Source organism: Loxodonta africana, chromosome 10 (genome assembly GCF_030014295.1).
Source record: "Loxodonta africana isolate mLoxAfr1 chromosome 10, mLoxAfr1.hap2, whole genome shotgun sequence".
In the NCBI taxonomy this organism is placed as follows: Eukaryota; Metazoa; Chordata; class Mammalia; order Proboscidea; family Elephantidae; genus Loxodonta; species Loxodonta africana.
Genome location: NC_087351.1, coordinates 57,943,190 through 58,087,368, shown reverse-complemented (window position 1 = coordinate 58,087,368; position 144,179 = coordinate 57,943,190).

Here is a 144,179-nt window from a genome sequence, read left to right as displayed (position 1 = left end):
TCTATAGTTTGGTATGATCCACATAGTCGAGGGTCTTTACATAGTCAATAAAACGCAGGTAATCATCCTTCTGGTATTCTCTGCTTTCAGCCAGGATCCATCTGACATCAGCAATGATATCCCTGGTTCCAAGTCCTCTTCTGAAGCCAGCCTGAATTTCTGGCACTTCCCTGTCGGCATACTGTTGCAGCCGTTTTTGAATGATCTTCAGCAAAATTTTGCTTGCGTGTGGTATTAATGATATTGTTCTATAATTTCCACATTCAGTTGGATCACTGTTCTTGGGAATAGGCATAAATACAGATTTCTTCCAGTCAATTGACCAGGAAGCTGTCTTCCATATTTCTTGGCATAGACGAGTGAGCACCTCCAGTGCTGCATCTGTTTGTTGAAACATCTCAATTGATATTCCGTTAATTCTTGGAGCCTTGTTTTTCACCAATGCCTTCAGAGCAGCTCAGACTTCTTCCTTCAGTACCATCAGTTCCTGATCATGTGCCACCTCTTGAAATGGTTGAACATCATCTAATTCTTTTTGGTATAATGACTCTGTGTATTCCTTCCATCTTCTTTTGATGCTTCTTGCATCGTTTAATATTTTCCCCATGGAAGATTTACTTTAGCACATAGTAATATGAATACATTTTAGCAAAATTTCTTTTAAAAAAAAGACCTGGAAAAATAAGCATCACATGCAAGGAAACCCATATTAAAAGTCAGATAAGTGATATATTTGAAAATTCATTTAGAAACAGTATTACATTGGAAGATCATGTAATCAAACTCTCCATCATTTTACCTTAGCAAGTAACACATAATATTTTAAAGACTGTTATCTACTTGTCAAAAAATTATTAAATTTTCAGTGAATGAGATATTATAAATGAATGTTTTCTCAATTTATTGTCACCTCTGAGTTGAGCAATGAAGTTGTTTCTCAAGGATAATTTATTCATTGATTTTATTTTGTATTCTTTCTAGTTCAGAATATAAAATTGTAACCTATCACAACTAGATTATAGATGCCATTTCTTTAGCATAATGCACATTCAGGCAGTGAAAGAAAAAGAAAACATTTGCTTCGTCTATGTGATTTCTTTCTTCTGATCATGACACCTTGTATTTTTCTGTACTATCATTGGGGCAGAATTTTATCTTTAAATTTAAATGATTTTTTTCTTCTGTTTCCTAAATCCTTTTCTTTCCTATTTATATCTTATCTTCAAAACTGGTATTTTTCCCATCATCTTATAATTTAATTTACCTTCCTTTGTGTGTGTGTGTGTGTGTGTTGGGGATGGTACATATACATGTGTATGCTTGGAAACACAATTGAAGGCAATTTCCTAGACTTGTTTTCTTCTACTGCATCATTTTTACATCACTTTTTACTGTATTCTTGTACTTAAATTCACATATTAAATAGTATATTTAAATAACAAATAAACCCCACAACAACAACCCATTGCTGTGGAGTCAATTCTGACTCATCATGACCTTAAGGGACAGAGTAGAACTGCCCCATATAGTTTCGAAGGAGCGCCTGGTGGATTCAAACTGCTGGCCTTTTGGTTAGCAGCCATAGCCCTTAACCACTATGCTATTAGGGTATAGAGAAAACTCCAAGTTGGTAATACAGGACAATGATAACTAGTACATATAAAAATAACTTAATAACTTAAATAGCACTGTATAGAATAAAAATAAATTTAAAGCTTAAATATAAAATATATAAAGAATAGGAGCTAATCTTTCAAGTTTTCCAATGTTAACTTTTTTGAGAATTTTCAAATTACATGAGAACCTGCTTTTCCTACTTTCAACTCCATACCTAGAGAATTAAGAAAAAAAATGTTTATAGTATGTGCAAACCTGTACCAGTTGTGTAATTAAATAGGCTATGTCATTTATTCTTTCCAAAATTATAAAATTGTTAATATATTGTCAATATTTTTAAAGGATACAATGGAAAAAGAAAACACAGGACATTTTAAACTAAAATTAATTTTGCATGAATAGATATATATTCAAAGAAGAAATAAAATAATTTAAATAGAAATATTGATGTCGCAGTTTTCTTTTTCAAGGCCCCTTGTTCACTAAGAGCATGTATATTGTTAGTAAGTGTACACAGACCAGTGAGCATGTTGTGTGTATTTTTTAAAACTGTAACATAATCTATCTCTCTTATGGAAACCCTGGTGGTACAGTGGTTAAGAGATATGGCTGCCAACGAAAAGTTCGGCAGGCGCTCCTTAGAAACTCAATGGGGAACTTCTACTGTGTTCTATAGGGTCCCTATGAGTCGGAATCAACTCCAAAGCAGTAGGTTCAGTTTTTTTTTTTTTTTTAATCTATTTTAGGATGCTTAACAATTTTGTCACTTTGAGTCTCTAATTTAGTCTTTAAATATTTAAGCAATATGTTTAGATATATTCTCTATTTTCTACCTATAGATTTATTTAGTATTTAATAACATTTACATTAAACTAAGCAGCCCCAGTGGCTCAGTGGTTAAGCATTCTGCAGCTAACCAAAAGGTCAGCAGTTGAAATCCACCAGTGGCTCCTTGGAAACCCTATGGGACAGTTTTCCTTATTTATACAATATAATATTTAGTTTAATATAGGACAATATAATATTTAGTTTAATATAGGACAGTTTAATCTGTGCCATATTAAACTAAATATTATATTGTATAAATAAGGAAAATTTAAAACTTATTATATAACTATTATAACTATTAACTATTAATACCATATATTAAATAAATACTCAATTTGAGCTCATATAATTTGAGATACAATACTTGCATATTTAATTTATGGCATTAAAATGTAACAACACTATTGCAGGAATCAATTAAAGAAACAGATCATTTATGAATAGATTAGATTGTAAGACCATTAAAACCAGATAAAATAAAGTGAATAAATGAGAAGCACAACTTTTCTTCTTTTGGTTTAGGCTAAGCACGCTTCGAACATTTGGAGATGTTGGTCTGGATTTCCCTGAATGCAGTGTACTCGTTATTTCATCAGTGTGTTCTCTCCATTGCATACTTTATAGCTTTGCATATAGAGCCTGGATACATTTACATAATTATTGTATCAACAAAATTACTTTTAGGTAAATATATACAAACTTCTTTTATTCCAAAATAATGGTGTTTTTATAAACTTTTTTTTTTTTTTTTAATTCTAATGTCTGAGGCTCTCTGAATTCTCCATACTCTTAATCAGGTAAATGAAATTCACCCTTACCTTCTGAATTCAACTATCTACAAACAATAGGATAAAATTTCACCTGTGATGCATATGAATAATTACCATTTGCAGTAGTTGTTTTGGGGAACTCCAATGTTCAGCTGATATTATTAAATGCCATATTCATTTCACCTGCAGTGTTCATGGCACATCACATTATATAATGTTAGTATGACATAAATTCCATAAAAGCAATCCAGCTTTTTCCAATTTAATGAGTAGTTTCAAGGCTAAAATACTGGGTTAAGTCAAGTTTACCTCTCAGAGAATGTGTTAATATATACTAAGACTTTGCAAGAGGAAGATTTCTAGCACTTCCCAAATAGTTTTTGATCATGGAACCTATGGTTTTGTAGAATATCTCTCAAGACTACTGTGCTGGGCAGCAAAAAATTTTTAAGAGAGGGTTGACATAGAACATTGTGCAAAACACAATTCAAATTTCTAAATGGTCACTTGCCTTAACAAGTACTTATTTAATCACAGATATACCCATTTTTTATACCCATTAGAGCCCTGGTGGTGGCAGTGGTTAAGAGCTTGGCTGCTGGCCAAAAGGTAGGCAGCTCGAATCCAGCAGCTGCTCCTTGGAAACCAGTTTTACTCTGTCCTATAGGGTCACTATGAGTCAGAATGAACTCGACAGCAACAGATTTGTTTTTGTTTTTGTTTATGTTTTTTTAAAGACCCATTTAATGGACAATATAGAATTTTTTAAAGCATATAAGAAATGTGAATAAATGAAATAAAAATTATTTCCATAAAATCTGAGATCATGAAGTATCCACAAAACTATAATTTATTGGAAAAAAAAATTAGAAAATGCTGTGCGATGGAGCCAAGTTACTGCAGGTCTGATAGTTCTGAGGGTATCTGGCTCTAGCCTGTAGGGTTTAGATTACTCCTAGAGTATTGTATACAATTCTGGGAAACACAGTTAAGAGGTAGAGAAATGGTTATCTGCTGAGAGAAGAGGATTTAAGATGCTAAACAGACTTGAAACCAGGTGATACAAGGAATAGTTAGAAAAACTTGGGATATTTAACCTGGAGAAATGAAAACCAAAGAGACAAGTAATAATTATCACTCAACATTAGAAAGGCTATCATTTGAGATATGGTTCAATTAAAAAAAATCAATAGTATAAATGAGATAAATTTGATTTAAATATGAATATATTAAACATTAAAATGAACATGTGAAATTAACTGTTCAAAAGTATAAAGGACTTCTTTGGGAAATGCAGATTTCCCCAGGACCAGAGGTGCTAAAATATAGACAAATACCTTATTTCTTTCTGGGACTCCTAAAGGTCATGTGAAATGTAAAAATGACATGAAAGATCCTTCCCAACTTAAGATTCTATATTTCTATGTTCCTGAATGAAAAAGCAAGCTTTCTATTTTGTAATGTGTGGAATCGTTCACAGATTCTGAGCAGAAAGAAATAAAATCACTTTATAAACATTACAAATATGTTCCATATTTATCTAATTTAATCAATGTGTAGTTACTGAAGAAACAACAAACACCAAAACCTTAAAAAAAAAGAAAAAAGACCCAGTGGCTTTGGACTCTTGTCCAAAAAAAATCCATTGCCTCCTATGATTCTACTTGACCTTTTGTGGAAGAAAAACTCATTTCCAGATTATGAGATTTGAAATTGCTATTGAAATTAGTATATTTCTGGACAATGGAGGGTGTAATGGGTAATTTTATATGTCAGTTTGGCTAGGCTATGGTTGCCAATGGTTTTGCCAAACACTGTGGATTAATTGCTGTTTCATAATGTAATGTAATGTAATCAATCAATCAGTTGAAAAAGGAGTACCTTAGCAAGTGTTCTGCCTTCAGAGTACAAACAGATATTTTGGCAAAACTGATTCTCTCTCTCTTCTCTCTTGACTGCATTCTTCTTACCAGGTGACCTACAGATCATGAGAGACAAGCCTGCAGAAGTCTCCAGCCTGCCACCTGGCCTACAGTCTTTATACTTACCTCTGCAATAGACTTCTTTAAAGTGTTTAAAAGCAAAGATGTCATTTGGAGGACTAAGGTACACCTGACCAAAGTCATGGTATTCTCAATCACCTCAAATGCATGTGAAGCCTAGGCAATGAATAAGGAAGACTGCAGAAACTGATACCTTTAAATTATGATGTTGGCAAAGAATATTGAATATACCATGAACTTCCAGAAGAACAAATACATCTTGGAAGAAGTACAGCCAGAATGCTCCTTAAAAGAAAGGATGGCGAGATTTTGTCTCACATACTTTGGCCATGCTATCAGGAGGGACGAGTCCCCAGAGAAGGACATCATGCTCAGTAAAGTAGAGGGTCAGTGAAGAAGAGGAAGACTCTCAAAGAGATGGATTGACACAATGGCTGCAACAATGGGCTCAAACATAGCAAAAATTGTGAGGATGGCACAGGACCAGGCAGTGTTTCATTCTGTTGCATGTAGGGTCTCTACAAGTCGGAGCCAACTCTATAGCACCTAACAATGACTAATCCCATGAGCCAACAGAAGTGTCCATACTGTTGCCTGACCTGCAGATTTTGGACTTTCCAGCCCCTACAATTAGGTAAGCCAACCCCTTGAAGAAAATCAATCAATATCTCTCTGTCTATATATATTAAATATATATACAGGTACAGATTACCCAATAAGCAAGATATGCATGGGCTTAATTATGCTTACTTACATCTGTAGTGCACAATTTCACCTGTTTTTCACATCGTTGAGGTGGTGAAACCCATGTGAAATTATTTACTACAGATTAGTAAGTAAACACAACTAAGCTTGTCTGTACCTTACTTACTGTAAGCAGGTGCATACCGTGCTTACTGGGTTAACCCACCAATAGATAGACAGATGATAGATAGATATATTGATAGAGAGACAGGTAGATGATAGATAGATGATAGACAGATAGATACACACACACATATGTCTCGCTGGTTCTATTTCTCTAGAACTTTGACTAAGACACAGGAATAGGGGAATGTTATAATATATATCAGGATTAATGATGAATGATCACAATGAAACGTGATCATCATTTTGCTCCTCTGCACAGTCCATTGCAGAAGTAAATTAAAATTAATTCAAATTTAACTCTGTTTTTTTGAGGAAATCACTAACGTAGTATGAGGTGGTTGTAGGTCAAGTGTATCCTTAATTTTTTTAATATTTGAAAACCATTTTCTTTATATTTGCCAACATTACCATCTTCTGCATGCTGTTGTTAGGTGCTGTCGAGTCGGTTCCAACTCATAGAGACCCTATACATGACAGAATGAAACACTGCCCGGTCCTGTGCCATCCTTAGAACCGTGACAACTCCCTGAAAAACTTCCTCCTATTTGTGCTCTCAATTTCATGCACAAAACTCTTCTACGTCTATTATTATTTATTTTTATGACTAAATGTTCCTTTTCAATCAAATTATTTCATCCTTTCCAGCTTCTTCTTCCCTCCCATCACTGATTTTCCTATTTGCATAATGAGGACAGAGTTGGGACTTATCTATCATCTTTTGAAATTTTAAAATTTTGTTGAGGCTGCTTTGAGTGTTTCTGACTCCTTTACACCATTTTTGTCATTTTTAGAGGAATCTAGAGAGAGAGAGATGTTCAATGTTCAATAGGCAGCATGACTAGAATTTAATTTGCTTTTTTTAATCTCTCTCCATAGATATGTAAATTCCCATGTAATTCTTAATTTAAGGAGTAATAAATGTAAATATTGCAGAGGTTCCTTGAAAAACTGTTCCTTTGTGGCAGCCACATCCAAACCAAAAATGATTTATCCATGAAGTTCGATAGATACCCTGAAGGAGCATCTATAATGGCAAGAACAATATTACCTCATAGTTAACTGGGAGGCAGTTTGTTTGATGTGTGAATTTCCAATATTTTTTTTCTGTAATTACTGTTAGAAAAATTTATTTTCTTATTTGTACAAGGTACAGTATTGGACAACTTTAGTCTAATGATGTTGAATAGTTGCAATTATGAAGAAAAAAAGATCAAGGTATTAAAAGGGAAATTTGAGAAAATTTCGTAAAAATATCTTGTGCTGCAAATTCTAATTTATCCTTTAGCCTCTATTAGAATTGTACTCATGTTAAAATTATTATAATATTGTATTCTAATATGCACATGGAATTTTTTGTTTCTAAGCCTGTAATATAAGCTCTTCCTTGATCTATAATTTGTCCCTTTAAAAAGACGTGTCTTGTCCGTCTTTATATAAGGTGTTTCATAAAGGTTTTAACTAAGAAAAAAAAATTATATAATACAATGGAAATTCTCAGATGTATAAAGGAAAACAATAATTTGGCCCAAGAGTCTTATAACTGCTGGAATTATTGTAGAATAACAAGTAAATCCCATATATTTGCAGAATGTTAGTACCTGAAGAAACAGAAGCTCTAACAAAAGGTATGAAACCAAGACAAATTATATCACATAATAACCACAGCCATAGATCACTTAGGTTTGTCCCAAAACTTCTGTCTCAGTAACTAGTCTTTATCACATGTTTTAAGAGAAAATAACAGAATAGTAACAAAAAAGAAGGTAACTAGTATGGAAACCCCAGGCTATGTTCCCAGTAGTAAAATGATAAATTTCTTTAATTGCCCTACAGATACACAAGAAAACAAATACTAACTCAAATCAGAAAGTCAGTTCCCATTAAAAATAATATTAAAAATGCTTTCAGATCTAAAGGATAATCATGGCTGCCTGAATCTATCAAAGAACCATAAGATAAAAAAGGAAAACCAACAAAACTACATATTCCTTATGTTCTACACAGTACCGTATTAAAACCACAAACTTAAAACTATAGGTAAGTGCTTAAATAAACACCAAATTTTAATTGTGCTACTGCAATACTTTTAAGCCTTTGTTTATACAGGAAAAAGAGGCCTGAAAGAATCAATTAAAAAAGAGAAAATGTGTGCAGAGAAGCATCACTTTTTGGAAGAATGAAATAGAGCAAGAACATGCCCCTAGTGACTAGGTAATGAGGATAAAAGGAAGTTAGTGGGAAAAATTCAAAGTCCTTCACTAATGAAAATATATCAGACACTCCAACCCTTCCCCCACAACTGTCAATAATATTTTTATCATTCAATAAAATTTCACTTGACTTTACTGGTATAAACTAAAATATATATATATCTCCAAAATATCTAGGAATAGAAAATAAACAAATTCCACACAAAACTACTGTAAGTAAACAAAATGAAAATTGAAACATCTTAGCTGATTAAAAAGTCTTCCCTAAAGGAAATCATAATGCAGAAGAAAACTTTAACAAACACTTTAAACTGAATTAAAATCTTCAAAAATCACCAAATCAGAAATTTAAAACTATGACTGTAAAGGAACAAGATCGTGGAAAAATGCAATGAGTGTTAAACACCTCAGGAAAGAAACTGAAAAAAATAAAAAGAAAAAATCATCTCTGATCTAAACCAAAAAATTAAAAGATATCTAAGGAAAAAAAAAAGACTCAATTGAATATGCATTATGGGTCATTGCAGAAAAACAGTAAAATTCCAAAAAAAATAAGTAAAATAAAGTGGTGAATTGGAAGACAAGCAAAGGCAGCCTAACATATGTATAATTATAATCCCTGTACAGGAAAAAAAATTAAACAATGGAAGAGAAATAATTTTTAAAACTGTAATCTAAGGAAGATATTCAGAAATAGGCAAAAAAAAAAGACTTTACACATTTAAAGAGTTCATGTTATAGCTGATAAAACTGACCCGGACCATTCAACTCTGAGATATAACCTAGTCAAACTATTAGACATTAAACATCAAATATTTACACAATGACACTAAACTAAACTAACTCAGAATACCCGGCAAAAAACTGTATTACTTAATGGTAGGAAAATTAGACATAGATTAGAATTCTCAAAACCAACAGACAAAGGTAGGGAACCATGAAATACTATTTAAAAAACAAACACACAATAAAAAACAGCAAGCCAAGGATTACATATCCAACCAAGAAGTTTGGAAATTACAAAAACTCAGAAAATACTGTATTCTTAATCCATTCCTGAGAAATGTAGTAGAAGAAGAACTTCATCCAACCATGACATAATGAGGAAATATTAGGAAATAGGCTGATTATAAATATTTAATTGCATAATCAATACTAAAACAAGGGAACAGTGATGAGTGAAAGAGTAAAACATGTAACTAAGAATAGGAAGAGAAGAGAGTCAGAAAAGTAAAAGTAAAATAAAACCACCAAATGATACATCTAAAATTGAAACACTAGATAGTAAAAAAATTAAGTAAAAGAAAATACACTAAGGCCACTATAAAAGAAATATATATATATATGTATATAACCCATTGTCATTGAGTCAATTATGACTCATAGTGACCCTACAGGTCACTGCCCCATAGAGTTTCCACAGAGTGGCTGGTGGATTCAAACTGCTGACCTTTTGGCTAGTGGCCAAGCTCTTAACCACTGTTCCACCAGGGCTCCATATAGGGTCACTTTGATTTAGAATCTACTGGACAGCAACAGAGTTGGTGTACATATACACATATATTATATATAATATATATATAAACAATAAATCCCTTTCTTAAAATATACTCACTAGAGGTAGATCAAGATGGCAAAGTGAGTTGACTCTCCCATTTACTCCCTCAGCAACTAACTCACTGAACAATGGATAGAAATAAGCACAGACTGAGATCTCAAAACTTCAGACAGTAGGTGGGTTGTTGGAAGTTGGGGTGAGCTCAGAAAGGGGGGAGAGAAGGAATGAGCCAGCAAGAAGTCAGAAGACCCTACCTGCTATCATCGGGAGGGCTCACTCATTGAAGCCATTTTGGGATGGGGCTGGGTAACGCCTTAAACAGGAAACACAGAAAACGAGCTAATCTGGGGAAGCTCTAGCTGTTTTTTTTTTTTTTTTAAGACGGTGAAAATTGGCCACAGAAGTATGTGGGCCACATGACTGGGAAAGGGAGAAGGGAGACTGTGGCACCGTGTGAGAGTGTTGTTGAATTCTGATGAGATCTGAGACAGACTGACACTCAAACTAGGAGGAATTGCAAGGGCAGCAAGGCGAGGGGGATACTTTAAACAGACAGGGCAGCACATAGAGAAAACAGCCCACAGCAGAACAATGCACGGGAGCTTGTGCAGGGATGCCTGTGTGAGAAAGACATAGACAGTCCCCTACCTTTGCCAAAGCAAAGTCAAGCCCCATCACTTACTTCCGCATCTGTGCCCAGCTAATCCCTCCTCCCACACATGTGTACTGAATTCCAGAGACCAAGTACCCAGAACACCTGAAACAGCACTGAAATAAAGACTAAAGATAAGAGTGCCATCTAGTGGTTCTCAGGAAGTGACACCAAACCCACTGGCACTGGGTTATCCTGACTCATAGTGAACCTGCAGTGCTGAGGGGAGCGGCCCTGGGAGTTCCCAGAGGTGTGAATCTTTGTGAAGGCAGTGGCCACATCTTTCTCCCACAGAGCAGCTGGTGGGTACTGGTCCTAGCTGAGCCTTTGGCCGCTGCACCACCAGGATGGCCAATTAGAAAATTTTCCCACAATAAAAAGGATACAAAATTTAAAGCAAAAAGGAAAAAAAAAAAAGTCCTGAGTTGAACAAAAGATAGTAAAACATATAAAATCCCAAGAGAAAGAGGAAAAATCAAAAACAAAACATGAAGAAGTGGAAATCTCTCCAGCCAGAATAATGCAAACAATTGGTAATTTCCAGACTATGGTGCTAAATATGTTTAAAGAAAGCAAAAATTACGCAGAAAACAAACTAGAGGAGATCAGGAAACAAATGGAAGAACAAAATGAGAGGCTTAACAAAGAAATTGAAAACAACAAAACAGAGAACTACTGGAACTGAATAGACTATCTGAATTAGAAAAAGCAAGAGAAACATTCAACAACATGCTCGAGCAGACAGAAGATAGAATAAGTGAACTAGAAGACAAAATAACTGAACTTATCAAGTCTCAAGAGAAAAGAAGAGAAAATTGAACAAACCCAAAATGCAATGTGGGATTCAATTAAGAAATCTAACTTTAGAATTACTGGAATCTCAGAGCACCATGACAACAATAAAACCACAGAAACAATTTTCCAAGGGAGAATTTCCCAGACCTCAACAGAGAACCAAACCTGCAAATACAGAAAGCTACACCAACCCCAGTCAGAAGAGAAACAAAAAGATAACTCCGTACTATATCCTAATAAAATTCTTGAAAACCAAAGACATGGAGAAAATTCTGAAAGCATCAAGAGAAAAATGCATTGTAACACACCAAGCTTCTTTGATAAGAATCAGTGTGGATTTCTCTCCAGAAACTCTAGAGGCCAGAAGACAATAGAGTGACATATATAAAATACTGAACCAAAACAATTGCCAACAAGAATTCCTTACCCAGCAAAGCTGTCATACAAAAATGAGGGGGAAAGCAAGATATTTTTAAACAAACAGAAGTTCTGGGAATTTGCCACCAAGAGACCAGCTTTGCAAGTGTTACTCAAGTGAGCACCCCAAAAGGAAAGGCAAGAGCATTATGAAATAAGTACAAAGTAAATTTATCATTTTATATTGATGTTAATGTAGACACACCAAGAGTAATGGGGGGGGAGGAGTATATCAGGAATAGAGTTATTATGTTAAGGTTGTATGTTAACTGTTGTTTATATGTTCAAAGGTGTTGTAATTGTAAGTTGTGTAATCTAATATATATGGTAATATATATGGTAACCACTAAGAAATCAGCAAGAAGAAACATTCAAAAAGCAAGAAGGGAGATAACAAATAGGCTTATCACAAGAAAGCATTGAAATACAAATGAAAAGACAAATCAGAATAAACAAAACTAAGAAGATGCAAAACACTCAAAAAACAAATAAAAAAATGAGAGAGGTAGACACTTCATTTTCAGTAATAGCCTTAAATGTAAATGGTCTAAACAACATGCAAAAGACAGAAAGTGGCAGAATGGATTAAGAAAACATGATCCATCCTTTTGCTGTTTACTAGAAACACATCTTAGACATAAGGACATAAACAGACTGAAAATAAAAAGATGGAGAATAATCTTCCATGCGGCCAGTAAGCAAGAGCAGGGGTGGCTATACTGATATCAGATAAAATAGATTTTAAATAAAAAATCTATTACCAGGGACAAAGAAGGCCATTATATAACAATAAAAGGGCCAATTCAGCAAGAAGACGTAACAATTATAAGTATATATGCACCAAAATAGGGGAAACAAATACTGACTAATATGAAAGGAGAAATAGACAAATCCACAATAATAGTTACTTGTAAAAAGAACACGTAAAAAGAAAATCACTAAGGATGTTAAGAACTTAAATAAAACCATAAGCTAATTGGACCTAACAGACATATATAGAACACTCCATCCAATGTCAGAACAATACATATTCTTCTCCAGCACACATGGAATATTTTCAGAATAGATCATATGCTAGGATACAAAACAAGTCTCAACATATTTAAAAAGATTGAAATCATACAAAACACTTTCTCTGACCATAATGGCATGACGCTAGAAATAAACAACAGGATAAATAAGGAAAAGAGAATACACAGAAACTAAATAATACACTACTAAAAAACTGTTGGGTCATTTCACTTTGAATCTTGCTTTTAATATCTTCTATTTGGTCATAACCCACCCAGTGCCGTCGAGTCGACTCCAACTCATAGCGACCCTATAGAAGGGTGTAGATTGGCCCCACAGTTTCCAAGGAGCGCCTGGTGGATTAGAACTGCCGACCCTGTAGTTAGCAGCCGTAGCACTTAACCACTCCGCCACCAGGGTTTCCCTAACACAGACAGAGGTAAAAAATTTAAACAGACCCATTACAAATGAAGAGATTGAAGATGTCATCAAAAAACTACCAACAACAAAAAAAGTGCAGGATCAGATGGCTAAATTGGGGAATTCTACCAAACATTCAGAGAAGAGTTGACACCAATCCTACTCAATCTCTTCAAAAACGTAGAAGAGGAAGGAACACTACTGAACACTTTCTGTGAAGGCAGCATACCTGATACCTAAACCAGGCAAATAAATCACAAAAAGAAAATTACAGACCAATATCCCTTATAGACATAGATGCAAAAATTTTCAACAAAATTGTAGTCAACAGACTTTAACAACATATCAAAAAGATCCTACATGATCAAGTGGGATTCATACCAGGATTGCAAACAAGGGTGGTTACACATTAGAAAATCAATCAAGGTAATCTGCCACCTAAATAAAACAAAGGAAAAGAACCATGTGATTATATCAATTGATGCAGAAAAGGCATCAGATAAAATTCAACACCTTGATTGGAGTTCCAGAACAGGAGGAGAAAAATATGGAGCAGAGCTCAAATTCTTATAAAAAGAAAGAAAACAGACAAACTGGAAAAGTAGAGAACAGAGGACTCCCTGAGACAATTGCCCCGAAACACTCTTTAAACCTAGAATTCAGCACGTCCTCTGAGATCACCTTGTAGCGAAGCAGCAGAGTGGCACACAAAGAGTATTATCGGCAAGATCAGTGCCCTACTTAAAAACCGTCGGTATGAGACCAAGTGTCAACAATTACACAAGAGCAAAGATGAGAAGATAAGGGGACAGAGAAACTAGAGTCCTGGAAAGGGAACAAACTGAATATAGTTAAAGAGAATGTTGACAAGTTGTGATAAATGTAACTAATGTCACTGAACAATATATGTGGAAATTGTCAAATGAGAACATAACTTGCTGTGTAAACTTTCACCAAAAACACAATAAAATATTATTTAAAAAAAAAAAAGGATGTGCACTAAATGTGATTCTGTGAACCTTTATGTATATTTAAAAAAATCACTTTCCTGAATATGTTTTGTAAATGTGCATATGCATATACTGGTGAGCAGAAGTATCTTCTATTCCATAACGGAATTTTATAACTTTCAGATAACATTTAATAAATGTTAAAAATATAATTTATATGGTGGCATTAAGGACTTACTAAAGCTCAACAATTATTTTACCTATTCTCCAAAAGAAACTTGTGAACTAAATATTACTTACTATGCACCTTTTTATACTTTATCTAGTTATTTAGGCATCTTTGGAATATGTTTTAGGTAACCTGATGTTTTAGCCTTACTATCACAGTTTTTTTTTATCACAGTTACAGCTGATAGCTCCTAGCTGCAACTCAGGATAGAATGTTTACTAATCTGGAAAATACTCATTTGTTCACCCTACATGGTACTCTTTCCTCTGGTAATTTGATAAGATTAAGTCAGCACAGTAAGATATAGCAACTTTTAAGCGACTAAATGAATCAATAATTTTAGTAGTTCAAGAATTTCTTATTATTAAATAAATAAATTGGTATAAAATGTCTATAAGACGTGTCCTATCAAGTCTAATGAGACTTGATAGAACTAGTTTTTCTTTATTTGTGCTGATAAAATACTGTATTATTACATGTCTTCGTTTATAGCAAACTGTGTTGACAACAGTTTTGTCCTCTGGACCATTCTTTTTTCTGAAGCTCGTAAACTCCAACAATCAGCTCAGTCACTCCTGTGTAGTTGTGCTTTCTGAGTGTCTGGAAACTTTATGCTTACTCTGACCATTCATTTCCAGGGACCATACTCCAACTTTATATTTATCCTCAGCCTAACACTCATTATCTGTTCAGGTCCTTTCACTCTCTGCAAGTATAATAAAACAAAATTTTCTTAAACTTATCATAAATTAATGAATTTCAAAAGTAACAAAGTGAACATTATGGCATTACTGTCATGAGTAATGTGGGTCTCTGCTCATTTCTAGATTATAAGTAAGACTAAAAATGTGTTACTCATAATATTCTCACACGAACAAAAGCAGTATAATGGCAGTGGGAGTCTGACTGGGGAATCAGAAAAACCAATATTGAAATCTCACCCCTGGCTATATAACTCTATACAAGTTACAAAGTCCTTTCAGTTTCAGTCTCTCCAAAGGGAATATAATCGGGCTATTATAAAAGTAAAAATACTTAACACTGAATTTTACCTAGCAGTTAGTAGGTGCTCAGAAATTCCACAGTTTATTCTCTGATATGAACCTTTAAATCTAGGCTTTTTTCTTTCTTTCTTTTTTGCAATGGAAAAGATGTCTAGAAAGGTAAGTAACATCTACTCAAAGGTAGCTGAATCTCTACTGATAAAAAAAAAAAAATGATGATTAAAAACTAAGCAAGATGGTAGCTCTCACAGAAATTGCCACAGTGTTTTTGAATACAGGTTACCCTTCCCTGTTTTCTGCACATTTTATATGCATTCTATCTGTAAGTCATAGATGGAAATTCTGACTTATAGTAAGGTTTAAAAAACACTTATAGTAGCAAAATAGTCCATGGATTTAGTAAAGTTCTACTTAAGTTTCATTTTTAAAGTTTGTTTTTCTGTAGGAACACTTCATGAAATAGTAAAATATTGCTTTTCCCTATTTATAAACACTTAAAACTTGTAAACATGACTAAAAGTGGGCAACAATAAATAAAGTGCCTATTAAAAGACTCAAGAAATGCTAGAGGTGGCATTTTACAACAAGTAGAAAAATTGAGGTGAAAATTATGAAGCAATTTAGAGTTAAAGTGAACATATTCATACATTTAAGCATTAAAGCCAAGTTAGATTTTCACAAAGAAATTTAAGAAAACCAAAAGGGCGACTTGTGGGTATCATTTAATTAGAAGTCTGTCTTCTGAAGTCATACGGCTTTATCATTCCTTAGCCCTGACACATGTAATGAAAAAGACAAATAGCTTAGCCCTGGAGCCCCTCGCTGGTGCTGACATATTCTTACACATAAGAAAAAATGAATGATTCTTTAAATCTGGGGCTCGTTTTCTAACATATGAGCAAAAAAAACAAACAAAAGTTATTTAAATATGTCACTTATTAAACATTAAAATATGTTGTATATTTATTAAAATATATTTTTAAATAAATATATAACATTATAATATGCTCTTATTATTAAGAAATAATTTTTTGTTTCCCAATAGGTATAAAATATGATAATATACTGTCTTGATTATGTTCAGAGAAAAATCTATTTTTTGATTATTTAAGGTATTTGATTTAATTCAAAATTAGCAGAATAAACACTAAGGAAGGCAAGAAAGGGAGGCAGGGAGGAAGGGGAGGAGGAAGGAAGGGAAATCCCACTTATTTTCTCCAAATACAACAAAAATTAATTGGATTATTTTTTTTCATTTTGAGTCACATTTATTCAAAGGAAAAACAACAGTGAAGAAACGTGTAACTTCACATGATGACTTCAAAATGTTTGTTGACAACACATTTTTTATTATGAGAATGTGTGTGTATACAAGTACATGTACAGAAGAGAGAAATGTTTGTTAATGAGATGGAGTTGACTTTTCTTTGGTTCCCTATCATCAATTGTGGCACAGTGATTAAGAGCTACCGCTGCTAACTGTAAAGGTCAGCAGTTTGAATCCACCAGCTGTTCCTCAAAAGCCCTATGTGGCAGTTCTACTCTGTTCTATAGGGTCACTATGAGTGCAATCGACTCAATGGCAATGGGTTTTATCTATCTATCTATCTATCTATCTATCTATCTATCTATCTATCTATCTATCTATCTATCTATCTATCTATCTATCTATCTATCTATCTATCTATATCATCACTGGGGCCCTGGTGGTATAGTGGTTAAGAGCTCAGGCTGCTACCCAAAAGGTCAGCAATTCTAATCCACCAGCTGCTCCTTGGAAACCCTATGGGGCAGTTCTACTGTGTTCTTTACAATTGCTTTAAGTTGGAATTGACTGACGGCAACAGGTTTTTGGTTATCATCACTAGCCTTATTTTACTTCATTGTGACTACTGTTAAGAATCCATAGAGCTCCCACCAGGTGGTCCTAGAGTTGTATGGACCACTAACCATTGATGAATATTTTACAGATAAAGGAGATAAATTAATTCACTGGGTTACAGATAAATATATTTAACGTTTTTAGGGTGTTCCTTTGTGTTGTAAAGATTACAAAGAAATACAAGAAAATAATCCTTTTTATAATGGACTAAAAATTGGTTAAAAAACTAAAATATACTTACATTAAACATCAAATAGCCTGAAAAGACAGCACATACTCAAATGCCTTAAAAGTACCATGTTTATAAAGTGATCAAGACTTCAGTGAGGGGAGACTAAGGTAGAATAGATTGGTAAGACAAGTTTTCTTGAAGACATGGGACTTGAATTACTCAGCTCTCTTACCTCACATGATTGTTTCTGTCAGATCAATTACCCTACATTCCTCTTTCTGGAGTGGCATCAAAAATGGAACCACTGGAGAGAAGTATCTCTTGTACCTTCCCGAATGGGCCTCTACTTGTCTGAAAAATCTAAATCAGTATACCAGAACATTCAGAGCCAAGAAAAAGATTCACGGCATAGCGCACACAATTTATCAACAGGTAGGAGGAAGGGACGGACGGAGAAAAGTAGGGAAGGAGGGAAGGAGACACATAGATAGATAGATATATACATCTAGATATATATACATACATACACACATAGAAACAGACTATGAGCACAATTAAACTATCAGAAATTTTTAAGAGTATAACTCTTTGGCAATAATAAAACATTATTTTTCCCAATACAGTTACATCTTTAAGATCCAACAAATCGTTTACAGTGAATCTAATCAAGATAATAAAATATAAATAGAAATTAGAAGAGTATGCCCTATTTTTGAGAACATAAACTTTTTATTAAACTACCAAAAGAAATGAGTTAAACAATAATCATCTTTTAAAATATTGATACAAGATAGATTTTGAGCAAAATTTAAATAAACAAAATGCCCCGGTAAGAACATAGCCTAAGTGAATTTACCGATTTATGAGTTGTAACACAATTATAATACATGGCACTTATGCTTCTAGGCGTCTTCCCACAGAATCTTTATCTTAAACTGTGCATTTCTTTCTCTGATAACCACTGGCTGGTTTTTTGTCTTTAGGAATTCCTGCTTTAAACAGGGCTCCAAGCCAGTCTGGTCCCGCTCAAACCCCTGCTGAGAATTTGCATTTCCACCCCAAATATACTGAATCAGAATTTACATTTTAACAAAATCCTCAGGTGATTCTTACGTATAATAAATTTTGTGAACCACTGCTTTACTAGTTGTTCTCAGAGTTGATCCCTAACCAGCTACATTAGCTTCCCCTGGGAACTTGTCAGAAATGCAAATTCTCAGCAGGGGTTTGAACCAGAACTAAAGTTTGAAGTTCTGGCTTTAAAGCCTTGGCCTGCATTTTCTTCACATCATCTAAAAATTTTTTTACCAAATACTTTTACGCGGAACAGGAAAGTAATTATCTTATTGAAAAATTATTCTTCCTTTCACAACAGGACTCAAAAGAGGATCATTTTAAATAGAAAACACTCCTGTATATATCATTATCAAAGTATGCAACTTATAAACATAGTTTTAGAAATATTTCAATTACACAAGACTAAATACTCAAATAGATTACGTTTTCTTCTTCAAATTGTATCAATAAATTATCGTGTTTTTACATAGCATGTAACATTTTCTTAGGGTTTCGTGATATCAAAAGAATGCTTCTCGAGGAAACCTTTTTGAGGTGAAGGTTAAAAGGAAGATGGTTTACAGGAACTCTGCTTTTTAAGAATTTTAGTTATTATTCCTTACCAAGTACAACAACAGTATGTTAACTCTAACAAGTAGAAATAACTAGTTCTCTATTCATAAAAATGCTTCTCAAACTCTTTTGTTGATTCTGCCTTCTTAGAAAAGGGGAGAATAACCTACTGACCTTAGAATGTTCCATTCCCTTCTAAAAAAATTCCCTTCTACATGCCCACAATTATGTCAAGGAAGCAAAAGTTGGAGAGATCAGCCAGTGGAGTCGAAGAGAAATAAACTGAAAGTATAAAGTCAGAACATGAGTGATTTTAACAGCTACCTCACACCCAGAGGCTCCCTAAATTTATCTAATGGTTTGTCACACTGAATGCTTGGATTGGTGTGTGAAAAGCACAGAAATTGTACTGTTATGCCTCCTTCTGTCAGGTATAGATGTATCTGTTTATCTAGGAATGTGAAGCCGAAATTAAGTAAAGGAAACAAGATGTCCAGAAAGTAGTCTAAAATGGTTAAAAGAAGCAAAAGACTGTAATTAAGAAAATATCATCAGTGCTGAAATGCTAAACGTAGGAATTATTCCAATATTATGCCAAAGTATTGAGGGTATCTTGAAAATACAATACACAAAAATATACAAATAAAACAAATACAAAGAAGTAAGAGCACATTTAAGTATGGTCAAAATTGAAGGAGATCACAGCAAAGTAATATAACATTAGTTTTCCAAAAAGTGAAGAATTTCGGTGGAGTATAAGTGGAAGGAATTACTAAAAGAAGGAGAAGGAGGAGAAGGAAGAAGGGGAGAAAAAAGAACAGAAAACAAATACATATAGGAGACCTTCACTCCCTTTATCCACTTAGAAAAATAGAGTCCTGTGGTTAGTAGCATTGCTATTTTAGAGTGCAGTTTAACTATCAAGTATTCTAACTGGGAGACTACAGAGAAAATGGAAGTTTTCCTATGTGGAGCCTTTTCCAGTACAGATTAAAAGCACTCTAGGGGTCCCAAGCATAGGGCTGAACCTGTCTTAACTTATTTATCCATTCACTCATTTATTCATTATTCATTTTGATGCAGTGACTGAATAGTAGTAGTAGTTGTTGTTAGGTGCCATTGAGTTGGTTCCAACACATAATGACCCTATGTACAAGAGAACAAAACACTGCCTGGTCCTGTGCCATCCTCACAATTGTTAGCTTTAGCCTATTGTTACAGCCACTGTGCCAATCCATCTCATTGACGGTCTTCCTCTTTTTTGCTGATCCTCCACTTTACCGAGCATGATGTCCCTCTCCAGGGTCTGATCCCTCCCGATAACATGTTCAAAGTATGTGAGACGTTGTCTCACCATCCTTGCTTCTAAGGCACATTCTGGTTGTATTTCTTCCAAGACAGATTTGTTTGTTCTTTTGGCAGTCCATAATATAGTCAATATTCTTCTCCAACACTGCAATTCAAAGGCGTCAATTCTTCGGTCTTCTTTATTCATCATCTAGCTTTCACATGCACGGGAGGTGATTGAAAACACCATGGCTTGGGTCAGGCGCACTTTAGTCTTCAATGGGACGTCTTTCCTTTTCAACACTTTAAAGGGTTCTTTTGCAATGCAATGCGTCTTTTGATTTCTTGACTGCTGCTTCCATGGGTGTTGATCATGGATCCAAGTAGAATCAAATCCTTGATAATTTCAATCTTTTCCCCATTTATCATGATGTTACACATTGGTACAGTTGTGAGGATTTTTTGTTTTCTTTACATTGCGGTATAATCCATAGTAAAGGCTGTGGTCTTTGATATTCATCAGTAAGTGCTTCAAGTCCTCTTCACTTTCAGCAAGCAAGGTTGTGTCATCTGTATAACGCAGATTGTTAATGAGTCTTCCTCCAATCCTGATGCCACGTTCTTCTTCATATAGTCCAGCTTCTTGTATGATTTGATCAGCATATAGATTGAATAAATAATAAGTATTAGTAGTACTGCTATGATAATTAGCAGGAATATCCCTAAAATATTAGCACATTATCAGAAGAGAAATATAAGAACAAGGAGGGAGATTGGAAAAGACAAAATTAGCCCTGGATTTTCATGCTTTCAACCATAATATAAAGAAACGGTACAGAGACAAAGATGTTGCCTGGAACTTTCCACAGCCCCACTTTCTTATCTAAACCATTCTTCAAGTTACTGCATTTCAATATAAGCTCTAACTAGGGGATTCAAAGCATATCCCAGTAAACAGGAAGGTAGCCAACAAAAATTCACCCGGAATATTTTGTTTGGCAAATATCAGGGTTGGATAAAAATTATGCCACTGGAAGCTACACAAGGATTATGCAAATACTCCGTAACTAAAGAAAGTTATACACATAGCATGCAAAGTGCAAATAAACAATAAAATTGGGAGATGATGAAACCCTGAGATCTGGAAGACAAAGTGAGGGAGTAATCAAATGAGTGACATCAGAAGCAATACAGAATAGGTAGAAAACCAAGCTAGCAATGATAAGACAGATGAGAAAATCACTTATAATGCAAAGAAATGGGAGCAACAGATGAAAATGAAGCTGTGGATCTCTGGAGTTATTAGAAAGATGTGAAAGACTGGCACAGAGATCGAACATTAAAATTATTTGGATGACTGGGGAAAAGCATAAATGAAAAGGAAGCAATAAAAATATATTATTTTATTAAAAAGGCAAAGTAACAAAATATTTTAACATTTTAACATACTTTTGTTAAAAGAAAAATTTCTGAAACATTGAATATGCACATCAAAGAGGCCCCCAACCAATAACAAAAAAGTAGTGAATTTAATTAGATTATAATCTTAAAAAACACCAAAGTAGAACCTAATGACATTACTGAATTCCTAGGATAATAATAAAAATCTCATATCAAACCAGGCAGAAAAAAAAAAAGACCAGTTGCAAATGATTTAAATAAAAAACTGAACCTGATCTTATGCATATCTCTTACATTGTTGTTGTTGTTAGGTGCTGTTGAGTCGGTTCCGACTCCTAGCAAAGCTATGTACAATAGAATGAAACACTGCTTGGTCCTAAGCCATCCTCACAATTGTTGCTATGCTTGAGCCCATTGTTGCAGCCACTGTGTCAATTCATTTCTTTGATGATCTTCTTCTTTTTCACTGACCCTTTACTTTACCAAGCATGATGTCCTTCTCCAGGGGCTGATTCCTTCTGATAATACATTCAAAGTATGTGAGATGTAGTCTTGCCCTCCTTACTTCTATGCAGCATTCTGGTTGTACTTCTTCCAAGACACATTTGTTTATTCTTATGGCAGTGCATGGTATATTCAATACTCTTCACCAACACCACAATTCAAAGGTGTCAATTCTTCTTGTGTCTTCCTTATTCATTGTCCAGCTTTCACATGCATATGATGTGATTGAAAACACCAGAGCTTGGGTCAGGCACACCTTAGTCCTCAAAGTGATATCTTTGCTTTTCAACACTTTAAAGAGGTCTTTGCAGCAGATTTGCCCAATGCAATGTGTCTTTTGATTTCTTGACTGCTACTTCCATGGCTGTTGCTTGTGGATCTAAATAAAATGAAATCCTTGACAACCTCAATCTTTTCTCCATTTATCATGATGTTGTTTATTGGTCCAGTTGTGAGGATTTTTGTTTTCTTTTTGTTGAGGTATAATCTATACTGAGGGCTGTGGTCTTTGATCTTCATCAATAAGTGCTTCAAGTCCTTTTCACTACCAGCAAGCAAGGTTGTTTCATCTGCATAACGCAGGTTGTTAATGAGTCTTACTCCAATCCTGATGCCCCATTCTTTGTCATACAGTCCAGCTTCACAGATTATTTGCTCAGTATACAGATTGACATACATGATTAGATATCATATGTTTTTGTACATGTTTGGAAGCAAGTGAAAGGGGTTCTTAAGCTCATAAACAAAAAATATATCAGTTCTTTCTAAAGAGATTATTCAACTGAACTCACTCTGATTAATCAAAGTAAAGAAAACTTGCTATAGAAGTCCTTGTAGTGAGCACTGACCCAAGTAAAACATAATTAAATACAAATGACTGTCACTTTCTCTTTTTATGTGTAGGTTGACTTAGCTTTCCTGACATCTAGAGTTCTTTATTACCTATGATTTATAATCATCACAAAGGATCACTGCATGGAACTGGCCCTGTGACTGTCCTCCCTCAGTGAACATTGAGGTGTGTATGTATGTGGTATAAGAAGGGTAGATTTCTGTTATTTAACATTAATAATTTTGTCCCTATTATCTTTATAATCCTTTCGTTAACCTGTTAGAGTGGAACATTTTCATTTTGACAGGAGATTGATTACTTCTTATGGCTATTTCTATTTGAGAATTACCCAAATGGTGGGAACTTTGTTCTAAGTGACCTACACATGGAAATTACTCTCTTTCTAGATGTAAACATAAAGGTGATTCTAGAGAAATGTAGATTTCATTTGAAGAATGCTTGCCAAATTGCGAGTCACTCATTACTGCCTATCATTGTGGGTTGCATGTGTCTCTATATGTGTATTTTCTGAAAAGCAAAATCTAAGAACTCTTGGATGTTTTCCCTTCATCAGCACAGTAATTATATTTCTGCTAAATTTTGAGCTTGCTACATATAATATTTTGCCAAATATGATCATTTAGAGTCATTTCAGCATAGGTTTAGCATCATAAATATTGACTGTGCAAGAACATCGACCATATTAGCCTAAACTATGAGAATTTTGGTCCAAGTACATGAAAATTTGAAATTGAAAATATGCAAAAATCTCATTTAGTACAGGATCTTCAGAGGAAATTGACAGATGTGATTTCTCATCATTGCCGACGTACTCAGTTTAGGCTTTGATTTCAAGAATTAATCTCTATGAATGTATCACAGGTTAGTCACTACTGTGGACAATTAAATTATAACAATTCACCATCACTGGAATGATGACCCTACACTGTCTAATCTTTCTTCTACCTCTTTGGTATTTGTTTTTTGGAAACAAACAAGAAAAACAAAAATAAAGCAACCACAAAGCTAGTTTCTGATAATACAGAATTCTCTACAACCTTTCTTCAATCTCCTGCACCCATCTATTTCTCCTCCAAGAATCTTGTAACTATACAGACCAAAGTAAGCTCAGAGATCATAGAGGAGGTTAATATCCCTCTACTCTATGTACTTTGTATTTTATTACAAAATTGCCTCCTATTTGGCACAATTACTATTTTCAACAACCTCTGATTAAATTTTGTTGTTGAAGAGCCAAAATAATGAGCACCCTCAATTGTGTGTGGGAATATGGCCACCCTCACAGAAAGATGGGAAACAGGGAAATAGGTATTCTCTGAACTTTCAAATAATAGTACAGCTTCCTTCCTGCCTTGCTGTCTGTCTTCCTTACTTCCTGTATTTCTTTTTTTCTCCCTGCCTGGCTTCCTTCAACACTCAGTGTAAACATTAGGTGGCCTGAGCAGGGGTTTTTGGGTGTCTAGGGCAGTGGCACATGTCTGAGTGTTGAAAACCAAATCTGGTGAAGGGCAACTTGGGGAGGGGAGGGTGTGTGGCACAGACTCTGCATGTGATATCAAGGCCCGAGTGAAGTGAGAAGGCCATGTGCCCTGGAGGCGGAGCAGCAGTGCATTAGTAGCAGCCCTTTGTGGGGTCTTAGAGCCTGAGCAGAGCCAGGAAGAGGCAGACAGAGGAGCAGGCAGTGACAAGAGGGCATCCTGGTGAAGCGGGGGTCAAAGCCCAAGTAATGTGAGGCAGGTAACTGCAGAGGGGATGGCAGCAGTGACAATGGGAAACTGGTTATACAAAGACGGTGTTGACTCAATAGTAAATATACTGTGGATAACTGGAGCTAGTTTTCTTACCATTTTAGGAAGGAATTACAGATATAGAAAGGGAGAAAATGAATCTGTGATGTTGGATTGAAAAAGGAATGGATGGTATTGGTGTATATATGAGGTATGAGTATGAATTCATGCTGTTAATATATAAAGAGACTTACTTGAATTGGAGGTACTAGTGTAAAATCATGGTTTTCAGTCTAAAGTGATATAGTAATAAATATAGATGTAAAAGGGAGAGAGAGTGTGTGTGCATGTGTGTGTGCAGGATGTGTATACACACACACACAACTTTTAGCTCTGTGAATCGGCATGGGCTGTGAAGAGCAGCTCACCAAATGGCAATGACCACACCAAGATCATAGATCTTGGTTTCTAAAGGACATTCTCCACTAAAAGGAATGAGAGCTCCTTACAGAAATGACTGATTCTAGGCCTGAGGCAGGCAAAGAACAAGATTAGCCTGGGACATCTTGTTATGCCTAAAAGTAAAGGGGTACTTAAAGAATGATGGGGTAATATCAAAACAAGGCCAGAAATATTACAAAACAACAACAAAAATTCAGAAGCTAGCTTGAAGGGGCTCACACTGCGCAAACCTGGACATATCAGCAACAAGATGAATAATAATAACAAAATAGTAATCCATCAGTCTATAATGATATAAATAAATAAATGAATAAGTAAAAGAAAAACAAAAAAAAAGTTTTCTTCTAGAACAATGCTAACTGATAAATATAGAAATAAAAATAGAATTAGAAAATCACCATATGAGAATTATCATAGTAAAAAGTCATTCAGCAAGAAATATGCTAAAACTAATAAGTAAAAGTTAGAGGGAAATAGAATATTTATATTCCCTCAAACTACCTCCCTATAAAACACTTATAAAATATAAGGGGAAAAAGAGTAATTTTACAGTAGAAAACCTGTAGTCACCACTTTCATCAAGTGATCAAAATTATCATCATCAGTAATGGGACAAACCAAAATCCTGCACCACGTGACAGGGTACAATGGGCAGAATATAGCATCATTTTCGTGACATGTCTGCCAAAGATGCATAACCTGAATCTAATTATGAGGAAGCATCGGACAACCCAAACTGAGGGAGGTACTACAACATAATTCAAGTTGCAATCTCCAAATGTGCCAAAGTCATGGAAGTCAAGAAAAGACTGAAAAATTGTTCCAGATTACAGGAGACTAAAAAGCATGACAACTAAATGCAATGCATGATCCTGAATTGAATTTTTTAGCTGTAAAGAACATTATTGGGTGAAATTTGACTGGGTCTGTGATTTAGACAATAGTAATGTATCAATATTAATTTCCTGTCTTTGATGGTTGTATTATAGTTACATAAGCAATCACACCCACTTAAAAAAAAAAAAGATTATAGTGGTGAAATGCCTAAAACAAGACATTTCTCATTCCAACTCTTTTTGTGTGTATAATTTAGTGACGTTACATTTACCATGTTGTGCAACCATCAGGAAATTCCCTTTTTTGTGCAAAATATTCATCAAAATATTTAACCATGATGGAGTATCATGCTGTCAATTTACTCACAAATTGTTGAGGAAAAAAGTTCTTTGTGACATTATTGTGATTTTTTGTGTTTGAAATTACTTTAAACTTAAAAAAAAAAAAAAAAAGTATAACCTACATGCCCCTACATATGTTTTTCTCTTTCTTTTTGCAGGCTACAGAGTAGATACCGTTAATCTTGAACATCACAGTCAGGAGATTATCTGTGGTGATTTTGCCAACAAAATGTCAAGGTGAAAAGCCATGCCCCAGTGGACATGTTTTCTATATACTTTTTAGAACAATTGAATTGTTTCATAATAATTCATAGCCAATTACCAGCTCTGAAGTATCTGAACTATAGTTGCTCATTTGTGAAACCACTGATAGGTAGAGAGAATCCCTAAAGTCAACCCAGTGGGCTCTCATTATCACATGCCAGAGGAAGGCTCAAAATATACTTCTTCTAAAACCAATAAGAGACAATGAAGAAGGGATATCACATTAACTGAGAATAGATTTACTGTTTCCACAGTCCCAAACATAATTTAATGAAAGGTTTTTAATTTAACTGATGGTAATTCAGAGATGATGATAATCATAGAATAATACAATTAGAGATAAAATTTTCAACATATTGCCACCCAGAGAGGACATCGTTTATCTCATTGCATTTGGGTATTCTTACTAAGTTGGATGTGAAAGCCCCTTACAAAAAAATAATTCAGAAGCAAATGATATATGTTTTAAAATTCTTTAAGCAGAGATGGATTCCCCCCGCCTTCCCACCCCAGGGAGGACTGCCATAGAAGATTTCATATTGAAAACCTCGAAATCCTAGAAGAGGTTCTAAGAATTCTCTTTGAATATTTAACTCTTTAACTTCCCCCTTTCATCAGGTATTGTCAAAATTGCAAAAAAAGGAGCATTTAGACTCTTGCATTTCTCTTTTCAGTGCTCTGCTGATGTAGTCCCTACATCCTAAAATCCTGGAAGTCAGGTCAAGTCCAAAGTTCCTTCTGTCACTAAAGAAGGATTCTAGTTAAACCCTTAATGAAAAAAGAATTATAGATTAAAATATATTATCTTTTCAAAAATATTTATATTTAAAGAAAATTAGTCAGCCAGACGCACAAAAACTTCCTAGAGAGGGAGTGGATCTTCAACAAGTCAAATGTCACGAGTGGTCTTTCTCCATCCCCACCAAATATTTTGTGTGAACGCTTAACCAAAAGTTACCAGGAGTATGAAGACAATTCTAACACAATACAATGTACATGGTATACATTTGACAGATATTCACTATAAACATTGAAAGAAGTCTAAATTTTTATCCCAATCTGGAAAAATTATTAATTTGTCTTAATTATTCTATTCTTAATAACCACGTAGTTGTTCCAGTAACTTTTACCAGTATCTTTGTGTCCCAATAACTTATCACTCTTTTGTTGCTGTTAGGTTCCGTGGAGTCATTTCCAACTCATTTGTTGTTGTTAGGTGCCATAGAGTTGGTTCTGACTTGTAGCAACCCTACATAAACAGAACAAAACACTTCCCGGTCCAGCATCATCCTCACAATCATTGCTATTTTTGAGCCCTTTGTTGCGGCCACTGTGTCAATCCATCTCTTGAGGGTCTTCCTCTTTTTTGCTGACCCTCTACTTTATCAAGCATGTTGTCCTTCTCTAGGGCTGGTCCCTCCTGATAGCATGCCCAAACTATGTGAGATAAAGTCGCACTATCCTCACTTCTAAGGAGCATTCTGGCTGTGCTTCTTCCAAGACAGATTCGTTCATTCTTCTAGCAGTCCAAGGTACATTGAACATTCTTTGCCAACACCATAATTCAAATGCATCAACTCTTCTTCTATCTTCCTTTTTCCCTGTCCAGTTTTCACGTGCATATGAGGCAATTGAAAATATTATGGCTTGGGTCAGGCACACCTTATCCTCAAAGTGGTATCTTTGCTTTTGAACACTTGAAAGAGGTGTTTTGCAGTAGATTTGCCTGATGCATTGTTTTATTTCTTGACTAAAAAGAAATTCTAGTCATTTATCCTTTAACACTAATCCCAAAGATGAAGAAATTGAATATTTTTACCAACTTCTGCAGTCTCAAATTGATCAAATAGGCGATCAGGTTGCACTGATAATTACTGGTGATTGAAATGCAAAAGCTGGAAACAAAGAAAGATCGGTAGTTGGAAAATATGACCTTGGTGATAGAAATGACATTAGATATCATATGATAGAATTTTGCAAGACCAATATTGCAAATACCTTTTTCACCAACATAAATGGCAATTATATGCATGGACTTCACCAGGTGGAAAATACAGGAATCAAATTAACTATGTATGTGGAAAGAGACAATGGAGAAGCTCAGTATTCTCAGTAAAAACAAGGCCAGGGGCTGACTGGGGAACATTCCATTAATTGCTCACATCAAAAAAGTTGAAGCTGAAGAAAATTAAAACAAGTCCATGAGAGCCAGAGTACCAACTTGGGTGTATCCCACCTGAATTTAGAGACAATTTCAAGAATAGATTTGATGCACTGAACACTTATGACCGAAGACCAGGTGAAGTGTGGGATGACATCAAGGACATCATATATGAAGAAAGCAAAAGGCCATTTAAAAGACAGGAAAGAAAGAAAAGACCAAAAAGGGTGACAGAAGAGACTCTGAAATTTGCTCTTGAACGTAGAGTGGCTAAAGCGAATGGAAGAAACGATCACATTAAAGAGCTGAACGAAAGATTTCAAAGAGCAGTTCAAGGAGACAAAGTAAAGTATTATAATGAAATGTGCAAAGACCTGGAGTTAGAAAACTAAAAATGAAAAACACACTCAGCATTTCTCAAGCTGAAAGAAATGAAGAAATAATTCAAGTCTCGAGTTGAAATGTTTAAGGATTTTGTGAGCATAATATTGAACAACACAGGAAGCATCAAAAGAAGATGGAGGGAATACACAGAGTCACTCCACAAAAAATAATTGATCAGCATTCTACCAGTTCAGGAGGTAGCATGTGATCAAGAACCAATGGTACTGAAAGAAGATGTCCAAGCTGCACTGAAGGCACTGGTGAAAAAAAAGGCTCCACGAATTGACAAAACTACCAACTGAGATGTTTCAACAAACAGATGCAATGCTGGAAGTGCTCACTTGTCTATGCAAAGAAATATGGAAGACAGCTACCTGACCAACTAACTGAAAGAGATCCATATTTTTGCCCATTCCAAAGAAAGTTGACCCAACAGAATGTGGAAATTATCAAACAGTATCATTATGATCATACACAAGTAAAATTTTGCTGAAGATAATTCAAAAACAGTTGTAGCACTACATCAACGGGGAACTGTCAGAAATTCAAGCTGGATTCAGAAGAGCACATGGAAAGAGGGATATCATTGCTGATGTCAGATGAATCTTGGCTAAGAGCAGAGCATACAAGAAAGGTATTTATTTGTGTTTTATTGACTACGCAAAGACATCCTACTGTGCGGATGGTAACAAACTATGGATAACATTGCAGAGAATGGGAATTTCCGAACACTTAATTGTGCTCATGAGGAACCTATACATAGACAAAGAGGCAGTTTTTTGAACGGAACAAGGAGCACTGAGTGCTTTAAAATCAGGAAAAGCATGTGTCAATGTTGTATCCTTTCACCATACTTATTCAAACTGTATGTTGAGCAAATAATCTAAGAAGCTGGACTATATGATGAAGAATATGGTATCAGGATTGGAGGAAGATTCATTAACAACCTGCAATATGCAGGTGACATAATCTTGCTTGCTGAAAGTGAAGAGGACTTGAAGCACATACTGATAAAGATCAAAGACCACAGCCTGCAGTATGGATTGCACCTCAACATAAAGAAAACAAAAATCCTCACAACTGGACCAATAAGCAACAGCATGATAAATGCAGAAAATGTTGAAATTTATCAAGGATTTCATTTTACTTGGATCCACAATTAAAACCCATGGAAGTCACAGCCAAGAAACCAAAGGACTTATTTTATTGGGCAAATCTGCTGCAAAACACCTTTCTAAAGTTTTGAAAAAACAAGATGTCACTTCGAGGACTAAGGTGTGCCTGACCTAAGCCATGGTATTTTCAATTGCCTTATATGCATGTGAAAGCTGGACAATGAATAAGGAAGACTGAAGAAGAATTGATGCCTTTGAATTATGGTGTTCAAGAAGAATATTGACTATAGTATAGACTGCCAGAAGAATGAACAAATCTATCTTGGAAAAAGTACATCCAAAATGCTCCTTAGAAGCGGGGATGGTAAGACTTCTTTTCATATACTTTGGTCATGTTATCACTAGAGAGCAGTCCCTGGAGAAGGACATCATGTTTAGAAATATAGAGGGCCAGCAAAAAAGAAGAAGACCCTCAAGGCGGATTGGCACAGCAGCTGCAACAATGGGCTCAAAAGTAGCAACAATTGTGAGGATGGCGGAGGACTGGGCACTGTTTCATCTCATTGTACGTAGAGTCTCTATGAGTTGGAACCGGCTCCAGAGCACATAACAACAATAATACAACAATTTGGCTGAGCCCAATGTAATCACGAGTGTTTTTATAGAAGGGAGGAAAGAATGTCAGAGGCAGAGAGGAAATGTTACAGTGGAGCAGAGGTTGGAGTGATACATTTTGAAGATGGAGAAAGGAGACCTGTGCCAAGAAATACAGGTGGCCCCTAGAAGCTGGAAAAGACAAGGGATCAGATTATTCTCTAGAGTCCAGAAGGGACACAGGTTTGAGATACCTTGAATTTAGGTTTTGTTGTAGGGAAAAGACATCATAAAGTTTAGTAAAGCAAAAAGAAAGTTTTATTTGGCTTATATTCAAAAGGGCAAAAGTGGGAAGCGGATAGGCATGCTGCCAGAGTCATGTCTGCCCGAGTGCAAGGAGATATTATAGAACAGAAGGAAGTGGGAAAATGAACAAGCATGCTGCTCGAGCCGTGTCTGCCTGAGTCCAAGAAAATATTACAGAATACGCAAGAATGGGAAAATCAACAAGCATGCTGCCACGGCCATATCTGCCCGAGTCCAAAGAATGTTACAGAATCATCAGTGTATGTTAACATTACAAATGAACAAAACCATTGAAAGCTTCACTTTTCTAATGATGGGCTAGAAACTGTGATCCTACGTTTTGAATTGTCTTTCTCAACAATCATTGGTACAGGTTTCAGTAATGACAGTCAGGAGGGTCTTCACTGGCCCAACAAATTTTCTGTTCACCAAACGCTAACAGTGAAAGATAAGAGTGGAAAGTCTTTTTTTTTTTTTTTTTCATTCTGTTTGAATGGTTTATATGAAAGGTTCCCTAAAATGTACTTTCCAAGATTATCCTAGCTATTGTCTTTATATCTCAAGGCCCAGTTGATGTGTCCTTGTGAGTTCTTGTGAGTCCAGCTCCAAGTAAGTTACATTCTCTATGCTCAAGGACAGGGAATAATGACTCCAATATTATTTCCTAAATCAGTTGTAAGGCCATTTCAGGCTTCTGACCTCCAAAATTGGAAATATTTTGCATTGTTTTAAGCCACCAGTTTTGTGATAATTCATTAGAGCAGCAATTGGAAACTAACACACTAGCAGTGTATTAAAAGAAATCATGACATGAAATGACCATTATTTTGCAAAGAAAGAAAAAAAAATCATTGTTTTTAGATTATTAGCAACTACAATAGGATTTATTTCTGGATTGCATAAACTATTATAAGCAACTCTTCCTTTTATTCAACTAATTTTAACTGTCTTTGAAACATTTATTTGTATTTAATACACTGTTTATCTTAATTTTCACATTATGACCACATACAGAATTTCTCTCAATAATGCATCTAGCTAACCTGTAAAACCCCTGACAAAGTTCATGAGTACAAACTGGTACTCAGTGAATGCTTGCAAATACTGTCATTTTTATTAAAGTACCGTCAGCTAAAATTATGTCATGTTTTATTTATTCACAGGATCACATTCCTTATGAAGAACTAATGCTTAATTTTAAAAAGAAACAATCAGATAGGTTACACAGCAAACATTATATGCTTGACTGCTGTAATGTTTCTTAAGATTTTATATATCTGTTGAATAGGAAAGTTAATAATATGAATCTTACCTTGATTTTAAGGTTTTTTTCCTAACTATGAAACCATGTACCCAGAGCCGTCAAGTCGATTCCGACTCATAGTGACCCTACAGGACAGAGTAGAACCGCCCATAGAGTTTCCAAGGAGCGCCTGGCAGATTTGAACTGCCACCCCTTTGGTTCACAGCCATAGCACTTAACCACTACACCACCAGGGTTTCCTGAAACCATGTATTGATTTTCTAGCAGGATGGGACAAGTTTACATCACTATAGAACAGTTTCTGGTAGGCTTTTGTAGATTTGGTCAAGCTTTTTTGTATTGACCATAGGATAGAGGGCCAAATTATTAGCAGCTAGGCCTAAAAAAAAGAAAAAAGAAAAAGAAAAAAAAAAAAAGTAAACTGGTATCAGTTAATCTCATAAAAGGGAAAGGAAGGATTCAATCAATCATGTTAAGATTAGCCAATGATTGATCTTCTATATTTTTTTCCCTCTTCTCTGTATAAGCCCCATTGTATCTTCTTTAAGCCATTTACTTTTTCTAGAATGAAATTGGCCTCAATTGCTCAGAATAAGACTTATGTTCAAATTTTGAAGAGTTTTTATTTTTTAACACATCAGTGAAGCTGAAAAACACCAAAACCAAATCACATCTAACTTAATATGATGCTATGACAGCGCCTATTTAATAGTTCTTTCCTTTTAGGGGGAAAAGTCAGAAGATGAAGTAATGTATTCATCATCTTTTCTTCACCTGTAGGTATAGCTATAGTAAACTAAATTCTCTTTGCCAATATCCCATGTCTCTTCCTCCCTGAAGGAGAATTTTGCATGCTGCCTGTGGGACAAAGAACTTGGTTTGGTCTTTTGACTCTGGTTTCTGAAAATAATCTGAACAATAAAGACACCTCTGTTTTCCAAAAGAGCCAGGCCAGAAGGGGCTATAGAGGCCCAAACCTGGAAACTAACTGCAGAATGGGAGGAGTCCTAATGCATATTCATTGTTGGATAGATCATAACTATATATTAAGTACCAGGCATGGATATTCATTGAAGTCCCAATGACTAGAGGATCTGGGACCTTGGAGCACTCTCTTTGGGGGCCTTCTGGATCAGTGACAACATCTATGCACTGCAGAGGGAGCTGCCTGTCCCTGGGGACAATGGCGGCCCCATGCAGAGGACCCTCCCAGACCTTGCCTGATGCACCTTTAAGCTTGTATCCTTTCTGGTTATAATAAATGGGTAACTGTTAGTATAGGTAATAGTTTCCATCAGTTCTGTGAGTCATTCTAGTGACTTATCAAACCTACTTATATTTATTACTGGGAACACTGAGAGCAAGCAGAGAGGCTGACTTTGCTTATCTATACAGGAATGTAGAAGCCTTCTTCTCTCACCCCAAATCAGGACAATCTGAAGGGCCATACCAGCTTCCCCACAGGTTAGGCAGTGGCCTTTTTGTGATGCACCAATGCAGTCAGATTGGACCTCTTCCTTTACCCCACAGCTGTTGATCACAACAGCCATCCTGAATAAACCTCCTGAACAAGCAATTATGATTCCATGTTTTCAGTGAAATCACTATTCAGGTATATAAGGCAGCATCAATCATATCTTAGGAGTTAAAGGAAGTGACTTCTAAAGCTGAGAGCAGTAGTGTGCATGTGAGTTTGTGAGCCAAACTGGAGGTAGCAAGGGGAACGGTTTGAGAAGAAGCCATAAACGAAGGCCCAGGGGAGAAAGAACATGGTTCACTTGTGTTGCCGTTTCCTAAAATATTTTTCTAACTCCATCCGAGAATATTTACCAGAGTCACGAGAGCAGCAACATCATTTTTATATTCAAAACTTCATCTGAAACCTTTTTGTCCCTTCTGCCCATGACATCATTTCCCTCTATGTCATTATTCAGTTCTGTTTCCTCCCTCTGTCCCTGTCTCCCTTTCCTAAATCTGTGATGTGTGCTAACAAACTGAGAATTCTGGGAAGAAAATCTGTGGGCGAAGGCAGGGTTTAGTCAGCCATTCTGAGGCTAAGAAATAGGGAGTGTTTTGACTACTGACTTCAGCCTAGTTTAAAAGCAGAGAGTTGTCCTCTTATGTTTTTTTTGACAGGCTAAATATCTGCCTGTTTTGTCTTTATTTCCCTACTTGGGTAACTGTCAGAAACCTGTAAACACCTTACCAGGGGACGCTGATTCTTATAAGTTCTTCATACTGGAACAGGCTGTTCAGCCATATCTTGAACAGTATCTCCACCATTTTTTTTTTCCCCCTTTCCCTAGCCTGTCTCTGTCACCAAGTATGATTTTGCTATTAGTTCCTCTAAAAGTTAGCCAATGTTTCCCCTAGGACGGTGGAAAAAAAAAATGATATCGATCTAAGCCTGTCAAACAGGACAATGCTCATCAGGATGGTACCAGTGATGGTACCAGGGGAGCTGATGGGATAATGGCAGGAAAAGATCAACATGTTTGAGACGTGACCACTGAAACCACGAAGAAGGAGAATGGACATTTCACAAGTTCCTAAAATCCATGACCCCTTTTCCTTATAAAATCCCAGCTGCCTCCAGTTCGAGGACACAGACAGGTTCAGGAGGAGATCATTCCCCTTTGTCTCCTATATATTGATAGACAATAAAGCTCCTGCTACCCACCCTATCCCTGTCTCAAGAATTGTCTCTTTGTGGCAGGTGGCTCTAACTCGCAAAATTGTGTAACAATACCCTCCTATCTTTACCCATTTCTATATTGCATAACAGATATTTTCTTACTGTCTTAGTCATCTAGTGCTGCTGTAAGAGAAATACGACAAGTGGACAGCTTTAGCAAAAAGAAATTTATTTTCTCACAGTGTAGTAGGTTACAAGTCCAAAATTAAGGCATCAGCTCCAGGGAAACTCTTTCTGTCAGCTCTGGAGTTAAGATCCTTGTCATCAACCTTCCCTTAGTTTTGGAGCTTCTCAGGGGCAGGGACCCTGGGTCCAAAGAGCTCACTTTGCTCCTGGCACTGCTGTCTTGGTGGTATGCAGTCCCCCTGTCTCTCCACTTGCTTCTCTCATTTATATCTCAAAAGAGATTGGCTCAAGTCACCATCCAATCTTGCAGATCTCAACAATATAACTGCTGCTAATCCATCTCATTAACATCATAGTGATAGGATTTACAATCACACATACTGGGAATCCTGACCTAGCCAAATTGATACACATATTTTTGGGGGACACAATTCAATCGACAATACTTACCTACTACAAACATATAGCAAGTGAGTATGAATTTTGCATAGTACTTTTATCCAATCTTTTTAGTATTAATGTCTTGAAATAGAACTATACAACAGTATGTTTTTATATAGTTAACTACTTTTTATAGGGAGTCCCTGAGTGGCACAAATAGTTAAGCAATCGACTACTAGCCAAAATGTTGGCAGTTCCAAGCCACCCAGAGGCACCTTGGAAGACAAGCCTGGCAATCTGCTTCCAGAGGCTGCAGCCTTGAAAACCCTGGAGTAGTTCTATTCTGCACACATAGGGTCACCATGAGTTGGATCTGACTTGATGGCAATTAACAACAACTTTGCATAAGTGCATGCTCGTTACTTTGAGTCTATTTTTTTTTTCTCCATAAAGTGACATAAAATTAAAATCCCAGCACACTTGGAGTATTTTCTAGCTCTAAACTCCACTTGGAATAGCATGTTTTCCACAACATCAAGGCATTTATGAAAGTTTCAGGCTCCCATGTAATTCTAGCCTAGTCATTTTGGCTGTAAATGTACCTCTCACATTTATAACCCATATATATATGGGAAACACCATTTCAGAACACATCCTCTGTTTTACACATCATCTTAACTTCCCTCATGAAATGGTCTTAACTTGGTAATCAACATTAAGAAATTAAGCTAACTTCATTTATTTTCAAATCACAGCCTAGTATTTGGTTACTCTTCAAATATTATTTTGAATACTTAATTACCTTAACTCAGACTAATTCTTCCTCCAACCAAAACCTTGTCATTATCTCTATAATTTTTGCATTCTTGTACTCTAAATTTTTGCATAACTTCATGTATTTTCAAAGTGGAATGTAACAGAATAGTGCTAATGGGAAAATGAAAAGTGGTGTTTCATATCACTATGCCACAAATAATATAATAATATTGACGGCAGTGGGTTTTTTGGTGGGTTTATAACAATAATAAAAACAGCATCCACTATTATTGCCACTTATGAGTACATTCTGTATATTAGGCAGTGAGCTAAAATATTAATAATAGTAATAATCATAATAATAGCTAACATTATTAAGAAATTATTATGTCAGGAGTTGTACTAGAGACCATACTTGCATTGCCTCATCCAATCTTATCTACATTGTAAAATAAGGATTATTATTATCCCCAATTCAGAAACAATGAAACTGAGATTCAGGGGGATAAGCAATTTTCCAGGAAACTTTTTCTTTAAGTGGAAGAACAGGGATTTTATCGCTGATTGTTCTGATTCCAAAGATTCCATGTACTTCCCTCGGTCAGTTATACTTCTCAAGTATCTAAGTTGCTGTTGAATATATTCATTGGAAAACTATAACGTTTGAATAAAATATATTAATTTAACAGAGATGACAGAGAAAAAATGAATTATGTGGCTAATTATAAAACACTCATAGTGACCCCATGGACAACAGAACGAAACACTGCCTGGTCCTGCGCCATCCTCACAATCATTGCTATGTTTGAGCCCATTGTTGCACCCACTGTGTTAATCCATCTTGTTGCGGGTGCTCCCCTTTTTCACTGATCCTCTACCTTACCAAGCATGATGTCCTTCTCCAGGGTCTGATCCTTCCTGATAACATGTCCAAGACATATAAGACGAAGTCGTGCCCTCCTTGCTTCTGAGGAACGCTCTGGCTGTACTTCTTCCAAAACATATTTGTTCGTTCTTCTGGCAGTTGATGGTATATTCAATGTTCTTTGCCAACACCATAATTCAAAGGCATCAGTTCTTCTTCAGTCTTCCTTATGCAGCTTTCACATGCCTATGAGGCAATTGAAAATACCATGGCTTGAGTCAGGTGCACCTTAGTCTTCAAAGTGACATCTTTGCTTTTGAACACTTTAAAGAGGTCTTTTGCAGCAATTTGCCCAATGCAATACATCATTCAATTTCTTGACTGCTTGGGCATTGATTGTGGATCCAAGTAAAATGAAATCCTTGACAATTTCAATCTTTTTTCTGTTTATCATGATGTTGCTTATTGGTCCATTTGTGAGGATTTTTTATTTCTTTATGTTGAAGTGTAATCCATACTGAAGGCTGTGGTCTTTGATCTTCATCAGCAAGTGCTTCAAGTCCTCTTCACTTTCAGCAAGTAAGGTTATGTCATCTGCATGTTGCAGGTTGTTAATGAATCTTCCTCTAATCCTGATGCCATATTCTTCATCACATAGTCCAGCTTTTTGGATTATTTGCTCAACATACAGATTGAATAAGTATGGCGAAAGGATACAACACTGACACACACTTTTCCTGATTTTAAACCGCTCAGTACTCCTTGTTCTGTTTGAACAACTGCCTCTTGGTCTATGTACAGGTTTCTAATGAGCACATTTAGTGTTCTGGAGTTTCCATTCTTCTTGCAATGCTATCCATAATTTTGTTATGATCCACACAGTTGAATGCCTTTGCATAGTCAATAAAACATAGGTAAACAACTTTCCGGTATTCTCTGCTTTCAGCCAAGATCCATCTGACATCAGCAATGACATCCTCATTCCATGTCCTCTTCTGAATCCAGCTTAAATTTCTGGCAGTTCTCTGTTGATGTACTACTAAACATTAAAGGGCCTTCAGAAACCTTGGTGGCATAGTGGTTAAGAGCTATTGCTGCTAACCAAAAGGTTGGCAGTTCAAATCTCCCAGGTGCTCCTTGGAAACCCTATGGGGCAGTTCTACTCTGTCGTATAGGGTCACCATGAGTCGGAATCAACTCAATGGCCATGGGTTTGTTTGTTTTTGTTTTTGTTTTTTTGGTTTATTTCTAGAAAATTATACCTGGAAGTAAAAACCGAACTCTTTTAATATTCTCTTCCCTTGGGAATGCTTGAGAAAGACTTTCTAAGAGACATTATTGCACAGTCAAAATAAAATTAAATATGAGTGAAATACATTAAATGAGTCTGTATGCAAGAATAGGAAATCCAATTCTCTTGTGAAGAAAAAGAAAAATTCAATCTTTTTAAATAATACTTAAAAGATACTTCTGGGTATTTCCTACCAGTACTGTATTGTGTGAGACTCCTGAGTATTGGTATGTTTTTTCTTTTATATAAGTAATATCATACTTTTGCTAAAATTTAATTCATAGATGTGAATATACATACATTATGATCATACATTAATTTTGTTTTCAGACTAGTAAAGCTTATGCTTTCGGTTTTTTCTATAATTATCTTTATATATGTCCCTTTTGTTTTTTAAAAATTGTTTTTAAGTTGAAATACTTTTTAAATGCCAACATTTTTGATGCAAACATTATTATTATTACTAGTAGCATGTTTGTCTTTCATAAAAAAAGCACATTACAAAGTGCTAGTAGCACATGATACACCAGGAATCTTCAGTGAATGAATTAAATATTAGAAAGCTAGAAGCATGTACAAATGACAAAGAGACGTTTCTATATGGAAAACTACATGCTTGGAATTTTTTTTTTCTTCTTTTAATATGAGCCTTCTGTTACTGGGACTTTCTTGAAAGTTTGCGCATTGAGTTTATTTCAGTATTAATATACAATATCTTCTTTCATTATTGTGATTCAACAGATTGTTTTAGTCATTCTCAATACTGAACTGAGCCATAACCCAGTTCCCAGTGCCATACCTGGCCAAAATCTGATGGTCTTCATAAGTAGATTTTTCTTGACCCCCCCCATCTACTGTATTTTTACACAAATAATGTGCACCTTTTTCGTTTGTTTGCCAACTGCACCCTACCCCCATGAGGTATTTTCCTAAGTGTGCTATGGTGATTTTTTTACAGCAACACGTAAAAAACAATTGGCACAGCAGCACTTATGGAAATACCTTGTTGGGGGAGAGTACGGTTGGCAAACAAATGTAGAAGGCGCATGTTATTTTCCTAAAAATATGGTATCCAACCTTGGAATCATTCTGAAATGCTAATTAGTACTAAGGTTAAAGTAAAATAACATTTAAAAAAAGGGAGGGGGCATTTTAAAGCTATGGCTAAATAAGAATTTTCTACATAGAACGACATTATTTTTTCCCCCCAAAAAGTAAACAGACCTTCCCAAACACCATTAAGTAAGCAGCATGTAGTTCATTCAGTCATCAGTTTCCCTGGCTGTCCTTGTAGCCAATTAGATGTAGACCACATGTGATTATCTTTTGTTTTCTCTTCTTTCATTCCTACTCCCTTTTATTTGAAGAAAAACATACTGTATATTCCCCAGGGCTTTGAACCAGTTCCTTTGGGGAAAAACCTCTGCTGAGAATTTGTATTTCTAACAAGTTCTCAGGCTATGCTAATATTGCTGGTGAGGGACCACATCTGAGAACCACTAGTGGAGCCAAACCAAAAAAAACCAAACCCACTCCTGTCCAGTGGATTCCAACTCAAAACGACCTCATAGGGTTTCCAAGGCTGTAAATCTTTACTTAAGCAGACTGCCACGTCTTTCTCCCACAGAAAGGCTGCTGATTTCAAACTGCTGACCTCTCGGTTAGTGGGAGATCACTTTAACCAAAACACCACCAGGGCTCTTTACCAATAGAGCAGTGGTTTTCAAAACTTGTTATACATAAGAGTACCTGGGGATCTTGTTAACTTACAGATTCTGATTCAGTATATTATCAGCAGGGGTTCAAACTGGAACAAACCAGTTGGAAGCCCTGATTTTTCCTGCCCGTACTTTTCCTCCTTAGGAGTCTTAAACCACTAAACTCTTGACACAACAACTGAATATATATGAATTGAGTTTAATTAATCCCTCTTTGCTGAAATGGAGTAGTGCTAAAACTTTGTTCATAGCTTTTCAATTGCTCTCATCACACCTTCAGGGTTTAGAGAGCCTCAAGCTGCTGATAGCTTAGTAGAAGAAAAAAAACCTACCACCACAACTTCAGGGAATACAACCTTAGTGTAAAACCTTCCATAATAACTTCCTGCCACCATTTTATACGTGAGATCTCTTCTCCACATAGAGTGTAAGGTACTACTTACTAGCAAATGTCTATAAATTGTTCCTTAGTGAAACAATATAGATACACCATTTGAATAACTAATGTTTAGGAAATATTTTTCTGCTCTTGTTCTTAGAAATCATCTAGCTACAGACAAAAACCAGAAATTTGGCATCAATCTATAGTAGTCAGTTCTGGCCAGATGCGTTCATATATTTACAGGGCATTATCAAAATTGGCTCTAAAATGGATGTGGTACAAGTCTGAGTGGCAAATAGAATATCTAGTAATTATTCCCTCTCAAATAGCCTGAGGCCAACACATTCAGCTACCAGAGATTTGCAAAGCTATCAGCCCTTTTCTCCTCTAGATGGTTCTAGAGAAACCATCCACTCAAGAGTTTGTTTTGGATTGATCTGAATTGACCAAGCACTCTTCCTGTGAACAAACAAGGGTTGAGGTGGATTTTTAATATAATTTATAGACTAGCATATAAAGTCTGATTAATGAAAAAAAAAAAAAGTTACCATAGAGCTGGCCTCAACTCGTGGCAATCCCATGTGTGTCAGAGCAGAACTGAGCTCCACAGGGTTTTCAGCGGCTGATTTGTCCAAAGAGATCACCAGGTCTTTCTCCCTAGTCTGATTTAGTCTAGAAGTTTCACTGAAAATACTATTAATACCGTTGTATTTAGTCCTTGTTTTGTGACAGTATGGCAGGTCTGTCTGTCCATCATGATCAATCTCAGAAATGCCATGTGTTCTAAGGCAGTGACATCAGATTTTTTTTTTTAATACGGATTCCTGAGTGCAATCCTCAGTGATTCTGATTTAGTAGAACTATAGGGTTGCTATGAGTCAGAATAGACTCTAAGGCAATGGGTTGGGTTACAGTGACTGAAGAATATTTATTTTTCAAAAGGTTCCCAGGTGTCTATGGTGTACCATCAAATCTCGAAACCTCTAGCCTAGAGTACATGGCATTTCTCAGGAAATCTTCTGTTTCCTTACTTTTTTTATTACTCAATGCAATATTTACAATTTAGGGTCCACAAGTAAGAAACAAAAGACATGATATTGAGACATATAATTAATTGCCATTGATTAAGCACTTTTCATGCAAACACTATTGTGCAATTTTTCTTAAGAAATAGATAACACATCAAATTTTGCTATAATTTCATGCTGAAACAAGCTTAAAAAAGATTTTATAAAATAATATACCACTCGGCGCTAGATCTCTGTGCAATAACTAGGATACATTGCAAAATAGTTATTTGAAAACAGTTTGGAAGATTTATGGAACAAGTCATTTATACTTCTTATAAACATACACATGAGATAGTACATATATTTTTAGTTCCAAACATATATGTTTATAAATATGTAAAAGGAAATTCATAAAAGAAGGGAAAATATGGGAGTGGGGATAGGAAATAAAGTGAAAATAGTAAAAAAAAGAAAAAGAAATAAGAGGGTTTGCACAGACCAATCTAATAGCTTTCCATGAAATCAAGAATTACCTTAATTCTATGAACTTGAGTTTAAAACATTAGAAAATATTCACAATATGAAAATGTGAAGGCTTTATTTCTCGTGTCATAAGACCTATAGATGCCAGGTCTATATATCTTATCGATTTAATTCAATAAGTACATCGTATGTACCATGTTGCCATCAAGTTGATTCCGACTCAGAGCAACGTTACAAATACAGAGTAGAACTGCCCCATTAGGTTTCCAAGAAGCAGCTGGTGGATTCAAACTGCTGACCTTTTGGTTAGCAGCCAAGGTCTTTAACCACTGTGCTGACCCAAGCCATGGTATTTTCAGTCCTCTCACATGTATACAAAAGCTGGACGATAAATAAGGGAGACCAAGAATTGATGCCTTTGAGTTGTGGTGTTGGGGAAGAATATTGAATATACCATGGACTGCCAAAAGAATGAACAAATCTGTCTTGGAAGAAGTACATCCAGAATGCTCCTTGGAAGCAAGAATGGCAAAACTATGTCTCACATACTTTGGACATATTATCAGGAGGGATCAGTCCCTGGAGAAGAACATCATGCTTGGTAAATTAGAGGGTCAGCGAAAAAGAGGAAGATGTTCAACGAGATGGACTGACACGGTAGTTGTAACAATGAGATCACGCATACCAATTGTGAGGATGGTGCAGGACCGGACAGTGTTTCATTCTGTTGTGCATGGGGTCGCTACAAGTTGGAACCAACTCGACAGCATCTAGCAGCAACAACAACAACAACAATGGACCCTGTGGATTTAAAAAGGAGAGAAATGTAATTTTTACAGCTGGCATTAAGAGTTCTATTCACGGAGAGAACCATCTTTATTTGGAAAATACTTTGATAGATCACTATCATTGGCTTATCTAGGGTATTGCCCTCGCCCTGGGACAGTGGCACCACTGAGCAGTTTCTATTAACCCAATATGGTCCAATATCTTTCCTCAAGCACCCAAAAACACATTGCCCTCGAGTGGATTCTGACTCCCAGGGATGCTATAGGACAGAGGAGAACTGCCCCATAGAGTTTTCAAGATGCCCCTGGTGCATTCCAACTGCCAACATTTTGGTTAGTAGCCATAGCTCTTAACCACTAGGCCACTAGGGTTTCTTCTTCAGGCACAATAAGGTGTTAATTAAAAGATTAATGAGCTGGGCTTGTATTTTTGAGGTGATATTATGGTAAAGTTATCTAAAAGAGGAGTGTCAGACGTTTGGGCGGGGCCGAACTCCAGTGTTTGCCATTGGTGCCATTTTCTGTCGATAAGTCACTAGCCATTACTGGGTTAATAGAAACTGCTTAGTGGTGCCATGTGCCCAGGGCTGGTGCAATAGCTGCCATACCTGCCATATCCTAGTTATGTCTCCAGTAAGTAAAGATCGTATGTCTCAAAGGTCTGATGTATAAAGACAGTAAATCTAAAGATAGTTAATTGGCTCTACATGAAAAGTTAATGAAAAATGTATGTTGTTGTTAGGTGCTTTTGAGTCGGTTCTGACTCATAGTGACCCTATGTACAACAGAATGAAACACTGCCCGCTCCTGCACCATCCTCACAATCATTGTTATGTTTGATCCCATTGTTTCGGCCACGTATCAATCCATCTCATTGAGGGAATAGTGCTAATAAAAGAAGAGGAAAGGAGGTCATAGATGAGATGTAAGGGAAGGGAGGGAGGGAAGAGCATTATCAAAGATTGGAGACTGTAAATTAAACGTAGACACTGAAAAACTGCCAGTAGTGTAGTAACTGACAGAGTTTTAACAACACAGATGTTTAATATTCAATTTTAACTTTGTGGTGCTTTGACATAAACATCCTCCCTGTCCCTGAGACCTCAGAAAATCCTGTGACAAATAGAGTCTTTTGCTGATATTTATTTGAAGAAAAAAGAAATTGGAGTGATTTACAACATAGGGAAAGAAGTTCCAAAAATGAAATTGATTTTGAAAAGGCAGGGCTAGGAAAAGACGTGGTTAGGAGAGATGTAAGTCTGTCCCATATCTTTCAGTCCTTTCCTCACACATTCCTACTACTTGTTGTTAGGTGCCATCAAGTCGGTTCCCCTCATAGTGACCCCATGTACAACAGAACAAAACACTGGTCTTGTGCCATCCTCACAATGGTTGCTATGTTTGAGCCCGTTGTTGCAGCCACTGTGTCAATCCATCTTGTTGAGGATCTTTCTCTTTTTTGCTGACCTCTCTACCTTACCAAGCATGATGTCTTTCACCAGGGACTGGTCCCTCCTGATAACATATTCAAGGTACACGAGAAGAAGTTTTCACCATCCTCACTTCCAAGGAGCACTCTGGCTGTACTTCTTCCAAGATAAATTTGCTCATTCTTCTGGCAGTCTATGGTGTATTCATCTTTCTTTGCCAACATCGTAATTCAAAAACATCAACTCTTCTTCAGCCTTCATTATTTATTGTCCAGCTTTCACATGCATATGAGGTTAGAAAATATCATGGCTTGGGTCTGGCTCACCGGAGTCCTCAAAGTGACATCTTTGCTTTTCAACACTTTAAAGAGGTCTTATGCAGATTTGCCCAGTGCAAATCATTGTTTGATTTCTTGACTGCTGCTTCCGTGGGCATTAACTGTGGACCCAATTAAATAAAATCTTTGATAACTTCAATATTTTCTCCATTCATCACGATATTGTTTATTGGTCCAGTTGTAAGGGTTTTTGTTTTCTTTATGTTGAGGTGTAATCCAAACTGAAGGCTGTGGTCTTTGATTTTCATGAGTAAGTGGTTCAAGCTCTCCTCACTTTCAGCAAACGAGGTTGTGTCATCTGCATAATGCAGGTTGTTAATAAAAGCATTCCTCAAACTACCACACTCCCAATAATCACGGGAGAGATTATGGAAGACTCTAGGATACATAAACACACACATACCACACACACTCTTACACAGTTGACATGTAAATTACAGGCATGACCAGAACCTTCTAATACTGAAATAATTTAAAATTTGAAAAACTTTTTCACATATGTGGTTCTTATATAAACAGATTAGAAAATTATAACTCAGAGAAGTAGATGGCCATTCAATTTATGACACATTTAGGAAAGTGTAAGTGAAAGCTAAAGAATTTAACACAATTCTAAATTTCAGTCCCATATTCATTTAGCCACACAAATTTTCTCCAAAATATTATTGATGAAGAACTATACACCAGCTTCAAAATAGAAATGTAGATATTTTATTTTTAATCAGAGTTTGTAAGCTAGATCATTAAAATTTTACTTAAAAACCGGGAAGTATTCCATCCCTGATTTGTGAGCATAATTTAGGGCTTGTTTTGTTGCTTATTATTCCAGTAATATAATTCTATGAGACAGTTCAACATGATTCTGCTTCTACAAGAGACTCTGGTAAAGTCACAGCACAGGCTCAATATGCATTGACTTTCCATGACATGAAGACAAAAATACGCCTTAGAGGCTAAATTTGAATAAATATACAGTACAATAATGAATACAGCCATGATTTAAGTCTGTATTACAGGCAAAATTAGATAAAAACCTTGCAAGGACTGGTCAAATACATAAAACAGACTTATTAAATTAATTAAATCTAAGTTTGTTTCACTAAGTCAGCAGGTTGATTTGATCAAAATAGTTGCTTGGTTTTATAGATAGATACAATCTTAGTGAGAGTTAACTTTATCTAGTCAGCCTAAAGACCTATTACCTGTGCCTATCAAAAGCCTGAAATTTAAATTCTGAGGTACATGGTGCTCAACACAATCTACAGACCCTCTGTGAGGAGACAGAATAAGAACGGCCTGACATCTAGTGGCCGTTGCTGTAACAACAGCTGAGAGTCCTAACACATTATTTAGGAATTGTTTTACATGCAATTCTGTACAGGTAGGTTTGACTGTCTATTTGCAATGTCTTCTTTTTTTTTAATTATTTGCAGTTATAGATCCATAGGATATAAGAGGCACATTACCATTTTATACACCTTTGATCAAATAAGGATTTGGCCCCATGTCTCAAAAGAAAGCCAAGGGTGTTGTTTTCCCAAACATACTTTTCGCATTGATCATTTTCTTCTAAATACATTCTTTCTAAACCCACAGCAGAGAATTACCATATTTTTCTTCTCATAAAATCAGTGTTTTCACTTATGAACGTGTTAAAAATTATTTTAAAACCACCACATTAAAACTGAAATCTTCCGTTACATTTTAGGTATAAGCTACTCCATTTAAACAAATATAAAAGAATCACACCTTTGTATTTTATAGATGTTATTTCAAATCAATCAATAAATATATTTTAAAAAAAACTCCAGGAAGAGGATTAAAAAAGAGTGATGAACCTAAGGAATAACAATACTGATACAAACAACTGCTAATATTTATTGTGAGTATATCACCTGACAGGTAAGTGTGATAAGCGATTTATGTGTTATCCCTTCATTTACTACTCACAAACGCTCTTTGTCATAAGGCAACAAATGTGCATTTTTGGATGTGAATCCCAAAGTTTAGAAGGTTAAGGAACTCATCGAAGGCCAAACAAGGAGGGGGTGCTAAACAATTGCCTGACTGTAAGGCTTGTTTGTCATCACTGTGTTACAGTGAGTATGTAGTTTTTATTCCAATACCTGCTCTTCCTGGATGGCACAATCAGTTGAGCACCCTACTACCAACCAAGAGGTTGGCTGTTCGAACTCACCCAGAGTTGCTTCAAAAGAAAAGTCCAGGTAATCTGCTTCTGAAAGGTCACAGGTTTGAAAACCCTATGGAACAGTTCACGCCTGGGGTCATATCAGTTGCAATAGACTCAACGGGAACTGGAATCCAGTTTCACTGTCAAGTTCATCCTGTCCTTCATTAATTCAATAATAATTATCAAGAGCTTAGTATATGCCAAGCACTCTTCTACATGTGGGGGACACATTAATCAAATAAAATTGAAGCAGAGGCCTGACGGAAGTGAGGGACAAGCCCTTTTAGTCTCTAGGAAACAAAAAAGAGGAAGGATATTTCTAAACACAAATAGCGGTAACAACTAACACTAACAAATAGTAGGTGAGGGAGGGAGGAGGAGAAAACGACAAGTGATAGAGGGATTTAGGTGGGCATAAGATAGGAGAGTAAAGAGGAAATCCCTCAGCATATACCCTTCAAATGCTCATCTGATTTAAGTATCCCGGGACTAGTGACAAAACGGCATATTTTTTCAGGGTCGTCTTGACATTGTTTATTAGCAATTCTAGGAAGTGTTCCAGAAATAGCCCCTTCACATATCTGGTTCCCCTGCAGTGTCTTCCCCAGCAGCCACAGCCTGTTGGATGTTCGGGCACTACGTGTTTTCTCTATGGAACTCTGTTCAAAGAGAGTTTTCTACAAGGAATGAGGATGATAAGTAATTCAACTCAGTGCATATGTATGTGTTTAAGCGAATAAGGATTAAAAGGCAATCAGCAGTCACAGAAGACAGAGTTTTTAAGCAAACTGATGACATCTTTCTCTTTCTTTGACAGCGTATCTTATTGCCTATTGATAAAAAGTGGGTTACAAGATTAGTGTATGTAAGAAAAAGACATATCGAAGCTAGTTTCTATGGGCAGTTATTCAACAACTAATTAGATCTTGGATGAAAGTTATTTCTATCAAGTTGGTAAATACATTTCCCTACTGGGGTTAAGAATTCCAGTTAGCAACTCTATTTATAGCTGATAGAAAGTCTTCTAAAGGCTGCATCAGCTTGGCCCACAGTCTATGTGATTTTGTGGATAAATCACCATGAGTAAAGCCATGTGATCTTAAAATGATCTATCACAGCTGAAAATCAATACATCAAGCACATAAAATAGTCTAGGATAATTCACATGGCAAGTAATAAATTACACGTGCATATCAATGCCACATGTAATGCAATGCCTCATAAAAAATAAGCTTAAAATTCTTAAAATATATGATTAATGAAACTAGCACAACCTGAACAATATATATTATACCGCTTACACTAACCAATATATTATACTCGGAGTTTCATGCTTCTGAGAAATGGCATTTACATATACAGTATCAACAGTGCAGATAAATCAGGATTTCCTGCACCGAAGTCCAATTCTTTGCATGGTGATTCATGTTTCACTTTTAAAAATGGTGATTTACACGAATGTATTTCTTATAAAATATTTAATACTGCCTACAATTATTGCCAAAACTATGTCCTCACCTCCTCTAACAGGATGGCCACAGAAATGCTTCCCAAAGCAATAACAAATTTGTGAACTTTGATACTTTACAATAAAGTGATAATATTTCACACACGTAAAATTCTTGTGTTAAAATCCTGAACTTCCTCCTCAGTGTACTCAACGGCTGAAGGTATGCACAGACCATTATGTATGGGGTGCAGAAAATTCACTGGGTTAATGTGATGTGGGATCCGTTCCAACTGACAGTCTGCGCTGACCATTGTATTCACGAATGTAACCAAAAACGTCTTTTAGAGGAATTATTTTTATTAGAGAATACTGACGATGTTAAATGGTACCTGAGTCCTGTCCTCTGGAAAAATAGCAACTGTTAAGAAACTCACCCATCCTTTGGTGTTCTGGAAAACAGCTAACTGGAAAGACTCACTCTTTACCATATGATATGACTTAGATAAGGCAGGAAGATGGTCTCCTTGTGTACCTCTGACAAGGACAGATAGAGATCCTCCAAAAATTCCCATTCTTTGTCTCATAAATGGTTATCAAACTATTCATCGTCACTGAACAGTCTGGACAAAATGCTCATTATTTTGACTGGACATAAGTTTAGTGGAGCTTCTCTCTTTCCCCCAGGCCTTGAACTTTGGTCCACCTTGAGTTTAAGCAAGCATTGGAAGCTCAAGTAAACACTACCACGGAGAAAAGCCCCTCTTAAAGACCCTTTCCCTAGAAAGAAATCAACTGATAGCAAAGAAAGACCTGTCTTGCTCAATTGTTCAATCACACCGTCTGCTTCATAGCACTCTCTGACACCAAGCTCTTTCTAGCCTTGTTTGCTCCTCTCTGTAAAAGAAAAGCCTGATCTTTGAGGTACTTATAGATCTTATGGCTGGTTGGAGCATTCACCCTATTGGAATAGTTCTCGTATCTCCCTGTTGGAACTTAAAAAAAAAAAAAAAAAAAACTCCTTTCTGGTTGAGTCAATTCCAACTCCTAGTGACCCTATAGGACAGAGTAGAACGGCCCCATATGATTTCCAAAGAGCAGTTAGTAGATTTGAACTGCCAATCTTTTAGTTAATAGCCACAGCTCTTAACCACTATGCTAACAGGGTTTCACCTACAGCAATAGTTTTTTCAAATAGTCTCTCTTTACCAAACTCTGGAATTTTTTTTTTTTTTTTTGAGAACATCAAAAAGTCCTGCCTTCCGATTTATTGTTAACATTTTTTTTTTTTTTAATTGACTAATAACCCAGGAAACTGAGGACAGGGATCTCCTCTGACTCTGATTTGTACTGCATAGACACAGCTGTCAGCACTTTACCTTTTCTGTGAGAACAGAAGGAGGATCGGGAGCTAGTGAAAAATCCTTAGGTGATTCCTAAGGTTTCCCAGGGTTTTTTATATTTTGTTTGAATATTTGACTGTGTGCAAGTGTGTATGGCTTCAGTGACTTTTTTTTTTTGATGGGCTGGGAGGTGGCTGGGGATTTGGGAGTAAAGGAAGATCGAGTTGATTTTTGTGTTGTTTTGTTTAATAGAAAACTTTTTTTTTCCTTTTTTACCTGTCAGCTGATCTGACGGTTTAAGAATTCCCCTTCTTAAAAGACATTAGTCTTAAATTCTAGAATTCTTAGGTTAGTACTCTTCAACTGTGAATAAAGCTCTGGCTTTGTTAGCCATGCCTTTGCTTCTCCCTGCTCCGTCCTGGAATCCTAAGCAATATTCCTTCCTAGTGAACATTGTGAATTGCAGACCGGGAATTTCTTTAAATTTTATATCATCTCGTCAGCAATCAAAGGGTTCCTTCACCCCCTTATTTTTCCTCTCTCAAGTCTCAAGCCAAGACAGTTGACTTTTGCCGGTGTCACGAGAACCGCGTGCTACTGAGGCCTTCGCAGCCTGCCTGCCATGACGCCTGCTCTCGGTCTCTGGAGGTTAATTCCATCGAGGGTGTTCTCGGGATCCAGCGGCGGGATGATCCGGGCAGATGACCCTGACTGCAGCAGCGCTGGCGCTGCTGGCTGTGTACCGCGCACCGGCAATTTGCCGAGGGCACATGCACGGGCCTGGCCTCGGGTTGGCCTGGGGCCTGCTGCTGGAACTCAGCCAAACAAGGAAGAATGGTAGAGTAGGCAACACTGTCACGCTGTGCCCTTTCAGGGTGAGGAAATGATAAACTACTTGCCTCTGGAGCTCTTTGTGAAAAATAAAATAAACATTTAAATATAGGGAAAAATATTGCTATTTGGTGTGAACATCTTTCTCTTTAGGCTATAATTGCTATGTTAGGATATTGAATTTTTTAATAAAAACTACTGAGATATACTTCACATATCATAAAATTTATCTTTTTAAAAAGTGCAATTCTGTGAATTTTAGTGTACTGAACAAAATTGTGCAACCGTCATCACTAGGCTATTGCAAACTAAACAATTAACCAGTAAGGTAGTAAGCTAGTGTCTCATCTGTCTTAAAATTTGACATGACAAAATCTATGTAAATCACTTTCTACACCTATTTCCACTTTTCTTGAGATTAAAATATATACCACTAACATACTTATCAATACATCTTTTTTTATTATTTTCCAACTTTGTTTTAAAACATTTTAGTTCCGTTCATTATCATTCCACAAATAGTAATTGACACCTCTCATGCTTCAGGCATTTTGTGAAACTTTGCTACTGTAAGATGTTATGAGAGTCCTTAAAGAGGACAACCTAATTTAGTGGGGGTGGGAAGAAGATTGGGATTGGTCAGAGAAGGCTTTCATGAGGATAAATATTTCAGCTGACCTCAAATTAATTTGGTAAAGACCAGAAGTGAGTTGGTGGGTGATCTGGGAAAAACATTCCATAAAAAGGAAGTAGCAAAGCAAGTAGCCATCTAAGATGCATCAGTTGGTCTCAACCCACCTGGAGCAAAGGAGAATGAAGAACACCAAAGACACAAGGTAATTATGAGCCCAAGAGACAGACAGGGCAACATAAACAGAGACTACATCAGCCTGAGACCAGAAGAACTAGACAGTGCCTGGCTACAACTGATGACTGCCCTGACAGGGAACACAACAGGGAACTCCTGAGGGAGCAGGAGAGCAGTGGGATGCAGACCCCAAATTCTCATAAAAAGACCAGACTTAATGGTCTGACTAAGACTAGAAGGACTCCCACAGTAATGTTTCCCAGACCTTCTGTTAGCCCAAGATAGGAACCATTCCCAAAGCCAACTCTTCAGACAGGGATTGGACTGGACAATGGGATAGAAAATGATACTGGTGAAGAATGAGCTTCTTGGATCAAGCAGACACATGAGACTATGTTGGCGTCTCCTGTCTGGAGGGGAGATGAGAGACAGAGGTGGTTAGAAGCTGGCCAAATGGGCACAAAAAGAGAGAGTGGAGGGAAGGAGTGTGCTATCTCATTAGGGGGAGAGCAATTAGGAGTATATAGCAAGCTGTATATAAATTTTTGTACAAGAGACTGACTTGATTTGTAAACTTTCATTTAAAGCAAAATAAAAAATAAAAAAAAAGGAAATAACAAATGTCCAGGGGACAGAATGAAGTTGATGGGCCTGGGTCAGGAAAAAAAAAAAAAAAGTCAGAGAGACCTACAAACCAGTATGGTCTGTGATAAGGCTGAAGGGAGACACAGGGTCAGAACATGCAGGGCCTGCAGCATTTCAAATATTTGGGGTTTTATTACAAGAACAAAGGGAAGGCATTGAACAGTTTTATGCAGGGCAGTGACATGATGAGATCTGAATTTTAAACAGAGATCACTTTAGCTTTGCTGGTGAGAGAGGATTGGAGGGCGCAAGAATGGCTGCAAAGAGGACACTATAGGCAAATTTTCCATCCAAAAAAAAGGGATAATAGAAGCTTGGATCACAAGTAGTTTCTATCATAGCTAAATAATGTAATGTTCTTGTTCTTTATGATTTTCATCAAAGATAAAATAAAACAATATCACAACATGATATCCCCAGATTTGGTTTTGGCAATCCGAATTTGAAAGGAAATATATTTTCCTATTGGCAGAAAAGCCTTTCCCAGAGCTCCTGTGGGTCGAGTAAATTTGGCAAGTTTCATGGCAGACCATCTGTACAAAAATTCTCTGCTTTCTCTAGCACATTTGGCTCTGACACTCTGTTCAGAGCCTTCAAATGTTTCGTTATTTCATTTGTCTTAAGCAGAGGAAGAAGATTTAAGAATTCCCTTAAATGGTTTATTCTGTGCTAATTTTTATTTCTGTTCTTTTATTTTTATCAGTATAATACCTGAAATTGGTAGTGCTAATTACCAAATGGAAACCCTGGTGGTATAGTGGTTAAGTGTTACTGCAGGTAACCAAAGGTTGGCAGTTGGAATCCACCAGGCATTCCTTGAAAACTCTATGGGGCAGCTCTACTTTGCTTTATAGAGTCACTATGAGGCAGAATCAACTTGACAGCAATGGGTTTGGCTTTTTGGTTTTGGAATTACCAACTGATATTTGTTGAGCATATAATTATTAAATTTAAACTTCTTCCAAGGTTTCCCACATTAAAAATTAAAATTGATTGACTCTGCTAAGCCTTAACTCTTTCTGGCCCTTTTTGTATGTATGAAAGACAGCAAATTAAACATCAACTAGTTGTTGATTAATTTACAAAAGGGCAAAGGACAAAAAAAAAAGTAAGCATTTCATAATATAGTTAATATTTCTCAAAAATGTACACTCTAAAAAGTTTAATTTCTATGCATTTAACTGTAAAATTAATCTTAAAAAAACCATTAAAAACAATGTTAACTTTCCCTATAATAGTTAATGGAATTTAAGAGCTTAGAATAACAAGATTTTGTGTTTCTCACAGTTTTTTGTTGTTGTTGTTTTTATTGTAGAAGTTAACTGTTTAAGACCTTCTCAGTTATGAAGTCTCTTGTTTCCTTTAGGAAGAGTTGTAAGCTATTTCCTCTGTGCTTCGGCTTATGTCATTAAATCACCTACCTTCAACATTATAAAGTTGTTTTTAGTAGTTGCAGAAAGACAGGCTGAATCAAGAAGTATACTGACTAATCTTTTATTAACCAAATAAAACTGAAGGATAAAAGTAAGATGCTATTAGAAGTCAAAGAATATAAATACAAATTCAGCTATTCAGCTGTGGGTTTATTTATTCAATGGTTGCTCAAAAGATGTTACCCTAATCCGTTACACAGGATTTCTAATATCTGTGAGCTACCAATTCTACTTAATCATTCATCGTTGTTTTGTAAAAACAGAGGAAATGGGATCAGAAGACAGAGTGGTGTCTATTAATTCATTTTTACATGGAGTTTTGTCACATAGACATTTTAATGCATTATGATACTCTGTATCGAGAAGATACTTCATCAACGTTCTCTGCCGAGTAACTGATAAACCCTAACCATCCTGTAAAAAAACACACTTTTATATTCTAGCATCCTTTGTTGTCGAAGAGATGGAACTAAATTAAGCTTTATTAATTTACTGCTGGGCCTGTCTTCAAGATCTTTTCTCGTTTATTTAAAATGAATTAAATTAGTTTAGAAGCTCATGCATATTGTAAAGTAACAAATTGTGTTGATTTTGATCGGTTAACTTTGTCTATGTTTAAAAGCACAGGGCAAGACATCAGTGGCATTTGCTTTGCCTCACCTGGAAAATTAACTTAAGGCACAGCCTGCTGGTTTTCAGTGAAACAGAAGTAATTGCTTGCTAAATGAGCTTTAGAGCCATGCTACGACTTGATTGACCGTTCTTTTTTTTTCCCTTTTGTAATGTTGCTTATTAACTGACTGCATCTTAATAAAGAATTGTGTATTAGAATCAATGTGATTTTATTTGGGTTTAATGCAATCATATAAAGTTTCAGTCAATGGTTTACTTGAAGTACTAAGGTGAATTATTTACAGTAAAAAACTATAAGCCATCATTTTTATTCTTTCTAGAAAGTTTCTAAAGAATTTTAAATCTCTAGAAGAAAATGTGATATGATCAGCATATTTCCTAACACAAGTGCTACTTTGAAAATGGAATGTAGGTTTCAAAAATGCTACATGAAGGAAATAATCTTTGAGAATAAACTCCCAAGCATGTATTGTAGATGTAACTACTCAGTTCTGTGTAATGAGTTCATCAGATGGTTTTCATCCCTGAAAATTTTACCTATCTCACGTGAGTAATTGAATACCAGAGTTATGTTCTACTCTCTAGGATAACATAAAGAACAATATAACTATTGTTTGGCCGTACTGGATTCAAATAAATGGCATAAAAATAGCCACTGAGACTTTCAGTAAAATTCATGGAAAAGAATAATCAACATTAGGAGTTGACTGCCAAATTTCTCTCACTGTATAAATGCTGATGGGTGGTTTTCTCAGGAATATTTAGTTTTCTTTCTTCTTAAGTGTGATATCATCTATTCTAGAATAGAATTACATTTGCATAGAGGTAAAACTCATTTCCTAAAATTCCTGAAAACTTAGTTTCTAAATGATTTCCAAGTTTTTTTTTTTACATTAGTATTAACATAAAATTGGGCAAGTTTTCAAAGAAAGAAAGAAAAACAGTTGCCGTTGAGTCAATTCCAACTCATGGCAACCCTTTATGTGTCAGAGTAGACTTTTCAATGGCTGAATTTTCAAAAGTAGATCACCAGGTCTTTCTCCCAAGATGCATCTGGATGGACTCAACCCTCTAACCTTGTGGTTAGCAGCTAAGCACATTAACCATTTTTCACCATCCCGGATTTCATCAGAGAAAGAGTTCTTCAGTAAGAGAATTGTAACAGCGGAGCCAATCCCCAAAATACCAGTACAGTATGCCAGGAAACCCTGGTGGCGTAGTGGTTAAGAGCTACAGCTGCTAACCAAAAAGTCGGCAGTTCGAGTCCACCAGACACTCCTTGCAAACTCTATGGGGCAGTTCTACTCTGTCCTAGAGGGTCGCTATGAGTCAGAATTGACTCGACAGCAACGGGTTTTTGTTTTTTGGATAGTGTACCAACAGTGCTATGGCTGATGGTAACTGTTACCACATCTCCTCGTATAGCATGCTTTTTTTCATGAGAATTTTGTAAATTTTCCTTCAGCTTTTAGCCACTGTATTTCTATCCAGGCTGGAAAATCAAGTATTTTCAAACTGCTAAAGTATATTCTTAATATTTCTTTTGTTTTATTCCCTATAATCCTCCTTTTATGGAGAATTATAGTGTAAAAAAAATACTGGACTGCGATTCCATACATTGGTGTAGAAGCTCCATCTAACAAGTTCATAACAGATATCGTGTCATTTAAAATAAGGAAAAAACTTGCATTTTAGTTTAATAGTTTTTCCCATATACAAAGTAAAAAGGACCTACTTTTTAATGCAATCATCCAGTAGAAAGTGGCATACTTTAGTTTTATAGCAACTAATTTGTCTATATTTAAAATGCATTTATATTTAAAGAAAACAGAATTCAGTATGCTAAAGTTACAAAATAAAATAATAGTTTTGCTTAAAGCTTTATTAAGTGACTCTTAAACGTTCATCAGTTATGTGACCTGCAAAACACTCATTTGCGAGTATATAAAATATACAGTTAATTTTCAAATCTGTATTAAAGGCATTTAAAAATTTATTCCTTGGAAACAATCAATCTCATGTACACAAACACACCTTACAGCTATGGATCATAATGTCATGATCCATAACAGTAAAAGCAAGCTATTTTGTGATTAAGGAGATCTGTATTTTAACTTTTACTGAGAGGTGTCTATACATAGCCAGATTTCTCATTTCATATTTGTTTCTACTTTTAGGTAAGCACAGAGTCCTGTTGGCTATTTGTTTTTTGCACAAAGCAGGTATTCAATGAATGTTTGTTAGCTGAATAAGTGAATAAATTAATGGGTGAATGATCCTGCTTGAGGGGTATTTACATAGCCTCCTTACTTTCAGGCTTTTCCTCCCTCTAAATCGTTATCTGAACACTGTTACATCAGTCTCCCTGGTATAATATCACTTCAGGTCTCAAAAAACTTTCATAGTTCCTTAAAGTCATAAAGTATGGTCTCTAGTATGATACTCAGGATTCTGCACAAAATGAACCCAGGTTTCCTTTTCCTACTCCCCTACACTAACCCTTGAGCTACTCATATGTCTTAATTATCTAATGTTGCTGTACAAAATACCAAAAGTGATTGGCTTTAAGAACAGAAACTTATTTTCTCATAGTTCTGGATGCTAACGTCCAAATCAGGGTGCAGGCTACATTGATTCTACCCCTGCTAGTAGCCCAGCACATTCCTTAGCTCCCTGGAGATCCTCACATGGTCACTGTCTTCCCCCATGTCTGCATGCATGTTTCTATGTCTATGCTACTTTTTGACTCAAACTGTATAACTTATTGATTACATTATACTAGGTTACATTATGGAATATGATTACATTAGATTAGATTACATACACAGGTATAGGGGTTAGGATTCTAACATATTTTGGGGGTTCACAACTCAATCTATAACATCATACTTATCAAACTTTTTCAAATTATTTCCTTCTCTATCTTCATGCTTTTGCACACGACCTTCCAAACTGTAATCATCCTTAAAAGAACTGTTGATGTCCTTAATCCTCAGCAAAGTTCTTCCTGACAACCACAGCCTAGACTATACTCAGCCGTATATCAGAACCATTGCCTGAGCCCTGTGTCTTGGAATTCCCCAAGGATGCAATGGAAAAACTCGGACTTCATATACCACAAACCATCAAGCCTCCATCACAACAGTGAACCTGGTTTGACCACACATTCAATTAACACCCATCTCCTACATCTAGTCTATCAGTAAGTATTTCCTACTCCAACTCCAAAATGTATGATTTCCTCCCACTTCTCCCCAACTTTGCTGCTATTTCTTAGGATTATTTACCATCATCTCTTTCATGAATGACTGCAACAGTCTTCTAATAGGTCCTCTTGCTTCCAATCCTGCTGTTTATATATTCCCCATTCCCTATCTCTACCAAAAAAAAAAAAAAAAACAAAAACCCATACTCCACATGTCAGCAAAGTTTTTTTGTTTGTTTGTTTGTTTTTTATTATAAGCTTCATTGGCTCTAGAATCTTTAACACCCCAATGATTTCCCATCATGTTTAGAATAAAAAACTTCTCACCATGAACTGGCCCCTGACTGTCCTCTAATCTCACTTTCTATCCCTCTCTTGTTCTCTAGGTAAGAACAGGAGCCTTTTACTGTTTATCCTGTTGCCATCGAGTAGATTCCAACTCAATACTGTTTATAGAACATGGCAACTTAAACTCACCTTGGGGAATTTGCATTATCAGTTCCATCAACCTCAGACCTTCACATGACTGGCTTATTTTTGTCTTTCAGATTTTGGCTTTGATGTTAGTTTCTCATCGTTAAAAACATCCCAGACACACACACCAAAGCCATTTTCTATCACATACTTTATTTTGGAGTGTTCACTACTATTGGAAGAATACTATGTTGTTTATTCATTTGCTTGTTACTTTTTCCTACGTACCCTGACTAGAATGTGCTCATAAAGAGAACTAAGATTATGTTGGTCGGTTCACTTCTACATCTCCAGTATCTAGATCAGTGCCTGTCAGAAAAGTCCAATATAGTGGGTGGTCAAAAATATTTGACAAAGACACAAATGAAAAACAAGAAATTACCCACATGAAAGCTCTTTGTATACTCTCAAACACTGTATGTTTTTTGACTACTTGACGCTCAGATAAATACTATCTTATACTAGTTGTTGTCATTTTATTTTATCTTCAATTCCTTCATTTATTCATTCAGTTAAAGTTATTCAGTGGGTACTATGTATCCAGTATAGCCCTGGGGGATATGGCAATAAATGTTATAAATCAATTCATTAATTCATGGAGGTGGAGATGCCGTGGAATCCAACCTAGATTGGGGTTGGGGGAACAGTTTGAAAGGCTTCAGAGGACACAATATTTAAATAGCGAATTGAAGGATGAACAGGAAACAACAAATCAGAAATTGGCATGGGGGAAGTAGAAAAATAGTACGATTGCTAACATTTTTTTCCCACATTATCCAGAAGTGTTCCTTGAACCAGAACTATAAAGAACCAGGCTACAGAGAAAGTGGTAGCACCACCCAAGTCAACTGACAGTGAACAGTGACTATTATATTTGGTCACCTACCACTTAAAGGGAAGGAGTGCAGGTGAGGCAGAAGGAGAGAATAGGAAAATAATATTTATTAATGCCTATTTTTTTTATTATGATGTGCCAAACAAAAAAAAAAAATTTTTATGATGTGCCAAATGCTATGTCACCAGTTTTCACATGAACAATTTTATTTTATACTCTCAACAGCCCTGTTTCAGAGGCTCATGAGGTTTATTGACCTTCCTAAATTACACTTATAACTCAAGTTTTAACCAGTTCTCTTTCGACTCACCAAAATTCGTGTCCCTTTCCAATACATTGTCTGGCTAGACCAGTGGTTCTCAATCCTGGCTACACATTAGAATCACCACTCCTGGGCCACACCCCTGACCCGTGAAAGACTATCAGAGCAGGGAATTCAGGCTTCAGTAGAAGGTAAGTGTCTTCAGATGATTTTGATATGCAGCCAAGTTTGAGAATCACTAGGTCTAGTGTCAGGGAAGAATGACAGCTAATTTAATTAATTCATTTTGGTTATCTCATCCATATTTCTGCTTTCAAGCAGGATCTCACTTAAACCACAATAGGCAAAAAATGATTCTACTCTTTGGCGTGGCCTCTTTAATGCACTAGTCCTGAAAAGGCAACTGTAAAGGTTGAAACAGCATAACTAAATAATTAAGCTACTTTCGTCTCTCAACACACCATGTTCTGTGTCTGTTTTAATAATTTCCCCTCCACCAGCATATGCTATCAGACTTAATTCTCTATGGTCTGGCAGTACATATGTTTAGTAAGCTTAGCTTTAGATAGAAGAACAGAAGGAAGTAACACCATTTACATAACTAAAGGAACCATGATTTATTTAAGTTTGCAAAAGAGTATCATGGGTGTCCATGAAACTTAAAATTTCTTTTTTTTTTTCCTTACTACAACAAAAGATCAGTTGGCACTTACCAAAAATGCTATTGTGTATATTATTATTAGATAAGGCATCTTCAGCTTAATCGAAAAGGACTTAGCACTGCTGGTAGCCATTCTTCTCAAATGAAACACTATCCTCCTGTTTCCCTAGCCTGCAAAATTTTCTTTTTTTTTTGGTCTTAAAGATTGTGACCCTTGTCCTATAGTTGTCATTATGAAATTTATCACCACCAGCGATAGGCTTTGTAAATGAATGCCTAATTTGAATGTTCTCTTAGACCCTCGAGGTAAGGCGATGGGTCATACGTTAGAACAACAACCGATAGACACCTTGATCTTTGGTTCATCATATTAGTTCATATGACTAATAACTACTTAGCACAAAAATCACTAAAAATTAAAACCATATGATGTCACTATGTGACCCTTTAACCCAATGATTCCTCTGTATTATACCCATATTCATTAATCATGAACTTGATTCATTATTAGGAATAATTAAACTAAAGAGATAAAATGGAGTTTATTTTTATCTTTAAAAAAAAAGATTGCTTAGGAAGTCATTATTTCATATTACATTGTGGAGTCAGTGCAGAGTAGAGACGGGAACAAGAGAAAAATTTTTAACTACAATTTTAAATTGCTTATAATGTGATTATCTTACAATTATTGATATAATAATATGATTATAAATAATTGATTTAATCTGCACATTAGGGAAATTCTGATATTTGCTGGAAATATTTCATTAAGCTACTAGTGTAACTTACTATATATAGCTAAATATAACAAAATGACATTTCTTTTAAAAATATCCTAATGTAGACTTTCTCCCAAGTTTTATCTACTCTTTACCTTTCATAAATGTAGTCTGAGTCTGTAAGTTCTTTTAATATTTATTTTATAAATTAAGTAGTATGATACAAATGTCATAATATCTCCAAGGTTATTCTCAAATTTTATTTTTAAGATGATCAAAATGTACTGACCGTAGCCATTTTGTGGTACTCTGTCAGATGTTGACAAAAGAAAATCCTCCTGACTTGTCATTTACTAGGAGCCCTGGTGGTACAGCAGTTACGCATTCAGCTGCTAACTTAAAACGTCATGGTTGGAATTTACCAGGTGCTCTGCGGCAGAAAAATATGGCAATCTGCTTCCATAAAGGTTACCGCCTTGGAAACCCTATGCAGCAGTTCTACTCTGTCCGATAGAGTGGCTATCAGTCAGAATCCACTCCGTGGCAACGAGTTTGTTTTTTTCTTTTTTATTGTCACTTAGGATTTTAAGTTACACCTGGTTAAGCAAGATTTGGCCAAAACGTGACCAGTCACATTTTTTCACGATAAGTTGAAAATGTGAAACATTTGATCAGCACACTGTGATACACCCTCAGACATGTAGCAGGACGGAGCTGATGCCATCTGTCTCTAACTAGAGAGAAAGGTTCTCAGATTTTGGTCTAGAGGTTATTTTATGCCGATAACAAAAACAGTATTTACTTCTTGTAGCCAATTTCAGAATATAATAGGATTCACTCTACTTGCTTCTGTTATTCAGCACTATTTGTTCACAGTAAACTGTTTTTATTGGTGTTTTCAACCTCCTATAGTTTATAAAGGAAACCCTGGTAGCATAGTCGTTAAGAACTATGGCTGCTAACCAAAAAGGTCAGCAGTTCAAATTCAGCAGGCACTCCTTGGAAACTCTATGGAGCAGTTCTACTCTGTCCTATAGGGTCACTATGAGTCGGAATCTACTCGAGGGCAATGGGTTATAGTTTATAAGGGAGCCCTAGTGGCTGAGTGGTTAAGCACTCTGCTACCAACAGAAAGGTCAGAGATTGAAACCCACCTGCCACTCTGCAGGAAAAAGATGTGCAGTTTGTTTCCATAAAGATTTACAGCCTTGGAAACCCTGTGGGGCAGTTCGGCTCTGTCCTATAGGATCGCTAGGAGTCAGAATTGTCTCAACGGCAACAGGTTTATAGTTCATGAATGATTGTGCTCCTTCTTATTCTATTTGCTGACTATATCTTAAATCCCATTGCTGTCAAATAAATTCCAACTCATAGCATAGCAGCCCTATAGGAGAGAGTAGAACTGCCCCATAGGGTTTCCAAGGAGCAAACTGCTGACCTTTTGATTAGCAGCCTGAGCTCTGTACCTTAAGTATTTATTATCTTTGTGTGTATGAGTGCTCCTTACATGAAAGTTATTTTTCTCCTAATCACATTAGCCACTTTAGTATGGCTTCCTTTTTCGGCAATTTGGTATTTTCAATATCTTTTGAAGTTATGGTATATGCTTGAATATTATCAAACAGAAGAAATAAATAAGGTCTCTTCTTCATGAAATGTAGCATTTTGGTTTTTTTTCACAGCTTGTCATACTGTTCTTCATTATGAGTTAAACTTATAGCAATAACTTTTTAAGCACCAGGTTCAGTCCCAGGCATTGTAGATAAAAAGATAAGAAAGAACACATAGTTCTGAAATAGAAAAAGATCAGCATAAATGCATACACATAATAGTTTTAATGAAGTGTTACTATAGTCGTGGTCAAAGGAAGATGAGGCTAATTCTACCTGGTACAAGGACAGAGATTTCAAATAAAGGCTAAAACTTGCAAGCAGAGTGGCCATTCACCAGCTGAAGGGCAAGAAGTGATAATTTAGGCATACAGATCAGCTTGAACAAAACCAAGAAGGTTGGAAACAGCCATGCCGAATCTGGCAATTCCCATTGGCAGAAATGGCCAGTCACTTTTAATGCCTCTGGCAGTAGCACAGATTGTGAGTGTTTGGATTGGCGAAAGGGGTGTAGTGGGTGGGGAAGTGTCACTAGAGAGATACAAGACTGAAGGAGTGGGAGGGACACTGATTGTAAAAGATCTTGCATGCTATATTAAGGAGCTCCACTTCCTGCTGTAGAGAATCACAAGGAACTGAAGCATCCTAAGCAGGGAAGTAATACACCCAGATATTTCTGGCAACAATGAGAGGGAAGCCTGGAGGAGAAGCAAGATTAGAGTGGGGTTCTAATGAAATGATCCAGATAAAAGACCTGAACTTAAATAAAGCTGTGTAGATGAATAGAAGATAGAAGTTCAGAAATGTAAAAAAAAAAAAAAAAAAAAAATAGATAGTACAGGCTTTAATGACCAAGGGGGACGGGAGTGAGGTTCTTGGGAAAAGGGGAAGTCTAGCACTACACCCAAATTTTTAGCTCAAGGGACTGTTTGAAAGGTATTTGCCAATCTCTTAGGTAGAGAATGAGGAAGGAGTATCAGATTAGAAGGAAAGATGATGAGTTTTTAAAAGTGATGAACAAAAGATGCCATTTGTGTGCCCAGGTGAACAGCTCTAGGCAGTATAAATCTCTTTCGTTACTATTGGAAGAAATAGTACACCAGCCACTTTGTATGCCTCTGCATCTCAGAGGTAAAGGTGTTATTCCAGTTCTAATGCATGTAGTGTCATGGTGGGTCCCGTTTGAAATGAATGAAGCTCAGCAGACCAGAGTTGGAGCCTCGTCGTATAGGTTGTGCATTCTGTTAGGTGACGCTTCCTGGATGTGTTAGTTTTATATAAACTTTTGCTTTTTTCTCTTTTATTTCTGTGAGATAAGGCTTATGAGCACAATTATAGCTTTCCTGTGTGATAGTTAGGGAGCCCTGATGAGTTTGTTTTGGTTTCTCTGTGTCGTACTGGGAAAACAAGAGCTCACCCATTTAACTTAGTTGAAAGGCACCAGCAAATTATCTGCCTAGCTAGCTCTCAGTGTCATACTGTCATGCCACAGATCAGCGGCACCTAAGTGCCACTTGCCCCACTGGTAGATTGTATTGCCAAATTGTATTTCTCAAAACCCATATTACCAACCAAAAATGTAAACTCAATTAGTAAGCAGGCATTCCAATCTTGAAAACACATGCAATCAAAAAAAAAAAAAAAAGAGTGAAAAAATGTGGTAACAAAAGGGATAAACAGTCCTCCACAGTTTAGCTAGTTAGAAAGCTAACATAATAAAGAAGGAAGTGGTTGATGGTGTCAAATGGTCAGGAAAGTCAAATAAGTTGAGATACAAAAAAAAAAACCCACTGCCATCGAGTCAGTTCTGACTCATAGCGACCCCATAGGACAGAGTAGAATTGCCCCATAGAGTTTCCAAAGATACAAAAAGACCTACAGAAATGTGCCAGTTAGTTGACCATCGGTGACTTTGCTAGAGCCCCTTCATCTGAGTAGTGGGACCAAAAGCCTGATTGCACTGACATGAAAATTAATAAAAGACAATAAAGTGAATATAAGTACAGAAGACAAAAGTTTTGAAGATATTACCTCTAAAGGGAAGGAAGAAATGGATATCTAGAAACAGGTAGAGAGTTGATGAAGAGTTTTGTTGTTAATTTTATATTTGTTTTTATTTTAGTAGGAGGAAATTGACCATATTTTTAGGCCAAAAGAAAGAACCCTAATGGGAGAAATACTGCAAAAAAAGTAGCAAGATAAAACATCAACCTGGTGAGACCCAGTGAATTTGGGAGATCAGATCAAATGTAAAGGTTGTGGGGAACATCTTAATCTGAGATTGCAGGAAAGGAGGTCAGGATAGATGCTGATACTAGTACCTTGAAGAAGTAAAAGCGCTTTGCAATAGCTACCCCTACAGTTCATGGCTTATATATAAGATTTCTTTTATCAATTTATTTTATGTTGGTTTTACTGCATGCAACATTCTGTTTATAAAAGGCAGTAAGCACATACATTTTAAAAATTTGATAAATGCTACTAGAAAATATTTATGGTTTGTAATAATGTGTTCTAATATGTATATGTTTCCACAGTTAGATAGCATTTGAGACAGCTAAATATCAGGTAAAATCATCACACCATCTATTTGTGACATTTAACAACCTTCACACAGTCCCTTGCTTAGGACACAAAGCAAGTTGTATTGAGATAAAAGCAAAGGATACAGTTTTTTTCTTTTTTATCTCTTTCAAATAGTGAATTGGTAAATGATTTTATGACAAGGATATATGTCTTTGATTGAGCTCCAGCAAAGTCACTGATTACTTACTAACTGCCACATTTCTATAAATCTTTTTGTATCTCATCTTATTTCAGTTTCCCGTACCATCTGACACCATCAACCACTTCTTTATGTTCAGTGTTTGAAGGAAATCAAACGACATCAATCAATCAAAACAGAACTATCATAAAACCCTTTCTGAATTTAGCATGTAAAAGAGATTTGGAATTTGAAAGATTTCTTCAGGCATTTGGTCTGTGAGGAGCAAGTTCTTTGGACAAGTCAGGTGGCCATGTTTTCTCTTTTCCTCTCTACTAGCATCTATAGGTCTCAGAACAACCCCACTCCCTGAGGCCTAATGTTTGTTAGTAAGCTTAAAAAGATACAATTCGAGGCGGGGCCAAGATGGCGGACTAGGTAGACGCTACCTCGGATCCCTCTTGCAAAAAGGACTCGGAAAAACAAGTGAATCGATCAGGTACATAACAATCTACGAACCCTGAACAACAAACACAGATTTAGAGACGGAAAACGAACAAATACGGGGAAGCAGCGATTGTTTTCGGAGCCTGGAGCCAGCGTCCCAGTCAGGTAACCTTTGGCGCCCAATTTAGGGCAGAGCCCAGGGGAGCTGACGGCACAAACAAGGGGCTCAGCCCTACCCCCCTGAACTCACCCTGGGAGGGGGCCCAGCCAGTTCGCGCGGGCGGCGTGGTGACGCAGCCGGTGGGAGAAGTCCCCTGGAGGCAGTGACTGGTCTTGGAGCTGGCAGAGCAGTGTCCCAGCCGGGGAATCGTGCCGCTGGACATTTGACTGGGCGCTGTCATGGCACAAGCACGGGGAGCAGCTCCACTCCCCTGAACTAACCCCAGGAGGGGGCCCAGCCAGTTGGCGAGGGCGGCACGGCGACGAGGCTGGCGGGACGAGAAGTCCCTGGGAGGCAGCGACTGATTTTGGAGCCAGGAGTAAAGCGTCCCAGCAGGGGAACCTTGACGCTAGGATTTAAACTGGCAGTGGAGGATCTGACCGTGACTTCAGTGGGCCAGACCCCCGGGGGCAATCTCCACACAGCCAGCACACATAGGCGACACGCCCTGCGGAAATCTCAGATATAATAGTCATTCCAAGCAAGACAAGCAACTCTGGCTATATTCTGAGGTGCTACACTCCTATCTCTCTGATCTCTCCCTCACCCTCCCATGGCGGCTTCATTAACATTGGAATTGCCTGAGCCAGAGGGAGAACGGCTCCAACTCCGTGGCGCTTTGCTTCCCCCCCCCTTTTTTTTTCTTTTGGTCTTTTCCTAACCCACTCTTTCGGCCTGAGAGAAAGAACAACAACAAAAAAAAAACCCAGGGACCAAAAATCCACCCCTAATTGGACTAAAAACACAGAACTAGCTACAGCCAAGCATATATGATCCAAATCTCAGACTTTCATCCTTACAGGGAACAAGGTGGCGGTTATAATCCAAAGGCAATTCTGATAGGGATCTGACTGCATTTTTTTAGTGGATTTTTTGGAAAAACTAGTTTCCCAGTGGTTTGATGGAGACAGCAGTCCACATCAAACCACATAAAGAAGCAGACCATGACAGCTTCTACAACCCCCCCAAACAAAAGAATCAAAATCTTTCCCAATGAAGATACAATCCTGGATTTATCAGATACAGAATATAAAAAACTAATTTACAGAATGCTTCAAGACATCAGAAACGAAATAAGGCAAACTGCAGAAAAAGCCAAGGAACACACTGATAAAACTGTTGAAGAACTCAAAAAGATTATTCAAGAACATAGTGGAAAAATCATTAAGTTGCAAGAATCCATAGAGAGACAGCATGTAGAAACCCAAAAGATTAACAATAAAATTACAGAATTAGACAACGCAATAGGAAGTCAGAGGAGCAGACTCGAGCAATTAGAATGCAGACTGGGACATCTGGAGGACCAGGGAATTAACACCAACATAGCTGAAAAAAAATCAGATAAAAGAATTAAAAAAAATGAAGAAACCCTAAGAATCATGTGGGACTCTATCAAGAAGGATAACTTGCGTGTGATTGGAGTCCCAGAACAGGGAGGGAGGACAGAAAACAAAGAGAAGATAGTTGAAGAACTCCTGACACAAAACTTCCCTGACATCATGAAAGACGAAAGGATATCTATCCAAGATGCTCATCCAGCCCCATTTAAGATTGATCCAAAAAGAAAAACACCAAGACATATTATCATCAAACTCGCCAAAACCAAAGATAAACAGAAAATTTTAAAAGCAGCCAGGGAGAAAAGAAAGGTTTCCTTCAAGGGAGAATCAATAAGAATAAGTTCAGACTACTCAGCAGAAACCATGCAGGCAAGAAGGGAATGGGACGACATATATAGAGCACTGAAGGAGAAAAACTGCCAGCCAAGGATCATATATCCAGCAAAACTCTCTCTGAAATATGAAAGCCAAATTAAGATATTTACAGATAAACACAAGTTTAGAGAATTTGCAAAAACCAAACCAAAGCTACAAGAAATACTAAAGGATATTGTTTGGTCAGAAAACCAATAATATCAGATACCAGCACAACACAAGGTCACAAAACATAACATCCTGATATCAACTCAAATAGGGAAATCACAAAAACAAATTAAGATTAATTAAAAAAAAATACTTATAACAGGGAATCACGGAAGTCAATAGGTAAAAGATCACAATAATCAAAAAGAGGGACTAAATACAGGAGGCATAGAACTGCCATATGGAGAGTGATACAAGGCAATATACAACAATACGAGTTAGGTTTTTACTTGGGAAAATAATAAGGTAACCACAAAGAGGTATAACAACTCCATAACTCAAGATAAAAGCCAAGAAAAACGTAATGACTCAACAAACGTAAAGTCAACCACTACGAAAATGAGGATCTCACAATTTACTAAGAAAAACGTCTCAGCACAAAAAAACATGTGGAAAAATGAAATTGTCAACAACACACATAAAAAGGCATCAAAATGACAACACTAAACACTTATTTATCTATAATTACCCTGAATGTAAATGGACTAAATGCACCAATAAAGAGACAGAGAGTCTCGGACTGGATAAAGAAACACGAGCCATCTATATGCTGCCTACAAGAGACACACCTTAGACTTAGAGACACAAACAAACTAAAACTCAAAGGATGGAAAAAAATATATCAAGCAAACAATAAGCAAAATAGAAGAGGAGTAGCAATATTAATTTCTGACAAAATAGACTTTAGACTTAAATCTACCACAAGGGATAAAGAAGGACACTACATAATGATAAAAGGGACTATTGATCAGGAAGACATAACCATATTAAATATTTATGCACCCAATGACAGGGCTGCAAGATACATAAATCAAATTTTAACAGAATTGAAAAGTGAGATAGATACCTCCACAATTATAGTAGGAGACTTCAACACACCACTTTCGGAGAAGGACAGGACATCCAGTAAGAAGCTCAATAGAGACACGGAAGACCTACTTACAACAATCAACCAACTTGACCTCATTGACTTATACAGAACTCTCCATCCAACTGCTGCAAAATATACTTATTTTTCTAGTGCACATGGAACATTCTCTAGAATAGACCACATATTAGGTCATAAAACAAACCTTTGCAGAGTCCAAAACATCGAAATATTACAAAGCATCTTCTCAGACCACAAGGCAATAAAACTAGAGATCAATAACAGAAAAACTAGGGAAAAGAAATCAAATACTTGGAAAATGAACAATACCCTCCTGAAAAAAGACTGGGTTATAGAAGACATCAAGGAGGGAATAAGGAAATTCATAGAAAGCAACGAGAATGAAAATACTTCCTATCAAAACCTCTGGGACACAGCAAAAGCAGTGCTCAGAGGCCAATTTATATCGATAAATGCACACATACAAAAAGAAGAAAGAGCCAAAATCAGAGAACTGTCCCTACAACTTGAACAAATAGAAACTGAGCAACAAAAGAATCCATCAGGCTCCAGAAGAAAACAAATAATAAAAATTAGAGCTGAACTAAATGAATTAGAGAACAGAAAAACAATTGAAAGAATTAACAAAGCCAAAAGCTGGTTCTTTGAAAAAATTAACAAAATTGATAAACCATTGGCTAGACTGACTAAAGAAATACAGGAAAGGAAACAAATAACTCGAATAAGAAACGAGAAGGACCACATCACAACAGAACCAAATGAAATTAAAAGAATCATTTCAGATTATTATGAAAAATTGTACTCTAACAAATTTGAAAACCTAGAAGAAATGGATGAATTCCTGGAAAAACACTACCTACCTAAACTAACACATTCAGAAGTAGAACAACTAAATAGACCCATAACAAAAAAAGAGATTGAAACGGTAATCAAAAAACTCCCAACAAAAAAAAGCCCTGGCCCGGATGGCTTCACTGCAGAGTTCTACCAAACTTTCAGAGAAGAGTTAACACCACTACTTCTGAAGGTATTCCAAAGCATAGAAAATGATGGAATACTACCCAACTCATTCTATGAAGCCACCATCTCCCTGATACCAAAACCAGGTAAAGACATTACAAAAAAAGAAAATTACAGACCTATATCCCTCATGAACATAGATGCAAAAATCCTCAACAAAATTCTACCCAATAGAATTCAACAACATATCAAAAAAATAATTCACCACGATCAAGTGGGATTTATACCAGGTATGCAAGGCTGGTTTAATATCAGAAAAACCATTAATGTAATCCACCACATAAATAAAACAAAAGACAAAAACCACATGATCTTATCAATTGATGCAGAAAAGGCATTTGACAAAGTCCAACACCCATTTAGGATAAAAACTCTCACCAAAATAGGAATTGAAGGAAAATTCCTCAACATAATAAAGGGCATCTATGCAAAGCCAACAGCCAATGTCACTCTAAATGGAGAGAACCTGAAAGCATTTCCCCTGAGAACGGGAACCAGACAAGGATGCCCTTTATCACCGCTCTTATTCAACATCGTGCTGGAAGTCCTAGCCAGGGCAATTAGGCTAGACAAAGAAATAAAAGGCATCCGGATTGGCAAGGAGGAAGTAAAATTATCTCTATTTGCAGATGACATGATCTTATACACAGAAAACCCTAAGGAATCCTCCAGAAAACTACTGAAACTAATAGAAGAGTTTGGCAGAGTCTCAGGTTATAAAATAAACCTACAAAAATCACTTGGATTCCTCTACATCAACAAAAACAACAACCAAGAGGAAATAACCAAATCAATACCATTCACAGTAGCCCCCAAGAAGATAAAATACTTAGGAATAAATCTTATCAAGGATGTAAAAGACCTATACAAAGAAAACTACAAAGCTCTACTACAAGAAATTCAAAAGGACATACTTAAGTGGAAAAACATACCTGGCTCATGGATCGGAAAACTTCACATATTAAAAATGTCTATTCTACCAAAAGCCATCTATACATATAACGCACTTCCGATCCAAATTCCAATGTCATTTTTTCAGGTGATAGAGAAACAAATCACCAATTTCATATGGAAGGGAAAGAAGCCTCGGATAAGCAAAGCATCACTGAAAAAGAAGAAGAAAGTGGGAGGCCTCACTCTACCTGATTTCAGAAGCTATTATACAGCCACAGTAGTCAAAACAGCCTGGTACTGGTACAACAACAGGCACATAGACCAATGGAACAGAATTGAGAACCCAGATATAAATCCATCCACGTATGAGCAGCTGATATTTGACAAAGGCCCAGTGTCAGTTACTTGGGGAAAAGACAGTCTTTTTAACAAATGGTGCTGGTATAACTTGATATCCATTTGCAAAAAAATGAAACAGGACCCATAGCTTACACCATGCACAAAAACTAACTCCAAGTGGATCAAAGACCTAAACATAAAGACTAAAACGATAAAGATCATGGAAGAAAAAATAGGGAGAACGTTAGGAGCCCTAATACAAGGCATAAACAGAATACAAAACATTGCTAAAAATAATAAAGAGAAACCCGATAACTGGGAGCTCCTAAAAATCAAACACCTATGCTCATCTAAAGACTTCACCAAAAGAGTAAAAAGACCACCTACAGACTGGGAAAGAATTTTCAGCTATGACATCTCCGACCAGTGCCTGATCTCTAAGATCTACATGATTCTGTCAAAACTCAACCACAAAAAGATAAACAACCCAATCAAGAAGTGGGCAAAGGATATGAACACACACTTCACTAAAGAAGATATTCAGGCAGCTAACAGATACATGAGAAAATGCTCTCGATCATTAGCCATTAGAGAAATGCAAATTAAAACGACGATGAGATTCCATCTCACTCCAACAAGGCTGGCATTAATCCAAAAAACACAAAATCATAAATGTTGGAGAGGCTGCGGAGAGATTGGAACTCTTAAACACTGCTGGCGGGAATGTAAAATGGTACAACCACTTTGGAAATCTATCTGGCATTCTCTTAAACAGTTAGAAATAGAACTACCATACAACCCAGAAATCCCACTCCTCGGAATATACCCTAGAGAAACAAGAGCCATCACACAAACAGATATATGCACACCCATGTTTATTGCAGCTCTGTTTACAATAGCAAAAAGCTGGAAGCAACCAAGGTGTCCATCAACAGATGAATGGGTAAATAAATTGTGGTATATTCACACAGTGGAATACTACGCATCGATAAAGAACAGTGACGAATCTGTGAAACATTTCATAACATGGAGGAACCTGGAAGGCATTATGCTGCGTGAAATCAGTCAGAGGCAAAAGGACAAATATTGTATAAGACCACTATTATAGGATCTTGAGAAATAGTATAAACTGAGAACACATACTTTTGTGGTTACGAGGGGGGGAGGAAGGGAGGGAGGGAGAGGATTTTTTATTGCTTAATTAGTAGATAAGAACTGCTTTAGGTGAAGGGAAGGACAACACTCAATACACGGAAGGTCAGCTCAATTGGACTGGACCAAAAGCAAAGAAGTTTCCGGGATAAAATGAATGCTTCAAAGGTCAGCGGAGCAAGCGCGGGGGTCTGGGGAACATGGTTTGTGGAGACTTCTAAGTCAATTGGCAAAATAATTCTATTATGAAATCATTCTGCATCCCACTTTGAAATGTGGAGTCTGGGGTCTTAAATGCTAACAAGCGGCCATCTAAGATGCATCAATTGGTCTCAACCCACCTGGAGCAAAGGAAAATGAAGAACACCAAGGCCACACGACAACTAAGAGCCCAAGAGACAGAAAGGGCCACATGAACCAGAGACCTACATCATCCTGAGACCAGAAGAACTAGTTGGTGCCCGGCCACAATCGATGACTGCCCTGACAGGGAGCACAGCAGAGGACCCCTGAGGGAGCAGGAGATCAGTGGGATACAGACCCCAAATTCTCATGAAAAGACCAAACTTAATGGTCTGACTGAGACTAGAGGAATCCCGGCGGCCATGGTCCCCAGACCTTCTGTTGGCACAGGACAGGAACCATCCCCAAAGACAACTCATCAGACATGAAAGAGACTGGTCAGCGGGTGGGAGAGAGACGCTGATGAAGAGTGAGCTAATTACATCAGGTGGACACTTGAGATTGTGTTGGCAAGTCTTGTCTGGAGGGGGGATGGGAGGATAGAGAGAGAGAGAAGCCGGCAAAATTGTCAAGAAAGGAGAGACTGAAAGGGCTGACTCAAGAGGGGGAGAGCAAGTGGGAGTAGGGAGTGAGATGTATGTAAACTTATATGTGACAGACTGATTGGATTTGTAAACGTTCACTTGAAGCTTAATAAAAGTTATATATATAAAAAAATAACTATATATGCTGAGGCCATGAAAAAAATCTTAATGGTAAAAATTTAAACTGTTTCACGACCTTTAAAAATTTTTGTCAAAACGTTAAAAACTCTTACTCATGTTATAAATATATAAGTACATGAAAAATACAATATTGATGTATTTATTGTAATTTAAAGCATTGGAAACATTGAGCATTAAAGTATTTCTTTGGAAAAATTTACCAAGAGTAGTCTGGATGGTGCTGGGATACTTCTCATCTTATAACTTAATATAGTACAAAGAACGATCACTTTTTCTGTGTCTTGGCAAGTTGTTATTCACCTTTCTAAGGTTGGATCACCTTCCAACATTTTAAACTTTGTGCTTTCAATGTTGTGAAATACTTCCAAGGGTTCCTGTAATGAAAAGAGTTTAGCTGTCATCACTTCCTGTGGGACTTGTCCATCCTTTTCATCACAGCTTTCCTTATTAATGTTGATAAGTTTGCTTTCACTAAGTCTCTCTGACTGCATGTCTAGAGTCCCATGAGCAGTTGTAGTGGAATTCTCCTCATCAGCCGTTTCTTCTGTAAGTCCACTTTTGTTTGATTTGAATTTTACTTCCAGCATTATCACTACTCATTTATTTGCTGCACTTTTATCTTTGTTAGCCAGCTCCCTCTTTCAGTTATTCATTTTGTAAAATGTCATGTTGGTTTATCACGCAGAGACAAGGAGGCAACACAATGACATGCTTTGCTGTCTGTGCATGAACTGAATAACAAACACACAGCGACTAATCAATGACAGACTTGGAAAAAAAGTGATGAGACATAGTGATTTGTGGACTGAAGAACTAGCAGCAAAGTTTGTACTTTGTACAATTACTTACAGTTAACACACCATGTTGTTGGAGGACTGGTGTTATTAACTAAACCATGGTAACTGAAATTCATGCATATCTAAAGAGCGCAAAGTAAGAACTGTGTATATCTATGAATGGATGCATTTCTGGAAACTTTATTCAGTTCTACTGATATATTTTTTTATCCTTATATCAATATTATTCTACCTTTAGATTGAAATCTTGAAATTAGATACAGTAAGTTCTCGTCATTCTTCTTTCACAGGACCTGTGCTAGTCAGGCATGAGCAGGCCTACTGTTTATCATTCAAATGCTCTATTCCAGCTATTTCATATTTCCATATAAAATTAAGAATACATTACCGACTTCTACAAAAAGAAGTGCTGGACAAGTAGAAACTTTAACAATATTGGGTTTTCTAATCTGCATACAAGAGTTAGAAAATTCTTGCTTTTCTCTTAGCAATATGATATAATTTTGAGTGTAGAATCTTGCACATCTTTTGGTAAATTTATTCCTAGTGTTTGTTGCTTCCTGATGCTATTTTAAACAATAAATTTTAAATTTACTATTGTAATTTTTTGATAAGATATGGAAATATAACTGATTTTTGTTTATTTAACTTTGTGACAGATAACTTTGCTAAACTTACTTTTTAGCTCTAGATTTTTATTGATTCTTTAGAATTGTCTATATTCAAAATTATATTGTCTGTAAAATAGACCTTTTACTTTTGCCTTTACGGGCTGTGTGTATATTTCTCTTTCTTGCTTTACTGCACTGGCTTGTATTGCTCTTCCAGTAAAATGTTAAATAGAAGCAGTGAAAGTAGATGTCTTGGCTTTATTTCTGATCATTCCATGTAATAATTCATCATTTTACTACTATATATTATGTTAGCTATACTTTTTTTTTTAATACATTAATCATAGATGTTATTTTTGAGGTTCAGAAAATTTCCTTGTGTTCCTAGTTAGTGACAGTATTTATTTTGAGTGGGTGTTGAATTTTGTCAAATTCTCTTTCCAAATTCACCAAGACAATCGTATGACTTTTTCTATTCCACTAATGCTGTGTCTTATACTAACTGGTGTTCAAGTATAAAACCAACCTTGCATTCCTGGGCTGGACCACACTTGGCATGATACATTACATTTTTTATGTTTCTGGATTAGATTTGCTAATATTTTCTTAAGAATTTTTTTAAATTGTATTTATTATCATGAAGGATATTTAATCATTTTTTAATAATATTCCTATTATATTTATATTGCCCTTACAAAGTAAGTTGGGAAATATCTCCTCCAGCTCTATTTTCTGAAATATTATGATTGGTATTATTTCTTTTTTAATACTTTAATGTAATTTGCCAGTGAAACCACCTGGGCCTGGAGTAATTCTGTTTTTTTTTTTTTATTATTTCAATTTATTTTAAAACTATGGGCTATTCAGATGTTCTATTTTTCCTCGTGTTTCCTACTCCAAATCCAAGGTGAGTTATGTGGATTTTTATAAGAATTTCATGGGAAGACAAAAAGGATTAATCTTTTAACAAGTGAAAAATTTTACTCATCTCTTGACTAGATCAAGACAATCTGTAGTTTTCCTTTCATGTCTTTCCCCACACTTACTCTAAATGCCTTCATATTCTCAGTCATTTAGCTATAAATCCAGTTTTGCAAAACAAAGTTCAATGACAAGACAGATAAAAAGGATTTGTAAGCGAAAGACTGGCTTTATAGCAGAAAATTAACATATTGAAAATAAACTATATATTCATAAATATGATATTCGTATTATCCATATTTATATATTTTTTATATTAATTTATATATGAATATTCCCTAAAACACATCGACAAACTGGGTGAGTATTCCAAGTTATCTAAGGTAATAGCAAATGTCATTTGCATTAAGAGGGTAAGATATAATATATAAACAGATAATTAGGTAGGTACTATGATTCAAATGAATAGTGAATTTAAAAATCTCCCTTTTTTAAAATTTTTCTCTCATAAATACCCTTGTGCCTTTCCAGGATTCAAGTGTTGTATGTCTATGTACAACAGTATCAAATTAAATTCATTTTTTATGTATCCTTAGTAGTAAGAAACACCTACTCAATTCTAATAAGTTTAAAACCTTGCAAATCTTGAAATGGTAAGCCCACTTATATGCACTTCACCAGTCTAGCTCAATATACATGTTTCAGGTAGAAGAAAAGGTAAAGATTTCCCCTAATGCAACACAGTTGTTAAAACAACTGTGAAAAACAACTGCGCTAGTCAGGTATGAGCAGTTCTGCTGTTCATCATTTGAACGATCTCAGCAACATGATGTCCTGTACTTTGGAAGGAAAAAATGGATTTTCAGCATAAACTTGATGGCTTTCTTTTAAGATTAGCTAATTACTGAAATTAAATTACAGTTCAGAACCTTCCCAGTTTCATGAATTATAGGTAAATTGAGATAATGGTACTAAAGATTTGAATATGTGTGTGTCTGTATAGAAGTGAGAAATCGGTTGACTGATTTCCAAAATTTGTCATTTATTGAAAGAATGAGAAGAACTTTGAAGTTCTTCTACCCAAATTGTAACTGTGGTCTTCAGGTCAAAGGATAGTCTTATGAAAAAAAATAGAAACAGTTATGAATTTTCTAAAGTGTGAATATATTGGCAGATTCAAAACACAATGAAGTAGAAAAATTAATTTAATCATCGTGGTGTTTAAAAATAAAAGGATGAGGGTGGGTTTGGAAGGGAATACAAAGGATCTGGGGAACGGGTGCAGGTAGATATAAGAAAGGGGACCATGACTGAGAGGTACCACAACTTGGGCTTCAAGGTGAGTAGGAGATGGTAATAATGCAAAGGGTAGGAACAGAATGGCTAGTAGGCAATGTTCTAACTAAAAGAACATCTTCTGTGTCACTGATGAGAAGAGACACAAAATCACAGGTGAAGAATCTTTTCCAGAGGGAAGGTGAAAATTTTAAGACAGCAAAGATAGCTCTTGCTTGCCCCAACCCCTTTCCTACTCCAAGCACTATAACAAATGGATAAAGTCCTATCTCAAAATAATTTGACACAGCAAGTCATTAAGAGTCTAAAGCAATCAGATTTATCTGCAGTTAAACTCAGCAGGATCAGGCAAGTAGAGATAAAAAGAGGGGAGTTTGTAACATAAAGAAGCCCTGTAGCCCTGATGAAAGTTACATTTTTTAGAGTTACATTAAAAATATCAATTCCATATATACTTACTTAGCACCTTTGTGTGCTTATTACTGTACTAATCATGCTGGGTTAACACAACAGAGATAGGTAAGAGCTATATAATTTTTACAAAAAGCAACAATCTGGGGAGAAAAGGCTTAAACATATGACCTAATAAAATAGTAATGAAGAACAGATTATATCAAAGACCCAAACCACTCTTAGGTACGATAACAATTTTTAAAGATGGGAACCACCTCTCTGGCTTGGAGAAGCTACCAAAAGCTTCCTGGAAGGTAGGAGATTGGTTACACCTGTAAACCGGGTAGGCTTTGGATGGGCGGGAGAAGGGCAAAAGAAGAAACACTACAGGGACAAAGTATGCTCTCGGGATTGTTCCCTCATCAATAAAAGTGCTCTTTTGCACATCACTTTTCTGTGGTCATTGTTGAGCTAAACATAAGAATGAAGTCATGTTTTACCTACAGGAACATTCTCAAGCAATTTCTTCTAGTTCAAAACTAATTTTTCTTCACTATTTCAATAAGAATGTTCTTTCATAGTATAAAAATCTGTCTTGAAACCTTGCCTCTCTTCTTGCTAGCTGTACAGCTTTATTGCTTTCTATTGTGAAGTATGTAATTAAATCGTATGCTGTAAAGCAATATACAATTCAATGAAACAGAGTGTCTTTATAGAAGGTGCTTTCTTTTCAAAATGATGTTGACCTTTTTGCTCCTAGCCAATTAAAAGGCACTCTGAAAAGAATAAAAGGAAGTGGTTTTTCTTTCACTAACCCATTGCCGTTGAGTTGATTTCTACTCACAGTGACCCTTTAGGAGAGAGTAGAACTGCCCCATAGGGTTTCCAAGGAGCAGCTGGTGGATTCAAACTGTTGACCTTTTGATTAGCAGCTGAGCTCTTAACCAATTTGAACATATGCAATTTGCCTTTTTTTTTTTTAACTACAAATTTTGAGTACCAGCTATATGTAAGTGCTTTTCATACAGTACCTGTCTTGGTTTTCTAGTGCTTCTATAACAGAAAACCAAAACTGGATGGCTTTAACAAAGAGAAATTTATTTCTTCACAGTAAAGTAGGCTAAAATCCAAATTCAGGGCATCAGCTCCAGGGGAAGGCTTTCTCTCTCTGAGGGTCTTCTCATCAATCTTCCCCCAGACTAGGAGCTTCTCGGTGCAGGGACCCTGGGTCCAAAGAACACTCTCTGTCCATGCATTGCTTTCTTAGTGGTATGAGGTCCCCTGTCTGCTCATTTCTCTCTTTTATATCTCAAGACATTGCCTCAAGACACAACCTAAGCTTGTAGATTGAGTCTTGCCTCACTAACACAACTGCTGCCCATCCTCCCTCACTAACATCATAGAGGGAGGATTTACAACATACTGGAAAATCACACAATACCAGGAATCATGGCCCAGCCAACTTGATATACACATTTTGGAGGAAACATAATTCAATCCATGACAGTATTTATTTAATTTTCAGCATACCCTTGAAAGTGAAAAGTTCAAAGAAGTAACTGCCCTAATGGTATACGGCTTCCAATAAAATTCAGAGAATTTAAGTAATGTCTATAGCTGCCGGGTCTGACTAAATCAAAAGATATGTTCAACGAAGCCTGTAGTTTTCAATTATTTTTTAAAGTTATGCTATGTTTGATGAAAATAAAATATATACACCATATTAGAATTGCTTGGTTTAAAGTTGGAATGAGCAAATTAGAGCTCATCCATATCCCCCCAGGCTACATCAGGTTATCTGTTGTGAATCTCAAATTTAAATCTTAAGGTTAATGAAGTGTTTTGCTAACACTGCACTGTTATATATGAAATTAAAAAATTTATGTTACTATGAACATATTACTATAAGTTAGAATTTTTATTTTTCCTACCTTGACTTATATATAGTGGTTCTGCTGCAAAATATCTCTTTAAAGTGCTAAACCAATGGTATTACTTTGAGGACTAAGGTGTGCCTGACCCAAGCCATGATATTTTCAATCACCTCATATGCATGCAAAAGCTGGACAATGAATAAGGAAGACTGAAGAAGAATCAATGCATTTGAATTGAAGTGTTGGAGAAGAATATTGAATATACCATGGACTTCCAGAAGAATAAACTAATCTGTCTTAGAAGAAATACAGCCAGAATGCTCCTTAAAAGCAAGAATGGCATACTTTGGACATGTAATTAGGAGGAACCAGTGCCTGGAGAAGAACTTCATGCTTGGTAAAGTCAACGAAAAAGAGGACAACTTTCAATGAGATGGACTGACACAGTGGCTGCAACGATGGGCTCAAACATAGCAACGATTCTGAGGATGACACAAGCTCAGGCAGTAAGCACTGGAACCAACTCGAATAGCACCTAACAACAATGACAACCTAGACTTGACAACTTTTAAGAATACCATTTCTAAAATCCAAGGATATATTTACAAATACATGAAGGACCTGCTTCTTGAGTTCCCAGTATTTCCTCAGTTCTCATCCTCAGAAATGAACCCCACCCTGTTTGGACAAAAAATTTTCACTATGTAATTATAATAATGTGGAAAGTCGTAAATCCCCTATTGCTGAACTAAAACATGAAGTAGGGGCCTTGTTTATACTGTCCTCACCTTCCTTTTAATCAAGGTCGTCTTTCTATTGCTATCCTGTGCTTAAAGGACCATACAGCTTCATCTCTGGAACCTGTATTCTCAAGTAGAGTCATCTAATAACAAGTTGATTGTTTCACCCATAATTCTTGCATTAAGGCAAGAGATTTCAGGATGTCTGGAGACACACCACATAGGCCTCTGCAGAAGAGTTCAGCATATATCCCAAAGTGACTGACCTGTGTCAGAAATGCTGATAAAGCAGACATTATTTGATATAAAGATGGCTCAATCCTGCCATATTACATTCTTAGAAATTCATTTCATTTCAGGATTTTCAGAAATGCATTCTGGATCTCATAATTGTAATAAGTTCCTCTATATCAGTCTACCTGCTCTTCTCACTTTACCAGTGCTCTGAGGGTTGGTTAGGCAATGGTTTCTTATGTTAATGCTTTTGCCAATGCAATTACCACCCTTAGGCTTGAAGGGCTGGGAGAAGGAACTAGAGACAGAGAATGCTACCCGGGGAGGCTTGAAAGAGCTGTAGCTTTGTCAGGGTTCTCATTCTGATCCTACAGGGCAGGTACAGCAGGAAGAAATACTCAACCGTACACTCCTCCCTCCCTCCTATCTCTTACTGTACCTGAAAACCACAAAATCCAGAGGGAGAGGGCGCCTATCTACTCCATTATCTCCTGGAATACCATACAAATTGGAGAAATGTGGAGAGTAGACATAAAAGGAGAAAAGAGATATTCAGCACTATATTTCCATAAGATACTGAATATGGCTACCTAGCACTCAGCACACAGTTAAAAGCTATAAATGACAATTAAATGCAATGCATTATTCTGGATTGCATCCTAGACTGGGGAAATAATATTTCTGTAAAGAACATTATTAGGATAATAGATGAAAGAACAATTTATATGAAATGTTACATTTCCTGAGTTGAATAATTATACTACATTTACATAAGAGGATATCCTCGTTTTTGGAAAATACATCCAGAAATATTTGTGGGAAAAGAGATTTTATTCTGCAACGTACATGCAAATAGTTCAGATAATAATAATACTAGTAATTTGTTTTTATGTTTGCATACATCATATCTCAGAATATTAGCAGCTGATGAATTAATGAAATTTTACAAAGAATATAAATGAAGTCTGCATTATTCCTGAAAATCATCTGTAATTTTGAAGTTATTTGAAAATAAAAACTCGAAAAACTGTTAAAAGTAGTAAAGGCTATTAGTGAAAAATGTCATCATATATTTATTTTTATTGATTGAAAGGCTCTGTGTTTATCATTGATCTTTGCATACTATATCAGCAAGTTTTGTAATATTACCTTTTTTTCAAGGTAATGGAAATACTTTACATTATAAATAATTACAATCAACTGCAATTATACTTTTATATACTCTTTTCAATGTTTGCTAGCATAGTATTGAAATGCCCTGAAAATCTTATCCATTTGATAATAATTTTAATAGAGAATGTATTTAGATTTTAGACTACCTTGTATGTGTATGAAATAGATCTAGTGCCAAGTTACCATGAAGAATATAATACTAATTAGAGATCAGAGAAATATTTCTTTTATGGTGCAGAGCATGTTCCTTTTCTACATAAAGTTATGTTTTCTCACTTAGAATGGAAATATATAAAATTGGTATTGTTATAAAGTAATATAATATTCACACAAAATCTCTTTTGCAAATAGTATAAAAGTTACTATAGATCTAGTGAGGAAAGATTTTGCCCTGAGAAATATAATCAGCACGTAAAAAATAAGTATCTAGATGGTGACGGTTCTCCTCTAAGAAATGGCCTTAATTTCTTCTTCCAAAACCAGCTGAACAATGGTAACATTTAATTTTCTTTTGCAATAATGTCAGCAGTAATTGAACAGGTACAGAGTTTCATAAATGATTAAAATATTTCTAAGTTTTACCATAGCTTTTTTTTGTGGCAATTAGACAATAACTATTTTCATTTCCTCTTAAAGTTCAAATTGATTTTTGTATATTTTAATATTAAAAATGATAAGTTGTATAAGTAAATACATTAATTAAACATTATTATTTAGTATTTTAGTTGCTGTGGCTATCATACATTCATGATAGAAAAAGTATTGCTATGGATTGAATTGTACCCCCCCAAAATATGTGTTGGAATCCTAACCCCTATACCTGTGGATATAATCCTGTTTGGAAATATGGTTTTCTTTTTTTTGTTCATTAGATCATACCCCAGTAGGGTGGGTTCTAAATCTAATCAATTCTGAGTAATAAAAAAAGAAAAAAAACAGAATGAACAGAGAAACACACATAGGGAAAAGAGTAAAACACATAGGAGACAGGTGCATCCACAATGACTTCTGGCAGCTACAAGAAGCTCAAGTAGACAAGGAAGGACCTCCGCCTAGAGACACACCCTGAATTCAGACTTCTAGCCTCCTGAACTGTGAGAAAATAAAATTTTGTGCTTTAAAGCCACCCACTTATAGTATTTGTATTATGGCAGCAGTAGGTAACTAGGACGGGTATTGCTTTTATGTGAAGAACAGTCATTAGACACCTGTACCAGTTACTGTGCTTTACCTACCAGAAAAATATGGGAAAATATGTTTATAATTCTTTAAACTCAAGAGTGCATAAAATGAACTAGTTTGCACTGCCTTTCCCATCCATCTAATAAATAGGTCCCAGGGAAAATGTATATATATACTTTTTCCAATTCCCCAGCTTTGTTTTTACTCTATGGACAATAACCAAGCTGTATGTTGTAGATGAACTACCCGGTTTCTAACTCAAGCATTGTCTACAACAACAAATCCATTCTATTTCCCCTCTTATTATTACTTACTGGTTAATCAACAATGGTTTAGCACCAGAAGACTTATGTGCAATTTATGACCCTACTAGGAAACCCTGGTGGCGTAGTGGTTAAGTGCTACGGCTGCTACCAAAGGGTCGGAAGTTCAAATCTGCCAGGCGCTTGTTGGAAACTCTATGGGGCAGTTCTACTCTGTCCTATAGGGTTGCTATGAGTCGGAATCGACTCAACGGCACTGGGTTCGGGTTTTGGTTTACCCTACTAGCTGTGTGACTTTAGCCAAGTTACTTTACCTCTCTTCTATTTCCTAATAAACAAAACAGGGATGACACGCACACTACATAAGGTTATTTTCAATATTGTCTATCATAAGTGAGGATTAGAAGAGAGAGCATAAAGCACACTTAGTACAATGTCTGATATGTATAAGTACTCAAAGAACAGTTATGATTTTTTTTTAATTTTTATTGTGCTTTAAGTGAAAGTTTATAAATCAAGTCAGTCTCTCACACAAAAACTTATATACGTCTTGCTACATACTCCCAATTGTTCTCCCCCTAATGAGACAGCCCGCTCCCTCCCTCCGCTCTCTCTTTTCATGTCCATTTCGCCAGCTTCTAACCCCCTCTACCCTCTCATCTCCCCTCTAGGCAGGAGATGCCAACATAGTCTCAAGCGTCCACCTGATCCAAGAACCTCACTCCTCACCAGCATCCCTCTCCATCCAATTGTCCAGTCCAATCCCTGAAAGAACAGTAATGAATATTATTGTTATTATTTTCTTCCTTTCAGGTGAAGTGTGCAGTTGTGCATATCATCTGAGATTTGGGACACCCACCTCAGGCAATTTCTTTTTCTTTGATCCTCTCCTTCTCCGTTTCCTTCAACTCTTGTTCAGTTGTCTGAGGCAATTGCTTATCTTCATGTGTTTCCTTCCCTTATTCCACTTTTGACTTTTTGTTTAAAAACTCTAATTATTGCTATTAAATACTAGTACTGCCAATATATTTCACTGGAAAAGAAATTCATAAGTTTTTAAATAAATAGTGTTAGTCAGCACTATCAACCACTAAAGGCTTTGAAAATGTTTTAGGATCACCACAAAACTCTCCATCTGAGGTTTGAAGCAGTTTAATACCCAACATCGTAGCAGTAATATCTTACTAATCCAAAGCATTATAGACTATTCCTGCTGGAGGCTTGTATAGTCAAAATGTAGGAAAGAGAAAATCCAATTCAAAATGCCTTAAGCAATAAATGGATTTTTTTGGTCCCCAAGAACACATGTACACACACACACACACACAAAATCAGACTTAGGATAAGCTTCAGGTAAGAACAGACCCATATTTAATATTTCACTAAAGGCTCAGCATTTACCATATCTCCACTCTGTCTTCTACATCATCACTTTCATTTTAAGACTTGCTCTACTTACAGTCACAAGATGGTCACTAACAACCAAAGTTAACTGCTTCCTAAACATCTAAAGGGAAAATGAGTGTATCTCCCTAAACGAGTGTTTTTCAGATATAACGTACATGTGAATTGCCTGGGGATCTTGTTAAACTGAAGATTCTGATGAAGTAGATCTTCAAGATTCAAGATTCTGCATTTTAATAAGCTCCTAAATCAAACTAAAGCCCACTGCTGTCAAATCGATTCCAACTCATAGCGATCCTGTCAGGTAGAGTAGAAGTGTCCCATAGGGTTTCCAAGGCTCTAAACCTTTAGTTCAGCAGACTACCAGATCTTTCTCCTGTGGAGCAGCTGGTGGTTCCAAGAGCCAACATTTTTGGTCAGCAGCCGGGAGCTTTAACCACTATACCACCAGGGCTCAATAAGCTCCCAGATGAGGTTAAAGCTGCCGGTGTGTGGATCACACTTTGTGTAGGAAGACTATAAACCAGTGGTTCTCCAAGTGTGGTCCTAGTACCACCACCAGCAGCAGCATCACCTAAAAACTTGTTAGTAATGAAAATTCTTGGGCCCCATCCGCAACCCAGCAACTCTGGGGTGGAGCCCAGCAATCTGTGTTTTAACAAGTCTTCTCATGATTTTAATATTGGAGAACCATTGACCCAAATCATATACAGAAGACCTGGTTCACTCTTACTGGAACAACTTCAGTCACATGTTTATCCCTTGGCTGATGCCTGTGGCCAGGTTATTTCCATGCATTGATTAGTTTCAGCCTGATATACTGATTCACCACTCCTGAGCCGATCAATGAGACAATGAAAAAAAAAATTATTTTCTAGTTGTGTCTAGTATATTTCAACCCATTGTGACTCCACGTGTCTGAGAGTAGAACTGTGCTCTGTAAGGTTTTTAAAGGCTATTTTTTTTTTTTTAAGTATATCACTAGGTCTTTCATCCAAGGTAACTCTGTGTGCACTCAAACCTCCAGCTTTTAGGTTAACAGCCAAGCACATCAACCATTTACACCATCCAGGGAATAGGAATAGGATTATTCTAATTAATCTTTGCAAAGTAGGACTGTTCTTATAGTTGGCAGTGAAGTCCCTAGATGGTGCAAATGGTTAGTGCACTCAACTACTAACTGAAAGTTTGGAGCTTTGAGTCCACCCAAATGCACCTTGGAAGAAAAGTCTGGTGATCTACTTCTGAAAAAGCAGCCACTGAAAACCTTGTGGAACACAGCTCTACTCTCATACATGGGGTCTCCAGGAGTCAGAATCGAGTCCACAGTAACTAGTTTTGGCTAGCTAGTTTATAGTTGGAAATAATATCTAACATATCCAAATTTCATTGTGGGAAAACAGTGGCTGGGAAGGAAAATGAAAATTTCCATTAGAAATCCAATGAAAATAAACTGGGTAATAAAGAAGCTGATCTAAGAGTCAATCTAATTAAAAAAAAAAATTAACAAGTGTTTATTAAATGCTTATTGCCTCCTATATATAAAGAACTGAACTAGGTATTGTGAGGCATAAAAATTAGATGAAGTCTAAATGAGGACGTGTGAGCCAGGGAACACACACCAACCTAGTACAAATTTGTGTCAAATTAAGTGATACTCTCCTGCCACCCTCACTCCCCCCCCCCCAAAAAAAAATATACTGTAGGCTTTTGGAGAAACAATTTGGAAAACTCTCTAACCTTGTGGAAGTAGAAGTGAGTTGGAACTTGATGCATTCATGGAAATTAGATACCAAAAAGGGAAGAGATGGACATTCCAGGTTGAGTGAACTAGAAGAATTTGGATGTGAAAACTCAAGTATGCTCAGAAGACAAAGGAAAACCAATTGCCCTGCTAAAATAGGTTGTTTGGGGGAGTTAAAATGGATTAGACATAGTCGGGTCTTAGAGTTCCATCAATCATATATATAATTACACAGATATATCTTCTGAACATAGTTAAGTTTTTACATCCAAGCTCTTGTAGTTTCATGGTATAGCTGTTGTGTTTATGTGTATGTGTTGGGGAGAGGGGTCATTTGTGTTTGTTGTTGTTTCCATTTAAAGGTAGAAAAAAGTACTTATCGAAATGGGAGCAGATAATAATGCTTGAAAGGAAAATTTGAAGTATATTAAGACTCTTTTAGAGTAAGGAAATAATTACAACTAAGATATGGCTAGGACAATAGTCTTAAGAAAGAATTAGGGCTCTCCTTTATGGAGGAAGAAGGAAAGGATAGCAGAATGAGCCTAGGAAAGAAAACAAGTGACAGTGAAGAGCCTGATAAGTGAGAGAGTTTATTCTTGACTGGTCAATCTTTTCAGTAAAGTAGGAGACTGTCACTACTAAGAACTAAGAGGAAAAATATTAACTAACAGAGTTATTAGTTACATGACAATGAGCCTTGAAGAGAGGAAATACACAATGGCAAGAGTAGCTTAATGACATGTGATCCAGGTAAGTAGAAACCATGTCAGCTCTAAGGTCCAAAATAATACTTTCAAACAAAGGACAGCCTTATCTTTCTTCTTGTAAGTAGGAGAAAAATAAACTTCCTTAGCAGAACACCTCTGGTGAAAAATAGGAGTGGGGAAAAAGGGTAGCGCACAGTGTGTCTAAGTGAAAACCAGGTTTTACTTAAAGAGGAGGTGAAAAAACCCAAAAATAAACAGGAAACTTCCCACAATAGAACTATGGTTCACAGGACTAAGTGAACTAGGATAGTGGAAGGGAAAACACAGATCATATTCAGTACTTAATGATGAGCAGATGAATGAGGTATTATTGTAAATAATAATAATCTACCTTAACCAAGTATTTCCAATGTATCAGGCAGTATGCTATGTACTTGTTAAGGATTAAATTTTGTCCCCCCAAAACATGTGTCAACTTGGCTAGGTCACGATTGCCAATATTGTGTAGTTGTCCTCCATTTTGTGATCTGAGGTAATTATCCTCCATCTTATGATGTGTCATAACTTCTAGAGTTGCTATAAGTAGGAATCAACCTGATGAAAATGGGTTTTGTTTTGTTTTTTGGTATGCTGTGGTTATGGTCTCATTTGGGAGTGAGTTTTCCATTACGTTAATGAGACAGGATTAGGATGGGATGTATCTTGAGTCACAGCCTTACTAGAGGATGTGACTCAAGTTACCACCCTTACCCCAGTCACCATCTTACCACCATTACCACCCTTATTCAAGTCACGCGCTTACTTGAGTCATACCTTGTATCTTACAAGAGATAAACGGAAAGAGAAGCAAGCAGAGATACAGACCTCAATACCACCAAGAAAAAGATAGTGGAGCAGAGCATGTCCTTTGGACCTGGGGCCCTGTGCTGAGAACCTCCCAGAACCAGAAGACACAGAGACAGAGAGCTGTAACACCAGGGACAGCACAAGATGGCAAGCAGTGACGCAGAGAAATGGTGGCCGTAAAACCAGGAGACTGGCGTGAGACGGCGCAGGAGGTGACCCACAGAGCAAGAAAGAGTGCCTTTGGGAAGGAGGCTTCTGGTGTGGTGGGGCATCTCCGGGCACTTATCGGCAGAGCTAAAAAGATTTGTACCACTTGCCCAAGCAGGGCAGGGGCCAGACTGAGGAGCTGAGGGACTGAGGCCCAGAGAGACGCCTGCCTGTGGAAACGAATGAGAAGAGACTGTCCTGATCCATACTGACCTTCCTCCAGAGCCGACAGAGACAGGAAGCCGTCCCTGTGAGCTGGCACACTGAGTTTGGTCTTCTAGTCTCCTATACTGTGAGAAAATAAATATCTGTTTGTTAAAGCCATCCACTTGTGGAATTTCTGTTATAGCAGCACTAGATAACTAAGACAGTACTGTAAACACATTATCAAATGAAAATAGCACTATGGGATTGATACTGTTAAACAGCATTTTATACACACTGAAACTGAGGATTAGGTGGCTTAATGATCTTGCTGAAGGACACATTGCTAGGAAATGGCAGAAACAGGCACCAAACTTATATCCAACTAATCCCAAAGCTTGCATCTTCACTATTACATTATGCTGCCTCCCCTCAAGTTCATATTGCAAATAGGAGGCAAGAAAGAAAAAAATGGCATTGCTCTGAATGGTGTTTCTGTTGCAGTGCTAGAATATTACCTCTGTGCTTAACTGTCAAATTTAGCCCTAGAAGACAGTCTCAGAAAAATGTAGGATCAACATCTATGAAAACAGGAACAAAAATACTCTCACTCCATTGAGGCTAACTCTAAATTTAATGACGAAAGTCTATTGACAGGAGAGGCAGAGCCAAGATGGTGGAATAGACAGATGCTTCCAGGGAGCCCTCTTTATAACAAAGACCCCCAAAAAACAAGTGAAACGAGTACATTTATAACAAGCTAGGAGCCCTGAGCATCAAAGGAAAGCTTAGAAAATGAAGAGAGGGGAGGGAGAGGAGGAGAAGGTTCAGAAGCAGAGAGGAGTTACCAGAACTGAATTGTGGGGAACCCTTAGGCACCATTCCCAGAGCAGTGGCAGCGGGCTTGTGCTAGCACTGGGAGGCAGTTTCCTCAGGAAGAAGCAGCCAGCTGCACAGCCTACTCACACCTCGGAACCAGAGAAGAACGGTGCTCTCAGCAAAAGCTAAGTACTTGCATATATTTTACCATGCCCCCACCCCCCGCCCCCAAGCCGGCTTCAGCAGCTTAATTCCCTGGGCCTGAGAAAGGCATCGTTGAATCCTTAGAGCCATCCTCCCAGCCTTGGGGAAGGAAAAAAATTGCAGTTGGGGGAAAAGATAATTTGCCAGCTCCACTAACCGGGGGAGCTCAGGATAGAAGCAGCTTCTGTCCAAGCATAAACGGTCCATGGACTTTAAGCACCTTTCCCATCTGCATGGACCTGTCTGGGCTTATTTCAGGAGAATAGGCCCTAGTTGGCAGACTCCAATCGTTTCAGCTGTGCAGTGGAAAGGCGTTTCATGTTTGACATTGCTTTGCCTATTAAACAGGATCCTTCCCTAACCAAATCAGGGACGTAAGAACTGGTGGCTCCACTCAGGTCACCCAGCCACCCACAACAGGGGTCCAAGGATAACTGGTACCTCCCAGTCCTTATAACCAAAAACATTGGGTGCCCATGGCCCATCTGCAGAACCCATCCATCTACACACTCTAGGGAACAGGGACGTGCTTTCCTCAGAGACACTCAGGGGTAGGTTCTCAGGCCCCTGCTTTGTTCAGAGCATGACCCCCTGCTGCAATCAGATACCAGTACCTACACCAATCACCCCTGCCCCTCTAAGACTGTGTGACAGAGCCTGTACCACGCATTCGATGATCAGGTACATGGACACCTGGGCTGAATTCATACAATAAGAGTGAATGGACTCCTAGAATGATATACCTGATAACAGCTCTAGCCATCTAGGGACAGGATGTCAGAGCTCCAAAGGTGAAAAAATCAGGCTAGCTCACTGAAGCAACCCATTTGGGCATATCAAAACAGAACAAAGCAAGAAGCTACGACATAGTAAGTAAACATAAACTAATACAATAACTTATAGATGGCTCGGAGACAACAGTCAATATCAAGTCACTTAAAGAAACAGACCACGATCACCTCAATGTCTCTCAAAACAAAGAATCCAGGGATCTTCTAGATGAAAGTGCATTCCTGGAACTACCAGAAGCAGAATACAAAAGATTAACATACAGAACTCTTCAAGACATCAGGAAGGAAATGAGGCAATATGCAGAACAAGCCAAGGAACACACAGATAAAGCAATTCAAGAAATTAGAAAGATATTCAGGAATATAATGAAAAATTGAATACGCTGGAAAAATCCATAGACAGGCAGCAATCAGAAACTCAGAAGATTAACAATAAAATTACAGAAGTAGACAACTCAATAGAAAGTCAGAGGAGCAGAATTGAGCAAGTAGAAGCCAGAATTTCTGAACTTGAAGATAAATCACTTGGCACTAATCTATTTGAAGAAAAATCAGATAAAAGAATTCAAAAAATAAAGAAACCTTAAGAATCATGTGGAACTCTACCAAGAGAAATAACTTACAAGTGATTGAAGTACCAGAACAAAGAGGGATAACAGAAAATACAGGGAGAATTATTGAAGATTTGTTGGCAGAAAACTTCTCTGATATCATGAAAGATGAGGAGATACTTATCCAAGATGCTCATAGAACTCCACATAAGGTAGATCTTAAAAGAAAGTCACCAAGACATATTATAATCAAACTTGCCAAAACCAAAGATAAAGAGAGAATTTTAAGAGCAGCTAGGGATAAACGAAAAGTCACCTACAAAGGAGAGCCAATAAGAATAAGCTCAGGCTACTCGGCAGAAACAATTCAGGCAAGAAGGCAATGGGATGACTTATTTAAAAAATTGAAGGAAAAAAAAAATTGCCAGCCAAGAATCACATATCCAGCAAAGCAGTCTCTTAAATACGACAGTGAAGTTAGGACATTTCCAGATACACAGAAGTTTATGGAATTTGTAAAAACCAAAGAAAAACTACAAGAAATACTAAGGGGAGTTCTTCGGTTAGAAAATCAGTAATATCAGGTATCAACCCAAGACTTGAATACTGGGCAGAGCAATCGGAAATCAGCCCAGACAAGGAAATTAAAAAAAAAAAAACAAAAGAAGATTTTTTTAAAAAAAAGCTCAAAACAGGGTAACAACAATGTTATTATATAAAAGAAGACAACATTAAAACAATAAAGAGGGACTAAGAAATGTAATCATAGATGTTCCATATGGAGAGGAAGATATGGTGATACAAAGAAAGAAAAGTTTGGTTTAAATTTAGAAAAAGGCGGGTAAATAATAAGGTAACCACAAAGGAGACAAACTATCCTATACATCAAAATAAAATGCAAGAAAAAAATAGACTCAGCAGAAACAAAATCAACAACAGTGAATATGAGCACAGGACAATATATAAAGATAATCTACTCAGCAAATAAAATTAAGTGGGAAAAAGAAACTGTCAACAACACATAAAAGAAGACATCAAAATGATAGCACTAAATTCATACCTATCCATAATTACACTGGATGTAAATGGATTAAATGCACCAATATAGAGACAGAGAGTGGCAGAATGGATTAAAATACAAGATCTGTCTATATGCTGCCTACAAGAGACATACCTTAGACTTAGAGACACAAACAAACTAAAACTCAAAGGGTGGAAAAAATATATCAAGCAAACAACAACCAAAAAAGAGCAGGAGAGGCAATATTAATTTCTGACAAAATAGATTTTAAAGTTAAATCCATCAGGAAGGACACTATATAATGATTAAAGGGACAATATACCAAGAAGGGAAACCCTGGCAGCATAGTGGTTAAGAGCTACAGCTGCTAACCAAAAGGTTGGCAGTTCATATCCACCAGACACTCCTTGGAAACCGCATGGGGCAGTTTTACTCTGTCCTATAGGGTCGCTATGAGTCAAAATTGACTCAGTGGCATTGGGTTTGGTTTTCTTTTTTTTATACCAAGAAGATATAACCATATTAAATATTTATACACCCAATGACGGGGCTGCAAGATACATAAAACAAACTCTATCAACATTGAAAACTGAGATAGAACAACTAAATAGACCCATAACAAAAGAAGAGATTGAAAAGGTAATCGAAAAACTCCCAACAAAAAAAGCCCAGGCCCAGACAGCTTTACTGCAAACCCTGGTGGCATAGCAGTTAAGAGCACAGCTGCTAACAAAAAAGTCAGCAGTTCGAATCCACCAGGCACTCCCTGGAAACCCTATGGGCCAGTTCTACTCTGTCCTATATGGTTGCTATGAGTCAAAATTGACTCAACGACAATGGGTTATTATGTGCCACCACCACTTGTTTGTCAGTTTGTCAAACTGTGGTGGCTTTCATGTTGCTACGATGCTGGACACTATGCCACCAGTGTTTTAAATATCAGCAGGGTTGTCCATGCATCTGAATCAACTTGATGGCAATGGGTTTGGGCAGGGTTGTCTATAGTGCACAGATTTCAGTGGAGCTTCCAAACTAAGACTAGAAGAAAGGCTGGTAATCTGCTTCCAAAAATGAGTCGATGAAAAGCTTATGAACCACAACAGAACACTGTCCTACTAACTTGCTTGGGTATCATCAGGAAGGATCAATGGCTAGAAGAGGACATCCTGTTTGGTGAAGAAGACAAGTGAGGATAAGGGAGACCCTCAGCGGGATGGATTGACACAATAGCTGAAATGGTGAATTCAAATGTGTCTGTGATTGTGAGGGTAGCAAAGGACTAGGCAATGTTTCGTTCTTTATACATAAGGTCACTATGAGTCAGAGTCAACTTCATGACAGCTATCTATGTTCTATGTGTCAAGCACTAAGTGTTTTGTATGTATTATCTCATTTATCTGTTGCAACGGTCAGTTCTATTATTATCTCCGTATTATAAGTGGAGACATTGAGATGAGATATATGTTGTTCAAAGTTACACAGCTTATTACTTTATTGCTTAATAAAGATTAGACATCAGATGCTTAAACACTAGACTATACCCCGTATCCCAAACTGTATAGAGACAGAAAAAGAAAAAAAATACAGCTGCATGACATTGGACCAGTCTCTTTAACTGTCCATCAAAATTAAAAAAGTATGGGATTTGAATGAGATAATTTAAGTAGTCTTATTCTAAGTATATTAGATATCATCATACTTAAACTCACTCCAACTGGATCACAGAGGGAGGGTAATTTCAAATTATTTAACAGTTTCTGAGTTGTTACAGTTTCTTCTTCCAGGAAGCCAAGGCTCAGCAAACATTTATTATGGAAAGAAGATTTTTAGTTGGAGTGAAACATCAGAGACTGTACAGGCACAATTGAAATATAATTCTATTGAAGTCTGTAAATAATAACCTACAAATGAAGACTCTAGAGTTTTATAATAATATTTTGTCTGTGCACAATGCTTTTTCTTGAACTATCTCAGTGGACTTTATTATGAATCGTAATTATAATCAAGCTTCAGAATCTCTCTCTGAGTTAGTAATTTTTTTTTTACCATTACAGATGATAGGAGAAATATTAATTTCTCAAGGTCATTTAAGGAGTCAGAGGCTGACATAGGAATAGAATAAGAGTTTTCTAACTCAAGTCATCTGATAAATGCCACCAGGGATTTACAAAAGTTTTGGCAAAGCACATTAAAGTGTCAGAAGAAATTATAATTGAAAAAAAAGTATACCACTGGGAGGTCAAAGAAAGCAACTTTGAAAGTTTTAATTTGTGAAGTTTAAGAACACTCCAGCCCTTATGCTCTCCACATGCATCCTACCCACCTCATAATTTCTAATAAGAGAAATTAAGAGACAAAACAAAAGCTAAATTGAACTTCTAAATATCTTATTTCTAACTGAAATGTCAGTGATAGTAAGAAAAGTTCTTTGTATAGCCATGAGAGAAAAAATACACAAGGTATTTATTTTATATAGAGTCTGAGGTTAAATACATACAATAACAGATTTTTTCCCCCTTCTCCAATTTTGAATGGTATTATCATTGAAAATTAAATAAAAATACAAAATTAGAAATCTTAGTTGCAGAAAGCAATGGAACGTTGTGGAATACTCACATCAATATCTGAAAAAACATTTCAGTTTGGTTTCATAATTTAAGTAAAATGCAAGCCAAAGATTTGTTGTACCCAAGGAATAGATGCCTCCTATAAATGTAGAAAACTGTATTTATTCTATACCCAATCTGTATTACTTAGGGCTCTCTGTTATAGGTCTTTCAATGGATATACGAAGGAAATAACAACATTAAAACTTACTGATAAAAAAAAGATTAAATACACTTCCCATGTTTTTCTAGGCCTTGACTTTTACACATTGTATTTTTAAAACACATATAGTCATACGGTACAGTTTTTTTTTTTTTACTCAAATTTTTTGCCAAATTAAAGCATAGAAACATAATTTTATCACAACTGTTCAGTGCATCTAAAATTTATCATACTAATTCAAATAAAAACTTAGTATTTATACATTCCTTACCTATTTTACTACATTTAGAAAATTTTCTTTTAATACATTGCACACGGTATTACCCAGACATTGGAAATGTCGTGGAGCCAAGAGAAATTTCTTTTTTCTTTAATTCTTTCAAAAGGCCAGGCGTTAAGTGATTTGTCTAACTTTTCAGAGTTATTTGGGGCAGGGTCAGGATGAACTCCAATGTCACAGCTTTTCCAGGGTAAATAATAAGGTGTTTCTTTTTCCTTCTGCATAGATGCTTGTAAGAAACAGGTACCATCAAATCAGTGAGATTTTTTCCCCAAATGATATCCCAGTTTTGTGCTCAGACCTCAATTTTACTGATGAAATGAGTGTTATATAATGAAAGTTCATAAGAGCGAAGGAGATTCCTGAGAATAAATGTGATTGCTACAATAAGAATTCTCTGAATAAAGACATTTTACAGCATAAAATCTTTTCAGTCCTAGTCAATTTGCAATCAGTTCGATTTCTCTTGACACTCTTTGAAGGACAAAAAGTCAAACCATTTAGTAGTTCTCTGCAAAGCTCATTTTTACCCACAAAGTACAGCTTATACTTAACCATTCCATTAGCAAAATGGTAGTCATCCAACATTCAAAACCATGCAGTGATGCACAGTAGAAAACATATTTAATCCATCAGTAAACAGAATACTCTTAGGTAACACTTACTGAGCAATCTCTATGTGAGCGGGACCATGCTAAGTTTTACATGCTACTGTGGGGCAGTGTTGTCCACTGGTTAAGAATATTGACAATGGAGTCATTTTGCCTGACTTTGATAAAGAGTATTCTGTCATACACCAAAAGCATCCCACGTCTGAATAAAATACTTAAATTAGCTGAGAAGCTTCTCTAGATTCTGATATACCTTTATCTAAAAACAAAAATCAGTTGCCATGGAGCCGATTCCAACTCCTAGTAATCCTAAAGGACATAGTAGAACTGCCCCATAGAGTTTCCAAGGAGAGCCTGGTGGATTTGAACTGCCGACCTTTTAGTTAGCCTCTATAGTACTTAACCACTATGCAACAGAGTTTCCCTACCTTTATCTAGGTATATAAAAATACCTAACTATATACGTATATATATATATATATATATATATATGTATTTTAAACTCTATCCTTCATGATCAGTTATAGAAAATAATTAAAACAAAACAAAACAGCAATTAACTTTCTTCAGTATGGTAGTCAGAATTCTAAGATGGGTCCCACTATTCTGATTCTGGGGCTTTGGTATACATATCCTGCATAATCCCTTCCCCTGAAACGTGGGGCCTGTGAATATGATGAAATGCCACTCCCATGATTAGGTTATGTTACATGACAAAAGTGAAGGGATTTCGCAGAGGTATTTAAAATCCCTAATAAATTGAATTTAAGTTACTCAAAAGAGAGATTATCCTGAGTGGGCCTGACTTAACTGGATGAGCCCTTTAAAACAGACTAGAGGAAAAGGAGGGATTCCAGAAGTCAGAGAATTTTGAAGTAACAGAGATGTGCTCCTTCTGACCTTGAAGAAGTAAACAACCATATTGTAAATGTCCTATGGAGGGGGCCATGTGGCAAGGACCTGAGGATGGACTCTAAGAACTGGGAGTGATTTCCAGCCAACAACCAGCAAGAAAACTAGGACTATAGCCCTACAACCACAAGAAGCTGAATTCTTCTGACAACCAGAGAGCTTGAAAGAGGATCTCAAGTCTCAGATAAGATTGCATCCCTGACTGACACCTTGCTTTCAGCCTGGTGAGACCCTGAGTAGAGGATCCATTACCCCATACCCAGACTCCTGCCCCATAAAGAAACTGTGAAATAATAGAATTGTGTTTTTCTAAGCTGCTGAATTGTAGTAATTTGGTACTCAGTAATAGAAATTAACACAGTCAGTAATCTAACTTTCTGTTGAGTTGTAAAACATTTGGCTTTGTTTGGAATCTGGGGCACCTCCATTCTCTCCTATCAAGTAAAATACTTAGGTAAAGACTTTAGGGGTTAATGCAGATAGTTAGCTAAGGCTGCTGGACTAAAGACATTATGAAATTAAGTTATGGCTCCCTAAAAGATTGTGTGTATTCACATATAAATATTGAATAATGATCATCCCCAACACTCAGTGCAATCCCAATTTTCCCTTACTCACTTCCACTGTGAGACTAGAGAAGATAAGCACTTGCCTTTTAGCTCAGGGTAGCCGTGTAACAGAGTCCTACCCGTCGAAATTCAAGCAGAAGTTAGCTGAGGCTACTCCTTCTTTCTACTTATTTCCTTCTGGAATGTAAAAATCATACTTGGGAATGTGGCAACCATCTTGCAGCCATGAGGGAAAGGCCAAGATACTTCACAAATATGTCAAACACCTTCCTTTATACTTATTTTAGGTGGAAAAAAAGTCTATTTGTTTAGGCTGATATTAGTTGAGTTTCCATTATATGTAACCTGTCTTAGTTATCTAGTGCTGCTGTAACAGAAATACCATAAGTGGATGGCTTTAATAAATAAAAACTTATTTTTTTATAGTTTAGGAGGCTAGGAGTCTGAGTTCAGGGCACCAGCTCCAGGGGAAGGCTTTCTCTCTCTGTAGACTCTAGGGGAAAGCCCTCATCATAAATCTTCCCCTGGGTCTAAGAGTTTCTCTGTGCAGGGTCCCAGAGTCCGAAGGATGCACTCTGCTCCTGGCTCTTCTTTCTTGATTGTAGAAGTTCCCTCTGTCTCTACTCACTTCTCTCTCCTTTTATCTCTTATAACATAAAAGATAATGCAGGCGACACCCCAGGGAAGCCCCCTTACATAGGATCAGGACTGTGACCTGAGTAAGGGTGTTTGTGCATCCCACTCTAGTCCTCTTTAACATAAGCTAATTTTTAATCTTGTCTCATTAACCACAGGCAGAGATAAAGATTCACAACACACAGGACAATTATATCAGATCACAAAGTAGATGACAACCACACAATACTGGGAGTCATGGACTAGACTTATATTTTGGGGGGACACAATTCAATCCATGACGCAGCCAAAGCATTCGTGACTACCAAAATTTTAAGTTATTGCAAAAGGCACTGTATATTCACACAGAGTAGAGCTCAAGACTTTCCTAATCTATGCTCACTTTCAGTTGTCAGAAAGGCAGTACAGAATGGGAACATCTCAGGGCCATTCCCCATCTCCTCATCTTTTCATTTATGCACGCTAACCATTCAGGATTTCATTTACTTTATTATTCTCCCTAATAACGTAGCATGATGGAGAAGGACATCATGCTTGATAAAATAGAAGGTCAGCAAAAAAGAGGAAGACATTCAATGAGGTGGATTGACACAGAGGCTAAAACAATGATCTCAAGCATAACAACGATTGTGAGGATGGTGCAGGACCAGGCAGTGTTTCATTCTGTTGTTCATAGGGTCGCCATGAGTAGGAACCAACTAGATGGCACCTAACAATAACAAAAACCCTCTAAGCTTAAAAAAAATGGAAGAGATCACAGAAAAAAAGCCCTATTAATTTTATTACATAAAATATAACTCTAAAGATTAAAAAAAAAATCAAAGCAAGAAAAAGCTTCAGCAGTAAACCCTGGAAACATTTATCATACTACAGTGAAACTTGTGAGAGCCAGAACTCGACAGGACTGCCTTGTGTTTCCAGGTCTCACAAGTTTTCTGCCTTTGACAGGGTGCAGTCTTACCATTTTTCTACCATTCTGTATTAGTGGAAAATATTTTAATTTTTCTTCTCTGACAGGTTTCCGCCTTACACAAGCTCTGGCTTTCTCAGGTTTTGCTATAAATAGCTTGTTTAGTTTATTTAATCAAGTTTTTTTTTACTTCTTGTTTTAAAACAACATTTGAGGTGGCTATAGAAATATGTTCATTATAGCTGGATAACCATTCATAAATTAAAAGGTCAAGATCAATGGAACATGTGATAAAACTAAAAATATAATTAAAAAAAAATAGTGGTTCTCTCAAAGCATTTTGAGTGGACAGTTCAGTGAATGGTTTTGGCTTGGTACAACACAACATGGTTGGATTAAAATTAGGGTTAGACTTCAGTAATTAGGATGTGGGTATTTTGGGGGCATTTTTTTGTCTACCAAAGGAGGATACACTAAAAAATATTAATACCATATAGTATTGTGTGTTGTCAGAAAAAAAAAAAAAACCCAGCCACTCTCAAGTCGATTCCAACTCACAGTGGCCCCATATGTAACAGAGTAGAACTAGGCTGCACAGGGTTTTCAATGACTGACTTTTAAGTAGATCACCAGGACTTCTAAGGTGCTTCTGTGTTGATTTGAAACTCCAACCTCTCAGGTGGCAGCGTGCAGCACCCAGGGACACTGTATTAACAATAAAAAAAAATAGTATAATACAAAAAGTTTCACTCACTGTTTGTGGCAGAAAAAAAAATGTTCATTCTTTGGTAGGAATAATTTAGCATCTGTATTTAGGAGACTTAAAAATGTTCACATCCTTTGATTCAGAAATTTGCTTGAGGAAACCTATCCTAAGAAATGAAATCCAAATTTTGGAAAGACTCTCTTTGCTGTAGCACTATTTATAACAGAATAAATTAAAAATGCCTTAACTGCTTAGTAAAATACTAGCTCTCCTTTAAAATGTTTATTAAAAAGTTTTGAATTCCTTGGTAAATACTTATAATCTTGAGAGAAAAACAAGCCTGATACATACTTACAGTTGCATTATGAATCCAACTCTCCTAAAATATACTATAGGCATGTAAATGTGCATATATAATATATATATAAACCCAGTGCCATCTTATATACAATATAAATTTAAATAAAATAATATGAATGTTAACAGGGATAAGATTATATAACTATAACGTGAATATAGGACTCAAATAGTGCTATGATTAAAATGTGGGTTTTGGAATCAAGTTATATGTCTACCATATAACAAATAATAATGGATTTTGTTGCTGTTGTGGTTTTGTTATCTACTGAAAAAAAAAAAAAGCCTTGAAAGAAATTAAGCAAAAATGTAGATCGCCACTATATTTGGTTAACAGACATGTAGCAAATTATTTTATCTTCTACCTACCTTTCTTAAATTAATTTTTTCCACAATGAGAAAATACAACTTCTTAGAAAAATTAAACAATTATACTTGAAATATACAATACTAAAAACTCATTCGTTCTCCTCCCTTCTCCAATCAAAATCACATTAACTCAGGTTGTTCATAAATGTCCAGATTTTTAAAAATTTTGCTCTAAGTTGAGAATACTGATTTGATTTAACCTATAATAACCTGTCTGCATTAAAACTGTGTTGATTGACAGTTACCAACTCCCAGTCTCCCACTCACAAATCAACCCAGCAGTACATAAATTTTATGGAATCAGTATCACTTAACTACGTAAATCTAAGATAAAAACCGACTGTTAAATGATTATGAAAATTTAGGAAGATCAGAAGATTATCAAAGTCATATTTAATTATAAATTTAGGCAGTGATTATTGATTACAAGTGTAACATACCCAATCATAGGAGTTTCTATCACAAAGTAATGTGAACACAGTGGGAGTACATACTCAGACATAATTCTAAGTCATGGTTGGATGTAAGGAGAAAAACACTGACAAAGACAATGATTTACACAGTAAAGCCTTACTTCTTACAGAGTACATACCAATCAAAGTTGTGTTCAAAGCAAAGCATCCATGCCTAAAAAATAAAATACCAGTTAGGTGCAGGCTTATATCCAAAATGTGTGGTAAACCTCAAAAGAGCTGGGCAATACTGCCAGTGAGAATATACTAGAGAGGATGACAACAGAACTGAACTACCTAGCCAAAGCTTCTGAGAGTTATTGAATTTTAAACTAGAGACATGCTTCAAAAAGAATTTATCTGTTGGTGACATCAGCAGACTATGTATAATAATTAAAATGAATTTAAACAGTTAGACATAATTTTAATAATTATAAAATCATATGAGGTAAAAACATTTAAACAACGATTTACATCAGTCTTATATACAATATTTTTGTCTAAACTTTACATTCTAGCATGGCCTCCTGCCTTACATTTGCAAGAGTCTCAAAATTCCCTTGAGATTTAGTTCAATAGAGTCATTAGCAGAGAATGTGGTTTGTCATATCTAGTATTCAAAATTACAAATCGTGTCAATATGAAATTTCATTAAAGGATGACTATAGAAGACCCTGAGATTAAGAGAATACATGATGATCAATATGACAGAGTTAGTGGCAGGGTAGGACACAGACTTATTCTGTTGAGGTCCCATATAGTCTGTTCTTCTCACAGAATGACATGAATAAGGGTCACACATGAGACTCAAGACGGGAGCTCATTTCAGCCTCCTCTTTATTAAAACAAGCACGCAAAGAAACAAAATAAAAAACAAAAACTCCCTTGACTCCAGAAACTCCAACTGACCCAAAGCATTGTCTATTCTCACTGATTCTATTTCCTACCATTTTCTCCTCAACTCACTCTGATTGGGTTTCTGTTTCATTGAATTTTCTCTTTTCAAGGTCACCAACAATTTTCATTTTGCCACATCATGGTCATTAAAAATGACCTTCTGCTAGCCAGTTTCTCAGTAGTATTTGGCACAGTTGACCACCTGTTCCTTCTTGAAACACTATCTTCTCTTGGTTTCTATGGATCCACCTTTTGTTCTTCTACCTAACAGAACATTTTCTTTTAGTCTGGTGAGTGAATAAATGAATGACCCTCAAATAGAGAAAGTTTGAAAGATTATTCAGAAAGAGTGGTTTTAAAACGTTCCATGAGGGATAGACAGAATTTTTATAAGCAGTACAGAAATCTATTTGGGAGATTTTCCATGTTCTAAAGCAAAGAATAAAGAGATTATTAAAGATTTAATATAGGGTTTCCATTTAATTTTAGTATTCAAGTTTAGTAATTAAATTGACTTTTTAAAAGAAAGCTATCAACAATATTCTACTTCATTTCTGAGAACAGGAAGAATTCAAATGTTTCAAGATAGTACAGATATACTTTTAACCTTCTTGAATGTCAAGGAGAAATGCAAATTTAAAAGCATTTCAGCCAATTTTGTTTATTATTTTCTCCCGAATGATACTGCAAATAGCTCAGAAAATGCGAAATTATGCCAGCTATTTAAAATGGTAATTATCATTTCATTATATTATCAAATGAAAAGCAGAAGATACCATAATGGATCTATATACACTATGAGGGAGAGATGGGCAGAATGTTGTCTACAAAGGTTTGCATTAAAAGTAAACTTATGATGCATGACAGATTCTCATTTGACTCACATACCACCATATCTCAGTGAGACCGTCTTCTGTGTAGTAGTTGGTAAGTAAATATGGAATGAACCACTATGATTACAACAGAGAACACTTGAAAAAGGGTTCCAAAATACCAGAAACCCAGTCTTCATTTTCTGACAATAAACACTTCAACAATTTTTTGTGTTGCTAGTTAAACCAGGCATAAAGTAAATAGTTTAGAGTGTTTGAGCCTACATTCTTCAAAGACCACTTTACTTTTTATTAAATGCAAAGTAAACGTCAAAGTCTTCCAGAAAATTGAAATATTTGTCCCCTACTGGCTATCCAAAATGTAGGAGATGGTTGACATGTGTCATAGCGAGTCATATCATATGAGATAAGAGGTTTTACTTCAGCAGGATGGGTCAGCTTGGGGCAGCCTGTGACTGTTAAGCAGAGATGCACCTGCTTGGATGGACTCAGTCAAGCGATGAGTCACGCTCAGGTAAGATAAGTAAGATGTTCTCTCTGCTGACCCTCCTTAGACATCCTGGCAAAACGATTCCCTCACAGACTTTGGAAATAAGCCCTTTTAGTTTTGAGCTTTGCCAAAGAAAGTATTTGGAATAAGAGGGAGGTCAGGGACCTGTGTTCAGGCCACACTTCTCCTTAAATTCCACATAAAATACACTTAAAATTTGCAAAATGACTTGCAATAATTTACGAGTGTAAATGCTCTCCAAAACACTGTTATGAAACCCAGATAGATTATAACTGATTTAGAATTCTTAAAATTAAAGTCTTCTAAAGAAATTAAAATGTAGATGAATGACACCCTTCCCACTAAATTAAAAAAAAAAAAAGAGTCATCTAACTTCTGATGGATTTGGCAAAGTTTTTGAAACAATAGGTAATATGATCTACTCCTTACAGTCTCTATTATTAGTTTCTAGTCCTTACTAAATAATGAGAAATGAGAGTTTACTGTCAGTCTAGCAATAACTTGAGTCGTATAAAGGCTGTCGTTATCAGTGATAATAAATAAAACTGGTATGTACCAGTTTAAAAATGGGAGTAATAGACACACATAATCAGGAACAATTTCTGGCTGTCACCAGGGAGGCTGATCATTTCTATCATATTTCACAAGTTAGCATTCTGCACATTTACAGTGGATTCTAGGCCCCCACAAACTCAGGCACTTGATTTTATAAGCACACTAAGAAGAGTTTCATCTCTCAAGAGGGTGCCCAAAAGCTCAAATGACAAATGCATAAAACCACACTGCTGTTTAATTGATTTGCAATGAGAACTATGCTTCTCCTGGGGAGTGGCATAACTATGTGGTCAGATCCAGACAAGAATCAATTTCTACTCAGATGGATGTTGCTTGTCAGACATGGGGTTAAAACGATCTACTGCTAACCAAGAGGTCAGCAGTTCAAAACCACCAGCAGCTGCACAGGAGAAAGATTTGGCAGTCTGCTTCCACAGGGATTTACAGCCTCGGAAACCCTATGGGGTCGCTATGAGTCGGAATCAACTCAATGGCAGTGGGTGACTGTCAGACTTGGGGTCAGAACAAGGAGAGGGAGATTAAACCGGGGAATGATGGCGTCCAGCTGAGACCAGAGAATGAGCTTGCCAATGGGACAAGAATACTGAAAACCTTTCACTAGGTCTCCTTTCCCCTAGACAGTGATTGACTAGGCGCTGCCAAAATCTTGATGAATGACTTTTTTAAAGCCGTGAATGGAAAATCTTCTCTCTAACTGATATTCTTTCTTTAGGCACAGTATTATATTTTATCTTGTTAGAATCTTGCCTTACTTTATTATGCATTTTTGTATCTTTCAGGATATGCATATGCATCCTTTCAGCTGGATGTGCATATGTATCTAAATAACTCTCATAAAGCAATTTTATTTTCCTTTTTGAGAAGTTCCTGAGAAACTTTTAGTCCTCAAGAACACGACCATTCCAGTTACTCAATGCAGCAGATAGCTGCAGATGAAGAGATGGCGATTGTCTGTAAGATAGTTGGATTCCTAACATTTAACTTTTGATTACTTTTTTAAATTGTAGAGACACGTTCTAGGGAAAACCTTGATTTTTTTTCATGTCCTTTTAACTCTTAATTATTATTTATATTTTAGCCTACTATCTAATGTGCAAGTTTCTCCATAGTAACATTGATAGTTGAATTTTTCTTTCTGATAAAGCTAAGGTCAATATTTTATTGACTGGTTGAATCTGTGTCTAACATCAATGTAGACTGAAGAGCATGTTCAAACAATGAAATGGCATTGATTTATAACTTTAATGATTTTTAATTTTGATGATTTCATCTACAACCTCTATGCTAATGACTCTTAAATGTACATCTATAGATAAAAACTCTTGGAGCTCAGGGACATACATCAAATTTCCTACTCCACATCTCTACTTGGATATCCTTCTAAAATGTCATATTTAACATATTCAAAACTAAACCTGTTACCAATGCAGCTTAATCTGTGTACAATAATAATAAACAACATATAATCTTTATTGCCAGCTACCTCGCTAAGTACTTAACAAATATTTTCTTATTTAATCTTCAAAACAACCCTGATACAATTAGAAAGCAAAAGTAGAAGAGACTAAGCAGTTTGCCCAAGTAAATGATAGAGCTAGTATTTAAAGTCAGGCCTCTTGCCTACAGAACCCCTACTCTTAACCATGGTACCCACTTCCTTATTCTTCTCTTATAATATTACTACCCAGGTTCAAAACATCAGGGTTACCTTTTATTCCTTCCTTTCCTTACCTCCCAAAGACATTGGGTCACAAAAGTTGGTGAGGGAACTGGACCTCAAAACATTTATATATTTGTTCTTTCCATTCCCATTGACTTTAATTCTTTCTGAACCATTAATTCTACCCTGAACTATTATTGGAGACCCTCCCTTCCTGCTATCCTAATATCAGATTTTTTTTTTTTATTCTCCCCAATTTCAATCTACCTTTGCTTTCACTCCCAGACCCACTTCCTGAAACATACTTTTGATCAAGCTAATTCTCTTTTCAGAAATTTCTAAAGCTTCCTATTATCCCCTACAATAAAAAGTGAACTCTTTATTCTGTAATTCATTCAAGAATCAATAAATATCATTATACCTAGATACAGCTTTCCAATCTTATTTTATAATGCTGCTTTGCATATATTTAAACGGAAATTCTCACCATGACACCCATCCTAGTCCCATGCTCCTGTCCATATTCTTTTACTCATTTCTTCCACCCCTATTTTCACACCTTAAAATTCTACCTGTTTATTAAGGCCTTGTCCAAAAAACAATCTTTCCCTGAAGTCTTCTTAAATTCAAATAATCACTTGTTCCTCTGTACTCCCATTAGTAGCTTATATTAAAATTATATTTATATATATATTGTTTTCTATATTGAACTTGTTCTCACTCACGAGTATTCAAGAATGTTCCCCTAATGTATTAAAAATTCCATTGAGCTAATTCCAACTATGGATTAAAAGAATTCTATTCCTAAGAAGGAACTTTATATATATATATATATATATATAATCTTCATTACTATCATTATGATAACATTGGCCTTTGATGTCTCCACGATACTATGGACTTATCTGAAAATTTACATTGAATAAACAACAATAACAACAACAACAACAACAAATAAAAAAAAAACCGCTGCCATTGAGTCCATTACATCTCTTAATGAACCTGTTGAAACCCTGGTGGCATAGTGGTTAAGTGCTACAGCTCCTAACCCAAGGGTCGGCAGTTCGAATCCACCAGGCAATCTTTGGAAACTCTAAGGGGCAGTTCTACTCTGTCCTATAGGGTCACTCTGAGTCAGAATCGACTCGATAGTAACAGGTTTGGCTGTTTTTTTTTTTTTTTTTTTTAACGAACCTATAGGTCAGAGTATACCTACCTCACAGGGTTTCCAAGGAGCGGCTAGTGGATTCAAACTGCCAACTTTTGGTTAGCAGCCATAACTCTTAACCACTGTACCACCAGAACTCCACATTGAATAAAGGTGTGATTATAGAAAAAAATATATTTGAGCTTGGATCACCTATAGACATATAATGTTACAGAAACTGTGTATTACAAACTAGAAAAAATATGAAATTATAATCTTTGTTTAAAATTAGATTTATATTTAGACATGAAGAAAATTTTTTTTCAATCTGGACAGACTATAAGAGTGATTTAAAAAAAAAAAAAATCAAACGTATTGCCATGGAGTCAAATTCCTAATTATAGCGACACTGTAGGAAACAGTAGAACTGCCCCACAGGAATTCCAAGGATGTAAATTTTTACAGAAGCAAATTGTCACACCTTTCTCCCCTGGATTGGCTACTGGGTTTGAACTGCCCACGTTTCCTTAGCAGCCAAGTGCTTAACCACTGCACCACTAGGGATCTTTCATAAAATTAATAGATCTTAAAAATGTAAATATAGTGGTATAATTCATAAAATTCGATGGGTAAAAGGATTTACAAAAGGGAAGTAAAAACAAAAAAGTGCCAAATTTTCCAACTTTCTCAGTGGTGCATTAGTTAAAGATTCACACACACACACATAGAAAACAAAAATATGATGTGCCCTTGGTTCAAACTCATAACATTTGATGGAAGGATGTTCCAGATAACCCCTAATTGGAACTGCTCATGCCTCCATTTACCAAAATCAACACCACCCCTCCCTCTATATATCTATTCTATTTTAACCATATTCCAAACAGATCTAATATTATTCAAAGATCAATAATAAGTAAAAATAAACAAGACCTAGGCATAGATATCAGAGCAAAAAAATGTGGATGAAGAGTGGGAAAGGCAACAGCAATAGGAGAGATTATAATAGCTATTAAAGGAAAAATTATTCAAAGAAACAGAGGACTCAATTCAAATATTTCTCCATATTCTTCAAAAAATTCACCACAATGTTTGCCTTTTAAAATAGGATCAAGTAGATTTTTAAAAAGATCAAATAGAGGATAAATAAAGAAGAAAAGAAAATAAATATTGAGTTGCAAATATAAGGCATAGTAAAGCAACAAAATTTTCTGGAAATTAGAAGCTACCAATAAAAAATAATTAGGAAAAAATGTCATTGAAATACTGCCAGTGACACATAAACAAATCTCAAGGATATAATATATAAATACAAAATATAGTAGAAAGAAAATTGAGGTAAAATTGAATAAAATGAAAACAACAAATGTGGTGGAAAGCAAAGAATATTCAACATGCTTATAAGTGGTGTTCAGAGAGAAGTATGTAAAAGAAACAAAAAGTATTCAAGTATGTAATAGAAGAAAAATTTACTAGAATAAAGACTTGATGATGCAGCTTGAAGGTATAAATGGTGTACAAGGAAAACTTGATACAACACAAGCAACATCAAGGCTAATTTTGTTATTGTTCAGATTACACACAGAAGCATACAGCAATTCAACCATTTCTACATGTACAATTCAGTGACAATGATTACATTCTTAGAGTCCTGCATTCATCCTTGCCCTCCTTTTCTGACCGTTAACATAAGTTCACTGACCCTTAAGGTTCCCACCTAATATTTCAAGTTGCTATTTCAATTTGATATCATATAGATAGCTCTTAAAAGAACATAATGCTCAAGGCAGACATTTTTTACTAGTTAATCTAGACTGTTGTTTGGTTTTAAGACTTCAGATGATATTTTTGGTTTAAGGTTTAAAGATTATCTCAGGGTAATAGTTTAAGGGTTCATCCAGGCTGCATGGCTTCAGAAATTCTGAAGCACATGAGAATTTGAAATTCTGATCTGTATCTTCTCACCTATTTTTCTGATCATGATTCATCTATAGAATCGTTGATCAAAATGTTCAGTAATGGTAGCTAGGTACCATCCAGTTCTTCTGGTCTCATGGCAAAGGAAGCAGTTGTCCGCGGAGGCAATTAACCACACATTCCATATTCTACTCCTGTTCCTGAAACTCTTCCTTGTTGATCCAGGCAAATAGAGACTAATTGTTGTGTCTTGAATAGCCACTTGCAAGATTTTAAGATCTATAATTAAAAGATAAAACAAGAATTCTACGGATATATGGGCAGAAAAATGTGTTACATCCTGGAAAAATGGGCAACAACAACAACAACCAAAAAAGATTGGCTCCTCTTTTACATTCCATACCAGAAAACAGTGGACTGATTTCTCTAAGGGAAAGAAAGTGAGATACAAGAAACCTATACACACCCATGTTGCCATTCAAGCATAAAAGGAAGAAGTGGGCTTTCTTAAATACACAAGAATTCTGCAACTAGAACACACATGAGCCCCTTGAAAAAAAAAATCTTGATAATAAAATATGGTTAACTAAGAGATAAATGAATAAAACTTCAAGACCCAGAACTGTAGATACGATTGTGAAATAAATTGATGACAAAAATAGTTTGAAATAAAACCAAACAAATACATGAATCACAATTACAAACAACATGCAAATATTAAAAACTCTGACAAGGTTAAGAGAGTAAATACATAATGGAAAATTATTGAAAGGTTAGGGCATAAATCGAGTGGAAGTAAATATATACTCAATTCCTTTCATGTCATACTAGAAAATAATAGATATCTGTCCCAAATTAAACTTAATGACTTTGATTTGTTAATGTCTCTCTTTTTAACCTTTAGAAAGATTTTAGAAATTAGTATCTTATTGAGAGAAAAATATGTCTAAAGGCAGCAATTTATTAAGCTTAATTTTTGTTGCTTTTTTCCTTTAAATGTCAGTAAAAAAAATTATATTTGCTAAAACAATATTTTCTAAATATTTAACTACTTATTTGTATCTCTCTGTGTATATACACAGAGTCCTGGGTGGTGCAAAAGGTTAACGTTTGGCTAGCCAAAAGTTTGGTGGTTCAAGTCCACCAAGAGGCACCTTGTGAAAAAGATCTGGTGATCTACTTCTCAAAATTGAGCCATTGAAAACACTTTGGAGCATAGTTCTACTCTGACATACAAGTGGTCATCATGAGTTGAAATCGATTCGACAGTGAGTGGTTGCGGTATGCATAGGAAGAAGTCTTGAATTATGGATATCAAATGTTAATGTTTATTTCTCGGTGGTGGAGTTTTATAGTATATTTACTTTCAATTTTGTCTGTTGTTTGCATTTTTATAGAATTACAAAATACACTTTTTTAAACCTATCTTAAATATTCATATGATAGAAACATCAAGTTAATAGCTTTTAGTCCAGTGAATCTACACATAAACTCTCAGAATCATACAAAACATTCTAGACTCAAGTACAATCGACTCTAGTGCCTAACCTAAAATTGCTGTGAAATATCATATGCCTAAATCTAATTTGGACTAAAGGTCCTCTGAGCCCCTGGATTTGCTACATCAGACATGATATGAACCCTTGACAGCTGCTGAGTATCCTCAGAATTTTGTATAAATATATTGTGCTATAATTAACTAGCAACCAACTTACTGAATTACTATTGCAGAAAGGGAATCAGCTTGCTTTATCTTAATCTACTAAAGTAGCTCTGTGTGAAATGCAAGTCAGTACAAGAATATTCATTTTGCAGGTCATATAGTGAGGGTAAATAACGATCCCCTTTATAAACTGACTGGAAGGCAGGTGTCCAGCTAAGGAGATGCCAAATGTTCACACCTCATGCCTCACAAATTCCTAGATCAGTTAATCAGTTAATCAGAAACTGGCAATTAATTTAATGTGAAGTGAGAGGTGACTCTAAATCTGTAAATTAGTAATTATTTTTTCTCTTAGCCCCTTTCAACTACAGTTTTGAACTTTCTAATCACTTTAAAAAGTATTTTAAATATCAAAAAATAAGTATAGAATCGTAAAATAGATTGATTATCCCTTTTATTTATTATATCTAAAAAAGTTTTGGAAACCCTCGTGGCGTAGTGGTTAAGTGCTACAGCTGCTAACCAAAGGTTCGGCAGTTCAAGTCCGCCAGGCGCTCCTTGGAAGCTCTATGGGGCAGTTCTACTCTGTAGCAAATATATATATAATAACCAATGGAGTGTGTTATAGCACATACGATAGGAATTTTTTAGCTCAGTTATACTTGGGAACTTTTTGTTACTTAAGAAGATTGGCTGAAAAGAATATACTGGCTGAGTCACATCCAAGGCTGGCTGTTGGTACAGCTGGGAAACGAAGCAACCATAGAGCCAGAAGGCAGTGGAGTGTCCTGATTCGAGCACTTCAACTTTATTAAGTGTGGAAGCTTGTCAATTTTTATTTTAAAAAGTGCATATTATTGAGCCATTTTTCTTTGTTGTTGTTGTTGTTAGGTGCCATCAAGTGGGCTCCGACTCATAGCTACCCTATGCACAACAGAATGAAACACTGCCTGGTCCTGAGCCAACCTTAAAATCGTTGTTATGCTTGAGCTCATTGTTGTAGCCACTGTGTCAATCCACCTCCTTGAGGGTCTTCCTCTTTTCCGCTGACCCTGTACTCTGCCAAGCATCATGTCCTTCTCCAGGGACTGATCCCTCCTGACAACATGTCCAAAGCATGTAAGAGGCAGCCTCAACATCTTTGCCTCTAAGGAGCATTCTGGCCGCACTTCCTCCAAGACAGATTTATTCGTTCTTTTGGCAGTCCATGGTATATTTGATGTTCTTTATCACATATATAAGCCACCTCAACAATATTCATTCACAAAAAAAAAAAAAAAAAATGAGTCAGGCCTATTCTCTGTTTCATTCAAATTTGGAGAAGTGGAATAATTCATCTTTCAGTTTCTAAATCAAGCCAGGGAGCCACTAGCTTCAAGTGGATGGCTGCTTTCATCACAGTGTGATCATTAGCTACTAGTTTTTATTCGATATACTCAATGACTAAAATGAATACAAAACAAGCTGATATCTACATATAAAAATGTTACTTGTCAATGGAATTGGGTATACATTTTAGGCATTTACTTCAAAACTAAACATCATTGCAATAATGGTTACATTTTACTATGTTTAAACTCCTAAGTTATATCCAGTAATATTAAAGTCATATAAAACATCACTTTATAAACCAAAAAATAGAAAATCCAAACTGAATACCTCTACCAAATCTACTGCTTTGCTTATTCACAGAAAGATGTTATAAAAATAATGAACAAATTTCAACTGTCTAACCATAAAGTGCCTCTATTCAGCTTAATCAGAATAGAAACAAATGAATATTTGAATTGTAAAAGCAAATGCTAGAGCCGGGGGCCAAGATGGCAGACTAGGTGGACGCTGCCGCGGATCCCTCTTGCAACAAAGACTCAGAAAAACAAGGGTATCGATCACATATATAACAATCTACGAACTCTGAACAGCAAGCACAGACTTAGAGACTGAAAACGAACAAATACAGGCAGACAGCGACCGTTTTCAGAACTAGGAGCCAGCGTACCAGCTGATTACCTGGAAAATCTAGTTCCCCAGTGATGGATCGGAGACAGCAGTCCATATCAAACCACATAAAGAAACAGACCATGACAGCTTCTCCAACCCCCCAAACAAAAGAATCAAAATCCTTCCCAAATGAAGATACAATCCTGGAATTATCAGATACAGAATATAAAAAACTAATTTACAGAACGCTTAAAGATATCACAAATGAAATTAGGATAACTGCAGAAAAAGCCAAGGAACACACTGATAAAACTGTTGAAGAACTCAAAAAGATTATTCAAGAACATAGTGGAAAAATTAATAAGTTGCAAGAATCCATAGAGAGACAGCATGTAGAAATCCAAAAGATTAACAACAAAATTACAGAATTTGACAACGCAATAGAAAGGCAGAGGAGCAGACTCGAGCAATTAGAATGTAGACTGGGACATCTGGAGGACCAGGGAATCAACACCAACATAGCTGAAAAAAAATCAGATAAAAGAATTTAAAAAAATGAAGAAACCCTAAGAATCATGTGGGACTCTATCAAGAAGGATAACTTGCGAGTGATTGGAGTCCCAGAACAGGGAGGGGAGACAGAAAACACAGAGAAAATAGTTGAAGAACTCCTGACACAAAACTTCCCTGACATCATGAAAGACGAAAGGAAATCTATCCAAGATGCTCATCGAACCCCATTTAAGATTGATCCAAAAAGAAAAACACCAAGACATATTATCATCAAACTTGCCAAAACCAAAGACAAACAGAAAATTTTAAAAGCAGCCAGGGAGAAAAGAAAGGTACCCTTCAAGGGAGAATCAATAAGAATAAGTTCAGACTACTCAGCAGAAACCATGCAGGCAAGAAGGGAATAGGACGACGTATACAGAGCACTGAACAAGAAAAACTGCCAACCAAGGATTATATATCCAGCAAAACTCTCTCTGAAATATGAAGGAGAAATTAAGTTATTTACAGATAAACACAAGTTTAGAGAATTTGCAAAAACTAAACCAAGACTGCAAGAAGTGCTAAAGGAGATTGTTTGGCCGGATGACCAATAATATCAGGTACCAGCACAATACAAGGTCACAAAACAGAACGTCCTGATATCAACGCAACTCAAATAGGGAAAGCACAAAAACAAACACATTAAGATTAATTCTAAAAAATAAATAAACAAAATAATACACATAACAGGAAATCATGGAAATCAATAGATAAATGATCACAATAATCAAAAAGAGGGACTAAATATAGGAGGCATTGAACTGCCAGATGGAGAGGGATACAAGGCGATACAGAAGGATACGAGTTAGGTTTTTAATTAGAAAAATAGGGGTAAATAATAAGGTAACCACAGAAAGGAATATCAGTTCCATAACTCAAGAAAAAAGCCAAGAAAAACGTAACGACTCAACAAACACAAAGTTAAACATTATGAAAATGAGGATCTCACAAGCTACTAAGAAAAACGTCTCTGCACAAAAAAGCATGTGGAAAAATGAAATGGCCAAAAACACACATGAAAAGGCATCAAAATGACAGCACTAAAAACTTTTATCTATAATTACGCTGAATGTAAATGGACTAAATGCACCAATAAAGAGACAGAGAGTCACGGATTGGATAAAGAAACACGATCCATCTATATGCTGCCTACAAGAGACACACCTTAGACTTAGAGACACAAACAAACTAAAACTTCGAAAAAAAAAACTCAAAGGATGGAAAAAAATATATCAAGCAAACAATAAGCAAAAAAGAAGAGGAGTAGCAATATTAATTTCTGACAAAATAGACTTTAGACTTAAATCTGCCACAAAAGATAAAGAAGGACACTATATAATGATAAAAGGGACAATTCATCAGGAAGACATAACCATATTAAATATTTATGCACCCAATGACAGGGCTGCAAGATACATAAATCAAATTTTAACAGAATTGAAAAGTGAGATAGACACCTCCACATTTATAGTAGGAGACTTCAACACACCACTTTCGGAGGAGGACAGGACATCCAGTAAGAAGCTCAACAGAGACACAGAAGACCTACTTGAAACAATCAACCAACTTGACCTCATTGACTTATACAGAACTCTCCACCCAACTGCTGCAAAGTATACTTTTTTTTCTAGTGCACATGGAACATTCTCTAGAATAGACCACATATTAGGTCATAAAACAAATCTTTGCAGAATCCAAAACATCGAAATATTACAAAGCATCTTCTCAGACCACAAGGCAATGAAGCTAGAAATCAATAACAGAAAAACTAGGGAAAAGAAATCAAATACTTGGAAAATGAACAATACCCTCCTGAAAAAAGACTGGGTTATAGAAGACATTAAGGAGGGAATAAGGAAATTCTTAGAAAGCAACGAGAATGAAAATACTTCCTATCAAAACTTCTGGGACACAGCAAAAGCAGTGCTCAGAGGCAATTTATATCAATAAATGCACACATACAAAAAGAAGAAAGAACCAAAATCAGAGAACTGTCCCAACAACTTGAACAAATAGAAAGTGAGCAACAAAAGAACCCATCAGGCACCAGAAGAAAACAAATAATAAAAATTAGAGCTGAACTAAATGAATTAGAGAACAGAAAAACAATTGAAAGAATTAACAAAGCCAAAAGCTGGTTCTTTGAAAAAATTAACAAAACTGATAAACCGTTGGCTAGACTGACTAAAGAAAAACAGGAAAGGAAACAAATAACCCGAATAAGAAATGAGAAGGACCATATCACAACAGAACCAAATGAAATTAAAAGAATCATTTCAGATTACTACGAAAAATTGTACTCTAACAAATTTGAAAACCCAGAAGAAATGGATAAATTCTTGGAACAATACTACCTACCTAAACTAACACATTCAGAAGTAGAACAACTAAATAGACCCATAACAAAAAAAGAGATTGAAACGGTAATCAAAAAACTTCCAACAAAAAAAAGTCCTGGCCCAGACGGCTACACTGCAGAGTTCTACCAAACCTTCAGAGAAGACTTAACACCATTACTATTGAAGGTATTTCAAAGCATAGAAAAAGACGGAATACTACCCAACTCATTATATGAAGCTACCATCTCCCTGATACCAAAACCAGGTAAAGACACTACAAAAAAAGAAAATTTTAGACCTATATCCCTCATGAACATAGATGCAAAAATCCTCAACAAAATTCTAGCCAATAGAATCCAACAACACATCAAAAAAATAATTCACCCTGATCAAGTGGGATTTATACCAGGTATGCAAGGCTGGTTTAATAGCAGGAAAACCATTAATGTAATCCATCACATAAATAAAACAAAAGATAAAAACCACATGATCTTATCAATAGATGCAGAAAAGGCATTTGACAAAGTTCAACACCCATTTATGATAAAAACTCTTACCAAAATAGGAATTGAAGGAAAATTCCTCAACATAATAAAGGGCATCTATGCAAAGCCAACAGCCAATATCACTCTAAATGGAGAGAACCTGAAAGCATTTCCCTTGAGAACGGGAACCAGACAAGGATGCCCTTTATCACCCCTCTTATTCAACATCGTACTTCAAGTCCTAGCCAGGGCAATTAGGCTAGACAAAGAAATAAAGGGTATCCAGATTGGCAAGGAGGAAGTAAAGCTATCACTATTTGCAGATGACATGATCGTATACATGGAAAACCCTAAGGAATCCTCCAGAAAACTACTGAAACTAATAGAAGAGTTTGGAAGTGTCTCAGGATATAAAATAAACATACAAAAATCACTTGGATTCCTCTACATCAACAAAAAGAATACCAAAGAGGAAATAACCAAATCAATACCATTCACGGTAGCCCCCAAGAAGATAAAATACTTAGGAATAAATCTTACCAAGGATGTAAAAGACCTATACAAAGAAAACTATAAAACTCTGCTACAAGAAATTCAAAAGGACACACTTAAGTGGAAGAACATACCCTGCTCATGGATAGGAAGACTTAACATAGTAAAAATGTCTATTCTACCAAAAGCCATCTATACATGTAACGCACTTCCAATCCAAATACCAATGTCATATTTTAAGGGGATAGAGAAACAAATCACTAATTTCATATGGAAGGGAAAGAAGCCCCGGATAAGCAAAACATTGCTGAAAAAGAAGAAGAAAGTGGGAGGCCTCACTCTACCTGATTTCAGAACCTATTATACAGCTACAGCAGTCAAAACAGCCTGGTACTGGTACAACAACAGGCACATAGACCAATGGAACAGAACTGAGAACCCAGACATAGATCCATCCACGTATGAGCAGCTGATATTTGACAAAGGACCAGTGTCAGTCAATTGGGGAAATGATAGCCTTTTTAACAAATGGTGCTGGCATAATTGGATATCCATTTGCAAAAGAATGAAACAGGACCCATACCTCACACCATGCACAAAAACTAACTCCAAGTGGATCAAAGACCTAAACATGAAGGCTAAAACAATAAAGATCATGGAAGAAAAAATAGGATCAACCCTAGGAGCCCTAATACAGGGCATAAACAGAATACAAAACATTATCAAAAATGATGAAGAGAAACCAGATAACTGGGAGCTCCTAAAAATCAAACACCTATGCTCATCTAAAGACTTCACCAAAAGAGTAAAAAGACCACCTACAGACTGGGAAAGAATTTTCAGCTATGACATCTCAGACCAGCACCTGATCTCTAAAATCTACATGATTCTGTCAAAACTCAACCACAAAAAGACAAACAACCCAATCAAGAAGTAGGCAAAGGAGATGAACACACATTTCACTAAAGAAGATATTCAGGCAGCCAACAGATACATGAGAAAATGCTCTCGATCATTAGCCATTAGAGAAATGCAAATTAAAACTACGATGAGATTCCATCTCACACCAACTAGACTGGTGTTAATCCAAAAAACACAAAATAAAAAATGTTGGAGAGGCTGCGGAGAGATTGGAACTCTCATACACTGCTGGTGGGATTGTAAAATGGTACAACCACTTTGGAAATCCATCTGGCGTTATCTTAAACAGTTAGAAATAGAACTACCATACAACCCAGAAATCCCACTCCTCGGAATATACCCTAGAGATACAAGAGCCTTCACACAAACAGATATATGCACACCCATGTTTATTGCAGCTCTGTTTACAATAGCAAAAAGCTGGAAGCAACCAAGGTGTCCGTCAACGGATGAATGGGTAAATAAATTGTGGTATATTCACACAATGGAATACTACGCATTGATAAAGAACAGTGACGAATCTCTGAAACATTTCATAAGATGGAGGAAGCTGGAAGGCATTATGCTGAGCGAAATGAGTCAGAGGCAAAAGGACAAATATTGTACAAGACCACTATTATAAGATCTTGAGAAATAGAAAAAACAGAGAATAATACATACTTTTGTGGTTACAAAGGGGGGAGGGAGGGAGGGAGGGAGAGGGCTTTTTATTGATCAATCTGTAGATAAGAACTGCTTTGGGTGAAGGGAAAGATAACACTCAATACAAGGAAGGTCAGCCTAATTGGACTGGACTAAAAGCAAAGAGGTTTCCGGGATAAAATGAAAGCTTCAAAGGTCAGCGGAGCAGGGGCTGGGGTCTGGGGAACATGGTTTGAGGGGACTTCTAAGTCAATGGGCAAAATAATTCTATTATGAAAACATTCTGCATCCCACTTTGAATTGTGGCGCCTGGGGTCCTAAATGCCAACAAGCGGCCATCTAAGATACATCAATTGGTCTCAACCCACCTGGAGCAAAGACAAAGGAAGAACACCAAGGTCACACGACAACTAAGAACCCAAGAGACAGAAAGGGCCACATGAACCAGAGACCTACATTATCCCGAGACCAGAAGAACTAGTTGGTGCCCGGCCACAATCGATGTCTGCCCTGTCAGGGAACACAACAGACAACTCCGGCGGGAGCAGGAGACCAATGGGATACAGATCCCAAATGCTCATAAAAAGACCATTCCTAAAGGTATGACTGCAACTAGAGGAATCCCAGAGACAATGCTCCCCAGAACTTCTGATGGCACAGGACAGGAACCATCCCCGAAGACAACTCATCAGGCATGAAAAGGACTGGTCAGCGGCGGGGGGAGAGAGATGCCGATGAAGAGTGAGCTAATTAAATTAGGTGGACACTGGAGAGTGTGTTGGCAACTCTTGACTGGAGGGGGGATGGGAAGATAGAGAGAGAGGGAAGATGGCAAAATTGGCATGAAACGAAAGACTGTAAGGGCTGACTCAATAAGGGGGAGAGCAAGTGGGAGAAGGGAGTATGATGTATGTAAACCTACATGTGACAGACTGATTGGAATGGTAAATGTTCACTTGAAGCTTAATAAAAATTAATTAAAAAAAAAAAAAAAGCAAATGCTAAAGATACCTCTCCATCTATACAAATCAGGTCAACCAGACATTTAAATTGCACAAGATTTTCACTGCTCTTTAAAAATGACCTCACCCTGATTTTGTTTTATTTTCAGCATTCCAAGGCAAAGAAGCTCAAGGTGAGTTTGTTAAGCTTTTCAGTCTACACCTAAAATGTCCCTTGCTTATGCATTGGCACTCAGATGTTTGTTGAGTGAATCAATACCATTCACACAATATTCATTACTGACAAACACAACGCCACACGTTTAGAAGACTCTGTCCTGTTTGCATTCAAAATAAATCAAAGCGGTAAGTGATATTATCAGCATGATTCAATAGTTCAATGTGTCTTCATTAGATAACACACACACACTAATAAAAGAACAGAGACCAGTCTTCCATTGCTTATGTTTGCAGAACTTAATGAAATTTTCTGAATTTTTAATTATTTTTAAATAAATATTTAAATCTGTTCTACATGGGCTAAGTCTTTAAAAATGATCAAACTATCAGAAAATTTGTTTGTCTTTTTATCTAGTTGACTAGGCCAAATGTTGAATTTGTTACATATATAACTGTAATCATAGAAAGTTATCATAATCAATAAATACATTCATACAACCTATTCAGAAAATACTGGTTTTCCTGGCACTAATAACATTAGAAACTGCAAGACAAAATATTTAACCCATAATGCATAATGCATATAATGGTAATATGGTCTGTGTAAAGACCAAGAAGTAAATCTCAGGGTTTTATAGTTTATCTATCCAGGAGAGAAACATAAATATTTAAATCATAATTATCTGCCTGATGTAAAAGCCTAATTGGGTAATATTTTATGTATGATGGAAGAAATCACAATAAGGAAAAAAATGAAAATATTTTCAATTCCTAAAATATATAGATCGACTTGCTGTAATACATTCATAGATAGCACTTTTCCTTGTAATTAATTAACATTTGACTGAATTTCCTAACATTACAGTTTTGTTAACATAAAAAACCTGCATAATTTGTGCAGACTTTTTCCCATCAGGCATGAATGTAATTACTCCTTATCTTTCAACACAGCCAAGCTCTGTAAATATAATTACAAATTTTTTGTTTACTCAAGCATAAAAATCTCATAAAATTAATATTATATTTATCCTCTTACTTTGTCAGTTATTCAAATGCACCAGGGACTTCTTGAACTCATCCTGTGTAACTACAATTTCTAGCTAGAATTAATTTTTACCTGGATTTTCAAACTTTAACAAAAGCACTTACATGTACTCAAACTTCAGGCAGTTGTCAGAAGTTTGTGCTTCTGACATTCATAAAGGCAGAATTTGGATTAGAAATATTAATTACTAGAAAATTGGCGTTAGTATTAAAATTAATTTGTTGGACTATATTTAACAAGTGCACCAAAGCATGGCAATATTTCAAAAGGTACTCTTGTGGATCCTCAGGTCTGGGAATACGGAATGAGTGGTAGGAGAAAGTAGTTCTGAATACCAGTTACAGCCACATGACCAGTTGCAGAAAAGACGACTGCAATTGTTATGAGTATTTCCCCTTTACTGTGTGCATCAGATATTTTTGTTTTCTTCATTTATAAAATATAAGATGTAAATGGGGCTAGTGCATTTTCAGTTGCACATGTGTTAGTTGTATCATGTTAGGTGCAAGTATGACTTTATAACAGTGTTTATTCAGAGATTACGTATGGTTTAAGGAGATGTGTACATGTGCCAAATTGACAAGGGGTGGACTGTGATGGTTACGATTGTGCATCAACTTGACTGAGCCATTATTCTCAGTGTTTATATGTGATCACTCCCATGATGGATTTTGCGGTGAGTAGCCAATCAGTTGAAAGGGAGTTTCCTTGGGGGTGTGGCCTGAATCCGAATATAAGCAGACATTCTGGCTTTTTTGCTTGCTCTGGATCCTGTGGCTGCCTCCTGTTCATCCGACCTATGTCTCTTGGGACTTGAGCTATCAGCTTATCTGCTGTTCTTGGGATTCATTGAACTTCATAGCCTGAGAGCAGAAGCCCTGCTCTCTGACTTGCCAATCTTGGGTGCACCAGCCCCTATAGCTACTTGAATCAGGAGAAGCCTTGCAGACTTGCCTATCAATTTTGGGATTCGTCGATCTTCACAGCCTGTGAGCAAGAGCCCTGCTCTCTGAGACCTGCCAGTCTTGGGTTTGCTAGCCTCTATCCTGATCCACAGACTTGGGATGTTCCAGTCTCTATAATCGCATGAGCTATTTCTTTGTTATAAATCTCTCTTTCTATATATATTTATACACTTTATTGGTTTTACTTCTCTAGAGAACCCTGCCTAAGGCACAAGGTATAATCATAATTTTTACAGCACTTCAGAATGTGACATTAATGTATATAAAAAAAAATACATACCACAGTTTATTTAGCCATGCCCCATTGTGTGAATATTTTTTCCTCTCAATTTTAAATACACTGGATAAACATCCTGGTGCATACATATTTGTGCATGTCTCCAATTTTTTCCTTGAGATAAATTTCTAGAAATAGAATTACTGGACCCAAAGTTCACAGTCTCACAGATAGTGGCAGGATCCAAGACTCGTAACTCTTACTCTAATGTTCTTTTCAATAAATTACAAATTAATGAGTCAGAATCGACTCGACAGCAGTGGGTTTTATGAATTCCATGTCATGAGAAGGTCTAGTGAAAATATGACATGTAATCAGCATTTCTTTGTGTGGCTGTATTTCCAAAATCTGAATGGAAGCTTTACTCCCTAAAGATGCCTACTATACTGTCACAGATTGAATTGTGTCCCCTAAAAATATATGTCAACTTGATTAGGACATGATTCCCAGTATTGTGTGGCTGTCCTCCATTTTGTGATTTTCCTATGAGTTATAAATCAGAATCCCTACCTGTGGTCAAAGAGGATTAGAGTGGGATGTAACACCCTTGCTCAGGTCACATCCCTGATCCAATGTGAAGGGAGTTCCCTTGGGGTGTGGTCTGCACCACCTTTTATCTTACAAGAGATTAAAGGAAAGGTATTTTTTTTTAAGCAAGCAGAGAGTGGGGACCTCATAGCACCAAGAAAGCAGTGCTGGGAGCAGAGTGTGTCCTTTGAACCTGGGTTCCTGCACAGAGAAGCTCCTAGTCCAGGGGAAGATTGAAGACAAGTACCTTCCTCCAGAACCGACAGAGAAAGAAGGCCTTCCCCTGGAGCTGATGCCCTGAATTTGGACTTCTAAATTTCTCTTTGTTAAAGCCATTCACCTGTGGTACTTCTGTTATAGCAGCACTAGATGAAGAAGACAACTTCCTTATACATCAGCATGAAACTATTAAATATATTAAGTGGAATAAAAGTCACCTTTTCATTGCAAGGGATAAGACCAACTATTTTTGATATGTTTTTAGAAACCTGAAGTGTTCAACATGTAACATCCTAATGTCAACAAGAGCCCTATCTTAATCATCCTGAAATCTGTGAAAGTTTCATGAAAACTGAAGAGAAATCTCTTTCTATTTGGAAAACAATGTAGTTAATCAATCAATGTGATTTACAGAGAAACAAGGGCCAAACTTGATGTACAATGCCATGTTGTTTTCTAGTTTTACTGGTGAGTCTTCATTTCTACGTTAAACATAGGAACATATTTGATATTTGTCTGCCCCAATCCACAAAGTAATCTGTTGTTGTTGCTATTAGGTGCTGTGGAATATGCTATTAGGTTCCAACTCATAGTGACCCTATAGGACAGAGCAGAACTGCCTCATAGGGTTTCCAAGGAGTGGCTGGTGGATTTTAACTGCCAACCATTTGATTAGCAGCCAAGCTCCTAACCAATTTTTTTTTTTTTTTTTTTAACTAGGGCTCCACAAAGTAATCTGTGAAGCTTAAATTAAGAACATATTCATGGAACAGAATCTACTCCAAACCAGTTGCTGTCAAGTCAGTTCCAAACCCATGGCAACCTTATATGTGTCAGAATAGAAATTCTGTGTTGTCTCCTGTTTTTCTTTTTTCTGATTAATGATGTCACCAGAGCTGTTTTCTGACTATATGACAGCCTGTGTATCTATTTCCCTTTGTTACATTTTATAAGACCATGGACACTTAAGGTTATTTTTCTAATCAAGTTTCTCAAGTATCATAATACATCACATCAATTTGATGATCTTATTTGAGATTTAACAATGTTTGCCTTCTCTCTGGGGAAGTGAAACTCATCAGAGATAATTATAGTTGCCTCTCAGTATTCCTGGGGGATTGGTTCCAGGACCCAACACAATACCAAATCCAAGGATGCTCAAGTTCCTTACATAAAATGGTGTAGTAGTTGCATATAAACTATGCACACCCTCCCATATACATTAAATCATCTCTAGATTACTTATAATACTTAACACAATGTAACTGCTATAAATAGTTGTAATGCTTAATACTTTCTCAGTCTTTGAAAGCACTTTCTTTGTCATGAAACAGAGAGACCATTTTTGCCTTTGTAGGGGCAGCACTAACACTTTTAAGAATTTCAGCTTCTCTTTGCTTTATTGTACAAATGTGCCATTCGTTCTTACCGAACTTATGGCCCACTTTGGCAAGTGACATGCCACTTTTCAAAAGACCTAAGATTTTTACTTTCATTTTGAGAGAGCACTTTACACTCCCTCTTAGCCTTTGAGGAATTGCTTTGATGACTTAATTCCTTTTTAGGAGCCATTTTTTTTACAGAAACAAAGGGTACACATGACACAAGTAACAAATAAATGAGAAGTGAGGAGAACAATGCTCAAACAAAGAATGCTGGAGAGAGTTGAGGATCTGTGAAATGGTGAGTGGCTACAGCAGGGGATGACAACACATCACTTCGTTTGTGTGGAGTTAGTCAAGTTTTGCTTTTTGGAACTTCCCTTTTTTTTTTTTTCCCAAATATTTTCACTCCATAGTTGGTTGAATCCACACAAATGCAGAACCCGTGGGTATGGAAGACCAACTGTATATTCTTAGAGAACAAAATGAAATAATAGGGCTTGACATAATCAATACAAAATACCTAAAAGGGTACCCTAAATAAGGACATTCTGCCCAAAGACAACTTTCTAGAAGAAGAATATATTTATGAAAACTCTGGAATAGTAAGATATGTCTCGGATATGAAAGGAAATTTAATATTTCCTAGTATACTGAACCCCCACGTGTCTCTCAGTTTGTCGTACTGTGGGAGCTTTTGTGTTGCTGTGATGCTGGAAGCAATGCCACCGGTATTCAGACACCAGCAGGGTCACCCATGGAGGACAGGATTCACCTGAGCTTCCAGACTAAGACAGACTAGGAAGAAGGACCTGGCAGTCTACTTCTGAAAAGCATTAGCCAGTGAAAACCTTATGATTAGCAGCAGAACATTGTCTGATATAGTGCTGGAAGATGAGCCCCCCAGGTTGGAAGGCACTCAAAAGATGACCGGGGAAGAGCTGCCTCCTCAAAGTAGAGTCAACCTTAATGACATGGATGGAGTAAAGCTTTCAGGACCTTCATTTGCTAATGTGGCATGATTCAAAATGAGAAGAAACAGCTACAAACAACCATTAATAATCAGAACCTGGAATATACAAAGTATTAATCTAGGAAAATTGAAAATCATCAAAAATGAAATGGAACACATAAATATTGATATCCTAGGCATTAGTGAGCTGAAATGGACTGGTATTGGTCATTTTCAATAGGACAATCATATAGTCTACTATGCTGGGAATGACAACTCGAAGAGGAATGGTGTTGCGTTCATCATCAAAAAGAACGTTTCAAGATCTATTCTGAAGTACAACACTGTCAGTGATAGGATAATATCCATACACCTACAAGGAAGACCAGTTAATACAACTATTTTCAATTTTACACACCAACCACTAGGGCCAAAGATGAAGAAAAAGAAGATTTTTATCAGCTGCTGCAGTCTGAAACTGATCGAACATGCAATCAAGATGCATTGATAATTACTGGCAATTGGAATGTGAAAGTTGGAAACAAAGAAGAATGATGAGTAGTTGGAAAATACGGCCTTGGTGATAGAAACAACACCAGACATCGAATGATAGAATTTTGCAAGACCAATGACTTCTTCATTGCAAATACCTTCTTTCACCAACATAAACGGTTACAATACACATGGACCTAACCAGATGGAACACACAGAAATCAAATTGACTACATCTGTGGAAAAAGACGATGGAAAAGCACAATATCATCAGTCAGAACAAGGCCAGGGGCCAACTGTGGAACAGACCATCAATTGCTCATATGCAAGTTCAAACTGAAACTGAAGAAAATCCACGAGAGCCAAAATACGACCTTGAGTATATCCCACCTGAATTTAGAGACCACCTGAAGAATAGATTTGATGCATTGAACACTAGTGACTGAAGACAAAACGAGTTGTGGAATGACATCAAGGACATCATCCATGAAGAAAGCAAGAGGTCACTGAAAAGACAGGAAAGAAAGAAAAGACCAAGATGGATGTCAGAGGAGACTCTGAAACTTGCTCTTAAGCTTCGATAAGCTAAAGCAAAAGGAAGAATTGATGAAATAAAAGAACTGAAGATTTCAAAGGGGGCTCGAGAAGACAAAGTAAAGCATTATAATGACATGTGCAAAGAGCTGGAAATGGAAAACCAAAAGGGAAGAACACACTCGGTGTTTCTCAAGCTGAAAGAACTGAAGAAAACATTCAAGCCTTGAGTTGCAATAGTGAAGGATTCCATGGGGAAAATATTAAATGACACAGGAAGCATCAAAAGAAGATGGAAGAAATACACAGAGTCATTATACCAAAAAGGATTAGTCGATATTCAACCATTTCAAGAGGTGGCATATGATCAGGGACTGATGGTACTGAAGGAAGAAGTCCAAGCTGCTCTGAAGGCATTGGCGAAAAACCAGGCTCCGGGAATTGATTGAATATCAACTGAGATGTTTCAACAAACAGATGCAGCACTGGAGGTGCTAGATCATCTGTGCCAAGAAATATGGAAGACAGCTTCCTGGCCAACTGACTGGAAGAGATCCATATTTATGCCTATTCCCAAGAAACGTGGTCCAACCGAATATGGAAATTATAGAACATTATCATTAATATCGCACGCAAGCAAAATTTTGCTGAAGATCATTCAAAAACGGCTGCAGCAGTATATTGACAGGGAACTGCCAGAAATTCAGGCTCGTTTCAGAAGAGGACATGGAACCAGAGATATCACTGCTGATGTCAGATGGATCCTGGCTGAAAGCAGAGAATACCAGAAGGATGTTTACCTGTGTTTTATTGACTATGCAAAGGCATTCGACTGTGTGGATCATAACAAACTATGGATAACACTGCAGAGAATGGGAACTCCAGAACACTTAATTGTGCTCATGAGGAACCTTTACATAGATCAAGAGGCAGCTGTTCGGACAGAACAAGGGGATAGTGATTGGTTTAAAGTCAGGAAAGGTGTGTGTCAGGGCTGTATTCTTTCACCATATCTGTTTAACCTGTATGCTGAATAAATAATATGAGAAACTGGATTTATGAAGAAGAACAGGGCATCAAGATTGGAGGAAGACTCATTAACAACCTGAGTTATGCAGATGACACAACCTTGCTTGCTGAAAGTGAAGAGGACTTGAAGCACTTACTGATGAAGATCAAAGACCACAGCCTTCAGTATGGATTGCACCTCAACATAAAGAAAACAAAAATCCTCACAACTGGACCAATGAGCAACATCATGATAAATGGAAAAAAGATTGAAGTTGTCAAGGATTTCATTTTACTTGGATCCACAATCAACAGCCATGGAAGCACCAGTCAAGAAATCAAAAGATGCATTGCATTGGGCAAATCTGCTGCAAAGGACCTCTTTAAAGTGTTGAAGAGCAAAGACGTCATCCTGAAGACTAAGGTATGCCTGACCCAAGCCATGGTATTTTCAATCACATCATATGCATGTGAAAGCTGGACAATGAATAAGGAAGACCGAAGAAAATTGACACCTTTGAATTGTGGTGTTGGTGAAAAATATTGAATATACCATGGACTGCCAAAAGAAGGAATAAACCTGTCTTGGAAGAAGTGCGGCCAGAATGCCCCTTAGAGGCAAGGATGTTGAGACTGCCTCTTACATACTTTGGACATGTTGTCAGGAGGGACCAGTCCCTGGAGAAGGACATGATGCTTGGCAGAGTACAGGGTCACTGGAAAAGAGGAAGATCCTCAAGGAGGTGGATTGACACAGTGGCTGCAACAATGAGCTCAAGCATAACAACGATTGTAAGGATGGCGCAGGACCGGGCATTGTTTCGTTCTGTTGTGCATAGGGTCACTATGAGTTGGAACCGACTCAATGGCACCTAACAACAACAGTATACTGAATACAGATACAGAAACCTTTCATGTAACATTTTATTCACTTCCAGATTCACTGAGGCTGTCATATTGTCTTAGTATTCAGATACTCTCTTAGAACTAATGGATCCATATCTAATTATTTTGGAAGGAGACATGGATTCTATTCGGTCATTATCCTTTTTTTTTTTTTTTTTAACTATAAAAAGGATTGGTTTTATTTTACTCTAGAACATCTTGTCCATTATGGATTAACTTGAACACATACTGTCCTACAAAAACAAAGGCCTATTACTCTGAATTGCCTGAATATCTCACTCAATTAATTAAATAGAAATATAATAAATTTGGCATTTTATCCACCTATTGAATGAGAAAAAGTCCCAACACATCATCCTTTCTTAGGAATGGGAAATTTTCAATAGACTTTTTTTTCTGCCTAGTGTGCAGTTAATTTTAAAAATACTGAGTATTGACTACATAAATATTAATCAAGTTAATCCATCAAGTAAATTAATACTAATATTATTCATTTAAAAACATTGGGACTAAATTACATATCAATATTTACAAAAACCAGTTAATTTAGAACACTAGAAACATATCTTAATGATTGGAAGGTAGTGTGAAAATTAGATAAACTAGTTTGACAAAATTTTTGTTATTTAGCAAATTGCTTTGCTCCTGTGGATAGTGAAGTATCACCTAGAAGAGCCCTAAAGACAAGGAGAAGTGGAGGAAAGTCCTAGCAACATACCAAATCACTATATTATCATTCCTACAGTGTTTTGCAGTAGCTTAAAAGCTTAGCATAACTTATTTCATAATTTTATTGAATAATCTTCTTAGAATGTACATATTTATGCTAACTTATAGAATACTTTCTATGTGAAAAAGTTTTGGGAGTTTTTATTTTAATAAACGTTATTTGTCTAATGTAAAACACTGACTACAATACTTGTTTGCTTGACTTTTTAAAGATTAGAACAATAAGGTAGAGTAGCCCATTATTTGGCAAGGTTTGAGACTACACTTTGTAATCAGACCCAACGTGTTTAATTTACGAAGTTCTTTCTAATATTGAGCTGAGCCTTCCCCCATAATTGCCTTTGGAGGAACACGAACATGGTCTATGCCCTTTTCACCATGAAGTTCAGCATTAAATTCACATCTTTGCAGGATGAATTCCTCCTCCATTCCTCACATGAGCTGAGATTGAAAACTCATCATCCTGGCTACCCTTCTTTGGAGACTCATTTGTCAAAATTCCCATTCAAATTTGACTCCTAAAACTAAAAACACAACTGCATGTATAATTTAACAATAAAGAGCATAGACAAGCTTTTCTTTGACAGCTCTTAAAGGAGAGCCATAGTCTGATGGTTCAGTTCACTTTCAAAAACATTTATGAAGCACCTAACATAAAGCACTATCATGGCACTATATGCACAAATTAAAAGCACAAACACAGTCAAGGCACTCAAAAAGCTTACAGTCTAGTGGAAAAGATAGTCTCACAAACATATCAGTTCAATATGGTAATTAGTAAGCTAGAGATATGCACAGGGTCCTATGAGAGCACAGGTGAACATAACAGAAAATAGGAAAAATTTTAAATTGTGATCAATAACTACTACTTAGTTCAGCTGCCCAAGATCACTAGAAAACAGCATCAACTACTATCAACCATATTATCAACTACTCATTCATTAAAAATATATATATTAACTGATATCAAATTAACACTTTTATATTCTAAAGATGCAAAATGTATTTTAATAATAAATATCAGATTTTAATTGAGACTTTATTTCATCTGGTTGGTTTCAACTAAGTTTTCCAGTCATTTTGAATTATACCTCTCATGCCTTTTGTTTTAGTAATCTCTTCCCATTTAAAATCCACGTTCTATAACAATCTTTTTTTTAATTTTGATTTTGAAAATTTACTGTCCAGGAGACATAATATGGAATTCCTCTAGAGATTTCTTTCCACTTTTCCCTAGAGAGACTGACATTCCCTGTTCTATTATTGTTTAATACACTGCAAATGCCCACATTTCACCATCTTACTCAGAAGTGCCAATTACTTCAAGAATGACCATGTTTGTGCCATTCTCCTACTCAATACTTAACAACTTTACCAAAAAAGATAATTAAAATGATGTTAATTTGGCGTGGCTTTTCCTTCACAACCGTTAATTGCTTCCGTCCATGTTCTTTTGCTCCATGTCTCATTGTTTTCTATGGTCTCACAAATCTGTGAGATGGTTACTCTGAGAATATATTCTGACATTGATTCAAGCAATTGCCCTTTTAGTAAATGAAAGTAGCAATTGCCCAAGTCCCAGTTTTCTAGTCCCTTTCCCCTTCTCCGTGAAGTCACCAAAATCACTGACAGCAGTTCCAAGGTCCTTTATCTAAATGCCTTTAGGGTACTACCTGTGTGCAAATTTATTATTAGCTTCTCACCTAATTTTTTTCTTTGGGGGGGGTTTCTTTAACATTTTGTTTATTCTTCCCTGTACACTTTGAAGACCATTCTCCTTATTGGAAAATAGAGAATTTCAGTAACTCTTGCTTCTCCAGGACATCTGCTATCATTTCCATCTGCTGATCAGCTCTTTTTTGTTTCCTTTTTTGGTTTTTCTAGAGTTGAATATGAAAGTTTTGTTGCCATGCTACTTTTTTCAACTCCAGCCTCAACTCATTTTAAGCTCCGGCTTTCCAGACACTGTCCTACCAGGACTTTACTACCATTTTAAATTCTTCCTTAGTTTCTTCCTACTCTGCCCATGTTTTCTAAATGTCTTTTTTAGTTATTAAATCATTAAGGAGCTTCCTGTGCATTCCTACTGGTTTCCAAAGATAGACTTCACAACCCTGGCCACATATCCACCAATCCCAGTCATCACATCATTCCATTACACACATATACACAGACACACACAAACACACACACCTTTTCATTGCTTTCAATATCATGCACCCAGGGGTGGATGATCCAGTTAGCAAGGCAAGCAATGCTTACTTGTTCTTACTAACTAACCTGTAGAGAACAATTTCACATGGGTTACATCTTTTATGCACTGGTTTTCAAATACTTGAGGTTATAAATATTATTTCTTGTTAAAGTTCTCTTAAAAAAAAAAAAAAACCATTGCCTTCGAGTCAATTCTGACTCATAGCAACTGTATAGGACAGAGTAGAACTGCCCCACAGGGTTTACAAGGAGCTGCTGGTGGATCCAAACTGCCGACCTTTTGATTAGCAACCGAGTCCTTAACCACTCTACAACCAGGCCTCCAAACGTTCTCCTAGGAACTAGCAAAATGTATCTGTATACATAATGTTTCACATTATGTCAAAAATGCTTCCATTATTTAAAATTAGGATTAAGTGACCAAGTTGGGCTGAGGGTAAGAATTTGAACTAATATGTATGATAGTAGACCATCTAGATGAACAGTTGAGGTATTAGCAGAACATGGAGGCAGGTATTAGGCAAAGGCATCCACAGAGAAGCTAATCATTGGTAGCAGAAACTAGGATTTAGTAACTAGGTTATGGTGCAAGGAAACAAAGAAAAGATTTAATTACTGACAACGGGCTAGAAGGTTTTAAAGGTATTGTAAGGAATAAAGGAAGAGTCCATTGTTGGAATTAGAATAAAAAGAGAAATATTATCAAAGTCGAGTTAATTTAGAAATTCTAAGTTCCTGGACCAGGGCTTGGTCTATTCCATCTAATTGGAAACCCTGGTGGTGTAGTGGTTAAGAGCTACGGCCACTAACCCAAAGGTCGGCATTTTGAATCCACCAGGCGCTCCTTGGAAACTCTATAAGGCAGTTCTATGCTGTCCTATAGGGTTGCTGTCAGTAGGAATCGAGTCGACGGCAACAGGTTTGGTTTTCTGGAGTTTTGGTTTTTAAGTTACTGCACCAGGGCTTGGCCTATTCCATCTAAATGGAGAAGGCTTGATCCTAAAATCTGTGGTGGGGTGAGCCTGCACGAGTCTCTAAGTTGGCAGATCTGGGTTGATTTCAGAGATTTAGGGACAGGGAGTCCAACACGTCTGTATTTCCGATATATAGTTTTGTACCTTTGGCTAGAATTTTTATCTTTCTTTTCTTAAAATTTAATTTAAAGCCATCTTGATCAGTCCACCAAATCTTCTTTCAAAATGTCTCATTTTCATTCCATAATAGCAGCTTTTTATTTTTATTTGATTAGTCGCCATTTAGAAAATTTGCTTTAACAACATCTATATAGTTGTTCACTCCCCCATTTCTTTCATTCCCTTTCAAACAGAATTGAAAAGATATGGGGAAATACCATTTGTCCTCACAAATTCCCTTGTTTCTTTCTCAAAAATTCAATAGTTTTATTCCCTATCATATTGGGCTTCGTCATTTTTCCTCAGGTGAATCAGCAAGAACCATGTGCTTTTCTAATGACTAGCAGGTACCACATCATTTCAATACACACACTCAAATCAGACGGCCTGCTTTTCAGTGGCACTGGCAGCCTGCCACATTCTCTTCAGGAGGGAAATTCACCAAACACACTTTGCCAAGATCTCTTTCTTTGTTGGGAGTGGGAGGAGGAGAGGTTTCTCTCAGGTTTCCTCTCAGCCTCCAGTGCCTGCGAATCCTTTGCTTATAATTTCATTGAGATGCCTGTACCTTCAAAGTCTCTAGAGCCATTATCCACCTGGTAGAGAGAAAAGACCGCAAAACTGCTCAAACTGTCCATCAGTTTCCTCATCAGCAAAATACAGATGATAATAATGGTACATATAGTATTGTTGTAAGGACTGCATAACACCGTATATATGTATATCGTACATACAGTGCTTAATTTATACAACAGAGACAGAGATGAACAGAGATACTAGAAAATAGCAAGGGTTCAAAGGTTATCATTATTAAATAGTTTGGGCTGGGTAATTTCCAATGTCCTTTCAATTCTAGTTATAATCAACTTAGAAAAAAATCTGTTTTACATTTTCAGTGTGATGTATTTTCTATCCTCTGTTTTACAATAGTGGATTCTAGGAAATTGTGATTTCTTCATCCCCACTGACATTTCTTTCTTCTTTGAGTAGAATGCTTTATCCTATCTAATAGGTGCTAATATGGAGAAGTATTGTTGGTATTATTGAAGTCCTTTCACATGTATCTCTAAAAGAAAGGACTAGCTTTCACATTAGCAGTGATCAGTATCAGAAACAAAAAGATATATACCCTGTGGGCTACCACAGTACCTTTCAATGTGCTCACATCTTAGCTCTCCAGATTAACTTTAAGCCCTAAATCCACTTGAAAAAGTGCCATAGAGAGAAATACTAGAAAACAGCAAGAGTTCAAAGGTTATCACTAAATAGTTCAAGCCAGGTCATTTCCAATGTCCTTTCCTGCTGTTAATTGTAATGTATAATCAACACCATAGGGTGCTTCAAAAGAACAGTTTAAAAACTATTTAATCCATTTTCCTCTAGAGTTTAACATTTCACATAAATGGCTGTTGAGTTTTATTAATTATTGAAATGTCAACTATCTCTCCAATAGAACATACAGAGAGAGAGAGATAGAAAGAGAGAGAGAGAAGGTGATATTTATCAAAAGAATAGTGTGGAAAACACTATCTGACATGTCACTCTTGAGAAAATCCAGTGTGTGTCCACGTATTAAAAAAAAAAAGTAGTAGGCTATGAGAAATCCTTTAGTTAAAAAGAAAAAAAAAAGTAAACCTTTAAATTCTATTTAATGCAGTATTTCCCCGATTTTCTTGTGCAAAGATATTTTTTCTTTACACCTATTAACATTTGTAAACCAGTGTTTCATTAAGATCAATTATAGAAAGGCTGGCTTAGGCAAAACAGCTATTTTGAGAGTGCACTTAAATAAATGAAGTTGAGGCTTAAATCCTAGACTGTGTAGTCAATGTTGCATTCAGACCTATAACCCCAACATCTTGCAGAGTAAGCACCCTAATATTTCTTGAGGGATTATTTAACAGAATTCTATCAAAATTTTACAAAATTGAAAATATACAGAAAAAAATGAGATAAGCGATACTGTTCTTCCCTCCAATTTCCCTTCCACCTGTGGCTGGGATTGTCAGATGTGCCTAGGGATCAAGTGCTTATGAGAAGCGTTTCACCCTCCTTAGCTGTATATACTCCCTAAACGATAACCAGGTAATTGTCCTGAACAAAATGAGAGTAAACTGACTCAAAGATTTTATAAAATTCCCATGTGACTTTTTAAAATAACCAGAGATACAAATTATTCTAACCAAACTAAAATGTCAATTAATTTTTAAAACTGTTTAGGATTCAACTTTTGGCTAGTTCCAAAAATTATTTAAACCCATTTAAAAAATGGAACACAGCATAAATTATTTAAAATAATGGTCAGCAATCCCATTTTTTAAAAAATTAAGGATAATATGATACCATACCAGTTAATTACAGCAGCTAAACATTATGTTTATCTCTAAGTGTCCTGTCAGCCAAAGTAAAATTGAGAAGCTCTTGGATTAGTTAGCATTCAGTGTCTCAAAAAAGATAGAGATAAATCTTTTTGGAGGAGAAAATTAAACAAGATATTTATTGGGTAGGCCATTTCATAAATGTCATTTCATAAAATTGAATAATTACCCAAACTATGGTTTTAAAAAGCCATGAAAACATTGCCCAAATGCAAGTTCTATCTATCAACTATCTACAAAAGTGGATAATAAACAAATAAAGCACTTTTCAATAAGGCTATCTTCTGAGGATATGAGGCATACACACACACACACACACACACACATATTGTTGTTAGGTGCCATTGAGTCGGTTGCAACTCAGTGACCCTGTGAACAATAGAATGAAACACTGCCTGGTCCTGTGCCATCCTCACAATTGTTGTTATGCTTGTGCCCATTGTTGCAGCCACTGTGTGAATCCATCTCACTGAGTGTCTTCCTCTTTTTCACTGACCCTCTACTTTACCAAGCAAGATGTCCTACTCCAGCTACTGGTCCCTCCTGATAAGATGTCCAAAGTATGTGAGATGAAGCCTCACCATCCTTGCTCCTAAGGAGCATTCTGGCTGTACTTCTTTCAAGACACATTTGTTCATTCTTTTGGCAGTCCATGGTATATTCAATATTCTTTACCAACACCATAATTCAAAGGCATCAATTCTTCGGTCTTCCTTATTCATTGTTCAGCTTTCACATGCATATGAGGTGATTGAAAGTACCATGGCTTGGGTCAGGCACACTGTCTTACTCATCTAAAAAAAAAAAAAAAAAAGGTTGCTATAATAGAAATATCACAAGTGGATGGCTTTAACAAAGAAATTTATTCTCTCACAGCCTAGTAGGCTACAAGTACAAATTCAGGGCCTCAGCTACAGAGGAAGTCTTTCTCTCTCTGTTGGTTCTGGGGAAAGGTCCTTGTCATCAATCTTTCCCTGGACTAGGAGCTTCTCTGCACAGGAACCTGGGTCCAAAGGACACACTCTGCTCCCAGTGCTGTTTTCTCAGTGGTATGAGGTCCCCCAACTCTCTGCTTGCTTCCCTTTCCTTTTACCTCTTGTAAGATAAAAGGCAGTGCAGGCCACACCCCAGGGAAACTCCCTTTACATCGGGTTAGGGATGTGACCTTAGTAAGGGTGTTACAATTCCACACTAATTCTCTTTAACATAATCTAATCTTGCCTCATAAACCACAGGCAGAGATTAGGATTTACAACGCAAGAAAATTACAATCACGAAATGGGGACAACCAAACAATACTGGGAATCATGGCCTAACCAAGTTGACACATATTTTGGGGGGACACAATTGAATCCATGACACACATCTTAGTCCTCAAAGTGATATCTTTGCATTTGAACACTTTAAAAAGGTTTTTTGCAGCAGGTTTGCCCAATGCAATGTGTCTTTTGCTTTCTTGACAGCTGCTTCTGTGGGTGTTGATTCCAAGTAAAACGAAATGCTTGACAACTTAAAACTTTTCTCCAACTATCAAGATGTTGTTTATTGGTCCAGTTGTGAGGATATTTGTTTTCTTTACGTGGAGGTGTAATACATACTGGAGGCTGTGGTCTTTGATCTTCATCAGTAAGTGCTTCAAGTCCTTTTCACTTTCAGCAAGCAAGGTTGTGTCATCTGGATTTTGCAGGTTATTAATGAGTCTTCCTCCAATCCTGATGCCTCATTCTTCATATAGTCGAGCTTCTCAGATTATTTGCTCAGAATACAGATTGACTAAGTATGGTGAAAGGATAGAACTCCCATGCACACCTTTCCTGATTTTAAAGCACACAGTAGCCCCTTGTTCTGTTTGAATGCCTGCCTCTTGGTCTATGTACAGTTTCCTCATGAGCACAATTCTGTGTCCTGGAATTCCCATTCTTCATAACGTTATCCATAATTTGTTATGATTCACAGAGTCAAATGCCTTTGCATAGTCAGTAAAACACAGGTAAACATTTTTCTGGTATTTTCTGCTTTCAGCCATGTTTCATCTGACATCAGCAATAACATTGCTTGTTCCATGTCCTCCTTTAAATTCGACTTGAATTACTGGCAGTTCCCTGTTGATGTACTGCTGCAACTGCTTTTGAATGATCTTCAGCAAAATTTTACTTGTGTGTGATATTAATGATATTGTTCGATAATTTCCTCATTCTGTTGGGTCACCTTTCTTTGGAATGGGTACAAATATGGATCTCTTCCAGTTGGTTGGCAAGGTAGCTGTCCTCCAAATTTCTTGGCATAGAGAAGTAAGCACTTCCAGCCTTGCATCCATTTGCTGAAGCATCTCATTTGGTATTAAACCACCAATTCCTGGAGCCTTGTTTTTCACCATTGCCTTCAGTGCAGCTTGGGCCTCTTCCTTCAGTACCATCAGTTTCTGATCATATGCTACCACCTGAAATGGTTGAATGTCCCCTAATTCTTTTGGATACAGTGACTGTGTATATTCCTTCCATCTTCTTTTGATGCTTCCTGAGTCATTTAATATTTTCCCTGTATAATTTTTCAGTAATGCAACTTGAGGCTTGAATTTTTTCTTCAGTTCTTTCAGCTTGAGAAATGTCAAGCGTGTTCTTCCCTTTTGGTTTTCTATCTCCAGGTCTTTGTACATGTCATTATAATACTTTACTTTGTCTCCTCGAGCTGTCCTTTGAAATCTTCTCTTCAGCTCTTTTACTTCATTATTTCTTATTTCCACGTTAGCTACTCTACATTCAAGAGCAAGCTTCAGAGTCTCTTCTGACATCTATTTTGGTCTTTCTTTCTTTCCCATCTTTTTAATGACCTCTTGCTTTCTTCATGTATGATGTCCTTGATGTCATTCCATAACTCATCTGGTCTTCAATCATTAGGGTTTGACACATCAAATCTATTCTTGAGATGGTCTTTAAATTCAGATGGGATATACTCAAGGTGGTACTTTGGCTCTAGTGGACTTGTTCTAATTTTCTTCCGTTTCAATTTGAACTTATGTATGGACAATTGATGGTCTGTTCCACAGTCGTCCTCCAGCCTTGTTCTGACTGATGATTTTGAGCTTTTCCATCATTTCTTTCCACAGATGTAGTTGATTTGATTCCTGTGTATTACATCTGGTGAGGTCCACGCCATTTGTATTTTTGAAAAAAGGTATTTGCAATGAAGAAGTTGCCTTGGTCTTGCAAAATTCTATCATGTGACCTCCGGTGTCATTTCTATCACCAAGGCCATATTTTTCAACTACCAAGCCTTTTTCTTTGTTTCCAACTTTTGCATTCCAATCACCAGAAAATATCAATGCACTTGACTTCCTGTTTGATCAATTTCAGACTGCAGAAGTTGGTAAAAATCATCAATTTCTTCATCCTTGGCCTTAGTGGTTGGTACTTAAATTTGAATAATAATCATATTAACTGGTCTTCCTTGTGTGCTTATGCATATTATCCTATCACTGACAGTGTTATGTTTCTGGATAGTTCTTGAAATGTTATTTTTGACGATGAATGCGATACCATTCCTCTACAATTTGTTATTCCTGGCATAGTGGGCCATATGATTGTCTGATTTAAAATAGCCAATACCAGTTCATTTCAGTTCCCTGATGCCTAGGATATCAATCTGTATGTGCTCCATTTCATTTTTGACGATTTCCAATTTTCCTAGATTTATACCTCATACATTCCAGGTTCTGATTATTAGTGGATGTTTGCAGCTGTTTTTTCTCGTTTTGAGTTGTGCCACATCAGCAAATGAAGGTCCAGAAAGCTTGACTCCATCCATGTCATTAAGGTCAACTGTACTTTTAATGAACGGTGCCCTGGTGGCACAGTGGTTAAGAGCTATGCCTGCAAGCCAAAAAGCTGGCAATTCAAATCCACCAGCTGATCCTTGGAAACTCTATGGGGTAGTTCTACTCTGTCCTATAGGGCTGCTATGAGCCGGAATCGACTCAAGGGCAACGGGTCTACTTTGAGGAGGCAGCTCCCCCAGTTATATTTTGAGTACCTTTTTCCAACCTGAGAGGCTCATCTTCTAGCCCTACATCAGACAATGTTCTGCTGCTATTCATAAGGTATTCGCTGGCCATTTTTTTTCAAAAGTAGATGGCCAGGTCCTTATTCCTAGTCTGTCTTAGTCTGGAAGCTCCACTGAAACCTGTCCACCAAGGTTGACCCTGCTGGTATTTAAAATACTAGTGCAAAGCTTCCAGTATCACAGTAAGATGCAAGCTACCATAGTAGAAAAAACTGCAGACACATGTGTGTGTATATATATATATTATATATATGTTGTTTTTAGTTGTCATAGGGTTGATTCCAACTCAAGGAGACCCCATATGTGAAAGTAGAACTACTCCATGGAGTTTTCAAAGCTATGATCTATATTTACCATACGTCTTTGTTGCATTTAACTGCCACTGAGTTGGCTCCTGACTCACGGTAACCCACAACAGAAGAAATCCTGTCTGGTCCTGCTCTTTCCATGATTGCTCGTGGATGGGACCCTTGCGATCCACAAGGGTTTTCATTGGCTGATTTTTCAGAAGTAGATCACCAGGTCTTTCTTCCTAGTTCACCTTAATCTGGAAACTATGCTGAAACCTCTTCAGCATCATAGCAACACACAAGCCTCCACTGCCAGATGGGTGTTGGCCGTGCATGAGTTTCATTGGCCAGGGATTGAAGCAGGTCTCCTGCATAGAAGATGAGGATTCTACTACTGAACCACCAATGCCGTAACACAACATATGTAAAATATAGTTAACACATAAAATTTAGAGATGATCATACTTAATATAAGGTTGTGTTTAATGGCATAAAATAGTTTTATCACTTAACAGCTGAGTGATTTTGGACAGGCTTCTTAACCTCTCTTCGCTTGCATTTTTCATTTGTAAAATGATCGTAAGAATTATATTTAGAATAAAGTCACGTGCATTACAAGCACTATGTAACTGTTTGTTGAACAACTTTTTTTTAAGACAAGCATAAAAGTCAGAAAAGAGCCATTAAGATTTAGTAACTTTTGCTAAATATTAGTCATTTTAAAGTAGCCCTTGACAATTGCAAGATTTTAGTTAATTCATGATTGAATTATTTGACAAGTACCTAAAGTGCTGTTTTAATGTTGTCAATTACAGAAGAAATCATGGATGACATGGGAAAGGTAAAATTCTGTTGCAAATTTTGAAGTGTGATTTATATTTTTATTGTGAAGTTGAAATAATCATATTTTAATGCAGGAAAAACTCCAGCTAAAATCAATATTTTCCCACAAAAGAAAATTGGTGTGATTATTAGAACAAACACTTGTTAAGACCACAGAGTTCTGCTACTTAAAATAAAACATATACAATTTTTCCCCGAAAAAAATTTAGGATAAGATTTCCCCACCAACCTCTCAGGGTACTGCATTTCTCACTTAGCATGGAATTCCCTCCATGGGAATCCTTCCATGCAATAAGAACATTATCTCCAAAAAGGGTATTTGAAAAACGCATGTATTATTTTACTTTGAAAATCATCTAATCTTTGCTGCTTAGTGTGTTTTCATGTGTTCCTTTAGAAAAATAACTGGTTGTTATCTTGGAAGCCACAGAGAGTCTATTAATTAATAGCATAAACCGTAGAAGAACTTTGGCGTGACACTTGGAGAACAGCTGATTTTTAGTGTAAATATTGCTTTTTATCAATGAATAGTTAAATGAAAAATATATTTTAAGTATCATCATGAACTGATTATTTGAATGGTGTTCTTAAACAAATAAATACTGATGAAAAGTTATTCTTTGTGCAGGTTCAGTTACTTTGTAAGATAGCACTCCTCGTTTAAGATCATATAATTAGTCATCTGTATACCCTAAACCCATTGATGTCAAGTGGATTCTGACTCATAGAGACCCTATAGGACAGAGTAGAACTGACCTAAAGGGTATACAAGGAGAAGCTGATGGATTTGAACTGCCGACTTTTTGGTTAACAGCCATACCTTTTAACGATTGCGCCACCAGAGCCTCAGTCATCTGCATAGAAGGTGATATTTCTTTAATGGGAACAGACTTAATTCCTTTTAAAACAAACAAAAATTTGTTAAAAATAAAAGTAGAAAAAATACTCGAAAATTTTTGTTAAGTAAAATCCCAACTTTTGTATTTTTTCTGTGAATAGTATGGGATGTCCCTATGGTTTTTAGTTTGTTTTTGAACTTTGACTTACATTGCTTTGTAGGGTTAGTATAGTCACTTTAACATCATTCATATATTTGTCAACAATATATGCAGTAACCAGCACAAACCCTCAAATATACTTTTCATTTTTATACCCCACATCTCTCTCAAGAACTGTCTTCAGTATCACTTGGTATGAAGGAATCCCACCAACCTCACTGAACCCTTTCTCCCAAGTCTGTTACCTAGAATCTTCCTCTTATCCTCTATCTGTCTTCTTCCCTAGGCTAGACTCTCTGTGGCTTCCAAGATAACAACCAGTTATTTTTCTAAAGGAACACATGAAAACACACTAAGCAGCAAAGTTTAGACGATTTTCAGAGTAAAATAATACATGCGTTTTTCAAATACCCTTTTTGGAGATAATGTTCTTATTGCATGGAAGGATTCCCATGGAGGGAATTCCATGCTAAGTGAGAAATGCAGTACCCTCAGAGGTTGGTGGGGAAATCACACAGGATGAATCACGACCGGGTCTGACTCTGTTTCAAACAATTCTTAAGCACCATAATTTCGCCCAAAATAGAAAACGTATTTTCTGCTCTTTTTTTGAATATATTTTGGACAAAATAATAAAATTGCCATTCATAAAATTTTTAATGTACACTGATCTACTGCAATAACATAATTTGAAGATTAATGTGACCTGGCAGTAATCAAAAAACCCACAGTGTTCATTGTATTCTTCATTTCACATTTATCTTTCTGTTTCCATTGATTTTTAAAAAATGGTAATGGCTCTAGGAAAATTACTTCTCTCTTTAAACAACAGGCCAGTTTAGCAAGCTCATTCATTATTGGCCCATCTTCATTCTTGGGTACTTCGGTCATTTTTCACCCCTATGAAAAGCTTATATAATAAGCAAAGCCACCCAATGACAACTAAAGCAGAATCTACAATGAATTTCTACCACATTAAAGGGCAATTCATCTAATTCTACTCCCAGAGAAAAATATAACCTATATGCAAATTGCTGATAGCAAGGACAGAAACCTTACAAAGCCAATGCAAGGTGTATATTTTATATTTTATCAAACATATGTGAAATACATTCAAAAGATGGATGGCAAGATTTTTAATTGGTGACATGAAAGTAATATTTACAAAATTAATTAAAATATTTTTCATAGTTATTTTGATTTATTGGCTGGACTATTATAGTCTTTATTTTTAATAATAAAAATTCCTTGGCAGTATTACCATATAAAAAGTAAAGTTTATAGATAAAGCAGTAACAATAACAATTTCATCAACAATCTTAAGATCTTTCAGTTTACTTTCTATTCTGCACCACTCAACCCATTTTCCCTTCCCACAGCTAGGCACATTCAATTTAAGTACCAATAGTTTTTGATGACTCTGTAGCTTGATGTGAGGAGCCCTGGCGATGCAAGGGTTAAGTGCTGGACTGCTAACCAAAAGATTAGTGGTTGGAACCCACCCAGTGGCTCTGCAAGAGAAAAGACCTAGTGATATACCCTCATAAAGATTAACCTATTGTCCTGGAGTCAATTCCAACTCATAGTGACCCTATAGGGCAGAGTAGATCTGCCCCCATAGGGTTTCCAAGGCTGTAAATCTTTATGGAAGCAAGCTGGTAGACTCCTACTGCCTACTTTTCGGTTAGCACACAAGGGCCACCCAGGTTCCATCCTTAAAGATTATAGTCTAGGAAACCCTATGGTGCAGTTCTACCCTGTTCTATGGGCTCCTTATGAGTAGGAATCTACTCTAAGGCACACAACAGCAACATAGCTTTATGTAGACTATGTACTACATTAAGCAATCAAGGTTACCTTTCATTTTTTTTTTCATAAGCAAATTTCAATTCTAGTGTTCTTACCATCAGATCAGGGGAAACGGCAAACAGCTCATCCTTCCTTCTTTCCTCGTCCCCACTCTCCCTCCTTCCCCTTCTTTCTCTCCTTCAAAAATTAAAAGACTCTGATGTGATCCTATGCATAAAGTCAATTCCTTTCAGGAAAGTATTGTCTAAACTACTAGAAAAGTGGCAAAAGGAAGGTGTTCTACATAGGTACTCGACGCTACTATGTCTCTGAAGAAATGCAATTCCAGGCAGAGAATGCCTAACGCTATTATAAAATCTCTGCTTTATTTCACTCACTTCAATATTATGCATGATGTATACCATATGGATTCTCTACTGTCTAGGTTGTTTTTCAATAGCTTTATTGAGGTATAATTTATGTATCATAAAATTCACTCATTTTAAGCATACAATGAAATGATTTTTAGTGAATTTACAGAGTTGTCCAAACATCATCACCACAATTCCGTTTTAGAACACTCCCAATCATCCTAAATGATCCCTTATACACCTTTGAAGTCATTTCCCACACCCACCTTTAGCCTCAGGCAACCACCAATCTTTATACTATTTTCTAGAGATTTTTTCCTGTTCTGGACACGTCATATAAATGGAATCATTCAATATTTGTCTTTTGTAAACAGCTTCTTTTTCTTTGTGTGATGCCTTTGAGGTTCATCCATGTTGCAGTATGCATCAGTAATTCATTTATTTTTATTGCCAAGGAGTATTCCTCTACCACTAACTTTTAAAATTTAAATTATAATCATAAAAAATAAAATTACAACTTATATAATTATCCTTTAAAAAGACATTAGTTCCCCTAATCTATCTCCTTTTCAATGATAATCAGAAAAAAAATTCAACTTATTCTTCTTTAGAATTGCCAACATAATTACACACGGGCACAAGGGGTCATTTGTATTAAATGTTTTCATATAAATTATTGTAAAAAATTAAAAAATAAATAAATAATGAGGCATATCATTTTTCAATTGGCATTTAAATAATGCTGCTCTTAAATATTTTGTAAATATTGACAGAAACTCCTTCACATAATCTTCTTCAAGTAGATATGGAAATTTTAATATGATACTCCAAATGTAAGGCCCTTCTAACGATTTTATGAGCTCTCTCTCAGGTTTAAAAAACACTTCAACAAGTCACTGTCAAAAACAGAATCAGAGGAGGTGGGGCCAAGATGGCGGACTAGGTGGATGCTACCACGGATCCCTCTTGCAAAAAAGACTAGGAAAAACAAGTGAATCGATCACATACATAACAATCTACGAACTCTGAACAACAAACACAGACTTAGAGACGGAGAACGAACAAATACAGGCAGATAGTGATCGTTTTCAGAACCAGGAACCAGCGTACCAGGCAGGTGACCTTCGGAGCCCGATCTGGGGCAGAGCCCAGGGGGGCAGACGGCACAGACAAGGGGCCCAGCCCTACCCCCCGAACTCATCCCGGGAGAGAGCCTAGCCGGTTGGCGCAGGCGGCGTAGCGGCGCAGCCGGTGGGAGAAGCACCCGGGAGGCAGTGACTGATCTTGGAGCGGGGAGAGCAGCGTCCCAGCCGGGGAGCCGTCCCGCTGGGAGTTTGGCGGGGAGCGGGCGTGGCGCGAGCATGGGGATCAGCTATATTTCCCTAAAGCGACCCCAGGGACGGGCCCAGCCGTTCGTGCGGGTGACGCCCACCTAGTTCGCACGAGCGGTGCTGCGCACCGGAGGGAGAAGTCCCCGGGAGGAAGTGACTGGTCTCGGAGTGGGGAGAGCAGTGTCCCAGCCGGGGAGCCGTCCCGCTGGGATTTTGGAGAGCGTGGGCGGGGCGTGAGCGCGTTCCCCTGAATAGACCCCGGGGACGGGCCCAGCTGTTCGTGAGGGCGACGCCCACCCAGTTCGCGCGAACGGAGCAGCGCGCCTGAGTGAGAAGTCCCCGAGAGGAAGTGACTGGTCTTGGAGCGGGGAGAGCAGCATCCCAGCCAGGGAGCCGTCCCGCCGGGATTTTGGCGGACGCAGGCGGAGCGAGAACGCGGAGATCAGCTCTATATTCTGAGGTGCTACACTCCTGGCTCTCTGATCCCTCCCCCACCCTTCCCAGGCGGCTCCATTAACATGCGAATACCCTGAGCCAGAGGGAGAATTCAGATAGGGATCTAACTGCATTTTTTCGAGCTGATTACCTGGAAAAACTAGTTTCCCAGTGATGGCTCGGAGACAGCATTCCATATCAAACCACATAAAGAAACAGACCATGACAGCTTCTCCAACTCCCCAAACAAAAGAATCAAAATCTTTCCCAAGTGAAGATACACTCCTGGAATTATCAGATACAGAATATAAAAAACTAATTTACAGAATGCTTAAAGACATCACAAATGAAATTAGACTAACTGCAGAAAAAGCCAAGGAACACACTGATAAAACTGTTGAAGAAATCAAAAAGATTATTCAAGAACATAGTGGAAAAATTAATAAGTTGCAAGAATCCATAGAGAGACAGCATATATCCAAAAGATTAACAATAAAATTATAGAATTAGACAACGCAATAGGAAGTCAGAGGAGCAGACTCGAGCAATTAGAATGTAGACTGGAACTTCTGGAGGACCAGGGAATCAACACCAACATAGCTGAAAAAAAATCAGATAAAAGAATTAAAAAAAATGAAGAAACCCTAAGAATCATGTGGGACTCTATCAAGAAGGATAACTTGCGAGTGATTGGAGTCCCAGAACAGGGAGGGCGGACAGAAAACACAGAGAAAATAGTTGAAGAACTCCTGACACAAAACTTCCCTGACATCATGAAAGACGAAAGGATATCCATCCAAGATGCTCATCAAACCCCATTTAAGATTGATCCAAAAAGAAAAACACCAAGACATATTATCATCAAACTTGCCAAAAACAAAGACAAACAGAAAATTTTAAAAGCAGCCAGGGAGAAAAGAAAGGTTTCCTTCAAGGGAGAATCAATAAGAATAAGTTCAGACTACTCAGCAGAAACCATGCAGGCAAGAAGGGAATGGGACGACATATACAGAGCACTGAAGGAGAAAAACTGCCAACCAAGGATCATATATCCAGCAAAACTCTCTCTGAAATATGAAGGAGAAATTAAGATATTTACAGATAAACACAAGTTTAGAGAATTTGCAAAAACTAAACCAAGACTGCAAGAAATGCTAAAGGAGATTGTTTGGCCTGATGACCAATAATATCAGGTACCAGCACAATACAAGGTCACAAAACAGAACGTCCTGATATCAACGCAACTCAAATAGGGAAAGCACAAAAACAATCAAATTAAGATTAATTCTAAAAAATACATAAATAAACAAAATAATACACATAACAGGGAATCATGGAAACCAATTGATAAAAGATCACAATAATCAAAAAGAGGGATTAAATATAGGAGGCATTGAACTGCCAGATGGAGAGTGATACAAGGCGATATAGAACAATACAAGTTAGGTTTTTACTTAGAAAAATAGGGGTAAATAATAAGGTAACCACAAAAAGGAATATCAGTTCCATAACTCAAGAAAAAAGCCAAGAAAAACGTAACGACTCAACTAACATACAGTTAAACATTATGAAAATGAGGATTCACAATCTAAGAAAAACGTCTCAGCACAAAAAAGTAAGTGGAAAAATGAAATGGCCAACAACTCACAGGAAAAGGCATCAAAATGACAGCACTAAAAACTTATTTATCTATAATTACACTGAATGTAAATGGACTAAATGCACCAATAAAGAGACAGAGAGTCACGGACTGGATAAAGAAACACGAGCCATCTATATGCTGCCTACAAGAGACACACCTTAGACTTAGAGACACAAACAAACTAAAACTCAAAGGATGGAAAAAAATATATCAAGCAAATAATAAGCAAAAAAGAAGAGGAGTAGCAATATTAATTTCTGACAAAATAGACTTTAGACTTAAATCCGCCACAAAGGATAAAGAAGGACACTATATAATGATAAAAGGGACAATTGATCAGGAAGACATAACCATATTAAATATTTATGCACCCAATGACAGGGCTGCAAGATACATAAATCAAATTTTAACAGAATTGAAAAGTGAGATAGACACCTCCACATTTATAGTAGGAGACTTCAACACACCACTTTCGGAGAAGGACAGGACATCCAGTAAGAAGCTCAATAGAGACATGGAAGACCTACTTACAACAATCAACCAACTTGACCTCATTGACTTATACAGAACTCTCCACCCAACTGCTGCAAAATATACTCTTTTTTCTAGTGCACATGGAACATTCTCTAGAATAGACCACATATTAGGTCATAAAACAAATCTTTGCAGAATCCAAAACATCGAAATATTACAAAGCATCTTCTCAGACCACAAGGCAATGAAGCTAGAAATCAATAACAGAAAAACTAGGGAAAAGAAATCAAATACTTGGAAAATGAACAATACCCTCCTGAAAAAAGACTGGGTTATAGAAGACATCAAGGAGGGAATAAGGAAATTCACAGAAAGCAACGAGAATGAAAATACTTCCTATCAAAACCTCTGGGACACAGCAAAAGCAGTGCTCAGAGGCCAATTTATATCGATAAATGCACACATACAAAAAGAAGAAAGAGCCAAAATCAGAGAACTGTCCCGACAACTTGAACAAATAGAAAGTGAGCAACAAAAGAACCCATCAGGCACCAGAAG